Raw genomic sequence first — 119,577 nt, 5'->3', positions numbered from 1 at the left:
CGCTGAGGGTAGTGGCGATGTTTGGTCATCAAACTAAGCCATGCTCTATTCTGTTCTGACTTGACGTATTAAGGATGCAGCCCATGCTACTTGGATTTGTGTTCCTCCTACAGATTTGAAGAAAATATAATGATTATGGCCAGGGAAGTGTCTGTCTGCCCACAAAGCATTTTCAGTCTCTAGCACAAACAGCATCAGCATTAATCATCTTCATGTGCAAGCCCATGGTACAAAACTAGGGCATTCATTGGTTGGCCCTGCTCCGGGCAGTTCTGTATTTAATTAGCTAAAGTGGTAAGATGTGTGAGAAATGTTAAAAGCTTTGTCTGCAGCCCAAGGACCCTCTGGGATGGCTGGTAGAAGCTAGCTGGCAGGTGGTGCTTCCTGTGGGTATCTTTATGGCTTTTCTTGGATTACACAAAATGGTAGTTTCAATAGGCATGTCATACGGAAAGGCTTCTTACAAGCAAACAATGATTAGAATCTGCTCGAGGGACTCAATGTGCCATTTAAATTCCATTTGGTCTTTTAAACCCTATGACAGGGTGTCAAACTCGCGATGACACGTCATCATGTGACATGAAGGTGAAGGTTCCCCTCGCACATATGTGCTAGTCGTTCCCGACTCTAGCAGTGGTGCTTATCTCCGTTTCAAAGCTGAAGAGCCAGTGCTGTCCGAAGACGTCTCCGTGGTCATGTGGCCGGCATGAGTAAACGCCAAAGGTACACGGAACCCTGTTACCTTCCCACCAAAGGTGGTCCCTATTTTTCTATTTGCTTTCAAACTGCTATAGGTACTTATCAGAAGCCTGGAATGTACAGGTGGTCCTCGATTTACAACATCTTATTTAGTGACCGTTCAAAGTTACAACATCACTGAAAAAAGTGATTTATGATGATTTTTCACTTACAACTGTGGCAGTATCCCCATGGTCACATGATCAAAAATTCAGATGCTTGGTCACTGGCTCATATTTAAGGTGGTGGCAGTGTCTTGGAGTCACTTGATCATCTTTTGTGACCTGACGAGCAAAGTCAATGGGGAAGCTAGATTCACTTAATATCCGTGTTACTAACTTAACAACAGCAGTGATTCACTTAACTGTGGCAAGAAAGATCGTAAAATGGGGCAAAACTTACATAACAGCTGTTTCATTTAACAACAGAAATATTGGGCTCAATAGTGGTCGTAAATCCAGAACTACTTTTACAGGATAGTCCTCCTGGGTAACTTTTTATTGTTGCTGCTCCCCTAACTAAGTATATCTACCACACCTGCAACTTGAGAAACTATTTCATTAGTGCATACACTTGCTATAGGTACAAAAGCCCTCACATTCAGTTCTCTGCAGTTAAAAAGAATGATTTGCCATTGAATGGAATCAACGTTTGTCCAACAGAGCCTTCTCAAATACAGTAAGTACCAAATGATGGAGAACAAAATGATAACTGGCTGCAATGCAACCTCTCATCATTGGCTGACGTGACAAAAAGCAGTTTTCTCTGTAAGATTGTACTATCCTTAAGACTGGAAGGTGCAATATATTATTTATATCAACTCATTTCTTTTTCAGCTGAAAATGGTTGCAGAAACAAATCTTCAGATATATGTATAAACCCACTTAGTAGAAAACTATCCCAAAAAGCCAGTCGAGAGAAGCAGATTTGGTGCTCTTGCAACAGAATTAAACAGTTGCAATGTATAAGAGGGATCAGGTTGAGGGAATAAACCAAGAAAGTTAAGCTAATCAAAAAATTGAACTCAGAAAAAGGAAAATTATCAGTCCCTTCCCCCCAGTGAAAAATATTTTTAGTTTTTGCTTTGGAAGCCAACACTACAGTTGAGCACATTAAATCCCTTCCTGGGGCAATCCGCCCCCCCCCCGCCCCCCCCCATTCCCAGGTAGGATTGCAATTCTGACTGGCAGGAAATGCAGCCTGGTGCATCTCCTTGACTGCCTCTAGAGTTGCTCCAAATAGCCCCAAGGAGGTTGCACCAATAATGAAGTCAAGCAAAAGCAGTGCTGGTATGCTTGTTATGCTCATGTCTGACACTGAAAAGCCGCAAGTTCTTCCAGCAAGATGGATTTCTTGGAGAGATTCTAGAATAATCCTTGGGGATTAGACCTTGAGGCCCCACCTGCTGCCTCATCTTCCCCGCTTCCTTTGCTGTCCTGTACCTGTCACTGGAAGCTGAACAAGAGCCATCTGTTCCCAGGGGAGCCTTTGGCACAGCTGTCAGACACGCTCAGCTGTCCTGCTATGCAAAGCACAAGCTCCTGATTTAATTCACCCAACAGCTGCCAAGATTGCATTATGCTTCTTAGTTGCAGACCCAGGAAGTACTTCAACTTGATCTCTAGGGAATACTTTACAAGTGGGGCTATGTGAAAATTCAGGAGCGTTCAACCTTCTGTGGCTAAAATGGATTCCTTAAAGCTTTCAGAATGAATTTGAGCTCAGTCCAATCTTCGAAACATTTCAGAACACAGGATGACTATCCAGAAAAATGTCCACACCCTAATTCAGAGTCTTGAAACATCTGATCGAGTTTCCACATTGTGCTAAACTTTAATGTGATTTGATTTAGCATGCAGTGTGAAAAACAGTCATTTTGGTTTCTAAATCATGCTTTAGCACTTAGTATGATGTGCAAATCCTGTCAACTACTGTTTTTACATTAAACTGCCTTACATAAACAACGGATAGAGTGGAATGTCTTGACTCAGCCATTGTCCCAAAGAATATTGGGGAATGGCAGGATTTATATTCCTTGCAGACAGCTGGTCATTTGCATCCTTTTAGAGGATTGTTGAAGCACTTGGAGGTTGATCTGTGTCCTCAGGGTCACCTGAGTAGTGCTCCTGGTTCCTGTAGTCCTGCAGTCTACAGGTTTTTTCCTCTGGAAATCCATTCCTACTTCCACACCTGTCAGAGCTGAAGGAAGTTTATTGGATGAGAAGCAAAATGTCTTCAAAGAAAAAACAAGAAAGTCCAGTTGCCTCCTGAAAAAGCATCTTTGGGACAACCATGACCTGGATGACTGAGAATCTCTACAGAACTCAGCTATTGTTTGGGCAATTAATCTTTTTAGATCAGACTTGTCATTAATTTGAATCTGCAGCACCTCAGTTTTTCAGCGCTGGGAAGGTCAGAAAACTGAATTATTTGCATACTTGCAGGACATCATTGTTCAAATAACTCCGTCAGGGATAATATGCTCCACGTCCAGTGGCAGCTACCAGGATGGCAAATTAGAATAGGGAAATAGGAGACAAATAGGGGCTTGTGGGACAGCATATCTGGGTTGAAGAAATTGAACCTAATTTTTCCACTTGAAGGCAGGAAAAGCAATGGATGGAAACTAATCAAGGAGAGAACCAATTTAGAATTAAGGAGAGAATATCAAAGAGAGCTCCACCTACTGGTAGAACTAAGGAGAAATTTCTTGACAAAACAATCAGTGGAACGGCTTTCCTCCAGAAGTTGTAGGTGCTCCATTACTGGAGGTTTTCAAGGATAGCCATTTATCTGAAATGGTATAGGGTCTCAGGCTTGAGCTGGGGGTTGGACTAGAAGATTTCCGAGGTGCCTTCTAACTCTGTTATTGTTTTTTGTTCCTGTGCCTGCTGCCCAATAAGGTAGCACGAATAACTATTCTACATTAATCATTTTGTATTAAGTAACTGTCTAAAACACAGAAGACTTCAGAAGAAAGTTGCAGCATTAACAAGCTTATAATGGACTGTGGTTTGGTCTGTTACATTGTCCTCTCCAGGAATGTAATTGCTATGCATGGTTATCTTCAGATGTGCTGAATTATGACTCCCATTGGCCATACATGGAGATTCTGAGAATTGTTGCCCAGCACATCCAGAGTACAATTGTGAGGATGGAGGTGGAGTTGAGGAAGGCTGGTTTATGCTTTTATTTCTTCCAGTGAAATGCCATTGGAGGGAATAGCAGGGAGAGGGAGATGTTTAGCCATTCATTAACCTATGTTATTCCTTGTCAGAAGTTTCTGGATGCTGAGAATATGAGAAAATAATTCTTTATCGTGGGATTTGTTTACATGCCCTATGGGGCATGCATGTGTCTGTATTCTTGTGTTGTCTATGTCAACTAGGTAATAAATGAGCCCAATCATCTCTTTCCAGAGAAAGAATGAATAAGAATTAAAATCAATGGTAATAAGTAATGGATTATTTTGTGGGTAAAAATGGACCAGTTTCTTTCAGTTTCACTCCTCTTCCCCCCAAGCCTTCATTTCATTATGGCTGGCTTCAAAATCAAAGGTCAGTTGTGTTCTTCACCTGGAATAACCTTGAGTTAAGCTGAGTTTCAGTTATTTATTGTAATCTAGTGAGAACAGAATGACAACATGTAGCAACATTTATGCAGATGTTTTTCTGACAATTCAGAGCTGCAAAAGAAAAAGATGTATAGCGCTCTTAGGATAAAATTAAGCTCAGACTTGCTGGTGCTAGTGATAAAAGCAAGCACTCCTTCATTAGAAACCTTTATGTTTGTTGGGACGTCCCCTGCGGTGATAGTGGTGGTCAGTAGAACAAATACCTGGCAATACAGAAAGAAGAAAAAAAAAAGCCTTATTCTGAATAATGTATTATAATCTAGTACATTATTAATTAGTGAAAACTGGTAGGCCTACATAATTGAAGGCATGCGATTCCTAGCAATGGTCTTACCTGGATATTGAACTCATGAGCTATGAGTTATCAGTCAAAATGACCTCTTCTTGCTTTCACTCACGGTCTGTACGTCAAGAAAGGAAAAGTGCCGAATAGGGTATTTCTCTGGGCATGCGTTGGTAATTAGGGACATCTGAAGGGCCTAGAGAGGACATTCAGAATCTGCAAGACTACCTAATTCTCCTCCAGTCACTCCTGATCAACCATCTGGAAACTGGTAGGGGAATACTTATCATCCTCAGCATTAATTTTCTACATACCACAAGAGGCAGACTCAATCGAGATACCAATTTATTTCCAAGACTTGCTACTTTTTTTTTTTAAGGTGGCATCTTGGCTGTTGCCCTTTCCCAGTAATCTGCAGAAGTTCAGCATACAGGACCCAACATCATTAACATCCCCAGGCAAAATAATCTGGAAGAATGATGTGCTTGCTGACAATTATACGTTCTACTGTGCTTCCTATATTTTGTTAATACTATGTTATGTAGATTCTGTTCCATCTTACATTTCCTTTTGGAAATTTAATTTTAAGCAATCAAGTTGTCTTTAGCCCTTAATGATTTCTCCACTTTGTTCTAAAAGCCTTCCTTGCGCTTTGCAGTAGGGTGCTTTGTAAGCAAGAACTGCCTTTAGCTCATTTTTATTCCTTCCCAAAATTTGTCTTGGGGTGCAAAACAAGTGCCTTTCGAACTTCCCTTGTTGGTTAATGCTCCAGGAAAAATTTCATACTGTGTTCCCTTCCCAAAGTTTTGATTTTTGAAATTTCCTCCATTTCCTGGAGACCATCTGGGGTTCAGGAATTCCGGGCATTTGCCTGCTTTCCCTATCTCCCTTTTACTTAGAAATAGCCTTGAGTACATTTAACCCTGGAATTTCTCCTAGGTTACTAGGAACCTGCAATCTACCAGACCGGTTGTAATTCCATCTATCCCAACTACTACCTGACTAAAGTCAGTCAAATATATTTCGCAACCTAATCTGCTGAACTGGAGATGGGGGATCGAACCTTGATACAGTGCTGTACCAGTGACCCTTCTCCTGTTATGCAGGGCACCTTCAGACTCTTCTATGTCCGACACCAGGGTGACTTCAAAATGTCAGACAGCTGAACTCTGGGACTCAGTCTTGGAATGAGATTCAACTTGCTAAAAGCTCTTCTCACCAAGGTGGTTTTTTGGAATTGTTGTTTTAACCATTTAGTTGTGTCCAACTCTTGGTGACTTTATAGGCAAGTGTTCTCCATGCTAGCTTGTGAAGCACAGCATCTTTCAGTTGTTGGATGTTCATCTTTGTATCAGATTTGATGTTATCAAGCCAGCAAGTTCTTTGCTTGACCCTTCTTCTTTTTCCACCAACCATTCCTAGCATCATTGCCTTCTTCCAATGAATTTGCACACATGACATGGCCAAAATAACTCACACATATCCTTATGATTTTAGCTTAGAGTGATGTGTCTGTTTTATACAATTTAACACCTCTGTTAATTACTCTGGCCATCCATGGTATGCACAATAATTTACACCAGCACCATAGTTCAGAGGAGTCAATTCTTCTTCATTCAGACATTCTTAACTTTTTGGACTACTTCAAAGGAAACCTGTAAGGTAGATTTCCTAGACTTGAAAGAGACAGGAACATGCATGCCCACAGGAAGGCTAGATCCAGATTCAGTCATACCTGAAATTAATAGGAGTTTAGTTAGACATGACCAAAATTTCAGTAATTTTAATAGCTGTCTCTAGCTACATCAAGATCCAGCTCACTGGGCACTGCCATTATAATCACTGGCCCAATGCCATCAACTTGCTTCCTGAGGTTGCAAAAATCTCTAATTTGCAGCAGAAATTATTCTGGGGCCATCAAAACTTGGGCTATATATCACAGATTGATGGAGTTTCTTTAGTACAAAGGAGGCACTGCTACTTGTGAGATGTTCCCTTCTCTCTTTTTTTGAGAAGTATTGTAACTTTCCGTTCTCCTAGGCATACCAGGACAACTAACACAGCAGTAATTTATTTCCTTGATGTGCACAAAGTCCTACAATTAAACATAGAGGCTTAACCTGGACATGCATGACAATCCCAGCACCCTGTCTGGCTCAGAGATGTTCGCACCATTGGTAGGATAGTAGCTGATTTGGGGTGCTTCATATGGGGTGATTCTAATGATGGTATTAGGAGCATGTGGCCGAGTTTCCTTTCCTTCAAACACTCAGATTTGAATGAAAATGGACCAAGGTTTACTGAATTCTAGCACAAAGACCTAGAAGAGGTAAGATTTATGTTTTTACTGGAGGACATATAAATACCAGGTTCTCTTAAAAGAGGAGAAACGTCGATCTGTTTTAGAGAGGGAGAGATTTTTTAAATAGCTATTTATAGGTTTTTCTTTTCGGCACCCTTTCAGCCTCCACCTTTTAGCATGGCCCTAAAATGTTTCTCCCCTTCCAAAGTGGTATTCTCTGCAGTACTTGTATTCAATTGCCCTCAAGGTTATTTTGCCTCTTGTGACAACAGACCATCTCCAACCACACAAATAATTATAGTTATGCCCTAATTAAAATTGTGCTCCTGGTTATTCCTTGACATGGCTGCCAATTTCAATATTTTTTGGCCTTGGGTTGGTCATCAACTTGTGTCTTCAAGAAATGAGTTTCTACATTCTACAGAAGCAGAGGAGAAAATAACTCACCAAGTGACCTGCCCTTTCCTCCCACTTTTACCCCTTGAGGCCGCAAGCAATCAAACTTGAAAGTCAATGGCCCACAAAAGGTATTTGGTGAGCCCCACCAAAAAGAATCCTTTAATATATAGCAATAATGAAACAAGATACACGAAAGTCAACAGAGCTGTCAGCACTTGGGACACAGGGACTCCCTGGCTCAGGAAACCTGGCCACAAACAATGGCTTGATTTTTCACAGACAGACCACATTTGGGATCTCTTCACCACCATCCCAAATGCAACCCTTAACCAAAGTAGGTTCCTGGGCAGGATGGAAGGGAACGGAAGGCCAACACACACACATATTTTAAAACTTAGGTTTTTGGATTTGTCTCATTGCGACTTAACTTTCGGGGGCTCAGGATTAAAATGGGTAAAATCTCGGCATCCAGACTCTCCTTTGGCAGAATCCCCACAGGTCAAATGCAAGGGACAGGCCCTGGCTATGGCTAAAAGCATCACATCTCTGGATGGTGCACTCTGTCCCATGTGGAATGGTCTATATTACAGTCTAGGAAGCTTATGCACATTTATACAGAGGACCTTTGCCCCACGCCTGGGGAGCCCCATGAGACTATACAACAAGTGTGATGAGTTTTTAAAACATTTTCTTTCCCATCCCTCCCATTTCGTTTCCTCCCACCCTTGCTTTTTTTTTTGTTTTGTTTCTGTTAGTGTTTCTACATTATGTACATTGTTGTGCTTGTAGATGGATCCATCAACTGACGGAGGTAATCTGTCAGGCTGTATCTGAAGAACCTTTGGTTCTTTCAGTCAGAGATGCGTTTCTTCACTTTTGCAGTCAGCAGGGGAAGATTTCCTAGCTGGAATTTGCCTGGGGTCCTTCTGCAGGGTACAGCCTCTTTTTGAAGAGAGAGACAGTGGGCAGGTTGCTCATCTGAATTTGAGGATGCTCTCACCATAATGCTGGAAACCGCTAGGTGAACTGCTGCTCTGTCCATATCAAGGCTGTAGAGGGTGGACAAGAAGAACTACTGTAGCTCATGGGGAGGAGGGCTCCAGATCCAGGGACAGATAAAAGCAGGCAAGCTTTATCTGCTTTCTGTAGATGTAGTGGAGCTCTGATATTCCTTGGAATTTGTTCTTTAAAATCCATTAGGAAAATGGATGAAGTGTGAGGTGTCAGTTTCATTTCATAGGTTCAGATGATCAGGCAGACATACTCATCTCAAGATATCAAGAATGATGCACATGATGGGAGTTGTCAGTTCTTCTAACATTTCCAAAGGCTAACCAAATGCATTTCTTCCTGCCCTGGCTGCAGGTTTGTGGGAGATATCTTGGGATTATTATTAGAAACAAGGCAATGCCCTGTACCTGATCTGGCCTGAGCAACATGATAAAAAGCCGTTTTTCAGGAACAGTCCCCATCAACAGCAGCAGCACCACCATCTCTCCTGGGCTGGAAGGATTTCTCAAAACAAGTAAACCAAGCATTCCTAGTCTCCCATGGGAGCCCTTTTATAGACAAGAGGCAATCCTAAGAAAAGGAGATGGCTGTCTGGCCAAAGTCCCTTGCACTGATTCACTAGTAGGGCTTCATGGTTACCACTGGGATACAAGGCAAGGTCTCTCTCTTGATGACAGCCTAGGAAGCTACGGGATGAATTGTAAGTGAAAGTGTGTGTGTGTGTGAGAGAGAGAGGGGGGAGGGAGGGAGGGAGAGAGAGAGAGAGAGAGAGAGAAAGAAGACATGGTAGGTGGAACATGATGCCTGGGTTTCATCTGGGGTGGCTTCAATTGTTCTCAAACAAAGAGAGCAGATCATCGTTGCTATTATTGGGAAGGTCGGGGGGCCCCAGGTAGGACAGCAGCTCATCTGGATTTGTCAGCTCAGGAAGAAGCTGAGGACAAGACAGAGATAATCAGGGTTATTTGCTAGCTCTGTAGTGGTAGAACATCGCAAACGTGACCAGAGTGCAGGTTCAAAAACATACACAATCAAGAAAAATGATATGGGGGAAAAGGACATGAAAATCTCAGGCAAGAGGCCTGGAGAAAGATGGAGACCATCCCCACAGTAGAAATCTGAGGGTGTCGCCTTCTAACTGCCAGGTTGAGATCTTTTGCCTTTGCACTTGACCTTTTCTTAATGGAGACCCGTAATTCTGGGGCTGAGCCCTCAGCGCCAGTATAATCAATATTTAAATCAAACTGTTGTTTTTCTGCCTTGACTGTCTGATACGGGTCTGTCTGCCATCAATAAGTGACAAAGGCAATACACTGAACTAGCCAACATATGGGATGGGACCCCCCCTGTGCTGGAGTTATGCTGAATAATAAGGCAGGCAATAACTACTCTGTATTAGCCTTGTAGCTTCCTGACTAATGTACCATTGCCATGCACTAAAATAATAATAATGTGCTGGAATGCCCTCTTCCAAAGATTACACCCAGTTCTCCCTTTTCTGACAAAAGGTGAAGATGATGGCCTTCCATTGGACTATTAATAGTATTACCACACCACTATGTTTCTCATCTGGCGACATTGCTGCAAGCCTTGTGCGAATTACTATCTTTTCAATTCTCGTATGTCTGATTTTATTATTTGACTTGCATTTTAAATTGTATGCAATTATATTAAAAGCCTATGGCAGAAAGAAAGGCATAAATATTGACTGTCTTTTTAAATAAGCCATGGCCTAACCATGGCAATGTTGCCCTGAGTCTGCAGGGAAAGGTCTTTCCACTATCTGCAAGATAGGGTGGGCAAACAAGCCTGTTAGGATATGGTGTATGCCTAACAGGTTGCCCAGGCAATATATGGACAATATATGTGTTCTATGACTTTAACATGAATATGTATTATATGACTTTAAGAAGTACTGCTGAGTCATTGTAATGCTGAGTCATTGTATCCTGATTGGATAAGCTCTGTTGTAACTGTATTTAAGAAGGGAGCTGAAATGTAATCATTGATGATATGCTACCATCGTGTGTGGAGATGCTACCATCGTGGGTGGATATGCTACCATCGTGATCTGTTACCAGCGTGAATATGCTGCTGTTTATTATTTACTGCTGTTTTGTATGGTAAGAAGACTCTTGTATCACTGGACTGATTTCACTGGCAAAGACTTGGATTGTTTAAAAACTAGCATAGTTAAAAAACTATGAGATTGTTTTTTACTATAAAGTAAAAACTTTGATAAACCAGTTTGTATGTATTTTATTCATCGCTCTCAGCACCGTTTCCCTGTGCTCTACGCTCTGCTGGTTGGTTAACACAACAATATCCTTAACAAAGCCCTTTCTGCTTCCCAAACTACCTCTTAAAATGAGTAGAACTGAATTTTTCAAAGCTTTATTTTGTACGTGGGTATGGCTCTAGGTGCTAAACAGATCTTGTAGAGACTTAAGTGTGTATCTCATTCCTTAGTCTGCTCCCCCATGTGGGTCCCAAAGGTGCTTTTTCAAGAGGCAAATGGACTTTCTTGTTTTTCTTTGAAGACGTTTTGCTTCTCATCCAAGAAGCTTCTTCAGCTCTCACAGAATGGTGGGGAATGGAAAGAGAAAAAGAATGCAAAAGACCAGCTGTCTGCAAGGAATGTAAATCCTTTCATTCAGAGCTGAAGAAGCTTCTTCAAAGAAAAACAAGAAAGTTCCGTTGCCTTTTGAAAAAGTACCTTTGGGACAAACATGACCTGGATAACTGAGAATCTCTGTAGACAATGTCCCCCAGCTGGGCCAACTTTTGTAGAAGCTTCTAAGGTACCTATTTTGACTCCTAGCCTTCCTGACAAGCCACTAGGATTTGCATAACCCCATTCAACAATGAGGGAGCAGGGGAGAATATACTGGGAAGGCAGACACTAGTTTGGGTTCCTTCCCTCCACTTTATGTGCCCCTTGGAGACCTTCTGATGTCCAGCTGTCTTAAGGTACATCACACCAGTTGTGTTCCTACACATGGGCACAGCTGAGGGGAAAGGGAATTTGGGTCTTCAGGCATATCCAGAAAGAAAGAGGGGAAGGTGAGCTTGGGACGCACAGCCCCATGCTACTTACGTCAAGGGAAGGTTCAGGCCCATCCACAGGTCCAGGTGGTGCTCCCATCCCAGGACCAGGATTGAAAGGGAGCTCCCCACCGTGTGCTGGGCCTCCGGTGCCTGACTGTCCTGGTGCCTGGCGTGATGGTGGGGGAGGAACAGGGGGATTCCGATGGTGGAGCTGTGGCTGCTGCTGCTGCTGCTGTTGTGGTGGTGGCTGCTGGCCCGGCTGATTGCTGAGGTTGGGGTTGTTTAGGCCCTGCTGCACAGGATTGTGTGAAGAAGGATCCATCCTGCTTGATGGAGGCATCTGCAATCGCAAAAGAAGACAGCAAAACTGCTGAGAAACAGGAGGGCAGGCAGAGCTGCAATCCAGGGAGAGCTTCACCATCCCACAATTCAGACCCTTTCTCTGGTGTAGGCCACTTCATCCCCCAATATTCTCCCATCTCAACCTGTGCACATTCCCAGGAGACTGCACTCCCATGTATTGCTAAGACATATCTTTTGTTGACTTGGCTGGGTCTGTACACCAGCCTCAATGATCAACAACAGTGGATTTTCTCCGGGCGGCTTCCAGTTACATAAAAGCTAAAACATAAAAAGTTAAAAACAAACATTAAAACCAAGAGGACACAAGAGGAGGGCAGGGGCAGAGTGGGGGGGGAGAGGGGGAATCTCTTATTACTCAACCAACCACCCCATTGGACTGGGCCCCCACTGGGCCCCAGGCCGACTGCCAGACCCAGGTCTTGAGTCCCTTATCAACAGACAGGAGGGTTGGGGCCCAGCACAATGGGGGTGGTTGATTGAGTAATAAGAGATCCCACCACCACCACCACCACTCTGCCCCTGCCGTCCACTTGTGTCCTTGGTTTTAATGTTTGTTTTTAACTTTTTTATGTTTTAGCTTTTATGTTATATAAAAGAGCCTAGAGTTACCCTGTGGTAAGATGAGCGGCAAATAAATACAGAAAATAAATAAATAAATAAAATAAGGCTCTCTCTCATCACACAAGCCAAATACAGGTAGTTCTCAACTTACAACAGTTCGCTTAGTGACCATTTGAAGATACAACGGGACTGAAAAAAGTGACTTAAGACCATTTTTCACACTTATGACCATTGCAGCATCCCCGTAGTTATGTGATTTACATTCAGAAGCTTGGCAACTGGTTCATATTTATGACAGTTGCAGTGTCCTGGGGTCATGTGATCCCCTTTTATGACTTGACAAGCAAAGTCAAAGGGAAAGCCAGATTTACTCAACAACCGTGTTACTAATTTAACAACTGCAGCGATTCACTTAACAACTGTGGCAAGGAAAGTCGTAAAATGTGGCAAAACTCATTTAACAAATTTCTCACTTAGCAACATATTTTGGGCTCAATTGTGATCATAAGTTGAGGACTACCTCTACACATTTTGGTTTGGAGCAAAATAAGCATCCAGCTGTAGACATGTCTCATGTTAGCAACAAGGATGGAGGCGTATCAACCCTCCTGGTCATCCAGGCAGAAAACATGACCAAATGAGCTAATTCTACTTTATTGTAAGACTACAGCAACAGAATCCAGCAAGTCTGAAGGTACCAATTTTCCACCCTTCACTTTAAACTGTTTGATCCATTGGGTGGATCTTTTTTAAGTTTCTTCCCCTAACCATTAATCCACTGGGTGTTCCTTCCTCTCTTACTTGTTTCCTAGTGTTCTGTCCCCCTTCCTCACACAGGCAAACGTAATACCAAGCACGCCTGCCAATATTTTATTAGGTAAACAGATTAGAATTCTTTTTTTTTATTGAAAAAGTTTTTCAAATACAAATTTCCCCCCCTTTTTCCCCCCCTCCTCCCTAACTCCCCCTCCCCCTCCCCTCCCCCTGTGGCTTCTTCATAATAAAACCCAAATTCATAACAGATTATATAATACTTTACCATCCCCTTACTCCATCCCCATATGCTGACCCTTTCTTTCTAATAATATTATCATATCCGCCTTATACTATACATTTCAAAATGACATTCTACTATAACATTATATAATAACTCCTAATTTAGCATAATAATATTATTATATCTCCCAGTTTAGCGATTTCTGCTCATAATCTACCTTTTTCCTACCCCCCATACATATATCTCTTAAATCAAATCTTTTATGTATATTAATATAACATTTCAAAGCAATCTTCCGCTATAAAACTATATAATAAATCCTAATTTAACATTTATTCAATTCATAGTCTCCATTTCCTTCACCCCATCGTTATATCTCTTAACTCAAATCTTTTACATATATTCATATCTAAACATAATATCCCTTTTCTTAAACTAAACAATCAATAAACTAACCTGTCTCCACCCACTTTCCTACAAGACTACCATACTTAATAATTCGTAATATCTTTATTCTTCTGCCCACACCACTAAAAAATATTCCCTTATGTAAATAAAATCCTCTTAAAAAAGACTAAGCTTGTAATCCATATCTTCTGTAATGTCTTTCAGCTGGATTGTAAACTCCATCACCCATGTTAGGGTAACATCACATCCTAATTCCAACAGTATGTTCGGTATCTTCAATTACCATCTGCCCCCATCAATAGCAAATACCTTCATAAAAAAAACAACCACCACCACCCGAGTGACTTTATATTTGTATTCCATATAGTGTCTGTAGAGGTGTCTTTTATCCAAATTATTAATTCCAACCACCGTAATAGGGTGACAGCCAGATCATCTGCATGCCCCAATTCCATAACTCTCTCGCCTTGTAGCTCAGCATAAACGTAGTATATTTATCAAAGAGTCCAAAAAAAAAAAAAAAAGATAGTTCCAATCATTTCAGTTTAAGGCCCTTTTCACATCCCAAAAGTACAGCACTGCAGAAGTCTGTCACTCTCCTCAGGATAATATAAACCAATACTTCGCCTCAACTATCTTTTCATGTATTCAATCATCTCTTAAATAACTGGCATTACACTGTTGTTTGGTTTAAAAGTTTTTGTTTTTGTGTGACCTGCTTCTTCTTTTCTTGACTTTTTGTGGGTTAGATCTCCATCCTGATTTCCTTTCTATAAATTGTATATCAACTGTTTGGTTTTCATGCTGATCTATAACTTGATCTTGTTGGTTTTGCTTTTGTGGCTTAAATCTCCATTCTGGTTCTATGAGTTTTATATCAACTGATTGATTTCCATGCTGGTCTATAACTTGATAAGTCATCACTTTAGAATCCAGAGCCGCCTCTCTTGTATTTATAAATAGTCCAGCTGAGACCTCTGAAGGAGAATCCAGAAGCGGCTCATCTACGGGGACCTCTGTAACTTGTTGTTTTTCCATTACTTCCACCTCCTTTTGCTTATCTTGAATTTCTATCTCTTGTTGATTTTGCTTTTGGAGAACCTTGTAGTAAAATTCTTCCACTTTTTCAACAGTATTTAGCTGATATCTTTCTCCTTGATATCTCAATATTATACCAACTGGAACGTCCCACCTGAATGAGATATTTTGTTTCTTAAGCTCAGTCACCAAAAATCCAAATTTCTTTCTATCTTTTAAAATCTTAGGCGGCAACTCTTTATATATCCAGATCTTTCTTCCATACAATTGTAGAGTAGAATTAAAAGATTTTTGCACAATATCATTTCTTATTTCTTTGTCTGTGAAATAAATCACCACATCTCTAGGCAATTGCCTTTGCTTTGCAATCCAAGAATTTACTCTATAAGCCTTGTCAATCTTACAAGATACCTCCTCAGGATGAACCTTTAAAATCCCGGCCAGAACTTGAGCAGATATTTTTCTTAAATCATCTCTATTATTTTCCTGTAACCCTCTCATTCTAACTGCAAATTCTGTGAGCCTGTATTTCATCATTGTAATTTCTTTTTCAATCCCTTGCTTTATATCTTCTGCATTGTAAGTCTCGTGAGCAGCTTCCTTTTTAGACTTTACTTCTAAACTATTGTCTTGAATATTTGTCAAATCATTTTCAATTATTTGTATTTTATTGTCCAAATTATTAATCTTATCATCAACTTCCTCCATTTTGGACTCTAATAACTTGATATTTGTATCCATCTTTATTACAATTTCTGAAAAAGCATTAGTCACTGTTACAATCTTTCGTTGCAAATTATCATACTTTAGTTGTATCATTTCTTTAATTTCTTGCCTAAATTTTTCAAGTTTCTGGTTCACAGTCTTGTGATATCTTGCCATTTCCTCCTGGACAAATTCTTTTAAATTAAAGCCATTCTGCTGAGTCTGTAAGCTCAGAACTTGTTCACATAATTGTAAATGGGGGAAACCCCCCCCCACTGCTTGTTTGTCAGGCTTTATTAGTTTTAACGCCATCCTGCCACACTTTAAAGAAAGAAAACTTTTCCCCAAGCAAGATCAAGTACAAATCTCCAAGAGAAAAGAAACTTAAAATAGATATTTTTCTTCCAGATTCTAGCGAGCAGTTTATTCCGCTACTTTGTAGCTTGTTACAGAAGGACTTTCACTTTCGGCTTTCTTCTTCTTCTCAAGCCTCAGCAGTCGCCATTTTAAACTTTTTTTTTCCTTCACTCTGAAACGCTTGTAAAATCATTAAAAATACTTGCGATTTAGGGTCCCAAGTCCAAATCTCGTCCTTTTTAATTAGTCCATCTGTTAATTTCGTTGATTGGTCATGTTCCAGCGCCTAGCTCTGCAAAAAGGCAGAGTTCTCCCGAAGCCCGGAGCAGCGGTGAGCGAAAATAGGGAGCCACAACCTGCTCGTCCCCAAGAGTAAAAAAAAACCTCTGGGGACTTCCAGAGGGCTCTACCTGCCCTCGCCTGCTCTGTCTCACATTTCCTTCAGGAAATGGAGTTTTTCAAGCCGCCTTTCAGATGTAAAGGCGGCTCTTTACAGGCAACGGGGCTGGCGGTCTCAGAGGACCATCTGGTGGCGATGGAAGCCAGACCGGAAGCCTACAGATTAGAATTCTTGGCAGACCAAGGTTTTGGCAGCAAACTCATGCGCTCGTCACCTCCCGGATCGACTACTGCAATGCTCTCTACATGGGGCTACCCTTGAAGACCACCTGGAAGCTTCAGCTGGTGCAGAATGCGGCCGCGCGGGTAGTGATAGGAGTGTCCCGACACTCTCATGTTACACCCCTCCTGCGGGACCTGCACTGGCTACCGGCTGCCCTCCGGGTGAGATTCAAGGTGCTGGTAATTACCTATAAAGCCCTACATGGCTTAGGCCCGGGGTACCTGGCGGACCACCTGTGGCCAGTGACAGCTCCCCATCGCCCAGTGCGCTCTCATAGGGAGGGCCTTCTTGGGGTCCCGTCAGCCAGACAGTGTCAGCTGGCGACTCCCAGGGAGTGGCCTTCTCTGTAGGCGCACCTACTCTGTGGAATCAGTTCCCCCTGGAGCTCCGGATGGCCCCTGACCTTCGCTCTTTCCTCCGTGACCTCAAAACATGGCTATTTGGCCTGGCCGGATTGGACTGAAGGGGTTTTTAAAGGGGATTGTATTGGTTTTTATATTTGAATACTGAATTTTATGTGTTTTTTATCGTTGTGAGCTGCCCTGAGTCCTTTGGGAGAGAGGGCGGCATACAAGTTTAATAAAATAAATAAAATGAATAAATAAACTGCCGAATGCCTGCCAAGACCGTTTTCACTCCCATAAAGCAGAAGAGGACTTATCTTCAGTCTGTTCCAGGAGCAAAAAATTATCCACGAGACAAGAGTTTAGTCAATGTTCAGTCCAAAATATATCCAAGCCGAATTTCAGAGATCACGATGTGACTTTCAGGGTTTAACTTTGTCCGTCACAAAGCCTGAAGAGCAATCCCACCCACTTTTATTCCTGGTGGGGTGTGGCTCCATGACTCAGCTCAATCTCTGGCCCTCCCACACCTCTTCCGTTGCTGCGCACGCTTCTCCCTCCGACGCTGCCTGGGATCAAGCCAGGATTCATCCTTCTCGCTATCAATTGGTGCTCCGATATGCCTTCCTCCTGGCACATCCCAGGCTGTTCCTCCTGGCCTTTGGATGGAACCTGAGGCATTGCCAAAAAGGAGGGTCCTGGAGAGGGAGGCCTTGTCAGTTCCTCCCCATCACCTTCTGAGTCCTCTTCCTCTGTTAGGACAGGCTCGGGAGTCGGGGTCAAAACACCTAGGCAGAATCTCTTCCCATTGTCCCTTGATGTCACCTTCACATTCCATCCCATCCCATTGTGCAAGTCATCTAAACTTCTATCTAACTGACTTCAGGATGTTGGGCATCATTCCTGCACTGCAGAGATTTATTTCTGGTTCTGTTGCGGTGCCTTATTCTGACTGGGATATATGCTTTCATCCATTACCTTAACAAGGTGCAGACTCACAGAAATACACACACAGACACACACACGTCTAGGAAATGTTTGCCTAGCACTTCTTCCAGCATCAAACAGCTTCAGTACTTCTGTCACCTGAAAGAGGAACTGTCTGATTCCTCACGGTCTCTGGCAGAGGCGCAAAATACATTTTTTCGCAGAAAGCCCCTTCCCCTGAAGATAATCTGATGAGGACCCCCTGCTGATGAAGCAAATAGTCCCCTTCTTTTCTTCCCTTCCTGGCTTAGTGGGTTGCCTGAAATTAAATTCCTCTCAAAATTACATGGAGTAGGCTGAAGTCCCTCAAACCTGCTATTTTTAAGGGAATGTTTTTAGCATGAGGCTTCTTTTATGCATTGAATCACTTGGAACTTTGGGTGATTTTTCTTTTGGAGGGGGGTATTATTGGCTTGTTTCATTATTCATTTCTCCACCCTGGAATTCCACACAGAGGAAATCTGGTAACACAATGAGCAGAACTGGCCAAGAAAGACAGTTTGTGCCATGCAAAATGTGGCTCTCCCTCAGTTCTGCATGACGGGATTGGGAATTGGCTGCTTAGCAAGAGCGGAAGTCACGCATCACAACAGCTGATGTGCCAATTCTTCAAGTGGTGCTGAGATCCAGTCACGCCCAGCATCCCTGTAATCATGAGTCTGGATTAGCTCTCAGCCTTAGCTGAGAGTTTTGTTACCCAGCTGATAACTCAGTTGGCGCACCGTGCAGGGGGTAAAGCCTAAACCCAGTAAATCTTGAAGTTCTTAGTTGAATCCTGGGCTTGAGGGGGGCAGAAAAGACAAGGTTGTAGCTTAATGAGCAAGGCTCACTTTGCAGGCCAATGTTCACAGACTGGAGAGTGGTCCAGCTTACAGAATAACACAGGTGGAAGAGACTTTGGAGGTCTTCTAGTCACCCTCCTGCTTAAGCAGGAGACCCTATACCATTTCAGAGAAATGATTGTCCAATCCCTTCTTTAAAACCTCCAGCTTCAGAGCAACCACAACTTCTGAAGGCAAGTTGTTTCACTGGTTAATTGTTCTTACTGTCAGGAACTTGCACCTTAGTTCTTGGTTGGATCTCTTTTTGATAAGTTTCCAACCATTACTTCTTGTCCTGCCCTCAGGTGCTTTGGGGAATAGGTTGTCCCACAGAACAGGTTAACACTCCATTGACTGGCTGTCAGTCATTGTGGACAATAACTGAGAAGGTGAAGTTTCAGATTCTTTGTAAAGCACATTTCTATGTTCCTGTGAATCTTGTGGAGCCACCTACTGGTAGCTGGCTGAATTTTCTCTCTCCTATGCAAGGCAGGGCAGGGACTTCATGATAATGATGCTGAGAGAGGAAAACCCTTAGTGCAGAAAAAATGAAGGCTGGGACATTTTCTTCTCTTTGTCATGATGCTAGAGCTGGAGGTCAGCTTGATTCAAAGCAGAAACAGAAGGCATGAGAGGCTTTTTCAGCATTCACTGCTTTACACACTAAAAGGAGAGACAATCAGCTCAGAGAGAAGGGATGTGCCTTGGAGGGGACACTTTTGTAAGGTATTAAAAAGCAAAACTTAATATTGATGAAACTTAAAGTAACTGAACAACATTAAATAAAGAGAGATAAATATAAATGAATATAAATGTGTAGATAAGAACAAATGAATATTATAATGTGTGTGTGTGTGTGTGTGTGTATGTGTATGTGTGTATGTATATGTATGTATATATATATATATATATATATATGTAGGTCTTTGGTTATTCGGGTCTTCTCCCACGTAAAATTGGAAGTGTCTTGGCGACGTTTCGACGAAGTCTCATTCGTCATCTTCAGGCTGGTGTTCTCGGCTTCGTGCTTCCAGGAGCAATGTGAGATCGCAGCTGTCTCTTCCTTTTAACTGCTAGTGGGGGTGTGAGCTGATTGGGTGGGAACTTGGCTGTGTTCTGATTGGGTGGAGGTGTGTTCTGATTGGTTAGGGGCTTGGCTGTGCTCTGATTGGCTGGGGGTGTGTTCTGTTTGGATGGGGGCTTGGTTGTGCTCAGCTTAGTCTGAGTTGCAGGGGGATTTGAGCTGGTGAGCTGCATTGTTGTTGTTTGGCTTCGTGTTTGTGGCCGTGCGAGCTCTTCATGGTGGGTGTCAGTCTGCTTCATGTATGGATTGGAGGGGTTTAAAGTGGCTAATGAGGCAGCTGCGGTCTGGCTTCTGGTCCTTGGTCGTGGCTCATTATCAGTGTGGGTTTGAGTCTGCTTTCTGCGTGGATGTGTGGTGGTGACATCCTGTGTGGCTCTCGTGAGTGTGGGTCTGGTGTCATTCATCGTGGGTATACCTCCCGCCTACCAGCTATTTGGAAACCCGCCCTTATTGACAAACGAGTCCCTAACACGATGAAACAACAACAATGCAGCTCACCAGCTCACCAGCTCAAATCCCCCTGCAACTCAGACTAAGCTGAGCACAACCAAGCCCCCACCCAAACAGAACACACCCCCAGCCAATCAGAGCACAACCAACCCCCCATCCAATCAGAGCACAGCCAAGCCCCTAACCAATCAGAACACACCTCCACCCAATCAGAACACAGCCAAGTTCCCACCCAATCAGCTCACACCCCCACTAGCAGTTAAAAGGAAGAGACAGCTGCGATCTCACATTGCTCCTGGAAGCACGAAGCCGAGAACACCAGCCTGAAGATGACGAATGAGACTTCGTCGAAATGTCGCCAAGACACTTCCAATTTTACGTGGGAGAAAACAAATATATATATATATATATATATATATATATATATATATATATATATATATATATATATATATATATATATATATATATATATATATATATATATACACGCACACACACACACACATATATACATATATATATGTTGGAGTAATGTGATTATTCTACTATTGAGTAGTAAATAGAAATGATAGAATAAAGAACTACAAAAGCGAAGTACATAAGTTGATACGAAATGCTGTAAAATTACCATTAATGTTATGTAATGTTCAATACGTTACGTTTTGACGTTTTGTTTTTATATATGTGTGATTGTTTTTTGTGTTGTTTTTAAAGACAGTTTAATAAAAATTATTTTATAAAAAAAAAAGCGAAAGTACAAGTAATCTTCGACTTACAACAGTTTGTTTAGTAATCATCGGCACTGGAAAATGTGACTTAGACCATTTTTCAGTTACGACTTTTGCAGCATCTCCACAATCATGTGATCAAAATTCAGATGCTTGGCAACTGGTTCATATTTATGACCATTACTGTGTCCCAAGGTCCTTCGATCCCCTTTTGGTGACCTGATGAGCAAAGTCAATTGGGAAGCCAGGTTCACTTAACAACTGGGTTACTGACTTAACAACTGCAGTGATTCACTTCACAACTGTGGTTAAGTGAGACTTGACAAATGTCTCACTTAACAACAGAAATGTTGGTCATAAATTGAGGACTATCTGTATGTTGGTGTGTTGTGTGCCTAACAGTCAACTTCTTTATTGGTATGGGAAAGGCAAGGGAGTAAGTGATGACACAACATATAACAGAATAATAGAGTTAGAAGGGACTTTGTAGGTCATCTACTCCAACTTCCCGCCCAAGCAGGAGACCTCACACCATTTCTGACAGATGGCAGTCCAGTCTCTTCTTGAAAGCTTCCAGTGATGAAGCTCCCACAACTTCTGAAGGCAACTTCTGTTCAATTGGTTGATTGGTCTCACTGTCAGAAAATTTCTTATTTCTAGGTTGAATCTCTCCTTCATCAGTTTCCATCCATTATTCCTTGTCTGGCCTTCAGAGGCTTTGGAAAATAGCTTGACCACTTCCTCTCTGTGGCAGCCCCTCAAATATTGGAAGACTGCTATCATGTCTCCCCTGGTCCTTCTTTTCACTAGATTAGCCATGCCCAATTCTTGTAACTGTTCTTCATATGTTTTAACCTCCAGTCCCGTAATCATCTTGGTTGCTCTTCTCTGCACTCTTTCTAGAGTCTCAACATCTTTTTTATAGTGGGATGACCAAAACTGGATGCAGTATTCTACATGTGGTCTTACTAAGGCTTTATAAAGTATTAGTACCTCCCTTGATCTTGATTACTGCTGTGCAAATGACACTTATGTGATTGATGCAAATTAAGCAGCTTGCATCACCTGCGTGATGATATCATGACCCTAATGAATGATATCACTGAGGCTTCTAATAAACACTTATCGCTTCCTGTCACAATGACATGAGTTTTCTATTAGATGGATTAGTAATCTACCCAAGCCTGGCTCTCCCCCCTCTTTTTTTAACTCTTTTCTTAGATTATAGTCAAGTCAGTTTCACCAAAATAACATTTATAGGAAAGCGGGAAATGTCTCAATAGTCTCTTTTAGTTGCTTAAACTCCAAATCTTTAGCATTAATTCTTCATCTCCTCCTAACATATCTATTTTGAATCCACTTCCACAAGGCTAGGAGGAATAAAGTGCAGCTAGTGTCTGTGAAATCAACAGCTGTTTTCTCTGGACTGGGGTTTCCCAGGTGTCAGACTACAATTCCCATGAATGGCCGTGCTTGGGGATAAGATGGGTGGTACAAACCGACATATATTTCAAGGATCTGAGGTTGAGGATGGATATTCTGGAGAGTGAAGACTATGGAAGAAGCTTAAAACTAAAAGGAGATGCTCTTCTTTTCTACAAAAATGGATCGGAATAGGTAAGACATTGCATTTTCTTTTGTTCTCTCTTTTTTTTAAGTGTCTCGCATAGCAGAGCAAGCTGTCTGATCATCCCTGCCTTGCTGACTCCCAAGAGAACTCTTTCTGTTGATGTTCTCTTGAGGATTCTCCTTGTAAGGCTGGGGGAAAAACTGTATTGTCATAGGGGAGAAACGTGCCATTTGTTCAGCTGCCTTTACAAGGCCTCCTGGTGGATGGTGCAGAAAATCACCCAAAGAATCCTGTCCTGTTCCTGTGTTCACATGCTGCTGATAAATGCATGATGGGAGTTTTATGAAAATTGCCGCTTCTTAGCCAAAAGCTATAGAAATGGGAGGGCTTGCCAAGTAACTGATCGTGATGTTGCTCGTGAGGTTTTTATGAAAAGTTTTTTAATGGGTCAGAAAAAAACCTACACAGGCATCGTTTGCTGCCAAACTTCCCAGATTTAAGAAACTGCCAGTAAATCTTTCAAGGATATACAATGTAAATTCTGGAAGCTCCCTGCCTGTGGAATCTATCAAAATCCAATGCTAGGACTGTTACTTATCATGAAGGGGAAACGGGAGAGGAATTTATGTACCTGTTCAAGAAGACTAAGAGGAACTGACCATTACAGAGTGAAGATCCCAGGATCCCCATACCCCATTTACAATGACCACTTCCCAATATTTTCCAGGAGGAACATCTCACTGACCTGTCCAGGGATGGAAGGAACAGTTGGCTTTTCGGGGGTCAGCAGGCTGCCTGGAATGTCAGACTGGTAGGAGATGGGAGGAGGCCCAGGGTTGAATTCATTTAACGTTGGGGTGCCGGGGTTCACAGTGGGGAATGAATCTGGGTAAGTTCCAGAAAAGGTTGAATCTGAAAGAACAAAAAGTAATAGTCAGAGGGAAAAGTTATCTTTCAGAAAAGGCATGTACATATACAAATGTTGTGAATGAAGGTTAGTTCTAACCCCATGTAACATAATCTAGGGAGGTAAGTAGGGCAGGGACCCAGCAAGTCATCGTATCAATAGAATTCATAGAAATCCCCTGCGATAGTTAAGCAGCAATTATGTGCGTATCTTGTTTCTTAATGATACAAATGTAACACTTGTGCCTTTTAATGGTGCTTATGCACCATACACAAGGTAGATCCATGAGATCCCAGTGAGATCTAAAAGAAGGTGCTCTCTCTCTCTTGGAGGAGAAGACTGTACCCCTCTCTAGAGCCATGGTGGCACAGTAGTTAAGAGTTCAGTATTGCAAGCAAACTCTGCCACAGCCAGTTCGATCCTGACCAGCTCAAGGTTGACTCAGCCTTCCAACCTTCCAAGGTCGGTAAAATGAGGACCCAGATTGTTGGGAGCAATATGCTGACTCTATAAACAGCTTATAGAAGGCTATAAAAGCACTATGAAGTGGTATATAAATCTAAGTGCTATTGCTGTCTCTCAAGAGCTGGGCCTTTCTCCCTCTCCACCTGCCCCAGGACTCAGAGGCTGACTCACTTTGGCTGGTATAGTCGTTGGTGCCACCGCCAGCAGAAGAGGACTGCAAAGATCCAAATGGCGAGGGACCCGGTCCCAAGGCTGCAATCATCTCCATGACACTGGGCATCACCATATGGGTGGGACTCATGGTGCGGCAACGCTTCAGCACGGGTCCATCCTGTTCCTCCTTGATGTGGATGTCAGGTTTGATTGGGACCGGCTTCCAGCTGCACGTTGGGTCAATGGTGATCTCTTCATATTCGGAGCTGGGTAAATGGGACGTTTGCACATGACACTCAACCCTGGCCCCCACACATGGTGGATTTATACAATCATACAATTATTCACATGTCATAAAACATGCTGGGTTGAGCAGGAGGTTGGGCTCAATGGCTCACATGGCCTCTTCCAACCCTAGAATTTTAGGTCTCTACACAGGACTTCTTGATCATGAGCTGGTAACCTTGAACCGCCCACAAGACACACCAGGTATGATCCTTCACTATTTCAGCTATGAGGTCATTGTCTAGCCCACAAGGAGGAAAAGGAAAAATAGAAAAAGAAAACAAATAAACAATCCCAAAGGGTTCTAAAAAAGAAAATCTCTAAATGGCTTTAAGGTGATGGTTAACTGCTGCAAACTAGTGGTAAAAATGCCTCACAAAGATTTGGGGGTTGATGTTGAGGGGCTTCCAGCTTACATTTCTGGGGCTACATGGATGGTTGCCCCTGTTCTTAGCAAAGTTGTTTTGCTCACCAAGAGACATTATTTCATTTGGAAAAACAGACAGCAGAATACAGCGCCTTGCTTGTTCTTTTCTTCATTGAAAAAGAATGCTTGTAAGCTGATTGCATTAGGCAAAGAATAGCTTATAGGAGAGCTACTGTTACTCCACCCATGGAACAAGCTCTAGTGTTTTTCATGGGGCTGTTATCAGATGGAGGTCCTTGGGGAAGCATTTTTTCTACCAACATTGTTATAAGAAACACAAGCCTGACAATATTATGGGAATTCAAATGAGGAACTGTGACTCTAGAGGAAATAAAACAAGAGAGCCAGCTGCATGGAGTAATATTGTGCTGCATTTTGCTTTAATGGAAAGATCTGGTTTCTCTTCGAGCTTAGCCTCCCTCCTTGAGTCCTTCACAGTAGTCCAGATATGATGCAGCCCATGGTGTGGATAAGCACAGGTAGTCCTCAACTCGCAACAGTTCGTTTAGCGCCCATTTAAAATTACGACACTGGAAAAAGTGACTTATTGTCGCAGCATCCTCATAGTCACGTGATTAAAATTTGGGCAGTTGCAACTGGCATGTATTTAAAGTGGTTGACATGTCTTGGGGTCATGTAATCACCATTCATCACCTTCCCAGATGGCCTTTTACAAGCAAAGTCAATGGGGGAAGCTAGATTTGCTTTAAAACCACATGATTTGCTAACAACTGTGGTGATTTGCTTAGCAACCACGGCAAAAAAAAAAAGGTTGTAAAATCAGGCACGATTCATGTAACAACTGCCTTGTTTCGCAATGGGAATTTTAGTTCCCATTGTGGTTGTAAATCCAAGACTACCTGTATTACCAAGGTAGTTCAGTGCTGGTCACAGCTGACATGCTAAATAGCGCTCAAGCTCCTGAATGAAAAGGAGGGTATCCCTCAGTTAAATAATTGTGCAATTGGCTGCTTGCCAATCACAGTCCAGGCACAATGTGGTGCAAAGGAGCTTTCCTAGGCTACAGTCTTCAGAAGGACAACCATTTACCAAACGGATGAGTTAGGGTGAGTGGGTGATAGCCCTTGCCTGCCCCCTGGCGGCCATAAAACAGCATCATCACACCTGGCCAATCTCATTTCTTTTTATACAAGAGTGAAAAAACCAGCAAATCCAAGAAACTTACTTTTGAATGTAAATCAGGATTCCCAACATGTACTGGTCCACTTCAAGCCCTTCCAACAAGGCTGTTTTACTGAATGAAAGAAGAAAAAATGGGGGGCGGGGGGAGTAACCATATGCAATGCTCTGACAGGCTGCAGCTGCAAAATTTCAAACCTTAAGGTTTTATAGAGAAGGGAGGTGGGGTGGGGTGCAACTTTTGGCTGTCTAAGTTTTTAAAGGTAAAAACAGAACAATAACTGAGTATATAGTCAGCCAGACACCTGATTATAATCTTTAAAAGGGCAAAGATGTAGGGACAAACCCTATCTCCTCTGGACCTTGTTGGGAGGTTGAGCCCAGCCAAAGAATTAATGCTGGGCCTTGGTGCTGCTGTCAGTCAACTGACAACCTTTAAGGGCTCTGTTTTGTGAGCAGCTCTTGACTTCAGCCCAGTAGCCCTGTGACAGCTGTGCCACTGAAGAGGAATGGAAGGAGAACTATTGCTTTTAGATCTTGCTTAAGAACTGTCCAGCCCAGGCTGGCCACAATAAACAGCTACACAAATTAATCCACAGCATTTTTCCCAACCTTGGGAACTTTAAGATGTGTGGACTTCAACTCCTAGAATTCCCCAGCCGGCACTGGAGTCCACACATCTTAAAGTTCCCAAGGCTGGGAAAAACTGGTCCAGAGGTTTTCTCTTGTATGCTGCTTTCCTAACGAAGGTCCTTTCTTGGATTTAATATCCCAAATGTCTTTGTTTTTGCCACAACCGCTTCAAACATAGATGCTTACTTGCAAACAGGACATCTCCACGTCCCCCTTTCACAATTTAGCTGCAGATAGGATTCCAAGTCGAAGCACTGCACAGAGAAAGAAAACAGGACTCAATTGGGCAAAAGGCATTAGAAAACAACTCCAAAACCTTTGGGGACAAGGGCAACTGTCCAATTTCAGGATGATATCTGTACTGGATCCCTCGAATGCTTTCCCTTCCACAAGAATAAATGATTGGGGTTTTCTCCTTCTGTTCCTTCAACAGCCCACCTCCTTTTGTTGGCAGTTCATCGTTCTTGCTGCAGGACTCTATTCCTACCTTCTCTGTTAGCCAGAGGGCAGGAAGACATAGGAGATGATCAGAGACTCACCTGTATGTGCCTGCAGTCATGACCCCTGGCAGGAAGTTGGATTCTCCGAAAAGTAATGGGGCACTTCAGAGACACCTTAATGGCTGTCTGCTCCACACCATCTTCGCCATTTGGACCTGGAGTCCCAGGGATTGTGCCGCTGCTGAAGTTCCGTTTGACTATGGTTGGAAAGAGGAAAATGATGTGTCAATGCAGACCCAATGGACCAAGGGCAGATTTGAAAGACCACTGGGTCTTTTTCTGCTGTCAGTTTTCTGTTTCTATCTTTCTACGCAACTCAATGGGCTAGGAATGGTGAAGGCCAGCAAGGTTGGGAAAGGGTTAAGATCAGGACAGAGGAGGCCTTTTCTTATTTCTTTACCTTTTTGGCTTTTCCCGTCTCTATCAAATTGTTCATAATCTAACCTAACACGTAGTATTCCAACCTCAGTTAACAATAATAAGAGCTTCCCTGGCCCATCTGATAACTTGGCCCTCCTTACAGGTACTCTTTGATTTATAGACATTTGTTTGAAGTTAAGAAGTGCTGAAAAAAAGTGACTTATGACTGGTCCTCACACTTACAATCGTCATAGTGTCCCTGCGATCATATTATCAAAATTCGGACACTTGGCTACCAGTAGGTATTTACAATGGCTGCAGCATCCCAGGGTCACGATAGCCATTTGCGACTTCCCCAGACAAGCAAAGTCAGTGGGGGAAGTCAGATTTGCTTAGCAGCTTGGTGAATTCTGGGAGGTGAAGTCTACAAGTTTTAAAGTTGCCAGGTTGGACACCCCTGCTCTACACTCTTCGGTTTGGTCTTCAGAACAGCCTTTTCCAATATGGTGCATAACGGACCTACTCCAATGACTTACAGGAAGCATGGAAATTTTCCCCCTTCTCCTGAGCAATGCATTTGTGAAGCATCTGCTCTTTTGCCATGCATCTCTGATCCCAGCCTAATGGAACTCTGCAGAAATTCTGCTGGTTGCTTTTACTCTCCTGAAGAACCAGGCCAGACAGTTCTGTCTCTTTGGTCAGACTTTACAGGGGGGGGAAGGATGCCAAAGAGCAGAGATACTCACTTTTGGTGATGCAGTGCTCGGCCGGCAGCAGCCGCTTTTTGATTAAACCTTGCAAAACGGACCGTACTGAAGGCCTGTGCACCAATTGCAGGACAAAAAGGTGGGACTAAAATGAAGAAAGAAGAGAAGTCACCAGAGCTAAACACACTCACAATTTGTATTACATGACAAAGCAGTGTCAGATCTGCCATCTTCAGCATGCCTTGCTTCCCGTCATAAAACGGAGGGATGACAGGGTGAAAGGAACCAGATGTATCAATCTGGAATGAACTGGCTGATCAAGGATGAAGCTATGAGAGTGGAATGCGAAACTCAGCCAAAGAGGTGCCAAACCCCAAAGCTGTTCCCAAAACATTGGAGGAATATGATTGGACATTGATTGGCTGGTCAAGGGAGGAGGGCCAGGGAGATGGGAAAACTGTGGGCTTTGAATGGGAATATTCAGATCCAACTTTGCTTATGCTGTAGCTGCTTGACTACACTGAACCTTTCACTTGAACAAAATGGAGTTCAAAGGTCTTTCTTTCCTAAATATCCAAGTTGGGACACACAGACAAAAAGGGCCTTCTGAACCCATAGAAGTGGGTATTTGAACCCAGGGACCAATCAATGAAAATAGTATGAAAAGCTGCTCCACAAGGAAATGGTATCATATGTAGCACACAATCCACTTATGAATTTGCTGCTGCAAGGAATGACAAAGGTAACTCGGTTGGCTTAAAATAGAGGAAACGTCCCCTTTATCCTGGACTTCTTGCATCTGTATGGATTTAGTGGCAGAATTCATCCAGCCAAGAGTAGGCCAAGACCGTCTTCCCCGATCTGGTGCCCTTTGAGTATGTTGGGACTGCAGTCCTGTAGAATTCTTCATCCTAAAGGAATTTGGGAGTAGCCATCTCCACCTACTCAACAGACCTCAAGTTGGAAAAAGCTGATACAGAAATTTTGGGAATTAGGACAAATGGCAATGGAGGACTAGATGGCCATCTGTTATGAAGGAGTCTGGAGTATCAATACCCTTCATAGCAAAACAGAGGCTTAGAGAAGCTGCTATCTTCACTCTATAGACCATTCCCAAACAAACAGAAGTTGAACTTACACAGCAGCAAGCCGTGACTGTGATCTGGATGGTGTTCCTGCCGGGCTGGCAGACCTGCTTTAGGTAGAGGGGTTTGTGTGAAGTCTTGTTGTCTCCCCGCTCGATGGTCAGAGGGGTGGCATTCACGCTGACCTGGACTGAGGCTGGCCAGTTGGTGTTCATTTGTCGGTCCTCATGATGGTAGCATTTAAACTGCAGCTCTAAATCAGGCCTGAGAAGCAGAGAGGAACCACAAAATGCCTTTCTAAAGAAAATCCTCATGGTGCCTTGGAGAAAGCAAGGAGACCATGGGATAAGAACTTAGCAATGGGAGAAAACTCTGCTATGGTCTCTTGTCCCATCTCTTTTGGCTATGAACCTGTGGTCCTCAATTCCTGCTGAGAATTGTGTTGCTGGGGTGCAATTCCCAATAGCCCTAAAGAACACTGCCAAAAGCGATGGGTGCTGAGAACTGTAGCGGCTCAATAGCTGGAGGACCACAGTTCCTCATCTCTATTGTTGAGTTCTCCCTGGGAATGCATGGCAATTGCTGAGAATTCTGGGAGTTGAAGTCCTCTCACCTTTAATTTACCAACGGTGGGAAACACTCTCCTAAAGAGACAGGGAAACGTTTTTCCCCCAGCTAAGGGAAGTTCCTTCTTCATTGGTTAAGATTTATGAAATTGTTTACTCACACAGCAAAAGAATACCTACAAACGCCTAGGGGAGAAGGGCCAGAATTTTTTTGGTGAAATCTTTGGAAAGTTTCTCTCAAACAGACCTGTCAACTAGTTATCTGAAATAATTATTGTACTAAAATCAGCAGGATAATATCCAAACACCTTCCTTAATGATAACTGAAACAAAGTCACTTGGTAGAGAGATGGACAGGACATAATTTAATAAATAAACTGAAATGAAGCAGTTAACAACTAGTTGATAGCTACTACTGTTTTCCCTTTGATTCTCTACTGTTTTCCCTCCACTGTTTCTCCGCTGTCAAAGCAAATCCTTGAATAACCTCACTTGTATTGCTTTTTTTCTCCAGAACATTTTCATTTTTTCCCAGAACGTTCACCGATCTGCAAAAGAGCCTCTCACAGTGTTCAAGTGAGTGCCAGGTACAGCCCAAAGACTCAGAATATACCTGTTGCTGCTTTTTGCAAAAACAGCCGATTAAAATGTTCCACCTAAAGGTGAACTGGATAATTCTCAGAGTTCTCCTGTGCTATTTCAGAAAGAAGATATGGACCAAGGCTGTAGAAACAACAGGGCAGAAATGTGCTATTGTACAGAAAGATGGACTTGAGATCATAAATAGGTCTTGTTCAAAGAACCTTTTCTGGTTTTCAGGACTGTTGGAGTTAGGAGGCAAATAACACAGTTTAGAGCTTTGCTCTTTTGCTTTGTTCGAATGTGGGCTCAAAAGCAATGATGAAGTACGTTCTAGTTTATCCTCTGCTCCCAGCTCACCACTTTCGACCATCTTTCAAAAACTGCCTATACTTAATGATCAGGGTGGCAGAAGCCAATTCTTGGTTAGAGAAAGAACAAGATGATGTGTTTACTTAGTAGGATGAACTTAGGAAAATCATCATAGGTCTCACCTGAGCATCAGTGTCTTATAAACAGAGTCCCTGAGCTGGAAGACATGGTTGCTGACCGCCAAGTTGTGCTGGAGGCGGAAAGGCTCCAACACTACACCATCCCGTACAGGGAAGGTCAAACGCAACTCATCACAAGGGTTTCCTGGTGGGACAAGAAAAGAGAGTGGGCTGATCATGAGTGGAAGGTGCACAGCCATAGGTGCAGGGATGATATGGGGCAGAGGAGCCAAGGCAGGCATGGAGGGAGACAGGCTGACCCAGCAACAGGGGACATAATAAGAGATTGTCTGGGCTGTGGGGCATGGCAAGGGGCAGCCAGGTGGAAAAGTGCTGCAGGTGGTGTGAAGAACAGGCCTGGCTTCTGCCTTGACTCCACCAGGGCTGTCATTTCCTTTCCTCCCCCTAATTCTGTTGAATTTTGCAAGCATTTGGGAAATGGATTTTGGTACTCCCTCTTCTTTCTATTCCAACTGCAAGTTAAGGAAGTCTCTCAAGATTTTTTCCCCCAGCACCAAACTGCCATTCCTTAACTGCCACGGAACACACCTGACCCCCAAAATTCCATTGCTCTGCACGTAGTCCCAAATTCACATCACGGTCCAGAGCCCAGCCAATATGTAGAATCCAGAGGGTAAGTTTTTCTAGGACTCAACCATTTTGAGTTGTGGGGTGGTGGTGGTGGTGGTGCATTGAGATGTACAGACACACCTGTGTGAACTGGGTGCCTCATTTTTCAAATATCTTTTGGGGAAAGGTGCCTTGCTCCTTAAAAAAATAATAATGAGGGAGACGTCCAGAATGAATTTTTCTTGCTAAAAAAGTGTGTGTTTTGCAAAACGGAGTGGTACAGTCAAGAAAAGCTTTGCCACTTGAGTCCTATGTTGGTTTTCCTACCTTATTGTGTACTATCCCAACTCTCACAACTGAGTTGATCTACAAATATTGTAAATGAGTAAATCAATTAACTAGTGAATTGTCATTACTAAATGATGTCTCATACCCTCTTTAGCTAGGAGAAGCCATAAATCAGCCAGATTGGAAAGGTTTTCTCAGCGTCTAAGACTTACCAGATGGAGAAGGATGCAAAGAACCAATGTTGGGAGATGGAGAAGGATGCAAAGAATTGATATTGGGTTTGATGTCTGGAAGGAATGGTGACTTCACATCCTGTCCTGGGGACATGTAGGGAGGGATATTACTTCCAGGGGTCATCGGAGGTGTGGGGTTACCAGGTAAAGGAGAGCTTGGATAGCCAGGCATAGATCTTCCCGGCTACAAAGAGAACAGAATTATAACTCAGATGTTATCAACTCTTATGAAGCTTCAGCCCACGTTCTAGTAAAAACAATCCCAAACTTTACACAATGGAATACAAGTTGAAAGTCTTCTGAACATTGAACCAGGAAAAAAGTGACTGCATTTACATTCTACTGAATGCATATTTTCCAAACTAACATCCTTGAGATGCATTAACCTCATGGACACAAAGGAGTGTGAAAAATTGGCAGGTCCGTGTGCTGAGGCTTCCTCACCTCTTTTTTCTGTGGGTCTCCCCCACCAAGCCATTATTGCCCAAAATGATTACAAATAGTCCTCAACTTATGACCACAATTGAGCCCAACATTTATGTTGCTAAGACATTTGTTGTTAAATTAGTAACACGGTTGTTAAGTGAATCTGGCTCACCATTGACTTTGCTTGTCAGAAGGTCACAAAAGGGGATCACATGACCCTGGGACACTGCAATGGTCATAAATATGAATCACTTGCCAAAAATCTGAATTTTGATCATGTGACCGTGGGGATGCTGCAATAGTTGTAAATGTGAAAAATGGTCATAAGGTCACTTTTTTCAGTCATTGTAAATTTGAAGAGTCACTAAATGAACTATTGTAAGTGGAGGACTACCTGTACTTAGAATTATACAATAGGAAGAATTATAAGAAGTCTGTTTAAAGCAGAGGTGTCCAACCTTGGCAACTTTAAGACTTGTGGACTTCAGCTCCCAGAATTCCCTAGCCAGGAGTTGAAGTCCACAGGTTTTAAAGTTGCCAAGGTTGGACACCCCTACTTTAAAGTATCAAACCCTTACAATCATGCACCCAAGGACTAGTCAAACAATGTAACTCTCAATGCAAGATCATTCATTCACTCTCAACAGTAAGCAGAATCTAGTTTGTTTTTACATGGCTGGTTTCCTCTTTTGGGCTTTTTGGCTGTAATCTGGTGGTTGGCCTGTTCTCATTTTTTGCTAGTCACCAGCCACCTATGAATGGGCCAATTGTTTTACAGAAGGAACCATTTCCTTGTATCTTTATAGACCGCCTTAAAAAATATTGCATGTTAGGCTTCTCAAGCTGAACTCGCAGTGGGTAAACAAGGACATAAAGATGCAAGACTTCCTGATTTACTGTCGATCACATTGTGATCTCTATGTACCAAATAAGAATGCTATTTATACTTCAATCAATGTGCAACTTCTTGCCTTTTCTCTCTCCTACTTTATGAAAAGCACTAGAAACTACTCTCTTGTAGATGAGAGACAGTTTATGCCTGTATCTTATTTGGGGGGCTGCAAAATCTGGTATCAGACTGTGCTTTTTACCATGTGAATATATATTTCAATTGTCCCCCAAATGTCCATTTTTTCCAGCTAAAAACAGTTAGAAAAAAAAATATACTCAACTTTGGCCACACCAAGGAGAAGCTCTTGGAAGTTAAAATATAACATTATTCTCTTTGAGTGAAAAGGTGAACTCTGACCCATAATAGGGAATAGGAGCTAACCTCTTGAGATGACACAGGAGAAAAGTATTAAAAATGGACAAAAAATAACTTGCAAAAAGATGCAAGAGAGCGCAACTTCTTGTTAACAAATTACCCCCTTTCTTTAACTCAGTTAGCCTCTACATGGGGCTACCCTTGAGGTGCACCCAGAGGCTCCAACTGGTGCAGAATGCAGCCGCGCGGGTGATTATGGGAGCGACATGGCGCTCATATGTAACACGTCTCCTATGCGAGCTGCACTGGCTCCCGGTGGTCTTCCGAGTGCGCTTCAAGGTGCTGGTTATTACCTTTAAAGTGCTCCATGGTTTAGGACCTGGGTACCTACGAGACCACCTTCTGCAACCGATAACCTCCCACCAACCAGTACGCTCCCACAGAGTGGGCCTCCTCAGGGTGCCGTCAGTAAAGCAATGTCAGCTGATGGTTCCCAGGAGGAGAGCCTTCTCTGTGGGGGCACCTGCCCTATGGAACAGGATACCCCCAGGGATACGAATGATCCCAGATCTCCGTACTTTCCGTCATGCCTTGAAGACCTTTCTATTTCACCAAGCCGGACTGGCATAAATTTTCAGTTTATCTAAATTCTACGCTGAGGATCTTAACTGATGAGCCAAATCGGTTTAATTATTTTAAATTATTTTTATTTCACATTATATGTATGTTATTCTGACTGTTCACCGCCCTGAGTCCTTCGGGAGAAGGGCGGTATAAAAATTAAATAAATAAATAAATAAATAAAGTGTTTCTCCGTGTTTTTTTTTAAAAGTGGGATAAAAATGGAAAAGATGTCAGTCAAAAAATGAACCCAGCAAGAGGTTGATGGTAATTCTAAACTAATATAAAAATACACAAAGTCAAAGTCTTGCTTACATGATGCTCCATTTGCTTCAATTCTGTTTAAGAAACAAGAAAAATGACCCAACGAAGACAGGATGTTGTGTTTTGTTTGTAAAAGGAAAGAGAAGTGGATGAATGAGGGAAGATGTGAAGGTATGTTCTAGGTGGAAGGACTTTGTGAATCTATGTAAAACACATGAGTAAGCCATCCTGGAATGCAGAGGAGATTGGTGAAGAAGATCTCCAGCCCCCCCAAAGATGGGGACCTGGAGGCTAAAACATAGGAAGAACAGTTGCAGGAATTGGGTCTGTCTAGCCTAGTGAAAAGAAGGACTAGGGGAGACATATAGCAAGTGTTTCAATATTTGAGGGGTGCCACAAAGAAGAGGGGATCGATCTATTTTTCAAAGCACCAGAAAGCAGGACAAGAAGCAATGGATGGAAACTGATTAGAGAGAGAAGCAACCTGGAACTAAGGAGAAATTTCCTGATAGTAAGAACAATCATCCAGTGGAATAGCTTGCCTTCAGAAGTTGTGGAAATATGGCAGAGAGATAACACCCGACATCTAACAATAGCAATAGCACTTATGGTATGTACCACTCCACAGTGCTTTACAGCCCTCTCTAAACAGTTTACAGAATCAGCATATTGTCCCCCACTATCTGGGTCCTCATTTTACCGGAAAGATGGGAGGCTGAGTCAGCCTCAAGTCCTTCAGGATCGAAATGCTGGCAGTCAGCAGAGTTAGCCTACAATACTGCATTCTAACCACTGTGCCACCACAGCTCTACATTATTGCCAAATACCTTAGAAAGCCTCATCAGGAGCAAACAACAGAACTCACCCCATTCATAGTAGCTTGTCCATAGGTATTGAAGTTGCCACCGTTAAAATTGGCATTTTGACCATTGAACTGATCAGTAGGCTAAAAAGAGAAAAGTCAAAAGCATTTGTTACTAGAATAATCTGGGCCCTGATTCCCAAGGCAGGAGTTATCCAGTTCCATCCCACCTTAATTGCAAAGCAGTGCTTCTCAACTTTTGCAACTTTAAGATGTATGGACTTCAACTCCCAGGATTCCCGAGCCAGCATGGGAGGTAAAGTCCACATATCTTAAAGGTGCCAAGGTTGAGAAATGCTGCTCCAAAGGATACTGAGTAGGTCATAATTCTACAGACTCATTTTATCCCAAGAGCAAGCAATGACAAACAGAAGATCACTGAATTCTCATGTTATATGTAATTCTCATGTTATATAATATGTTATATAACCTGTTATTCTCATGTTATAATAGGGTCTGACCCCACTAGTAATTTTTTGATCAATTTTCTTCAGCCCAAAAGAAGGCTTAGCTGCACTGAACTGCTGACTTGAAATCTCTCTCCAAAGAGAGAGAGTTTGCTGTGCATGAACTATTGTTAGAAGCCAATTCTACAAGTTGTATGCTTCTTAAATGTTGAATACTGGAAGAGAGTGGAGCATCTCAGCACCTTGGAATTGCTTAACCATTATAGAATTTTCTCTCAGGCCTGATTTAAAGTCCTTCCACCCATATTATGTTTATGTAACTCTTTTTCTTATTACAGGTAATCCTCAATTTATGACCACAATTGAGGCCAGAATTTCCACTGCTAAGCAAGGCTATTTAGTGAGTTGCACCCAATGTTAAAACCTTTTTGCTGTGAGTTTTAAGTGAATCACTGCAGGGTTAAGCAAATGAAATGGCCTCTAAATGAATCTGGCTTTTCCCATCGACTTTGCTCAAAAAACAACTGGGAAGATTGCAAATAACCATTGTAAACATACGCTGATTGCCAAGTGCCTGAATTTTGATCACGTGACTGGGAGGATGTGATGGTTGTAACTTTGACGACCTGTTTTAAGTAACTTTTTTTAGTGCCATTGTACCTTCAGTCACTAAATGAATAGTTGTAAGTAAAGGACTACCTGTACAGTATATACTATAGCATTATTTTCTTGTAGGCTATTTTATATTGCTGGCCTGAGACTGTATTAAAGAAACATCCATTCATCTGCATTTATACAACACACCAATGTGTACCTTAGTTGGGCTCCCACAGTATGGAAAGATAGCCTTGCCCAACAGGAGCTTCTGCTGAGGGATGCAGCTTTTCTACTGAAAGACTATGCTGGCTATGGATTTGGAGAAGTGAAATCAAATCTATTTGAAAGAGAGCCAGATCTAGGATAGTTGAACTAAACTGTAACCAAGATTTACAAATGATAAAGACTAGATTCATACAGTGCAGTAAACCAGACAAAAAACAACCACCTTAAATTATACTTCAGCACAACTTGAAGATTCAAGAGATGTGAGATGGGGTTAAATGAACTAACAGAAAAAGGATCTAGATCCAGTTTCCCCCAGGCTGCATTGGATTAAGTCCCAAGAAACAATGTTTTTTTTCTGTTATTGCTGGTTTACTCTATAACCTTGAGAGAACATTTTCTTCTGCCCTGTGAAATTATTCAATCAACCTGCACTGACTCTGATTGGGAAGAGTTGTTCTTATGACTGCTAGCTGAAGATTAGAACAAACAGAATATTTTATTAGAACCTTAAAGCCACTTTTCCCCCAACTGACTATTTTCGGGATTGTGGGTTTCCTGTTTTAGAATTCTCCATGATCATTGCCCAGAATTTTGGGAGGTGAAGATCCCACATCTGAAGGCCACCCAGGTTGGAGGAGGCTTTCTTTACAAATCACCAGAATAATAGGGAAAAACCAGTGGAAATACAGATATCTCCCTCCTTCCTTAGGGAGATGTTCTCTTGATCATTCCATTAGGAATCTGCTTTCTCTCCTTACAGAATGAATGTCTGTAGGTCTCTTTCACCTTCACTGAATCTGGTACAGCTGTTACCATAGCAACGGAGTACCTTATAGTATGGGCCGCTAGTACTGGAGGCAGAGAGATAATGGCTCACTCCTTGTTGCAGTGGCAACCGGTGACCAGGATAGGAGGGGGATGGAGCAGATGGTTGAGGCACATTCGTGGCATACTGTCCGGCTTGAGAGGAATACTGGCCACCTTGTATATATTGTTGTCCCGGATAACCCTGGAAGAGATCCAGAAAAAAAGGCAGCTGAGTGATAGCCACATACAATGATGTTGCTTAAATCTGTAAACTGTTTTTAAAGTAATAAATCGAAGAAGGGATTAACAAGAAGGACATCAAGATTTCAGTGAGTTTAGGCATCTCCTTGAAAAATCAACTGGGGGTGGTTTAAGGGTGTCTTATGTCTCTGCTATCCACTAGCCCCATAACCCATAAAACCCTGGAAAAATATTTGTCCCACGCAATCTTCCCTGGTTCAGGGAGCCTCAGAGAAATGCTGGGGTGGGGGGCCTGGGTAGCTTGCAAATGGCTCACCTCTGTGCTGAAAGGTTATGGGGAACTCTGCTGGATGCCCCCACATCTTACTTGGAACGGTCTCCTGGTGTTAATTTCTTTTCTAGATTTGATTGGAGGGTGGCAGGTGTGGTCTCTGCCATCTTGTCTCGGGGTACTGTCAGTGAGACTATACGACTCAGCAAGGGCACTGTTTCAGCCAGTTAAGAGACTAACAAGTTTCCTAATTGCAGGCATCCAGATCAGACCAAAAATGTTAATTGCTAGGCTCTATTTCACTCATTTTAAGTCTGGATGAAATCTTCAGGCCCAGGAAATTGGTTGTTATCAATATTTCAGGAGGGAGCCCAGAATGCCCAACATACTTAATAATTCTAATATACTTTCCTGAGATTGGGTCTTTCAGTTTATTTCTTGCAGTAATTTCATCACCTCATGCTATCTTGACGTCACAGATTCTTTTATGTTGGAGCCCAGATTAGTGAGCTCCAAAACTAGGAGTACAAGTAGCCCTCAACTTATAACCACAAGTGAGCCCAACATTTCTGTTGTTAAGTTAGATATTTGTTAAGTGAGTTTTGCCCCATTTTACGACCTTTCTTGTCACAGTTGTTATCACTGCAGTTGTTAAGTTAGTAACATGGTTGTTAAATGAATCTGGCTTCCCCATTGACTTTGCTTGCCAGAAGGTTGCAAAAGGGGATCACGTGACCCCGTGACCACAGCAGCTGTCATGAGTCAGTTGCCAAGCGTCTGAATTTTGATCACATGACCATGGGGATGCTGCAAAGGTTGTAACTGAAAAATGGTCATAAGTCACTTTTTTCAGTGCCGTTGTAACTTTGAACACTCACTAAATGAATTGTTGTAAGTCATGGACTACTATAATTTTGGGTAGGAAGAATCCCAGGTTCCTTCCTTTCCTGCTTTATTTCTGCTTTATCCTTTCCTTTTCCTTAGATTGAGCTCTTGTAGTTGGATGTAGGATGTTGACTAGTTTCTGCAAAGTCTGCGCTCTGTGACCTGGTCTCTAGGTAACACACCCACAAGTACTCAAAAGCTAGTACTCACTCTTTACTACACCACTCTTCCTTAATTCTAGTGTAACTCCTATTCCTTCATTACTTCTTTTTGTGAATAACACTTCTATTTGTCTTAGGCTGCTTCAGCTATTTTACTTTCTCAAACACAACCATTGTTCCTGTCCTCTCACACTTGGCATACTGGAAGTATATGCCCAGATCCCAAAGGTCATGTTGGTTGGAAATTCTAGAATTATAGCTGCAGCACAATGGAACAACACTCAGATGGGGAAGACTGACACTCCTTGGCAAAGGATGTAGGTTGTATCCTAAGGCTTCAAAGCTTGAGCTCCAAAACCCTTCCACCTTTGATACACACCTCATTGGAATAAGTTCTCTTGACACTTTGCCGGGGTATCTGCTGGCCTTGTGGTGGAGTAGGGTAGCCATGCTGTGGCATCCTCTGCCCAGCATACAGGGCGCTCATTGTAGGAGTCCTTGCTGTGTTCATGTTCATGGGTGACATCCCGGAGGCATTCAACATGTTGGCTGGATTCATCCCGGGAGGTACAGTTGGTCCTCGAGGCCCCGAATGAGGGAGGAATTGATTGTTGAAAGGCTGCCCAGCACCCATCTCCAGAAAAAGAAAAGGGGAAGAAGTTAAATAGGATTTGACACAAAGCCAGATCTTAGGGAAATGGGTTTGTAGGATCAACTACACCATGCTGGATGTTACAGTAGTCACAATTCTAATGTTTCTATTCAATTCAGCTGACATTTCAGCACTAGACAAACACACCATGGCACATCAACTGTAAGCCATAGCAGTCTCGTTTGCAGGTTCCTCACTTTGGGTCACAATTATTTCAACTCTAAGACCTTGTAGAGTTGACTGTGCTCATTTCTCAGTGAACAACTATCAGACCCCTCATTTTGATGGGTTAATTTGGGGCCAAAAAGCTAATGACCCCCCCTTCTTTGTGTATTCTGACTACCAGGATTTATTATTTTTCTATATTGGCTATGCTAGCTTTGATGGACCACTGGTTGCCTTCCTGTTATGTGCATACTCCATACCCTAAAGCTGCTGCTGAAGGCTAGATCCAAAGAATGACACTGTGTCTACTTGTAGACAAAACATCTCTGGCACTTCAGTAAAGGAAGAGAAAGGCCAAATAAAAGCCAAGGAAAAATATTTTGGGATATAGTGTAGTTAGCGGTCAAAATAAACAATGAACTGGAAGAGTTGACACTTGAACAGTGCAGCCTTCTGATGTTCACAGGGAACCATATGAAACTTTGAAGGTCATCTTGATCAACATTATAGAATGCTGTGATCCCGGCTTCCTTGCAGATGACCAGAAAGACCTGATTTCTAAGCATGAGAGGGAATATTATCTCTCGACTGAACACCTCTCTCTGGATTGTCAAATGAAATTTCCTTCTACATAATTCCTGTCTCCATGGCTTTCACCCGTGTCTATCTCTGCAGCAAAAGAGAAGAAATCTACCTCATAATTTGCCTTCTAAAGTTGTGGGTGCTCCATCATTGTAAGCTTTAAAGAAGAGACTGGACAGTCACTTGTCTGGAATGGTATACGGTCTCTTGCTTGAGCAGGGGGGTCCAAGGTCCCTTCCAACTCTTATTCTGTTCATTGTTCACGGTGATAGGAATTCCTCAGTTACTTCCAAAAAACACACAGCACTGCTGCCCTGTATTATTCACACAATTTCATTCTTTGACTTCAACCCATATTCTGGCCAGAGAACAGAAAGAGGAGGAGAGAGTTTATCCTCATCCAGTATTCCAGGAGTGGACAACCTGTAACTTGTGGACTGGCTGCATGTGATTCCTTAACTTTCTGAAGTGGCACCATCTTTGGGTAGGTGCTATTAAATGCTTCATAATTCTGCCTCTTGGACTTGTATCACAAAGTATAAATAGAGGCACATCTCTTCCCATCATGCATCTTTTCTGCCATCTGGTTAGCACTTTCCATCACTCTTATCCCACATTAAACAAACATGCTCAGCTTACCGCTCCATACTGACTCAGCTCCTGGCTCTGCTTTTCTTGTAAGGCAGCAACTGTGGCTGTGGCCGTGGCCGTGGCTGTAGCGGCTGCAGCTGCTACAGCGGCTGCAGCGGCTGCTTGGGTGAAGTCTGCCGGGGGTCTTCCAGTATGAGAAGGAATGCCCATTCCCCCTGGGCCATTTGGGCTCCCTGCATAACTAGAGAAAAGACAGGTTTATAGCCAGGTGGCATATGTTCTGTACCCTCTAATGATGGCCACAATCTAGTGTTGGAAGTCCTCAGAATCTCATGTGCACAGACCATGGTGTCAAATGGCTGGAACTCCAGGATGAATTAAGACAGTACCCTCCCCCCCAACTTTTTGGGCACCAGGGACTGGTTCCATGGAGAAATATTTTTCCACTGTCCAGAGGGGGTGTGGGTGTGCATGCTGCCTGCATCCTGTGGATGGGGCTTTGCTTGTTTGCACGGCCTGGTTGCTGGCATGCTGCAGACTGGTGCTGGTCCTCACACCGGGAGTTGGGGACTCCTAAATTAAGGGCTCTCAGAACTGCTGCTAAATGGAGGAAAAACAAGTACAGGAATTGTGACATTTAGGAAACATGAATGGAACAGAGAGAAGGGCTAGCATTGCGTCCTGTTTTTTAAAGACATTGGCTATGAATATTTTAATCTCAAATACTATTGGTCATAAACTACATCGCTCTCAGCTTCTGAGTTTCCTGTCCAAACATTGTTTTAACTTCTTTTGTTATTTTTGAATGTGGTTGGACAGATATGCATGCATATATAGGACAAGTAAAAGATCACAGGAAATCAAGAAATATAATTAAGATGTGGGATGCTAAACATTAAAAAGGGAGAGACAGAGAAAGCATGCTTCTTTCTAGGCTCCAGATGCTGGTTGCCAAATCCAATTCCTCAGATGGTAATGGCAGGCTGGATTTCTACGTCTTGGTAAATGTTTTGGAGATGCAGTAAAAATTCCCATTGTATCTTCAGCTTCTATGCAGTGGAAGGAGCTGAGATGCCCACTGAGGCAAGGAAAAATGATGATGTATAACGTCTGGGAGATTAGGCAACCAGACCTGTGACTATGAGATGGCCATCACACTTACACACCTTTTCCCCCACTGACTTGGCAACAGGCATAGCAGAAAGGGGCTGACTCTGGGTGCAATTACTAACAAGCTCATCTCTTCCTATCTCTCTGGTGACTCTCCTCCTCTCACGGCACATGGAGTTGATTCACTAACTATATGGAAACGTTAAAGAAGAAATGTTGTAACTATTTTAGGATTCCAGGGAAAGAAAAAAATGACCTTTTTTCCCAAGAGAGGGAGAATGGACAGAGGTGGGTAGCTGTGGAGATTCTCAAAATGGGCTCCCCCTAACCCCTGTTTTGCTTAGCCACACAAACTCTGGTTTACAAACCACAGGAAATATTTCTGCAACTCCTCAAAAGGAGCGTCAATTTGCTTAACCTTAGTACTCCGCTATGCTCTGCCCCTAACTCTGTGAATTCATGGTCTGTCAGAAATCACACCAACAAGCCAGAGGAAAACAAATACAGGGATACCTCGGTACTCAACTCTTCTAAAAGTTGTCATATTTGGTACTTGATGCATTTTGGTGCAAAAATTTTGTCCCAATACTTGTTTGTTTGTTTGGTTCTTGGTGTCAGCTACCTCATGACTTGATATTCTTTCCAGCTGAATCAAGGGATCACATATTACATGGTTTGTTTGGCCCTCATCATTTTTAGTACTCATCGTGGCTCCCAGAACCAATTAACGATGAATACCAAGGTACCACTGTACTTGGAACTGCATGGAATGGCATGTCTTCCAGGAGTCTTTGAACCTATGATGTAACCAGGGTGCTTCAAAAATAATTTTTGAAGGCTGCACTACAGGTATGTTTGCCAAATTATGAAGGCTGGAACTTATTTCCAGAACAGCACAAGACCTCTGTCTTTAGGGTAGGACAGCTTTTATAGACAGGGTTAGGCAATCATTGAGCATGTGTAGTGGATAATATTAAATTCTGAAAAGCAATTAGGAATTTCATTCTCTGGCTTTATTGAGGCTTAGAAATGTAAAACGAGAAAACTCAAATAAGGACCGTGTGGCTCCAATGAGCTGAACTCTTAAGAAGGCCATCTTTTCCCAGATATGAGTGAGAGAAGTAAGGAGAAATTCCTTCCAAGCCCCAGATATGACAATCATTAAATGGGTGAATGTTCAATCAATAATAGACTGCTATGTAATTTTGTTCAAAAATAAGCTGTATTGTTGAGGAGGATTAATTCCTAGGCAGGCATAGCACTGCCCCCTGATTTAACTAAACTGCTGATGTTGAAAAATGCTGATTGGAGCTAAGGTCTCCATGCAGAAGAAAGGATGAGATATGAGAAACTTCCCTACAAGTGGGAGAACTCTCTCACTTGTAGACGTGCACAGATGATCTTTTGAGAAGCCTCTTTCAGTTTGTTTGCTAGGGACTTTTATCTTTTCAGATTATAACCAAATTTGCTGCGTTCAAGAAGACCATCAGTTTTGAAGTGAGCACCAAACAAAGAAATAAAACACAAATGGGTAATCAACAGTTCAGTAAAAGCCACCATGGGCAGGGAAAAACCCACCAATGAACCACCCCTCCTGGTGATTCAATGCACAATCACTTGTTTAGTTGATTGCACACTAGTAGTTTCAAGAACAATCAACCAGGTGAAATCCTAGCAGGACATCATGATATGGAGGTCATATATTTACTTGTGAGCAATTCACTGTTGTGTAACTCATCCAGGACAGGCTTGGGGCTTCATGTATGGTGTGACCTCTGCTCACTGTGATTGTTTCAACAAATTAACAATTTGTTAATAATTTCCCATCAAAGGCGCCACATCTGCTGATCCAACTTGCCAACCAGGACCTACCTTGTGGTGAAGCCTGGCCCTCCGGGGTATGAACTGCGACTGTACATCCCAGGTTGCACGTAACCTTTGCCTGTGGAACCCTCAGGGAAAGGCTGCTGTCCCATAAATTGTGGTGAGTTCATGCCAGAGCCACTGCTGGCCACGCTGGGCATCATGGGATTACCAGCGGTGTTTCCTCCAGGACCCATGGGGTTTCCAAAAACCTGCAAAAGATCAAGGGAGGAGAGAGAGTTCAACTAGATCAGCAATGCAAGGATCTACTTGTGGTCAAGCAAGATGTGAAGAGGGATAAGACAGGAGATCCGAATCCAGACAGTTAAAGAATCAGATGTTTCCACACATGCTCTAAGTCCAGAAATTTCTTTTGTATCAGAACTGAGTTTACATCCAGTCCTAGCAGCTTCCTCTGCACAATGCATCTATCAACACCCAGATATATGAGGACAACTGACAATTCTCTTTCTTAGAGAATCTCAGCAACTTGCTGGAAAAAGCATTAGAGGTCAATTGGATTTCTGTTTCATTTCTTTGTACACTAAGTCAATTCAGGCTTGCAACCCCTAAAAGTATGATGTGTATGGGGGAATGGGGAGGGGGAAACAGGGAGCTGCTTTGAGCTTTTAAAAACCACATAAAATGTATAGGACAAAGAAAAATTAGGGATGGCCTACCCTAGCCAGATACCTGCTGCCAATGTGTCTTCCAAACCTCAAACTTTGAAATTGCTCAGGCTATTTAATCTGGAGTAAACAACAAATATCTGCTATTGTTAAGTTAAATATCAGTGAAGAGAGGAACCCAGAAAACAACTAAAAAGACTATCAGGAAGGCTGTGCTTCCTCACTTTTTTCAGAAGAACTTCATTGGGCTTAACCCAACACCTTAATTTATATTACTCTGATTTTTACAAATGTTATTTCTTTGAATTCCTTTCATTTGAAATCAGATGAGATTCAGGTAATTCTGAGATCCAATTCCATTTAAAGAGACCAAACAAAAGCAAACATGTGAAGACCTTTTCTTCCCTGCAAGGCCTCAAAGCTGAAAGAGGCTGTTGTGTTGTTTGTGAAAAGTCCACTATCTGTTCCTCATCAGATGAGACTATGGTTGGGAATGTTTGGTAATTCCTGGTCAATCTAATATCTCACCAGCAGATGTCAGAAAAAGAATCAGAGTAATATAAATTAAGGTGTTGGGTTAAGCCCAATGAAGTCCATTCTCAGTTCACTGCCAGACTTTAGCCCGGACATTATCTCACAACTAGCCTACTTCACAGCCTTGTTGTAGGAAAAATGGAAGGAAGAGCTACTAAAATGCAGCTTTACGTTCTTAGAGGAAAAATAGAATATACATTTAATGAACGATGTTGAATCAACATTCAACTCATATTCAACTCATGCCTGTTCAGACACATGTCCCAAATGAATTTGAAGAAACTCATTTCCCAGGAAAGCACATTTACGGTGACAATTTATCTGCTTTTAAGTGTGAAGGAGACCTACTGAACATGGAGGGAATGTTTAGAATTGTGTAATTAATTTAAATTGTAAAATTTGCAGGGTACAGAGCTGGAATTACATGTGGCTCATTTTACATATTGCTTGCTTGCCTTAAACAAATAATTTTATCTCCTCTTAAACCACAAATGTTTTCAGTTTGTTTTGTGGATTGAGCTTCTGGCTTTACTAAAATGAAACTGTGAAAACTAATTAGTCTAAAATGCTAAATGCCTCTCTCTGTCGTTTACCATTACTGTAACAAATTAACATAGCTACTTCCTTTGGAAACTTTCACTTTGCATAGTATGGCCTCATTCCTTGCAAAACAGTTGAAGATTGAAATGTACCAGAAGATAGACCTCAAGCTAGTAGATGAGTTTTAGATAAACAAAAATAAAACATTTATGTGGAAAGACTGGTACTAGACCTGGAAGTAAAGTTTATGATTTTTTTTACCTGTTTTAATCAGGAATTGGGTGGGGTGGGGTGGGGCTTGGCAGGGAAAATCCCGTGTAATTCTTGGTAGATTATCTACCAGCTCTCTCTGCTAATGTGAAACCTCATGGATCAAACTGGAACGGGGTGGCAGAAGGGTCACTGGGAATTTTGTCATGTAGATGACTCGTTTCTGGTCCCCCTTTCAGCAGAGATGAGGAGGTCCCTTTCACTGCCCTCCTCTTTGCCTGCATGACTGAAGGTGCCTTTTTGAGAAAAAGGATTTTATGGAAAAAAAATACCTCCACTGGAAAGAAAGAAGACTTAGGTTGTGAAAATTCACCTTTTTCTCAATCAAGTTTTTTATGAATTGTATTTCTGGGCAACTGGCTTTAGTGATAATTGCTAGTTTGATATTGTTATTTCCATGTATTGCTGCACAGAGTTGCATGAAGCTTCAAAAGGGACTATTAAGGGCAGCTCAAATATAATTTTAAGTGAAAATCAATTCTCTGATCCCCCCCCTGTAGAAAAGAATGGCCTAGGGACTACTGCTCCAGGATCATACTTTAGCAAAATTTGACAGGGGGTTGAACTGGGTGCCCCATATCCACTCCCCATCCATCCACCCACCGTCCTCTCTCCACCATCCCCCCTTTTGAAGGCTGAAAAGGGTACCTGGCTTTGGGATGTGTTGCTGACGCCCCAAACAGTGGTTACCACTGAGAGAGATCCTGCAGGCTGATTGGTATTCTGTTGCCAAGGAACTGACTCGTAGGCATATGAACCATCACTAGAAAGGAAAACAAAACAACATACAGCTGATGTGTCATGTCAGCAATTAGGAACCTCTGGGGAAATGTTCAGAGAAGGGGCACAGGGGGAAACAGGGGTGGTATTTGCAACTGGATATGAGGAAACAGCAAGCAAGCAATCCTGAGAAAAATTTTAAAAATATGATTGCTAGATAGTTGTGGGTCATGATCATAAAATGAAGCCTCTGTTTTCAGCAAATTCCAGGCAGGAGGAAGACAACAAAATTGAAGGGGAAAGCAGCAGTTTTAATGGGACGTGTGTTTTCCAGAACCTCTGGTGATTCTGTGCACTTACAGGCTTACTACAGTGCAACCTCTAAACCCTATGGAGGAGAGGAACCTTAGGATTCATAAGTAAGAGTGAGACAGATCCTAGGAGGTAAGCAGCACCTTTCCACACCTTATTTTGCCATCTGCCCATTTTATGGTCACCTTTTCAGTACTTTGAAGTATGCAGTCTGCAGCTTAAACTAGCTATTCCCTCACCCCAAAATTCAAGGAACTGCAATGGATTCTGGTTTATCCCTACTCTATGACACTGCTAATCTCCTTAAAGGGCAATTGTAAGTGCACTTTGCAGGTAGTCCTCAACTTACAACCCTTCATTTAGCCACTGCGTGAAGTTACAATGACTTCAACCAGTCCTCTTACAACCACTGCAACCCTCCCAGAGTCATGTGACCAAGGTGATTGGCGACTGCCATGCATTTAAAATAGTTACAGCGGCCTGGGGTCATATGATCACCATTGGTGACTTTCTCAGCTGACTTCCAGCAAGGAAATTCAAAGGGGTGGGAGGGGAGCTGGATTCGCTTAACAACTGTATGATTGATTTAACAGCTGCAGTGATTCGCTTAACAACTGTAAAATTGGGCACAACTGCTTAACAGCAGCAATTCCGGTTCCAATTGTGGCTGTAATTTGAGGACTGCATGCACCCCCTTCCTTTTATTAGGTGGTAACTTCCGAATGGGAAACAAGAATTGCTGCCCAGTCAGGAATGGGAAACTCTGCATTCCACTCAAGGGCTCCCTTGTATTTCCAGCCTTTTTGCAACCCTCAGGGCTGGAGACATTAATGAAAGGAAAGAGATCAGGATGCTGAGCCCTGTGCCCACATTACAAGAGTTGCCAAACAACAAACCTCCAGGGTCAGATGAAAAGAGGCATGTGTAAAGCTGATAGAGGAGGTGAGCCGTATCATACTCACCCATGCGGGGTGGGAGGGAGCGATGGTTTCATTGGGTTCATGGGGGTCATTGGCTACAGGGAGGTGAAGGGGCTGGGTGCAGGATCCAAGGCCACACAGGGAGACTGGTCACTGCCTCTCAGATGTCACAGCAGCAGATAGACTAGAAGGAAGCAGGCAGGAAGCAAGACGTTAGCAGCTGCATAGAAACACAGGAAGTTTCTTATTCGAAGTCAGACTGTCAGACCCAGAATTATGCAAAGTATTTCCCAACCTGGGAAGCTTCCAGAGATGTGGCCTTCTGCTGGTGGGAAATTCTGGGACTTGAGGTCCATACCCATATTTCTGGAAGCTGTCCAGGTTGGAAAACACTGTGATGAACCAATGGGCAGCATCTACTCAGGGTTCCAGACAAGCAATTGGGTGTATGAAGTAGCCAAACCATGTCTTTTGTTGTAGTCCAGAGGGTGAGCCTTCTCCCCCATCCGTTTTATCTTCTCAACACACTTGCAAAGAAAGTGGAACTAAGGAAGGTGGAGACCATATGAAGATATTTGAGATTTACCTCCTCCAAGGTCAACATCCTTGCTTATAATTTATGACTAACCCCTCAAGTGGCAACTTCACCAAACCAAGGTGGCTGGGTGGAGCTGACTGCCCAAGACACATGCCAATATACAGAGCTCCTCTCTCAAAACATGTGCTCTCTTGGCCTTGATGATAGGGCCTCCCTCCCTGGTTCCCCTTGTGTCCTCAGATACCCTCTTCTCCTCCAACAGAGTCAAGGCCAGGAGTGGGTGGCAGAGCTGGCACCCAGTCAACCCAACAACTTTGAGTTCTTTTGTTCTGAAGCAGCAAATGTCTCCCCATCCCTTTCCAAGATACCATGTTTAATTTCTAGGCCGTGCAGGTAGAAGCTAAGTGAACACCTCTTGTATCTTCTCTTTCCACAATGATTTGTCTGTGGCTCTCCCCCTTAATTTTCCTGAGGGGAAGTGGCCCCATTTGTTTAGCAGAGGCTTTCGGCTCTGACTACGTCAACTTTATACAGCGGCCAGAAGGAACTTGGCGTACTGCCCAGATATGGCAAAACAAGGTCCTGGCAGGAGCAAGCTGTCGAGCTGGCCTAGTTACACCAGATTAACTCTGTGTTGCCCACAGCTTCCGGACCCACTCAAGAATGTACATCCATCACTCTACCTGAGCATCTATCTGGCCCTTGGAATCTGAGGGTGCCAACACATACCTTGTTATCACACCAAATATAAGAAGATACTTATTCAGGGGAGGGAAACCACGAAAAGCAGTTTTATCCTCTCAACAGCCAAGATTTGCAACCTGCTTTCCATACATAGATGATGCTGAACTGTATCTCCAACAGTGCTGGCTAAATAACATGATCACTGGTGAGGGAACTTGGGAGCAGAAACCTCCAGAGAACCACAAGTTGTGTGTTCTATCATTAAAAATAGCAGCTAAATTCACATAACATGCCCAGCCTTCATGGGGTCAGTTTGGTCTGATTATGACTTAGCATGTACAAGCTAAGATGCAAACCTAGACATTTGGGTGTAGACAACAAGCTGTTTGTAAACTACCCATGAGTTAGAGCACCTTGTGAAGCAAAGTCTATATGGCTGCAGAAAGAGAGCAGCCCCAACATTCAGGGGGTGGGGGATGACATGTCAGGGTAAAATAGTGGTTTTTAGGGTTGCCAGGTCTGCTTCCAAAAAATAGCGGACAAGCGGGGTGGGGGTTAAGTAGTAAAAAAATAAAAAAAATATTTACAATTAAATTATACATTTTCTTACAAACATTTTAACACGTATTAAAATAATCACTTCAAAACTTTACTTAAAATTCAAAACATCAAATATATTATAATAACATGTAAAATATTAAATTACATTTTACTTTGCTGTGTGTATTTTTTATTTGACTGCACAGCTTTGATCAATTCTTTGTGTTTAAGGAATAATTCTTTAATTTCAGTACAACGTTGAGAAATATTAAAAAATATACAAAGTTCACTTTGAACTGATGGTACAAGCAGTCGGTTACGTTTGTCAGTCCACAAATTTCCCATGATGCTGAAAATTCGTTCAACGTTTGCATTTGATACCGGAATTGATGCACAATACTGGAACAGTTTCAGTAAACTCGGAGCTGGCTCTTTCTTGAAAAAGTACGTCCACTTATCAAGGGATGAATTGCCCTGCAGATGAACATAAACTTCTTCTAAGGCAGAAATTTCATCGAAGAGAGTGTTGGGTGGAAGTTCTTCTCGCCATGGTGATAATAACCAGATGTTCGTCATTTCTTCTAAAGTTGGAGGATTATTGCGATCAATTAGATTGAAACAACTTAGCATCTCATATACTGAATTGGTGAAATTATACCACTTTTCTAGATACGCAATGGCTCTTTGATACACGTTGATGGCTTCGTTCTTGAACTTTTGCATGGCATTCTCAGGCAAATGTTTTTTACGTAAGGCAAATAAAACTTTCATTCCAAAAAACTGCTCATCGTCTTTTTTTTGCAAAGAATCACGCAGCTTACACATGATAATGTGAAGATCACATGCAAGAATTTTCTTGCTTTCCAGCTTCAGTAGGGTGTCTTGCATTATTGACATGAAGAAGTGCATGAAATATAATACAATTCTGAAATTGTTGGTTCATAGTCCTTTGCGAGTTCATTTTCTTGATCCGAAATAAGGTTCCAGATAACCTTATGGCACTCATCAGATCCAAGAGAAATAAAATACGATTTTAGAGGTATCCAGTTTAAAAGAAGTCTTTCAACCGCTTTAAACAAACTTAACCAACGTGTTGGAACATGGCGCAAAACTTCATGGAATTCTGACTCGCAAAACTCAAAAAATGATTTCAACTCTTCTCGTTTCTTCGCAGAATTCGAAAATTCGGCAAAAACCTTCAGCACTACATTTTCGATATAAAAAGATAACTGCTTTAATGCATTTTTTGCGCTGTTGTGTAAAATGGGATTATTGCAATGAGCAGCTACAATATTGTCATTTTCCAGCAATAATTTTTGGTAAACAGATTTGTTCACTCCATAATTGACTGATGCATTATCTGCTGAGAAAGCTGAAACATTATTTATTTCCAATTCGTTATCACTAAGAACTCGACACAGCTGATTTTTTATTGATGTAAAATCTTCGAAAGAATCCTCATAAAAGTCTAAAATTTTCACACACAGTCCTTCTTCACAAGTAAAATATTGTGCAACAATGGGATACATTTTGCGATTTCCCTTGTTTGATGCGTCAGTGGAGAGAGAAAATGGAATTCCAGTTTTAAGATCATTGAGAACCAACTCAATAGAAAAAGGATACAAAACCTCATTGACAATAGCTGATGATTTGGTTCTTCCACAAGACATCTTTTTTACAATTTCTGAATCATCAAAAATTTGCTTCATTAACTTAATACCGCAATCTTGAGCCAGGAAAGAAATATGGTGTTTGATCCCATGGTAAGTTTCAGCCATTTCAGCTACAGTCACTTTCTCACTGAAAGAGGAGTCTTTAACAATGAAAAACGAATTGATTCACTTGTTGCTGGAAGCTATTTTCTCCTTATCTAAATGATTTTTTGTGCTTGCATGCTGTGTGACAGCTTTTATACCATTATATTCAATTGTGAACGATTTCTGACACAATTTACAGTAGGCCGTCGTATTTGTTCTGTCGGTTTCGTTGTTAGTAATCTATTCAAAAGTAGCTTCCCAGTCTTTGGTATATTTGCACACTCCTCTCTTTCGTTTTAAAGAATTCGAAATCTCGCCGCTGTCACTCTCATCACTCGAGGCCATTTTAGGTCAGTCGACACAAGCTACAATACATTTTAAAAATGTGAACTGTACATAATTTTATAATATATTTTTATTTTAATCTCATCATTAATTTTTTCGGAGAATCGAGTTCAATGGATATTCGATCTTTGTCTCATTCTAACTTATGAAAAAAAAGACAAAACGCGATTCTCCTATCCTTATTCTCTTAAACTGTACAGCTTTAGATTACGTACCATTTCATCATAAAGCTTTTGAATAAAAAAAATGTCCACTATTTTGTGAAAAAAAATAGTGAACATAATGTGAAAAAAGCGGACTGTCCGCTCAAATAGTGGACACCTGGCAACTCTAGTGGTTTTTCGGTATATAAGAACCCTTACCTTTACATAGGTAACTAAGAGTTCTTTAATATGTTAAGAAAGAGAGCAGAGACTGTTGGGAAAGAGACTATGGGAGAAGGAGGAGTAGGAGGAGAATCTAGAGTAAATCCAATCTCCTTGACCAGACTTTAGGAAACAGGCATCTCTTTCTTCTGCTGTTTTTTCCCCAACCTCCCAGATTGTCTAGAATAGTGGGAATGACATAGTAAGAATAGTAAAGCAAACATGCCAAGCAGATCTAATTAACTTCACTTAGTTTGGGGAGGAACCATGGGAAACCCTATTTCCAGCCCTTCCTCCTCACCTCCCCACCTTCAAGAGTAAAGTAAAATTTAGGGAGAGAAATTATGCCCTCCCATTCTTCCCATTACTCATCCCATGCAGAATAGGAATAGCAATAGTACTTAGACTTATATACACAGTGCTTTACAGCCCTCTCTCTAAGCAGTTTACAGAGTCAGCATATTGCTCCCAACAATCTGGGTCCTTATTTTACCTACTTCAGAAGAATAGAAGGCTGAGTCAATCTTGAGCCGGTTAGGATCGAACTGCTGGAAATCAGCAAAATAACCACCACGCCACTAAACTGGGTGAATAAGGTTCTAGAGGGCAATGTTTTCAATATTAAGCAAAAATCAAGAACATGAGATATAACCTCAAACTGATAAAGTCATATTAAAATTAAATTTTGATGGATGAGTTATTGAGGCAACACATGGATACTTAAATAATTTGCATGTCTCCCTAAGATCACACATTATATGTGAGCACCTCGATTCTCTTTCCACTAAGATATTTTGGTTTTTTATTCAGTCATTTTCTTTACTGGCTTTTTCATCTTGAGAGAAAAGGAACAAAAACAGCCTCCCCAAAAAAGAGGGATCATGATATTGTAGAGCAGAAGGTAGAAAGAATAGAACAGAAACACATTCTGGATAAAAGATTTCTCACTGCTTTTAGAGCAAGGTAAGGCTGTTAAGACTTTTTTGGCTGAGCGAGTCTCATGGTGTAGTGTAGTCACTGTAGTGATTAGCTCCCACTGATGCCCCATTGTGTGTAAATCAAAGATCAGTTGTCAGGGGGGAAAAGGTGGTGAGGGGGACACAATTCTTAAGAAGGTCTGGAACAAACAATTTCTTCTGTAGTGATTCCACTTTAGCCAGTTCTCTTCAGGACTGCCTTTTAACAGGTTGATGGTTAGGGAAAAATATAAATCCAATAGAACAGGTATTTCTATTAATTTTAAGTGTTAGAGTGCCTGGTGGAACAAGGACCATGGTGCTTGTCGAGAAGTACAAGTAGTCCTCAAATTACAATAATTGGTTTAGCAACTGTTTGAAGTTACAACAGCACTAAGTGATTTATGATTGGTCCTCAGACTTACAACCATAACAGCATTCCCACAGTCACGTGATCAAAATTTGGCATTTTGATGTATTTACAATGGTTATAGTGTCCCGGGGTCATGTGATAGCTATTTGTGACTATCTCAGTTGGCTTCTGACCAGGAAAGTCAATGGGGAAGCTGGATTCACTTAACAACCATGCAATTCACTTACCGTATTTTTCAGAGTATAAGTCACAATTCCCCCCCCCCAAAAAGGGTGAACATTTCAGTGCATCTTATACACCGAATGTAGCCCCACCGTCGGCCCCCTCCCTTTGGCCTCTGCCTCCCAGCAATTTACCTCCTTGCAGCAAACAGCCCGTTTCAGCTTCAGCACAGCCTGATTAGCAGAACGAACATTGTCTTACCTGAATGTTCCTTTTTGGAGCACTGCGACTGCAGTCCATAGCTGGGTTTCTTCATCATCACTTCATTTTGACTGGGTGATATTTTAAATTAGTGTCTCTCTTCGTCCTGTGGCCACGCCTCTCACTCCCATAATGCACCAGTCTTTGAACAAAGGCGCGACCACCTAGTAGTAATCAGAAGAAAAGTAACAGTAGGCGAAACAATAACAAAGCCAGGCCTGGTCAAGGCACCAAAAGTCAAACCAAGGAAAACAGGGGAGGGGATGGACTGCAGTCGCAGTGCTCCGAAAAGGAACATTCAGGTAAGATAATGTTCGTTTTCCAGAGCACTGCTCCTGCAGTCCATAGCTGGGATATACCCAAGCTCAGACAACAAGGGTGGGAGACTAATAACCCCCAGAGTCCTGCGCCACAAGAACACTTTGCAGGACTCGACGGCCAAAGGAAGCTTCAGCGGAGGCAAAGGAATCCACCCTGTAGTGTCTTATAAAAGGCGTCACCGAGGACCAAGTGGCGGCCCGGCAGATGTCCGAAACAGACGCCTGTGTGGCCCAGGCAGCAGAAGTCGCCGCACTATGAGTTGAGTGAGGCAAAATCCCAGATGGAACCGGCCTAGCCTGATGTTCATATGCCGTAGATATGCACGCCTTAATCCATCTGCCCACGGTCGATGAAGATACTTTTTGGCCCAATGACCTCGGGTGGAAGGAGACCAAAAGGGCTTCCGTTCTCCGGAAGGATTCAGTCCTGCGAATATAGCGATGGAGGGCCCTGCGCACATCAAGGGTGTACCAATCCTTCTCACGTTGGTGCTTGGGCGATGGACAGAAATCCAGAAGGATTAATTCCTGGGCGCGATGAAAATAGGAGTTCACTTTCGGCAAAAAGGCCGGGTCCAGGCGAAGAACAACAGTGTTAGCGTGGAAAATACATAAGTCTTTCCTAATTGACAAAGCTGAAAGTTCCGATATCCTCCTGGCGGAGGTAATCGCCAAAAGGAAGGCCATCTTAAAGGACAAGTACTTAAGGGATATAGAACCCAGCGGTTCGAAGGGGGGAAGCATAAGCGCTTGAAGAACAAGGGAAAGGTCCCAGGTCGGGTACCGATGAACTGGGGGCGGACGTAGGTTCATAGCCCCGTGCAAAAACCCTTTGAGTAACGGATGCTGAGACAAAGAAGAGTAAGGCGGGCACCGAATGACTGTGGACAAAGCAGCGGTCTGTTGACGAAGGGTGGATGGTGACAAGCCTTTGTCCAGGCCAGATTGCAAAAAACAGAGAATGTCAACGATCTGAGCTGATGTAGGGTCCACCAGGTTGTCAGCACCGGCGGCTGAGAAAAGAACAGGGAACCCCGAAGGGTCGGAATCCCGTGCTGCTGTCTGACGGCCGTCAGACGCTCCGGGGAAGGGCGGACTGGAGCCCCAGGTCCGTCGCTCACTCCCAGCAGCTTCTCCAAAGGCTCTCACCAAACGAGGAAATTAATCAAAAAGAAAATAAAAGCTTAAGCGCAAGAATTCTAACAAACAGCCTAACTTAGATCACAAAGAGAAAAACCAGTCTTCAGTGACTGAGTGAAAAGACTGGTGCATTATGGGAGTGAGAGGCGTGGCCACAGGACGAAGAGAGACACTAATTTAAAATATCACCCAGTCAAAATGAAGTGATGATGAAGAAACCCAGCTATGGACTGCAGGAGCAGTGCTCTGGAAAAGCAGTTGATTGTCAGTTGGATCGGCCTCCCGACCCTCAGATGTTTCAGGTTGCAGGGATTGCCATTGCCTATTGCTGTGTGGGCCTCCGCTGTTGGCTGCAAGAAGGCAAATTTTTTTTTCTTATACTAATCAGGTTGTGCTGAAAACAGAAATGAAACTAAAGTAGGCTGTTTGCTGTTTGCTGCAAGGAGGAAAATTACTGGGAGGCAGAGGCAGATTTTTTTTCTTGTTTTCCTCCCCAAAAAAGGTAGATACGTCTTATAGTCCAGAGCGTTTTATACTCTGAAAAATACGGTAACTGCAGTGATTCACTTAACAACTGTGGCAAAAAAGATTATAAAATCAGGCATGATTCGCTTAGCAACCGCCTTGCTTAAGCAATGAAAATTCTGGTCCCCAGATTTTGGGGGGCAATAAAGGGATGCTGTAAACTGCTTAGTAAATGCTGTAAAGCATTATGAAGCAGAAGTGCTATTGCTATAGTGCTATTACTTGCATATTCCCCTTTAATGTAGCTAATCCACTGAACTGCTTAACGCATTGTAAACCGCCCGGAGTCTTCGGAGAAGGGCAGCATATAAATAAATAAATAAAAACCCTGCAATCCTGTGCTGATATTACAAGGATGGTAGATTCCTGTTTGACATGACTGCAGTTTCCTAGATCAGTGTTACCATCCATAAGGGCACACAGAAGTCTTGGCAACATGCCATAAAGCAGGACAGGGCAATTGTGAGCCATTTATGATCTGGGGACTTTAACTAACCATGGTGGCTCTGGAATTCTGGGAATTGAAATCAACAAGTCTTAAAGTTGCCAAGGTTGGACTTTAAAACAGTCTTCTTATAATTCTTCCTATTGCATACTTCTTAGTAATCATTTCAGGGAATAATGGCTGGGTGGGGAAGACCCACAGAAAAAGAAGAAAGCCCCAGCATACCACATGGCCCATTTTCCCCAGTCCTTTATGTCCATGAGGTTCACACATCTCAAGGACATTATTTTGGAAAATATATGTCCAGTAGAATGTAAATGCAGCCATCCTTGTTCATGCTGGCTCAGGATTTCTGGGAGTTGAAGTCCACAGGTCATAAAAGGACCATCATTGCCCACTGCTGTTGTAAAGTACTACTTGCCAGTATGCTTTTCAACAAGAATGGGCAGAAGAAACAAAAAGGGGCATTTCCGTGTTAGGTGACAGCAAGCAGGCCATCCTCCTTTGCCTGTATACCTCTGATCAGCTGGGACAACTGGTTTAAACAAGGACACATTTTGCTTCTGGAATGGTTTACACTTCTGGTTTTCTCTTCCCATTACTGGTGATCCTTTATTGTTCTTATTAACTATTTCAAAAGCTATTGGTTATATATTTATCTTGCTGCATCCTAATCAAAGCACATTGAGCCTAAGAAAATAAGATTGCTGTAACTAAAGATATCCTTCTCCTCCTGTTCCTGTAACAGATCCTCTGCTCTATATATTGCTAGGAGACTCTGAACAATGAACACACACACACACAAACTTTATTAACTGGGACAGCTTCTTCAGAAGAAAACCATGTTTAACCCCAAAATGAATTAGCTACTAAAAGATGGCAGAGTGTCAGACAGAAAAGGAAAAGACTCTCACTTAGATATGTAGGGGGGAAAAAAAAGGACTTAACCAGTAAATCTCATGTAGTTTTTTCAAAAACATTGCCCTGCAGATATGCTGGCCTTCAATTCCCATAATCTCTAACTAGCAAGGCTAGAGATTTTGTGAATTGAAGGTCAATGCTTGCGGAAGACCGTGGGGGTCTGAGGAAGGTGTGGCCCTTCCCCATAAAACTTCTGATAGCAGCTTGGAAGAAAGTTTTGCTTCTGGGGAGGAAACGGGCAAGGGAGGAGGAGGAAAAATAGATTCATTTCTCATCTAACCAAAACATACAATCTGACAGCTTCCAACTGTCAGTTGAAAACCTCATTTCCCTCAGACAAAGCCATTGCCTCATGTGGGACTGGCCACAAGTCTTCTAACTGCTCTTCTGTACATTTAAAGAAAAAAAAGGCTGTTGTTTTTGCAATGTAGTGTGGGATGGTGTGCCAAGAAGGGGAATACACAAACACACATGCAATATGTGAAAGGGAAGGGCAGAGAACACAGCAAGAGCAGAGGCGACGAGCAAGGTACACAGGGAGACCCTTCCAATTTTTTCATAGGAAGCTACAGATATCTTTTCCCACTATAAACAGTTAATGAAAAAGAGGGGAAAAGAGGAACTGAAGATATAAACACTTCCAGTAATATTGTAGAGAGTAAATGTAACTCAGGGTTGAATTGTGGAGTTCTTGGTTATCTTTGAGCTTGGCTGTTTGTTTGCAGACATTTGTTTTGTTACCCAACTAGGTAACATCATCAGTGGACACCGATGATGTTACCTATTTGGGTAGTGAAATATCTGCAAACAAACAATCAAACTCATAGAGCACCAAGGACTCTACAGATGAATACTTTTACCGCAGCAGAGGAGAGAAGAAACTGGTCATTTCTGACAATTTTCCCAGTTATACTATACAGTACAGATTTGCCATCCTGGTGCCTGTGTGAGGTGTAGGACCACAACTACCATAAACCCACAAAAACTATGGTAAGTACTCCATATTGGGGACAGGGATGCCAGCCCTACACTTCAGAATATAAAAGTTTGAAGTATTCTCTACCTCCTCCTCCCCCCCACTCCCCCATGCTCCCAGAGTAGTAATGCTTTTGCCCCTGGTGAAATTGTCAATTTTGATTTTAAATAAAAACAACTCCTCTTCCTTAACCCCCTACTAATTTTGAATGTTATTGGATGATCATGTTTATGACACCCTCCTGCGCGAACTGCACTGGCTCCCAGTGGTCTTCCGGGTGCAATTCAAGGTGTTGGTTACCACCTTTAAAGCGCTCCATGGCATAGGACCCGGGTACCTTCGAGACCGACTTCTGCTACCAATAGCCTCCCACCGGCCAGTCCGCTCCCACAGAGAGCGTCTCCTCAGGGTGCCATCAGCCAAGTTATGTCGGCTGGTGACACTCAGGGGGAGGGCCTTCTCTGTGGGAGCCCCAGCCCTGTGGAATGAACTGCCCCCGGAAATACGTAAGATCTCTGACCTCCGGGTGTTTTGCTGCGCACTGAAGACCCTGTTGTTCCGCCAGGCTGGGCTATCAACATAATAATTTTAAATTGGGGTATTTTAAATTTCCGGGGTTTTAAATTGAGCCAAATCTATTTAATAATTTTAAATTTTTAATCGTTGTTTTGTCTTGTGTTTTTAAATAGGCTGTACACCGCCCTGAGTCCTTCGGGAGAAGGGCGGTATAGAATTACTATTACTATTATTATTATTATTATTATTATTATTATTATTATTATTATTATTATTATTATTATTATTATTATTATTTATCTCCTTGATATGGACAAGCTTTACCTAATGATGATTAAATGAGACAAGCCACTCTTAAAATAGTGAGGCTATCCTAATTATTTGTTTGATCTAATTGCAAGCCTATGACACCATTTAGGCAGTGGGATATTATATTTGGGCAAGATACATTTTTCTTATTTTTGAGGGAGGCTGTCTTCTTCCCTTTTTTAAAATAATACTAAGACTGCTGCCTTACATTACAGATAGTCCTTGACTTACAACCATTCGTTTAGTGAACGTTCAAACTTACAAAAGCATTGAAAAAAGTGACTTACCACTCATCCTTGATCTTACAACCACCACACCATTTCCAAGGACGCATGATCAAAATTCAGACACTTGGCAAGTATTTATAAAGGTTGCTGCATCCCAGGGTCATGTGATCGCATTTGCGACCTTCCCCGTGGCCTTCCAGCAAGCAAAATCAATGGGGGAAGCATCTCTTTTTAAATTAAACCTAAACTTTGAATTGACCCCCCCAAAATTTAAGAACTCTTCCAATCACGATAAAGAAACAATGCTTCTTTTGCAGAACAAAGCAAATGTATGCATCCCACAAGTGGTTTCAAAATGAATTGGCAATCTTAGCTAGCTGTGCAAGCATGGGGGGCAGGGCAGGGGCTGGGAGGGGGAACATAAGTTGTTCCCCCTCACAGCCGCTGTTAAATAAATTAATATTCCTTTTCCCCCTCCTGGCCTGAAAGAGTACCACCCAGATCATTATCCAAAGGATATGCAGGTTAAAAGATATGCCTACTTAAAAAAAAATATTAGTCTCTTTTGTTACTCATATCTTATGAAAAGCAGAAACTGATGGGAAAGTAGATATCTGATACAGTACAGCTAAACATTCTGCTAAATTCAAAGGATTTCTATAGCCTTTTAGTTAGTTCTAAGAAAGGCATTTACAGACAGCAAACAAGGGTTGAGGTGGATACAGGTTATATTTTTCATGTTTATCTCCTAAACTAAGTGGTGGAGGCTGACCTAAACATGAAGGGACGACAGCTCTATATCCAAAATATTCAAACCCTCCCCTCTCTCCCCAAAAAAATCTCCATTGCATTACTACTTCTCTTGTTTTCCTTTAGCCACAAGGAGATGCAAGAAGATGAAATATTTTTATAAAGGTAAAAAGGCTACCTTGCCATACGCCTGCAAAAATGCAGATGACCACTAGATGGCAGCAACGTTGCAATTTGCTGCTATCTAGAGGCTCTTTGGATTTTTTCAATTCATATCAGGTAGTGCTAATATAACCTGGAGCAAGACAGTCCACTCTGTGTAAACACAGTGAACAAATGAACAAGAGGCCAATTCTGCTCAGTTAGAATCTTTCTTGGACTCTGTCAACCTTTAGGAGTAAGCCAGGTCAGGAAATAGGCACCACAAGAAATACAAGAAGGCTATTGATAAAAGCTATAACAACAGAATCTTAAAAACCTGATAAGTGTTTCTCTCCTTCCCTCCATCTTATACCAAAGGGAATCAATCAAGACGGGGCATTTTTGAGCTTCTTTTTTACACCTTCCTATTTTCCAGGGCTAAGTTCATGTTTTCCCAACAGTTACCATAACTTATTCTTCAAGGACATCTCTGTACACCTCTACAGATTTGTTAATCCCAAAGATTATTCTGGTTAGGTACTATGGGAGCTCCTTTTCCTAGACATCCAGGCTGGGGAATATTGACTGAGTGTATTATCTAAATCTGAGACTGGTAGCCTTTTAAATATTTAACAAATTGCAAATTTAACAAGATTGTAAGCAGAAAAGTGATTTTCATTTAGAAAACCTGGTATACAAGGTACAAACAGCTACAGATAGTCCATGATTTACAATCATTCATTTAGTGACCGAAGTTACAGTGGCACTGAAAAGAGTGACTTACAACTGGTCCTCACACTTATGTCCATCACACTTATACCCCACGATTTTGTAATCAAACTTCTGGTGTTTGGCAACTGGCATGTAACTATGACAGTTACAGTGTCCTGAGTTCACATGATCACCATCTGTAACCTTCCCAGCTGACTTCCAACGAACAAATTTGCTTAATGATCATGTGATTCACTTAAAAACTATGGCAAAAAAGGTCATAAAATAAGGCACAACTCATTTAACAACCACTTAGCTTAATAGCTGAAATTATATACCAATTGTGGTTTGTAAGTTGAGAGTTACCTGTAATACCTTCAAATGTGGAAGACGAATCAAAGAATCCATCTCAGTGGGCAAAGGAAGACAAAAAGCAGTTACGTGGATAGCAAACCATTCTAACTGATCCTGGCTTACTGTTGCCCTTAAACATGACATGTCAGGTATATACTCCCTTAGCTGCATTTGTTCACTTGAATTTGTTCTGAACTACAGAATAGTTCCTTTTTCTAGTTTACCTTGCACTGCCTGCAACTTTTCAGATAATATATACTGTAATTATAAAGAACTGACACCATTTAATCTGCCACAAGATTTTAAAAATTTAATAAGGATCATCAAAAGATTTATTCTCATTTTCAGTGGAGACTGACAGAAAACCAGTACAAAGCATGGAGGCCTTTAAGTCTTCTGTTCTCACAGGGGAGGGGGAGGGGGAATGGGACTTTCCTTCTGAAGGCCACCAGCTTAATACCATTCCTAGATGAAAAATAATAATTGGCAAAAGAAAGGAAAGGTAGTACCAATATTCATAGGCTCCTTGGGTGCAATCCCCAAACAACTGGAGCACCACTTGAACACCATATGCATTGGCAAAATCACTATCAGTCAATTGCAAAGGGCAGCTTTATTGGAACAGCTTACAACTTGTGACAATACTTTACAATACTTTAACACAATCAAAGAACCTATCTACCTATCTCAGGTCCTGGGGAAGGACTTGATAGGTTGATAAAAATGTCAAATCCAGTCTAAACATCTGGCTGACTATATGACCAATCATAATTTAATCAAAGTATATGCTGCCTGACTCTCACTGACTCTAAATTATAGTAGAGAGCTGACCTTTTGGAATTTAATTATTCACTTATTCTGTTTGCAAATATATCATGACTAATTATTTCACAGACAGACAGTGGCACTCTGCGCATGTTAGGAGGCACTGTGTTCATGTAATGGGCAGAAGGAATGACCTGAGGGACAGGACGAAGAGTTGCAACCAAGACAATAGTCAGATAAAAAGAAAGCTGAGTCTGGAACAGACTTGAAATCTGAATAAATGTCCCAGGCAAGACCCTCTCTAGTTCTTGCAAAGAGAAAGAGAGGAAGTGGGGAGACACATTTAGACTTGCAAGTTTCTATGACTATAACTGCATAATAAAAGTAATATTAGCATGCATGACTTTAGTTTCCTAGTCTTTCCTACCTTGCAGGGCTGATGTTTCTTTAGTTTACCCTTTTGCATCTCTCTCTGCTCAATGAATACAGACACTTCATTAACCCTGCATGTTTTGACAGAGCTCCTTCTGTTTGGGTAACAGGAGTAGATCTTCCCAATATTAATGCAAAATAGCTGAAATGCAATCTCATGTTAACTCAAACAATAAGATGCTTTCCACAATAGATAATGGCTTAGATCTCTCCCCCCTACCCGCTTCCCGCAGGAGGGGCAGAATCAACAGGGAGTTAATTGGGACAAATATATCTGAGTCCAAAGTAACACAGCCCTTAGCAGCCCCGCATTCAAAGTCTGGCACTCTCTCCTATTAATTAAATTAAATGAAGCTTTATTTGATCTTTGTTTTCCCTTTATTTGGGTGTTTCTCTAGAGAGGAATAATCTAGGGTTTTATCAGGAAACAACCAATGCAGGCAAAAACAAGAACTTCAGTTTAGGGAACAAGGATGGTTGTTTCATAAGCAGCATTGTAGTGTAACACACACTTATGAGTGTGTGCAAGAGTGTATTATAAAAAGAACCCAAACTAATCCTCCCTCTAACATTTTTCTGTTTGAAATTGTGAGACTGCAGGATGCTTCTGGTATCATTAACTAAGATCTAGTAGGATTTTAAAGTCTGTTGGATTTCTTGAGCAGGACTTTTTATACAAGTGGGAAGGAAAGGAGATTGGCAAATCACTTCTAAAGGATGAACAATAAATCATTCAAGATCTTTTGAACTGCTTCAACCATAGCAATGGGATATTTCTGCTGAATTTGTACCCTGAATTCACTTTATCTGTTATTTTGTGTTTTGGTGCAACTTGGAAGACTCTCAGGATTAATATGGTAATATTGAACTACTAACTAGAGCATACAAAACATTTGCTAGATCAAATTTCGAATACAGCTTATCTTGTCTGGAACCCGCACTATATCGGACATAAATACAATTGAGAGTCCAGAGATATTTTACGAGAAGAGTCCTCCATTCCTCTACCCGCAATAAAATACCTTATGCCACCACGGCTTGAAATTTTGGGCTTAGACAACTTAGAACTATGCCGACTTCGATCTGATCTAAGCATAGTACATAAAATTATCTGCCACAATGTCCTACCTGTCAACGACTACTTCAGCTTCAACCATAACAATACATGAGCACACAATAGATACAAACTCAAAGTAAACCACTCCAAACCCGATTTCAGAAAATATGACTTCAGCAACAGAGTGGTCAATGCCTGGAATGCACTACCTGACTCTGTGGTTTCTTCCCCAAACCCCCAAAACTTTATCCTTAAACTGTCTACTGTTGACCTTACCCCATTCCTAAGAGGTCTGTAAGGGGCGTGCATAAGCGCACCAGCGTCCCTGACCTAATATTCCTTTTTATTTTTACTCTTACTCTTTTCATGTATTCAAATTATGTTTATATGTTTATCTGTTATTTTATATATGCTTGACAAATAAAATAAAATAAATAAAATAAATTACAGAGCAAACTAAGACAGTCCCAGGTAAGGTTCTGCTTCATCTGAAGAAATGTGGATAAATACACAGCCTTTTCTGGAGAAAATCTGCGAGCGTGGTGCTAAAATGTATGGGAGCTTATTCCCCCCAAAAATCCATCAAAAGATGCTGCAGGACAAGTCGTTATGTTTGCTTTTTCTCTCTGGCACAGATTCCTTGCAAATTTTGCAATCTTGTGAGTTGGAGTACAATTCTTAAAGTAAAGGTAGTCCTCCACTTACAACAGTTTGTTTAGTGACAATGTCATAAAGGCACTGAAAAAGTGACTTATGATCATTTTTCATATTTATATGATGGCTGCATCCCACCCACCCCCAGCATGTGATCAAAATTTAGATGCTTGGCAACCGACTCATATTTATGATAGTTATACTGTCCCAGGATCATATGATCACCTTTTACGACCTTCCGACAATCAAGTCAATGGGGAAGCCAGATTCACTGAACAACTGTGTTACTAAGTTAACTGCAGTGATTCACTTAACAACTGTGGCAAGAAAGGTCGTAAAATGGAGCAAAACCTAACAAATGTCTCGCTTAGCAACAAATTTTAGAGTCAATTATGGTCGTAGGCTGAGGATTATCTGTATGTCAGAATCATGCTCACAACTGTCAAGGGTTGCCTATTTACAAATCTGGCAGACAACAATTGCTCTGGAAAATAACTGATTAATTGCCCCCTGCTACCCCCTAGTCTGCCAAGAGCCTCACAATAAATCTTTTAAAATCCTTTTCTCCCACCAGGAGAGATGTTTTTTTCCATCTCTCTGGGCTGCAATCCTTTGTCATCTTTCTTTTCCATGAATGCCTACTGGGCTCGGAACATTCTTGCAAATCAAGATAATTCCAGAGGCTGTCATTTGACTTTGTGGTATGCCAGCTTCTTTTTTCAAGAGCAAATCAATATTGAAAAGTCAAGCAGATTAGAAAGGCTAACAGATGGTTCAGGAGGTGCCCAGTGGAAACATCAGTAGCCATAGGCAACTGGTCGCCTCTTAGGTCAACAACAGAGGAATAAGAGAGGAAATTCTAAGAAGCACATTTTTGACTCTGAAACTACATTTACAAACCATGTTACTTTAAAGAACAGAACTTTGGCATTTTATTTTGTGGAGAGAGACAAAGGAAGGAGGGAGGGAGGGAGGGATAGAGGGAGAGAGAGAGAGAGAGAGAGAGAGAGAGAGAGAGAGAGAGAGAGAGAGAGAAGGAGGAGGAGGAGGAGGAGGAAGAGGGTGAAAATGTGCACCAGGTTCATCTTTCTTCCTCTCTTTGGCACAACTGTAAAGGGTTTTGTGTGTGTGTGTGTGTGTGTGTGTGTGTGTGTGTGTATACATATGTACGTGTATATATGTATATATATATATATATATATATATATATATATATATGTATGTATGTATGTATGTATGTATGTATGTATGTATGTATATGTATATGTATATGTATATGTGTATATATATATATATATATACACACACACACACACATTTATATATATTTATAAACATATCCCTCCTCCAACAATCTGGTTCCTGTGCAGAGAAAACAGCAGTGTAGCTCTCCGCTGCTGTGGGTGACCCAGTGTCACAGCATTTCCACCTCTACCCCCCTTCCCTTTCAGGCTGAGCATCAGGCAGACACTGGAACAGCACGTCCTGCTCGCTCAGCCTGCTCCAGCTTCAGGGAGCCAAACAGCAACAGACCAAAGGAAGTGAGAGCCCCCCCCAAAGCACCCAGGAGCAACAGCTACCCAGTACATTCAAAGCAAGAATGAGATGGGCAGGAGCTGACTGATCCCAGAAGAGAGATAGCCCAAGAGCACACACATACACAGAGAACATGGATTTCCTAGATCAGTTTCTCAACCTTGGCAATCAAGGCTACAGCAAAACTGGCTGGGGAATTCTGGGAATTGAAGTCCACAACTCTTCAAGTTGCCAAGGTTGAGAAATACTATCCTACATTGTCCTCTTGATCAATGGTGGCTGAAGGCTTTCTCAAATGCACTGGTCTTAAAATATAACCTTGACTTTGTTACAACTACCTTTCTTCAAATCCTACAACAGAAGAAAAGGTTATGCTGCTCAGTTCCTGTGCCCCAGTGAATTTGCAGCTTTATTAATTTATGCTTGGTCTGTTTGCAGGACAATCCCTCCCCTTAATTTTAATACAATCTAAAGTGGCTTTGCCTTTTATAATGGGCCATGGAGAGCACAACCACAGTTCTTAGAGAACTATTTTTCATGCCATGAGTCAAGTCTACAGTAATCAGCAGTGTAAGCCTGAACTTAGGTTTACTCAGAGTGGTATTCCACCAAATTCAGTGGGGGATTGGTATATGCTGAATGCAATTTGCCTAGGGAGCCTGAAGCTGAGATCCTATGTGCCATTTACTTGAAAATAAGTCTGCTGGCCTCCGTGATGCTGACTTCCAAGGAAGCCTGCATACAAGTCTCTTGGACGCTTGCAGTGACATTTCTTACTCCCCTTCGAAACATCAAATCCAGAATGCTTTAGTCCATTCACAACTATTTCTCTCTAGAGTGGGCTTATTAGTATTTTATAAACACTATAAAATACTTTATATTATAAAGTATTTTATAATATTTTTATAAATATTAGTATTTTTATAAGTAAAATAGAAATTTGCCTGTGTACTGATTTCAAGTGCCCGTTTTTAAATATTTGGTTGTTAGTGAAAATAATATACAATCATACTGTACTTCAACTCATATGACTAGAAAGTACTCTGTGGTCAACTAAGTATTCTATTCTACTCTACTCTGAAGTAACTTATTTATTGCTAAGGTCGTTCATTCATTGCTGAAGGCACATACTGTATATAATTCTTATTACTCTACAATAATGATGAAAATACATGATGTTGCTTTTTTTGGCCACTAATATGAAAGAATCAGAAAGGAGGACAACTCAATATAAGACCTGTGATCCCAAAGATAATTACACCATCAGAATCATGTTGCTGGATCAAGCTGTCTATGAGTCAAGAGGTATTAAACAACCTACCATTCACCAGCTGCTGATAGCCTGTTTCTTCATGATCCAACCATCCATGTTTGCTTGCATTTCCACTATTACTGTCAGCAAATTCCATATCTGAATGTAAGCACCATGGAAATATTTTTCTTTCAGGTGATTCTGAATTGTCCTGCATTTAGCTTTAATGGATGTTCCAGCACAGATCCGAGGGAGAAAAACATGCTTATATCCATCTATAGACCTTCCTCTAAGTCTACTTCCTCCAGTCCCTTGAGAGAGACTACTCTCCAGCTTCTTCTTGTGAAACACTCCCAGCCTTCCCTTACTGAGGTCATTTGTCCCACCAATTCTGTATGGTGGATTCTATTCTAGTCTTCCTATTCTTACCAATAGGAAGCATCTTCCAGCATTAGCTAAGGGCAATCTCCTGATTGACAGCTCTTCAGATACTTAAGAACAGTTATCAGACAGGATTACCACTTTGCTTTTAGAATTCAAAGCAATAGCATTTAACACTATGTTTTGAATAGGGTGCAAAGCATTTCAATTACATGATCATTGTCATCATTTTTGCTATTCTCTTTATACAGAATTGCATTGTCTCCATGATCTACAAACTATCTTATAAAGTGACAATTTGACTGGGGCTTCCATGATACTAAGTATTTATTTATTTATTATTTATTAGTCCAATTTATATGCCGCCCTTCTCCGTAGACTCAGGGCGGCTCACAATGCATTATAGCAATAGCCTGCATACTTTTATGTATATACCTGCTTATTAGGGCTTTCGGGCCCCCCAAGCGGTGTTGTTCTATACAAAACTGGCTTATTGCCCCCACAATCCAGGTCTTCAATTTACCTACCTCGAAAGGATGGAAGGCTGAGTCAACCTTGAGCCTGTTGAGATTTGAACTCCCACTAATTGCAGGCAGCTGGCAGCTAAGTGGATGCTTAAACATAGTTTGCTGAATAAACCACACAGCTGGTTGGGTTCACAGGACAGGCTCAGCGAAAACAAAGCAAACTGCTTAAGTAAACTGTGTGAATTAAGCTTCTATCCACCATACTGCAAGCAAAGTGGAGCTAGGGGGAGGGGCTGCAAAAATGGCACCTGCCATCACAATTACTTAGTGAATCCATAATAGCAGCTGAGATTCAAACTATGACTTTTGAGACCTGGAGAAGAAGTGAAAAAGAAAACCAGGTCCCTTATAGACAGGTTATCTACTATGGTAACAGTGTTTCTATACTTGGCAAGTGTATAAAATGTATGGACTTCTGTTTCCAGAATTCCCCAGCCAGCTATTCTGGAAGTTGAAGTCCACACATCTTACAGTTGCCAAGTTTGAGAAACACTGTTTTAGGTCATACAATATTTCAAATATGAAAGAAGAAAGTATATTCAGAGTCAATGAGCCTTTGTGCAGGTGATCACACAGTTTAATGACAGCAATTCCATGATCCCAGTGTTGACAGTGTTTCTGACAGACTCAGTAGGTACACCAACATCTCTCCAAAGCATATTTCTCCATTGCAGTCCAAAGCATGGTGCAACCATAGCATTTACCCATTGCAAGCAGCAACTGTGGTTCTTTAAGAAATCATTCTAAATAAATCCATAAATTATAACCCCTGGCATCCAATTGCAGAAATTAATTGTGGCCTCGGGGGATTCTTAAATGCTGTCCACCAACTCAAAGTCTCTTACCTAGAGACACTGGATTAAGTAAATAAGAAGGAACAGCAGAAATGTTACCTTAAGTGTCAATAACTCCAAAATTAATTATGAGGAGGAGGGGGGAGGAGGAGGAGGAGATTATCTACTTCTGTAAGTGAAACAAATGTTGTCCTATCCCTAGTTGTGTGGATTTTTCCTATGGAACAGATATAGAAATGGGTGAAGTTCTTATCACTATCTAGACAAAACTGCAAAAGAATCCTTCCTAATGGACTCTAATGAAAAAAGTATTTGGGAGGATCAATGAAAAAAAGCCAAGTGCTATAACTGGCCTGTCTGGTCGAGAAACACTTCTTTTGTTAGCTGTCATTGAATAAACAGTGCAAGAAAAATTACTTAGGTTAAAATTTGTGTTTTATGTACTACTTGATTCTTGGCAACTGTTAGTTCCAGGATGGAGAATCTTAAGACATAAAATATTTATGTTAGTTATGTTATGTTATGTTATGTTAGTTAGGAGACATTCTTTTCCCGGGGTCTTAAAACAGGTTCCAAAAAAACTGGGAAAACTATACAAGACAGACAGCAAGGAAATATCTGGACAACTGGAATATTTGCAGAAGAAGGAAATTTTGGGGGAGATGTAATTTCTCAGCCCCATGTGACAAACCTGCCTCCATTTAAACTCGTTTTCCACAGGTAACTGTCATCTCCCCAAAATTCCAGCTTTTTGCCACTGCATGTATGTATCTCTCTCTTTTTCTCCATCCATCCATCCATCCATCCATCCATCCATCCATCCATCCATCCATCCAAGTCAATGATCCCAGTATGAATTACACTTTCCTCGTTTCCTGGATTCATTCATTAATGGAATAAAGTCTAGAACCCAAACATGCTATAGCAGGTTACCCAACCCTTTTCAGATCTTTCCGTCTTTCAGATCACAGTTCTCCAGTCAGTATGGTCAATATTCATGGACTATAGGAGTTCCAGTTCAGGTTACAAGCTGCCTGCTATTTATCCTACCAAAAAGTGATCATAGTTTATAACTGTTACAGTTGCAACCTATGCACATTTACTTACTTGGAAATCAATTATATTGAACTGAGTGTCAGATACCCTAAAATTATAGGATACTACTTTACTCCAAGAAAGGTCATTTGTCCAAGTGCTATAATTGGCTTGTCTGGTCAAGAAACATTTCTTTTGTTAGCTGTCACTGAATAAACAATATATCTAAAAGATTTCCTTTGATTCCAAGATACATTAGAAGACTTCCAGAACCAAATACTTATTTTCCCCAACATCAATACCACCAATCTGGATGAGTTGGTAAGTCTTCCATCTAATATATTATTGATCCCAGGCATCTATTCAGCCATTTCATAAACTTCCATGGCTCCAACCCTTTGGAATGAACTGCCCCCGGAGATACGGAATATCCCTGATCTCCGTGCTTTCCGCCGTGCCCTCAAGACCCTGATGTTCCAACAGGCGGGGCTAAACATATGAAAATGTGAATGATTTTTTAAATGTTATCTAATTCTGGGTTTTATTTAATTGACCAAACTAAGTAATAATTTTAATTAGCAATTTTATGATGTTTGTGTGTCTATATTTTTCTTGACTGTACACCGCCTTGAGTCCTACGGGAGAAAGGCGGTATAGAAATATAATAAATAAATAAATAAATAAATAAATAAATAAATGAATGAATGAATGAATGAATGAATGAATGAATGAATGAATGAAAAACAGAAATGAAGCCAGGTCATCTGCAACCTAGAGGTACTCCTCTAGGTTCTAATTAAGTTTATCCATTGATTTAAATAGAAGGAGAGGCAAGATAGTATCTTATAGGAGACAGAAGATCTATCAGGTCTTACAATATCCCAGAAATTGTCCTCCAATTTGGACCAAAATCCACATAGGCACACCCAATGTCTCACCAGACAGCTTATCCTTACCATAACCCAGTAACCAGGTTATGATTGCTCCCCTTTTATGAGGTACAAACCAAAATTCTAATACACCACCTAATTCTGGACTAGAGGCAATTCACCCAACAGGAAAATATTTAGAATCCTTATTTCACTTTCTCACCTACTGAAAGAAATACCAGTGAAAAGCCAGGCAGGGAAAGCAGAAACTGTATGATCCTAAGCCTCTGAAACTCACTAAGCAAAAAACTGAATTGTATATTCAGAAATAGATAATAGATTCCAATCTAAGAAATGAAGAGATTTTTGTTTGTTTTCAGAAAAGGCCCCAGATGATACCCTACTGGTCCCCAGTGTCAATGCCACCTAGATAAATATTCCTTGCCTTCTGTAAACTCTTAGCTTTTTGCCTTTTCTGAAATCCTTTGCCAATGTACTCTTCAGGTCACTCAAAAGTACAAATACATGTAAGCATTAATTTAATGCAATGTAAGAATTACCACCACCTCCTCCTGTTCTGACTCATCTAATTAACAGGTTGTTTAGGTGGGTTGTACACAGGAGCTGTACAAGAAAATGCAAGGGCTCTGTTTTATAGGCTGTTCCCACACTGTGCTGGGCACAGTTGGCTTAACCATGGATTACTGGATAAAATGCAGCAAGCTATTTTGTGGACGGTGCTGTCAAAACACAACCCACTCATATCTGTTCACAGGCTAAGTTCCCATTCCACATTGAACAATGTTTTGTTTAACCAAGGTTCACCAAAGAAGCAAACAACAACAAAAGAAGCAGCAAGAGGCTAGGTTCACATATAATGTGAATTTGCAAATCACAATACTCAAATCACTTACAAAACATGCTAGATTGAAAAATAAATACCCCCACACATTATAACTTATAATATAAGAACCCAGTCACTATCTGGGTCAGAATCCCCGCAAAATTCACCTTCTGGTTATAACAATTGGACTGATTTATTTTAACATGTTTATGAGATGCCTAGAACAACTGCTGGGAAAAAAGAATTTTTTTTTTATTGAAAAAGTTTTACAAACATCAATTTTTCCCCCATTTCCCCCCCCCATCCCTCCCTAACCCCCCCAAACCCTCCCTCCCCATGACTTCCCCAAGGTGAAATCCATCCACATTATATTATATCATACTTTACCCCCCCTCTATTCTCCCCCCTGTGCACTATACATTTCTACATAACAATAAACTATTTTGCCCCCTATAAACTATACATTTCTACACAACATTTAGCTAAAAGCTATTTGGTACATCCTAGTTTGGTATTTATTCTGCACATAATCTATCCATTTCTTCCACTCCCATAGATAAGTCTCTTGAGTCCGATCTTTTAAGTATGCTGATATCTTTGCCATTTCTGCAAAACTGGCCATCTTCAAAGTCCATTCTTGAATTGTAGGCATATCATCCCTTTTCCAATATTGACCAATCAGTAACCTAGCTGCTGTCACCATATACAATATCAATTTTGTTTCACCGGAAAAAAGAATTTTAAAGATTTGCCTGACAAGGTCTAATTTCATATTCAGCAAACCACTTTCTGAGCATAACAGAGGAGCTGAAATGATCTTAACACAGAAATCTTAGATGACACATGTTAAATTCAATCCATTTGGCAATTCCATGACCTAGCTGAACTCATGGGTAGAAGATGATGTGTTTCCCAAGCAACCTTTGACACTATCAATCATAAATCTACAGGTTACCAGGTAAAAACCCCAGTAGAGGAGTTTTCACTCCTATTTGCTAGGATTTCAGAAGATACTCTTGAGTTCTCTCTCCTCAGTGCTGGGAAGACCATACAGCTGGATTTCTCACAATTCCAACTTTATTGAAAACTCTATAATATCCATTTTTTTTCTCCCTATGCTCATCATAAGGGTGCCCTGATCTAAGGGTTTGGGGTTCGGAGTTATTAACAAGCTTGGTGATAATAAACAAGGATTCCAAAAATAGACTCGTTGATGGTGAGCAATATAGTCAAACCTAGAGTTGTCCAGATCATCTGGTCTACTCTATTTTTAAAGGTTCTTGGAACATTCAAGATTTATATGTGATGATAGCACATTATTATTTGAGATGATAGCAATTCTTGTGCTAACTAGGACCACTTCCCCGACCTCACTTTTGGAAAACACAATAAATTGACAATTAGGTCCCCAATTTGTTAGTCCTGCAATTGTACAAAAGTACTGGTTATCTTTTGAGAGCTGAATGCAATAGAATTTCATTTTAATGTATGCTGATTTAGTGTACATTTAAAGTGACAATAAAAGTTTCTTTTATATTCTGTCCTGTCCTGTCCTGTCCTGTCCTGTCCTGTCCTGTCCTAATCTAATCTAATCTAATCTAATCTAATCTAATCTAATCTAATCTAATCTAATCTAATCTAATCTAATCTAATCTGCCCTTCTCAGAAATAAAAGACATTAAGGGATTCCATTGCCATTTCTTATGTAGGTTGGCACAACTTTTAGGAAAATATGAATTAAGATCTGTTTTGGTTATATCTAAACAAATCCACGTGGGTTTCTAAATCTGGACTTGGTTATGGCATGCAGCTACATTTTAATTGCCTGCTCACTGGATTTTGGCACTGGTCAAATAAGCAGAAAGGGGGGATGTCCTTGATTTGTGATTTCTCTCCCCCCCCTTTTGTGTGTTAGGGGAGGCCACTTGTTGGATGGAATGGCTCCGATTTGAACAAAGGGACCCTTTGAGGTCCTGTAAGATCTTCCATAAAGCTTTCCTATAGAGCAGCACAAAGCAATTCCAGGACTTCAGGGGTTAATTGGATCTGTTCCAACTGGCAAGGGCTGGGTGTGAGAGGCTGAGTTTGGGAAAAACTGTTGGACTTGGTATGCAGAGTTTTCTAGGAAAGAGGGGGAGGGTTCTGCAAAAGCAAAGAAGTAATGGGAGACAGACTAACCCATCCTTTGCAAGGGAGGATCCCAGAAATGATCCAGCAAGAAAAAACATTTACTCGAGAGTCCCATAAAATCTCAGAGGCCAAGTGCTAAGAAGATGAGGGTCTAAAAAACAGGGTCTGTCCCATAAATAACACCAAAAATACCCATTCCTGAAGTAAAAACATTCCTTACTCTATATTCTTCCAATAAAAAAGTGGCCATCCATCCATATTTCCTTATAGCAAGCTTGGCTGCCACCTCAGTGAAATTTAGAGTAGGTAGACTTGCTTAAACTCAGATTGCATGTTGCAATGAAACGTTGGCTAGTTCTCAGCAATTGCAAATCACCTTTGCACTTCTTTGTATCTCTCAAGAAAAGGGACAACCATATCTGAGACCACCCAACTCAAGTTCTTCCCTGTCCCTAAGATGCAAGTGTCAAACCAAGTACAGGTAGTCCTCAACTTACAACCACAATTAAAACCAAAATTTCTGTTGCTAAGTGAGACATTTGTTAAGTGAGTTTTGCTCCATTTTGACTTTTCTTGCCACAGTCATTAAATGAATCACTGCAGTTACGTTCGTAACACGTTAAGTGAATCTGGCTTTCCTGTTGACTTTGCTTGCAGAAGGTCAAAAAAGGGGATCACATGAACCCTGGGACCCTGCAACCGTCATAAATATGAGTCAGTCATCTGAATTTTGATCACGCGACCATGGAGATGCTGCAACAGTCGTAAGTGTGAAAAATGATCATAAATCACTTCTTTCAGTGCTGTTGTAACTTTGAATGATCACTAGATGAACTGTTGTAAGCCGAGGACTTCCTGTACTTGAGCCAGAAGCAACACTTATGGGTTCTCTTTATGAATAATGCTATCTAGGAAGAAAAAGAAACCCAAAGGCTTAGGATATGCTCATTGCTCAAAACTGCTGTATACAGCATGACTCAAAAGGGAAGTGTAACCAGGTTAGGAGTGGAAGACTAACTATACCTCCCAGTATTCCTCACCATTGGTCAGGTCAGCTAGAACAGTTGAGAACTGTAGTTCTGCAACATCATGAGGGCTACTTACTCTCTATCATTGACCTAAATGTTTTATTCCTTCCTGTAGATCCAGATCATTGCATATTTCCTTCCTCTTAAGTTCAAAATACCTAGGCAGTGTTGACTGAAACATAACCAAATCATATATTTCTGTAGGCCTCACCCAGACAAAGCACTGCCTAGCAGAACAATACTGGAATCTGGATTTCATTTGTGAAACTAAAATATACTTTCCAAATTGCAGAAAATAATAATTCCTCCCAATATTTATATTGGTTAGATCTCACCTTGAGAACTATGACCAGAACTGGGCACCAGAAGTCCAGGAGTCCAAAAAACTGGGACAGGATGCAGAAAATCATCCTTATGTACCCATAAGGAGAGTTTGAGAAACTGGGTATATTTAGCTTTGAAAAGAAAGGTTAAGGGAGATATAATAATACATTTCAGGCATCCAAAATGGCGGCTTGTAGAACAGCCAAGATTCTTCTCTATTGTCCCTGACTGCTACACATAGAATAACAGCCTTAAGCTACAAGAAGATTCTGGCTGAATATTAGAATAAATTTCCTAATAATAAGAGTAGTTTCATTTACAGAACCAATTATGAAAGGAGATGCTGGACATCTGTGAAAAATGCTTTTATTGTATTTGGATTCTTCCACTGAGCAAAGAATCAGATCTGATAGTTTAAATGGCCACCCATTTCACTCTACAATGCCAGAGCTGGATTAATGCTGGCTGACATGGGCACCATCTGAGATTCACATGACTAAATGAAGATCTCATCAGAAAGCAAATTCCCCTTAGGCTTGCTTTGAATCCTTGGGTTGTTTGGATCCCCTCCTAATCCAGCCCAGTGGGAAGGCTGAGGAGGTCCAGCAATGTAGATTTTAGCAGCAAACATCAAGACTATGATGGGTCCAGCTGCACTCCCCGCCCCGCCTGCCTAGTGCCAATGTACTGTGTGTGACACAGCAAGTACTCATGCGTATTCTCTGAACACTGAGTGCCCCCCCTCTCTCAGAATATGTTCTGAGGGAAAAGAAAAACAGACTGTTCTGTCCCAGAATCGCAGCCTGGAACTACAGCACTGCTGGGGGTGATGGGCTCCTGAGGCAGCGGTTTGTACCCAGGAGCAAAGAATGTCCTCCTCAATTTAATCACCCCCTTCCTTTCCAAACTAAATCCAACCAAGAAAAACTACACACTGTGTTTGATTTCTGCCTACTTTTATAAAAGGGCATATAAACAGATTATCAGCTAGGAGGACTTTTTCTTCCTGTCCTAGTGAAAAATAAACTTCACCCATTATGTTCTTGTAGAGCAGAGAAGACCTCCAAATAAAAACTCTTCCATAGGGCAAAATGGCCTTGGATCCGAACAAAACTTACTCTCGTTGCTGTGTGTTCCTACTCCAAGCAGCAATTTTGTATTTACTCCTCTTAAGCCAGCTCCCACACATGGGGGTTAGGGTGGTTTCCGGTTCTTGTCTCAGTTTCCAGACCTTTTTGAATACCGCTGTGACTTCCTCTGCTGGAAGGTGGGTTTGTGCTAACCTCAAGAGTGGCGATGCAAAAGCTTTGCAGGGTAAAGGCTGAAGGAAAAGCAAGCCTCCTTTTCAAGAGCCCATTTCTCTTCATGTTCCCTGTCCATTTGTGTTAGAAAAGCATCATCTGGGCAGTTGGGTCTACATCATCACAATGCATCATCTTCCAATTTTTATGGCTTAGGCTTGGAGCACCCTATGAGGCTGGATGCCATCATCTGTGCAAGGTGACAGATAATTTTGCAAGCAAGGCAGCCAACCGTGTTTTTTTCACTGAGCCCTGGCTAAACAAACCATAGCTGGTGAAATCAAACATTTGACTTGATGTAGGTTAACAACATTTTAAACTGAAAAACATGTTGAGGGTTGCGTCTTTTGGCCATCCATGAAGTCCTTCAAGACTTTATTTACAAGGTCATGCTCAGTGGTGGGATTCAAATAATTCAAACAACTGGCTCTCTGCCCTAATGATTTCTTCCAACGACCAGTTCACCAAACTCCTCAGAAAGTTAACAACCGGTTCTCCTGAAGTGGTGCAAACTGGCTAAATTCCACCACTGGTCATGCTTGAAGAATTGTGGGTTGATGGTAGCCAATATTTCCCACCTGTCTTTTAAGTAGAACAATGGTTCTCAATCTTGGCAACTTTAAGACATGTGGACTCCCAGGATTCCCAGCCAGCCATGGGATGTTGAAGTCCACATCTCTTAAAGTTCTCAAAGTTGGGAAACACTGAAGTAAAGGGAGTATATGGGATTTCTGTAACTAAGTTCTACTGGGAGACAAAGTTACTTTAGAATGCTTCCAACTTTTTAACAAGTTATAAAACATACATGAAAGTCCCCAATATATTTTATGGCAACATTTGATGACTGACAGACTGCAATTTCTACCCAGAAAATTTTGCAATCTTTCTTCTAAATTGTTGAGTGCTGTTTAGCAGAGAGGGATCTGCACTTTGAGAAAAGAAATGACAACTGATGGGAGCTTGTGCCTCTTCTGTCCTTCTACACAGACTCCCTTTTGTAGTTACCATTGCAGGCAAACAGATATTCCATGTGCAGGCAAAACACAACCATGGCATCTCTCTCCTGCAAGAAACAAATTCACTGGGGGAACTGGCTAAAAGAGTATAAACGTGCTTGATACCCTGAAGGGAAAAGAAGAGGAAAGGGTTAATAGGCCAGGAAGTGCCTTAGAGGCACCACTTCCTGCGCCAGGCTCTGGTGGTCCTCCACCCTTGAGAGCAAGGCTGTGGGGCAGGACTGTGCATGTTTGGGAATGAATGATTGCATAGGGGAGGGAAATAACATTTTTTCAAAGAGGGCTCATAGTAATGGGTGTGATCCAATATCCAATATCTCTTGCGCCCTTGCTGGAACCATGCCACACATATTCTCAGTATGGAGAATTTGGTAGGGAAGAGAGTTGGGATCAGGGGGAAAAAAGAGGGGGTTTGCTGGAAGAATAGCAGGCAGAGATTAGGATTTCTACTGACTCGGTGCCTCCAGACGCACTGGACTGCCACCCCATCCCCGCCATTGGGCATCAGCTTGGAAAGGCAGTTAGATCTGAGTTTAATTATTTTTTTTATTTTTTAATGAATATTTTTTATTATAGTTCAAAAAAACACACACAAAAAAACCACAAATGTATAATAGTTTTTCTATCACGGTGTAACATCACCAAAATATCCATGTAGATATACACCAATAATCAGAAAGTAGAAATAGAAAATATTTAGAGATTCTTATATACAAATTTACATTTCCAATACTTATTGATTACCATAATTATATCATCATCTATAATTATAATCCAACATTATCCTGCAACAGCCAGCGTAGATAGGAAATCTGGAATTGTGTAAAGGTACAGGAAGCAGACATACAAGGAATAGAAAGAATCCAACATTTTGATTTAAGATCATTTTATAGTTCTACTGCAAGTGCTCGTGTCTTTTTTTACAGAGATGCAAGGGGGTATACCTTTGCCTTTTTCATGCCAGACCTGCCTAATGTGTGACAAACAAGTTCTGCCTGAGAGTGAAGCATTACATGTTCATCCCCACCTTCTCCCCTAGGAGCTCAGAGTGGCATAAATGATTCACTCTCCTCCTTTTTCCTCATGCTCAGAACAACAACAATATCCACAAGGTAGATTAGGTTGGGCGAGAGCAGAGCAGCAATAGCCTATGCAAATACTGAAGTCACTCTGCAAGCTGGGTGGCTCAGTGGGAGCAGAACTCCGGTTTCTCCACTCTTAATCTGGTAAGACTACTTGGAACATCACTCTGGCTCTGCAGCTTGGAGAAAGGAGACAGGTCTTGTTCCCAAAAGAATGAGCATGGAGAATTGGGGGGCTGGATTGAAGGACGTTCATGCTTCCAAATGTCCAACGAGTCTTTTCTCTGTCTCACAGGTCTACTTCCTAAGTGGAGAGGCTGGTCTCAACAGGCTTGTCAACAGTAGAGCCTTATCTAGCAAGCAACGATGACGCCAGTATGTGTGGCCAGGCAACAGCTGCAGCCAAGTCACCTGATCCCAGGAACAAGGAGTCACCCTTGTCTTGGCACAGACACATCCAGTTCCAGCTGAGGGCATGGCTGGCGGTCTGCCATGGCCAGCAAGACGGGTGCCCAGTGGCTTCTCTGCACAAAGAACAGGTTGCAAAGTTCTCCCTCCATTTTGTACCAAGGTGCCAGCTTCTGGCAACTACAAGCCCCAACACGCACTGCATTCTACTCAGTTAAAAAGCTGTGAAAGAAATCTGTATACTTGAGAGAAAGGGTTACACACAAATTGAGCGGCTTCTGGAAAGTCCCTGTCCTCTAAAAATAATGAGCAAACGACTGGCACAAGACAATCACCGATAATAAAAATTTGAATTAGAAGCCTAATTGTTCCTGTGGCTCAGCAATCAATCTCAACTCTGTTCAGGCACTTGCCTAAATCTGTTGTCTTGAGACAGGATGGAAGATAGGGTCCTGCATTCTACCTGTTCTCCAAACAGGTAAGTTAACAGCAGAGGTTTCCTGTTAACAGGTAAGCCCAGAGGTAAACCTGATAGCCACTGAGATGTTAAACACCTAGAAAAATCAAAGACTGTAGAGATTGACCTTCCTGCCCGCCTCCTGTTATTTCATCCCTACTTCTCCGTATGTGTTGTCGGGATCCACCAACACCCACTATCACCATGCAGAACTCAATGGAGACTCTACTTTTATTAGGCCATTATTCAGATGGGCCCCTGAGAAAATACTAAATTGCCTGTACTCTGAGTGTCTTGCAACCTCAATCTCTTACAACTACTATAGCACAAAAAGAAAAGCCCAGCATAGCATCCCATTTTAAAAAGCTGAAAAGATGGGAAGAGAAGGGTGTGTGTGTGTGTGTGTGTGTATTCCCTTCCTTAACAAAGGTGCTTATGCTTCCTTGGAAACAACGTAAAATTATATCCCCACTTGTGCTTTAACATAGTGGCATTGTGGGAAATTTGACCTAAATGGCAGCATATAAATATCTTGGTAACTTTCCAGTAGACAAGATGCCAGCTCCTGTCTTGGTATTCTGTGATTTTATGTGAAGAAATGCATGGAAGCCCCTTGAACTAAAGCTTATTATTTCTCAACCCTAACCTTCAAAACGAAAAGTTTAGCTGAGCCCAACAATTTCCCCCAACCTATGGTCTTTTGGATCCTCAGGAAGCAGCTTTGACCTAAGGCTTCCTTTCAACATCTACTGTGAGCATGCCTAAGAATTCTAGATCAGAGGCCTTCAACCTTGGCAACTTTAAGACTTGTGGACTTCAACTCCCAGAGTTCCTCCGAAAACTGGCTGAGGAACTCTGGGAGTTGAAGTCCACAAGTCTTAAAGTTGCCAAGGTTGGAGACTCCTGTTCTAGACTACTTTAATATCAGTGCCTCAGGCTGTAACATAGGCATGTTTCACAGCAACCTACACTCACGTATGTTGGGGAACAACCCATACTGTCATAGAAGTTTAATATGTTAAGATCTGCCACTGAGCCAAGTCATAATGGACTCAGTTGCCAGCTACTGCTCATAATTTTCTGTATGCATTGTTCTAATGGCTATCCTAAACTCTTAATAAGGGAAGGTGTTCCAAGTTTATTGTGTAAAAGGTCATTACACTGGCCTCAATTCTCACTCTGTGAACATAACTAGTATTACACAGGTGGAAAGCTCTTAATGTAGCACAGAAAATGGAAAAAAGAAAGAAAGAATATAGTCAAAGGCCATTCTTCCTTCGCATCTCTTCCAATATTATAACTTTCATTCAACAGGACAGTATGGGTTATTTTCTCTCTCTTGTTCTGACATTTAGGTTCATTTTATGACATGATGACTGGGAGGAGAGGGGAGCTTAGAAAGACATTCCCCCCGTTTTGTTTCCATTCCATATGATGCGATAGGGTCATGGCTAAGATGGTCCTGATGAGATCGATATTCTACAGTTAATATGCCAAATCGTAGGAAAATATTAACTCTCAGGACTAGGTTCTCAACGGTAATTGTCTGGCGTTCATTAGCTCACAATCTGTGGACTGTAACACTTGGGTGACCTGCCATGCATGTATTATTACATGCAATAAAACATGGGGTAGAGTATCTGTAAAAATGTCTTACCCCCTGCCCAACCAATAGCTCCCCTTCCATAGGTTTTATGTCCCTGTATTTCAGAGGAAGGGAGAGTTTCAATGTTCAACATTGAACATTGTATGGATTTTATGTAAGCATAGAGAGTACATGGACATATATTACAACTTCTGAGTTATGCATTAGTGAGATGGATAAGTAGGGAGTCTTGCTAAAGCCCAGCATGAATGGACATAAAATAAAATGAAGAATTCCATCTGCCACAAATGATATTAGGCTGCAAAATGTATGGCTTACACTACTGGATGAAGGGAAGAAGAGATAAGGGGCTATATGTTTAAGTGTAAAGAAAGGAGCTTCTTTTCTAGCAGCTAGTTTAGCTTCAATGTCAGACTAATAGTGCACCCTCTTCTACCAACCTATTGTGCTAGATGAACTAATTGACCCTCAGTAGTCAACATGTTAATTCCTTCACAAGCAAATTGTGCTAAAAATATAGTTTAATGTTTTAAATTCACCTCCCAAGACTGTGGGGAAAATAGGAAGAGGAAAGAATATTATGTATGCTTGCTGCCTTGAGTTTTTTATAAAATAATAAAGGCGAGGTAAACACTGATTAAATAAATAAAGGGGACATATTGTTCTAGATTTGCACTGTGTTTCTAATGCTTATTCTAGTTTTTCTGAAGTGCTTAACCCAGGCATCCAACTGCTGCCCTGGGCTTCAAATAATGCAGCCCCGTAAGATTATAAACTTTTATCAATTGAGAGGTTCTTGGTGCTTGCTGAGCTTGGTGGTTCTCTTCATTATATGTGAGATTAGAATCCATGGCTTTTCACCAGGGAGAAATTAGACTTTGAAATAAATGGATACGGTAAACCTACAATCCTTCAGATTATCAAATGCTGATCACCTGTAAAAGAAATTAGCAAATTAGACATGGCAGTTGCTCAGTAGACACAGTTTGCTGGATTTAGAGTTGCTTCTGGCAGAGTTTTCAGAGGGATGGGTCCAAAGAGTACAACTGACAGGAAGCAATAAGGAACTCCCTAGTAACAGGTCGCTAGTGGTGACTAGAAGTTGGCCAGGCTGCTAATGTTGTTTGCTAAGTATATTCATGTGAAGTTAAGATGGTATTCACATAGATGTAGCTGTAAATCAGTCCCAGGTTAATTGTAACTAGGACTCTGCCTGTGTGCTAGAAAAGGAAAAAATTTATTCAAATCACAGTTTGACTGAAATTTATCTAATTTTTTCCAGCTGCAATTATCTTTCCATGCCTATATGCTTCCAAACTTTGAAATGATTTTTTTCTAAACAAACAAACAAAAAAATGCGAACTTTAGAAGAGTAGCCCAAAACAAAAATGCTACTGAACATTATACAGGTGTGTGTTATATTAGGAGAAATAGCTTGTAAAAATAGGAGTATTAAGAAAACTGTACTAAACTGTATGCATTAGGAGAAATATCTATGAAAATGCTTATGGCTTTTCATGGATGCTTTAAGAAACTCGTGCAAGAAATGGGATGCAACAAATTCAAGCTTGGATATGTGAGAAATTGAGTGAAACTGAATTTCATGGGTTCTGCTCATTGGAATTCTATTTATTTTGAGGACTTCTTTGCTGGAAGAATGAGATAGAAACATAAGGAAAGAAAGATTGTAACCTGGTTGAAGAAACAATCCTAAATGAAGCTGCTGCTGTGAAATGATATATGTTGCTTACGTGTGTGTGTGTAAAATGCTTAATTTAAAAAGTATATCTAAATATGTAATTTGAGACACGGAAGAAACGTAGTAGATAGCAAAAGGCAGGTGAAGAAATTTATCTGCTCAAAGAAACAGCCTATGTTTCTTCAAACTCACAACTTGTCTTTCTTGCTGCCATCTGAGACAGTTGCACTTGGGCCTCTCTAACCTTTTTCTCTCTCTTAAATATGTTGAGATCTGGAAGCTGGAATTCCTTACTCCCAATCAACTTCCCTCTTTCCTCACTCTTCAAGATGCTTAATTACTTTTGCACTTAAAACAACAGATAAAGGGGGGGGGGGTCATCACTTGCCCTAATAACATTAAGTTATTCCTTTCTTTATTTTTCTGCAAGCATTATGTAATCAGCACAAAGCAGTAATTAATTACGAATCATTGCCATGAACAAAAAAAATCACACCAAACACACATATTGAATGAACGAATCAGGGGGTGTACAAAATAGTCAGCGGCCTAGTCTGCTTATAAAAATATCTGCCTGTGATAATCCTTGGCAATCAATCTAGGCATTGTAGGCCAGTGTATATTCAATCGTTCTCCCCCTTGTCCAAAACAAGCTTCAACCTGTCCCAGCAGGAACTAGCTAGTTAAGGAAGCCAAGAAGTCCTTGATCTCCATGAAAGCTGCCAGAACAAGAGGTGGATTGGCAGGAATTACAAAAGAGGTTGGGTGTAACTAGGACACCTAAGAACTACTCTACACTTGCTCCATTAATTGTTCTTGTATCAGTTTTGTATCAATAAAGAAGTGGAGGAAAATAATTAATTAGTCTGCAATGGTCATGTGAAAAATGGTCTTCAGTCACTTTTTTCAGTGCTGTCAAACTTCAAATGGTTGTCAGGTCAAGGACTATCTGTATGTTCCTTGCTCCCACCTTTGCTACCTGTTCATTTCTGAGTGAAACTGAAAGGGCCAGTTTGGCATGCTAAAACCCCTAAATGGCCTTCCTCCAGATTATTCTGCCTCTCACCCCAAGATCTTCTGAGATCTTGAGAGGTTCCAGCAACTTACTGAGCCATAGTAGAGTTTTGTTAGGATTCAGCCTAGCTAGCTGTGTGAACAGAGCCAGAGTGATTTGCCATCCCTAGTTATAGTTTAGCACTATGTCTTTTTGCCTGTTGTCCTTCTCCCAGACTGAAGATAAACCTAGGAATTTCTCAAGGATATTCCTAAGAAAGTTGGGTTGGGGAAAAAGAATCTGAAGTAAAGAAAAGACCAGGAGTCTAACTTTGAGAAACAGAGCCAGATAGTTTACCAAACAGTTTTAGCACCAGTAGCATTTCCAGGTGGTAAATGGCTGCTGTGCTGCTCCATTCTCTCTGAGCATACGCAAACTGCCTTTCCAGCATCAAAGGAAAGCAGCCCTAAATGATAAACAGGACTCAATCCTGCCTCCCCTGACAGCTTTCCTTTTTTATAAAATGCTTTTTCGGGGAATATGCTCTCAAATGCATAGGTTGGCACTGATTCTATCAACCACCCACCCATCTGGCTGCACTCTTTAATGCATTTTATGGAATGCAAAGGGAACTAGCTTTTGGGAGTCTAGCCTAGTTGCAGGTTATCCCTGTCCGTCACTGTCACACACACACACACACACACACACACATATTCCTCCCTCCCCAAGCTGCAATGCCTTTCAACTGGGGAGGGGATGACACAGACCAGTGGGCTAAAGCTAATCAGCCTCAGGAATGCCAAGAGTGAGTAATCCCTTTTTCTCCCCCCACAAGAGCTGATATTATTATCAGCACCTCGCCTCTAAATTGTGAAAAGGGGAGACTTGAGACTTCCCACTTTCACTGCAAGGAAGATGCAAGAACCCAGGAGCAATGACTTGCATATTGCTGATTGATGCATAATGTATGGGCCAAACTGCAGCCAGTCAAGTTGTGATGATGGTTGGTGAGGAAGAGCACCAATCCACTGAACACTCAAAATGTACCATTCAGTCATTGAAATGGATATTGGAAAGAATAGAAGGCTTTAAGATGGCAGGTAAACTGTGCACAAAAGGATATGCATGCTTTTATGCTAGCCTATCCCAACAGGGCTGTGCCCGGTGATAGGATTGATTGATTGATCAATTTCTATAGCCACCCATCTCAGTCAATGACTGAAGATAGTCCCCAACTTACAACCACAATTAAGCCCAAAATTTCTGTTGCAAAGTGAGACATTTCTTAAGTGAATTTTGCCCCATTTTATGACCTTTCTTGCAACAATTGTTAATTGAATCACTGCAGTTAGTAATTTGGTTGTTAAATGAATCTGGCTTCCCCATTGACCTTGCTTGTCAGAAGGTCGCAAAAGGGGATCACATGACCGTGGAACACTGCAACCATCATAAATACGAGTCAGTTGCCAAGTGTCTGAATTTTGATCAGGTAACCATAGGGATGCTGCAATGGCCGTAACTGTGAAAATCGGTCATAAGTCATTTTTTTCAGTGCCACTGTAACTTCAAACGGTCACTAAATGAACTATTATACATCAAGGACTACCTCTGAGATTACAGAGTTAAAAGTATCTATCTCTGGAGCGCCCAGCAAAGGGTAGCACTACCATGACTCTGGCTGATCCTGAAGCCTAAGCAGATCTAGCATTTACGTACTACGTACTTACAAAAGTTGCCCTGAACATTTGCTTCTAAATGAATGTGAAAATGGTTAAATACAAGGGAGTAACCGCATTAACTACACTGACTGACTTTGGTTTTCATCCCTCTGAAAATGTGAATGGAATTGATTTAGTTCTGACCAGATTTCGCTCCTCTGTCCTGGCCCAGTCTCCAAAAGGGAGTGTGTCCTTCAGCACCTATTCAATATTGTGGGCTTACTTATAACCGGATTTGTTCAAGAAGTGCTACAGATCTGGTGAGAGGGACAAATCTTCACAAGAGAGGCTTCCAAACAGCCTCTTGACAATTGGGCGATTCATCAGTCACGGTGCTGCAGAGACATACAGGTAGTCCTCGACTTACAGGAATTCGTGACGGTTCAAAGTTAAACAGCATTGAAAAAATTATTTATGACCATTTTTCACTCTTACAACCATCGCAGCATCCCTATGGTCATTTAATCAAAATTCAGGTGCTTGGCAACTGGTTCATATTTATGACAATTGCAGTGTCCTGGGGTCATGTGATCCCCTTTTGTGACCTTCTGAACAAGCAAAGTCAATGGGGAAGCCAAATTCACTTAATAACCATGTTACTAACTTAACAACTGCTGTGATTCCCTTAACAATGGTGGCAAGAAAGGTTGTAAAATGGGGTAAAACTCACTTAACAAATATCTCACTTAGCAACAGAAAATTTGGGCTCAATTGTGGTCATAAGTCTAGGACTACCTATATATCTGAGATATTCCCATCTCTCTTCTAGGACAGGAAGCTAAAAGAAGAAGAATCCGTAGTTCCGGATCTTGGCTGTGAAATCTAATCCAGTTAGCAGGGCCCTTCCCCCAGCCTGAGGAATTCAGAGCTGCTCTGACCCAGATTTTCAAAAACCTCCCAGTCCACAACTGATCAGATGATACTCCATAACTTCTCCCCGCCCATCTCTGGCCTCCCATCTCAACTCTTTCCCTCCCTTTTTTCCCCAGAATATCAGCAGCTCTCCCAGGCCATTTTCCTGATTGTTCTCACTGTAAAATATGCTGCTTCTTTTTAAAAAAAAAAAAGGCAAAAGAAAAGTTACTAAACCAGAAACACCATCATACCATTGCTAGAAAGCTGGGAATACTTGATAAACAACAGGCCTCTTTCTCAAAAGAGAATTCCTACTTATAAAGGAGAGTCTCCCCAACAAGAGGGAGAACCTCTATCTCCTTCTAACTTGCAGCAGTTCCATAATAATTAGCCAATATCATTTGCATGTCACAATTCCCTTGCAATCCATGTTGTATGTCTGTGAGTAAGCAGGGACCAAGAGAGGGAGTGACTGTGTGCTCTAAGTGTGTGTCGGGGTGAGGGAAAATCCAGCCCTGATCCACTCCTGAGTTGACTTTACCACCTAAAGGTCAGAAAACAAATAAAAGTCCACTCAAAAGGGTGTGTGATCCTGTGAATTGGCTTGAAAGTGCTTCTAAAACCCCCCAAAACTCATCAACTCTGAACCCACCAATTAGAAGATTTCAAAGTTCCCCACAGCATACATAGCAACCCATGAAGGACATATTTGAAGAAGTTGTGGGTGGGGGAAATAACTTCCTGAAATGATACAAATCTTTGTCTTGGAAGTCCCCAAGGAATGGGGTACAGCACTCTTCTTCCAAGTAAAAGCAAGTCTAACCCCAACTCTCTGGGGTGGGGGTGGGGAGTTGAGAGAGAGAGAGAATCTTGTAATATTTTGAAGCATGCAATGTCAAAGAAGGTAGGCAGATAAATAACAGCTGCTGTCCAAATCATACATTCAGCACAGCTTTCCCAATTTCTACTGAAGTCGCAGTCACTTTTCAAAATACTGATTTCTCAGCACTGGAAACATCCACATCTAATCCCCACTGTGATGTCCTATGTGCACAACACTAACAAGAAGAGGGGGTCAACCTATTCTCCAAAGCACCTGAAGGCAGAACAAGAAGCAATGGTTGGAAACTAAACTAGAACAAACCTAGAAGTAAGGAGAAGTTTTCTGAGAGTGAAAATAATTACCGTATTTTTTGGTATATAAGATGCACCTTTTTACTGGGTGCGTCTTATACGCCGAATGTAGCCCTGCCCACCCGCCAGCCTCCACCCTTCGGCCGTTTTCGGGCTTTAAAGCACTTTCAGGCGGCAGGGAACCGAAGGGAACAGGCGCCTGCCTGTTGTGGGCTGGCAAAGGCCTTCAGGTTGAGCACCAATGCAGACTGGCCCCGGCCCCAACCCCTCCAATGCTCAGCCGGGCTTTGCTTCGGCACAGGCCAGGCTCCCTGGGTGCCTTCAGGCAACGCAGAGCTCACCTTCGGGCTTGGAGCCGCGGCCTCAGCAGCTCGAGCCAGCCGGGTCGAGGATCCGGGAGAGGATGGCTCCTGGGCCCTGCTGGGACACTCCTTTCCTGGCAGCACCGCCCCACAAGGCCCCGGGCGGAGCCACCTCGCCCGCGCCTCGCCTTGAAGGAGCGTCGCCTGCCCGCCACAGCCAGAGCGGAGCACCCAGCATGCGGAAGGCGGCCCAGACCGAGAGTCCCAGGTAGGGCAGGGCAGAGGGTGGCCTCCAGTCCGGGCACATGTTGCCCAGCGCTGCCATTCCCGAAGAGCCCCACAGCTCGGTTCGGTGCTGCCCACCTGGCCCAGGGAAGCCTGTGCGGCGTGGCGCTCGCCTTCCGGGTGGGCAGCAGAAGGGCCGGCCAGCCAGCAGGGAGAGCTGCCCGAGGTCGGGCCGGATCCGCTCGTCGCCTCTGTCACTGTGAAGGACCCACCGGGTGGGGGTCCCGGCTTCCTGGGGGCGGCTGTGCAGGCGCGGAGCTGGGTGGGGGGATTGATTGACGCAAGAGCCCCGCGTCCCCGCCCCTGAGGACCAGAGATGCCCCCCCTCGGTGCCTGGGATGGGGGGGGGCAGCAGGGCCCAGGAACTTCTCCGTAAAGCATCCACTAAACTTTCTGCAAAAGGCCGGGGGGGGGCAACTCTGCCTTGCCTCCCCGAGACTTTCGGGCTTGGCTGCCAGACTGGTCTGGCCTGCGAGATGTTCTCTTGATTCCTCTCCCTCCAGACCGTACCGAAGAGGGTTGTTCCTCAGGCTGCACTCTGTTCCTCCCCTGAGAGCATGCGAGGGGTCTCTTTGGGGGAAAATAAGTAGTCCCTGCACTCTCGCTTGCAGGAGGAGGAGGAGGGCGGCGCTACCTTAAATGCTGTTAGGCAGAAGTAGAATACTTTTTTTCTTGTTTTCCTCCCCCAAAATTAAGGTGCGTCTTATACTCCGGTGCGTCTTATACACCGAAAAATATGGTAATCAGTGGAACAACTTGCCTCCAGAAGTTGTGAGTGCTCCAGGAGGTTTTGAAGCAGAGATTGGACAACCATTTGTCCAGAATCTCCTGCTTGAGCAGAGGGTTTAATTAGAAGACCTCCAAGGTCCCTTTCAACTCTGTTATTCTGTTATAAGATGAAGCTGCTCCACCAACTTCAAGATATAGAAAATGCCATGTTTTCAATGCTTATCTACAATGCTTCCAAAGTTTTCTTACAACTCTAGCAGTATTTGGAGGTTTTCTTCTATTTAGCCCAGAATATCTGAGATAACTTTTTTGGTAAAGTTCAAAGCTGTTTAGAAAAACAAAACCACAACTGAAAACCCAACAAAAAACCCCAACAAAACACATCAAGGGCAAGCCATATGCAGAGGCAAAAAGCATATGTCCTAATGAATTAACAGAAGATGAGCTGGCTCTTCTGCATAGAAACCTCTAGTATATCTAAAGTTTAACATAAAGTCTAAACAATTAGTTTTCCCCCTGATTAGTCATAAAAATAAGGATGTCTCACATTAGTTAGAAATTCTTGTTAACCATTAGTAGTAGTAATGATTCTTATTTTGGCCAATCCATCTCTTTTGAATCATGTTTTGAAGAGCACTGTCTCCATGTTCTGTAGAAAGCTTAAGAAGGAAAGACTGTCAAAAACTGCAGAGTGAGTTGCACACCTCCTTTTGAATACTCAGATTTTGACTCCTATATGAACATGGCATCGAATATACCGAGCCCTTTAAGCAACAGCTTTGCATGATCACACAATGTAGAAAAAGTTCAGCAGCACCCATGGAGATGTAATGGACACAGAAGTGAATTGCAGTACTTCCAGGATTAAAACAGGAGGTTTCTCAGCTTGAATAGCTAAGGGGTTCTTCTCCCTAGTTCTACCTGTTATGGATTTCCTGCCTAAGTTCCAAATTCCTATTCAGCCATAACCCTGAGTACTGGGTTCAAACAATACACTAAGACATGGGTATCAAACTCCCAATCATGTCATGTGACTATCATGATGTATTGCAACGTTTTTTGCCTTTGCGGAGCAGGAGTGGGTGTGGTCTGTGCATGATGTATCTGGCCTGTGGGCCGCCAGTTTGACTAAGCTGTGACTCACTAGTCCACAATAGATGGATTCCCATTGAGCTCCAAATCAAATAAACCACATTATAGCTTCCTGTAAGTGTGAATTCAGTTGTCATCTGCCTGGCCTAATATTGTTAGTCTAATGTCACAAGGCTGTTCTGAGGCTAAAATGGGAAAAAGGAGAGAACAACAAGATCCTTGAAGGTAGAAGACACATGTTATATAAAGAAGGAGAACTGCAAGTTCCTTGGAGGGATGAGATAAATATTTCAGGGCGATGATGTCTCAGCTGAGCTAGGTTACTCAGCCACAGCAAGATAACTCGCTCTTTCCTCCTGTCTCAGTCAATGTAAATCCACACAATTATTTGGCAGAGAGAAGAGCTTAAAATCCAGTGTGAGTCATGACTTCATGTCAGGTAGTTCTCAAGTGAATCAGAAGCATTCTAGTTCCCCGGAACCAGAACAAAAAGTTTCAGCATGACACATTTTAAAGAAGGAAGAGGGCAGTTGTCCAGGAGAGGTTGATAATTAAGACTCACTAAAAAGCATCTGGAGATGATGCCTCTATTTGAGTACAGACCTCATAATGCCACACCGGAAGGACAAAAGACAGCCAAGATGTCAACAAAACACTTTTCTTCTAATATTAGCAAATGGGGGAATGAGGGAGGCTGACTGGCCCTTAGGGAAGGAAAATCAAAGAAATTAAGATTAGCACAAGGGAACAATCTATCTTTGCAAGAGTGTTTAGCATTTAAGTAAGAGCCTTGCTGAAGTCTACAGTGCCAATATGTATTAGACCTGCTTTGTTACTAGTTGGATCTCTCTATGCATTTGACTTAATAGGACAGGTCTGGAAAAAGGGCAGAAGGGAGCATCTAAAATGATTACAACCAGAAAAGCTCCTTGCTAAGAAAGACAACATGTCTGGGACTTTTTAAGCTGAGGGCAAAAGCAGGCAAGGTGAGAGAGAGTACAGACATACAAGATCATGTATGGCTTAGAAAATGCAGACAAAGAGGGTTTTCTCCCTTTCTGGCTACATAATCACTTAGGATCAGCCAAATGAATCTAAAATCCAGAAGATTTGGATGTGGTAAAAGAAAAAAGTTCTTTGTTTTTGGGCAAGACACAGAAGAGAATCCACCAAGACGGTCACCCATTTAGATGGCTTTAAAAGGGATAATCCTTGAGGACTATCCATGTTCATTACTTGCACACTGAGTGCTGTTTACTCTCTTCTTCAGTATGGCAGGCAGACAACTGAAAGGGGCACCAGCTGCCAGGAAAGCAATAGCAGAAGTGTGCTGCAACCACTGGTTCTGCACAGATGTAAGGTGGAAAGGAAAGATAAAAATAGCCTAGAAACCTAATCCTTTCTGTAGGACTTGGCTGGCCACAGTGAAACACAGAAAGCAAGACTAGATGAACTAACTGTTTGCCTGTTCGAGTAGGACCTCTCTTACTTTGCTTACCACCTTCTTTCCTCTTTTTGCCTTTGATCCATGCCAGACAGACGGGTAGCAAAGTCTTGTCCCTTTCCCCTAGGCAGGAAATACCAGGTTTAAGCAAGGGCCATTCTCTCCCCCTCTCCCCACAGCCCCCCACAATTCTATCTAGTTACTCCCTCCTTACCCTCAGGCTTTTTGTCTTCTGCAATGGGAAGCATTCCTGCAGCCTTCAAAGGCCAAGTCCTCCTCCATTAAAGGCTTGGGGTTTTTTGGCCCCAAGCTGAATGGAAGTAAAAGGCAGAAATATTTGCTTGCTTTCAAGCACTGATACAGGAGATTCCTTTGCGGATAGTATATATGGGTAGTCCTCAACTTAGAATCTTTCATTTAAGTGATTGTTGGAAGTTACAAGAGCATTGAAAAAAGTGACATGACTGTTTTTCACACTTTGACACCTATAGTCACGTGATTATATTTCAGGTGCTTGGCAACTGGGCATGCATTTACAACAATTGCACTCTAATCACCATTTGTAACCTTTCCAGTTGGCTTCCAGCAAGCAAAGTCAATGGGGGAAGCCAGATTCACTTACTGACCACATGATTCACTTAACAACTGCAGTGATTTGTTTAACAACTGTGGCAAAAATGGTCCTTGCATCGCATCCATGTCAGAAGCTCTGAGGTGCTTTTGGGTTGAAAGGATTAGCCAGTCACATCACTGTTGTCCGGGGGACGCCTAGTTGGGGGCTCCTGTCATGTCTCCGGCAGGAGCTGAAGTGTAAGTAAGCTTTATTGCGGTCAGAGACCAAATTAAAATAGACAAAGAAAGGGAGCATATTTTACAAATATGGATAGATCATGGGACAGTACACCATCTACTGCCTCAAATACAATCTGTACTGTCAATGCTGGTGATCCTCTGCCGTTGGGCTTACCTGTCTCTTTTCCTGTTTTTTTCCAGCCACGACTGTAGCAAATTTTTTTGCCACCTTTAGAGTTATATTGGGGTCTGCGTCCTGGAGTAGGAAATAAAGGCTGAACATATCAGGTGAACCAGGGAATCTCTGGGAAATAGGAGAAATGAGTCTTGATCTTATATCCCGGTAGTGGGGACATACGAATGTAATATGGAACAGGGATTCCGGGGATCGGCCGTCACATGTACAATGGATGGATTTTACCGCCCCCCCCGAAAGCCTACTGTCGAGGACATTCGAGGGGATCACATTAAATTGTGCCTTCATAAATGCGAGCCTGTGTTTGATAGAGTGTAACGTGGAGAGGTAAGGCGGAGGGTGAGATGAGGGAACAATACCAAGGGAAAACGGTGAGCTTGTTCCCGATCCGTGTGCCAGATTTAGTTGTCTATCAATGTCGTCCAGCCGTTGAAAGATCAACGATTTGGCAGCATCAGGGCCTAGAATAAAAGCTTCAATGGGGGAAATTCCGATCTTCAAAAGTTTTGTATGGATATTACGGGTCCAGGGACTATGAAAAGGGTCCCGCCATAGGCATTGGCCTAGGTAGTAGCCTGGGATCTGGTCCACAGGGACAACCAATAGCCAATTGCATGTTTCCACAAGATTGTTGCAAGTGAGGATATGCCCAGTTCCAAACGAATTGCGGCGTTACTTACGCAGGGGGGGACTCCCATCAGACGGCGTAGGAACTGGCTGTGAACAGACTCAAGAGAAGAAATGTTGGATTGGACCCAGAGGGAGGCGCCATAGGTGATAACAGCTATCACCTTTGCCCTGTAGACTTTTAATGCTGAGGGGATGTGATGAGCTCCCTCAGTATGAAAAAAGTGCAGGAGGGCATGGGTGGAGATCTTAGCCTTATTACAGAGGGACTTCACCTGTGCAGGCCACTTGGTATTGGATTGAAAGAGGATAACTAGATATTGGAATCTGTGGACCTGTTCCACTGGGATGCCATCAAGGTTCCATTGATAGATTTTCCTGCTTCTTGCAAAAATCATGATTTTAGACTTTGAGTGGTTTATATGCAGTTGATTAGCAGAGCAATAGGCAGAAAGGATTTTTAAGGCTCTAAGTAGGCCCACCCGGGAAAATGAAAGTATTGCGGCATCGTCAGCGTAGAGCAGGAGCGGACATCTATAATCAGCTAATCTAGGGGCATGGATGTAGACCATGTGATCCGAAAATGCCTTTCTCCAGTCACTGATATATAAGTTGAAGAGAAAGGGTGCCAGAATACATCCCTGCCTAACCCCCTTGTTAACGGGGATAGCGTTAGAGAGATCCCCCTGTGGGGTAAGGCGCACTTTTGCTTCTGTTCTGTCGTGCAGTTGGGAGATAAGCCAAAGTAATCTTTTGTCAATGCCCCAGGCGGAAAGTTTGGCCCACAGCTTAGCTCTAGGGATGCTGTCGAAGGCAGCCTTTAGGTCTATAAAGGCAACGCAGAGACGACCCTTCCTGGGGGTGGAATATTTTACGGCAAGATGATGAAGGATCAGGGCATGGTCAATTGTAGAATGGTCTGGACAGAACCCCGCCTGCTCATATCCGAGCAGCAGGAGCTGAAGTGAAGGACAGGAGCTCACATCACCCCATGGCAGCACTTAGGTCTCAAACATGGGTTTGCTGCTAGTCAAGCCACCGTCGTAACCACAAGAGTCACAGTGCTCCTAAAAAAGTCACAAAATGGGGCAAAACTCATTTAACAATTGCCTTGCTTAGCAATGGAAATTTTGAACTCAATTGTAGTTGTAGGACAACCTGTAGAACTATCTGACCATCAGGATGTTTTCTCAACTTCCTACTTTAGCTTCCAACATTATGCAGTATTCCAGTCTGCCACTGTCAGAACAGACCAGAACTACATTTTAGATTGGCTATATTAACAACAAGAGCCAGTTTGGTATAGGGATCCGGATAAGGCATCAGATTAGGAACTAAAAGATCATGAGTGCAAGTTCTGCCTTAGGAACAGAAGTTAGTTGGGTGAGTTTAGGCTAGTTGCTCTCTCATTCCTGGGAAGGAGGCAATGGCAAACTACTTCTGAAATCTTGCCACTCCAGTGACTTTTCCATGCAGTCTCCAGGAATCAGACACAACTGAAAAGAAAACAATCACACGGAATCTTGCAAGTCTGTGCTGCTGTACCTTCTCCCTGAGTGAATCAGTGTCTGCTGAACAGCTTCCAAATATTGCTCCATTTCTTTTGCCTAGGGAATGGTTCTTGCATATTTCTGTCAAGGTCACCTCTTTTATTCCCTACACTCATATAAAAACTAACTAGGCCAGATCTGATTACTTTTGAAGCCCAGGTAGGGCAAAGGGTAGCATTCTGTATTTGCATTCATTATTAAGATGAATCCCATTTAGCCCCCAAATTAACAAAAGAACTCTAAAGAGTTGCACAAAGTTGCTGTGTGTGAGAGATAAGAGTTTTCAAATTTGATAGATAAATAAATGAAATATATCTTTGTTATTGCCCATCAAACATTCCTCTTTAGTCATAAACCAAAATACATGCCAAAATGTGGTTTGTTTATTTTGGTTTGGCACGACAAGTGAAACCACTACTGGGGCAATAATCTTGCCCTATAACAGCACAGGTCTTCGGCTGATTGCATTTTGATTTGGTTGCCAAGTGCATAAAAAAACATATCCTCCCTTTTCTACTAAAACCATAGTACAATGTTTCTCAACCTTGGCAACTTTTAAGTCCAACTGTGTGGACTTCAACTCCCAGAATTCCCCAGTGAATAGCTGATGTGGTGTCATGGTGGCAACTATCTTCTGCAGCTGGTACAAATGTCAATGGCATTTGTCCCAAAACAAGATCACAAGTTAACTAAATGAACTACAGAGTCATTCACTCACTTATGTAATGTTATGGGAGGGAGCTTTTGAAGGGTGTAATGGAAGGTACATACTTGTAACAATACCCACCCATAATTCATAGAGGTGCCCGTGAGATGACAATCAACAGTAAGTTGCAGGTTTTCTCTAGAAACTCTTTGCTTTTATCCCTCTCCAGTGCTATGTTACTTGGCAGCAAAACATGCTTGTTATTTACTGTGTTACCTAGCAAAGTATCTCTGCTAGCTCACTGCAAACCAGGAACCTTTCTCCACTAAGTCCTGAATACAAACAGATCTTCACCAAACAAGCACATATCTGGATGGGTGGAGCAGAGAAAATCATTGAAATCATTGAAATCAATGTCAAAAGTTGACATTGGAAGAGATGCTACAGAAAACCCCAAGCAGCAGTAGCAGTGCCAGCCTCCAAAGAAAAGGGGAAGCGGACATGTTTAATTCTTCATAAAAAACAACACGTTTCTAATTACTATGAATATGCAATTTCTTACAGATGCTTCAGATGTAGCCTGTGATTCTCTCCATCTAAGCAGAAGTATAGCCCTCAGATCCCTCCCGAAGGACCCCAAATTTATGAGGTTCCTACTAGCTTAAGGAAGTAAACAGTCAAGTGTATAAACAATACATTAGAATTCTCAAGAAATCTGCCTCATTGTATGCAAACTTGGGCATACTTATGGAAGTGCCAATTCAAAGTGCATCTTCTAGATACATTCATGTTCCCTGCACAAATAGGACCAAAGTTATGCTACCAAGTACCAAAATGACAATTTCTGATTTTTGAGAAGTCGAAAGAGGTATAAGGCATATTACTTTTCTATAGATGGCCCCACAGACTTGTGATGTGCCAAACAACGTAACAGACACAGAGAAATATAAAATTTAGAGTACTTGGAAGGGAAGCAAAGGAAAGCTTGTTTGAACAAAGTACAAAGACTACCTTTTATTGACCATATCCTTGTAAAAAGGAAATTCTTAGGAGCTGCAAAAGATCAGAAGGTTGGAGAAAGCTGTGCTCCACCATACTTATACTCCTTTTTCCCCCATGTTAATTAATCTGCAATAAAAACATATTCTAGTGTCTAACATCATGGAAAATAAGACCACATCTACAAAGGAGAGTGTGTGTTTGTGCCTTCAAGTCAGCGCTGACTCTTGGCGACTGCCTGGACAAGTCCCTGCAATTTTCTTGGCAAGATTTCAAAACTGGTTTTTGCCTTCTTCTTCCTGGGTTTGAGTGTGTGTGACTGGCCCAAGGTCACCCAACTGGCTTTATGCCTAAGGCAGGACTAGGACTCATGGTCTCCTGGTTTCTAGCCTGGTGCCTTAACCACTATTCCAAACTGGTCCTCTTTGACAGTAGAAGGGAATTATCCTTTTAAATATACCCCAACTTTGGCAGATGAGATTGCTAACTGTGCGATCGATCCCTACAGCTCTGCCTTTAGCAGCAACTTGATTAGTGTTGACTAGTAATTCCATACATTAATGAAAGAAGCTACAGGGCCAACACACAGTTTGGAAAAGAGACAGCAGCAGCATAACCTATATTCATCACGAAGTATTTGTCCTGTCTTTTCTCTTGGGTCAAGATTATAAGTTTAGTTTTATTCCCATGTACTACTAATGTTATCCTCCTCACAACAATCATATGAAATAAGTCAAACTAAAATGAGCAACTGGATATGCCTGGACTGGAATGAATAGCTGATCATCTCCATAAGGTGTAGCTGGGCACAACACTTTCCAGCATTGCATTGTTTCTTTTCAAATGTTCACACTGACAGTATGGACCTTATTTTTGCCTGATGAATGGGCAAACACAGCATGAATGACAGCCATATAAATAGATGGCTATGAATAGTTAAAAGTGTGCATGTTCATTATGAAATTAACTTCAGAAGAACTGAATATTAAATAAAGATGTCAAAAAGCATTCAACAGCTATCAGCTCTGCACGGATTGGAAAGTTTGTCAAGAGAAAAGCATGGGCTTTTGCTCATGATTTGCTTAGCCATTACTAGTAGCAACAGAAGTGGTAGACTACCACCAAATTCCCAAGGATTTTTGGTGGTGCATAGACAAGAGATAAGGTTTCTTGCCTCTTACCTGTTTTTTTTTCTACCAACAAAAGATGTGTAAGAAATACTAAATCATAAAAGAATACACATACCAATGAAAAACATAGAATACATGTAGTCCTCAACTTAAGACTGGTGGCTTAGTGACTGAAGTTACAACCAATTGGAAAAAGGGGATTTACAACTGAATTTTAGGATGGTTGTGTTGAAAACCAGAATTTATCTACAGGTTCCAATATAGTCATATGTCAAGGACTACCTGTAATGTTACATTAGCCAAACTATAACCAAAGCTAGATGGGGTCAAGACCAAAAGTCACTCCATTTGAAGTAGTTTCCAAAAGGCAATCAGGATGGGAATCAACACGATATTCTCTAGGCCAGACCATAGTAACAGGGGTATCACTGAAAAGCAGCGCCATTGAGCTTCAGACCCCTCATCTACATAAAGGGGCCCCTGCTATAGTTTTTTTCTGGGTAAATCAAACTGGCCAGGATGATTCCAGTGGGAAAATGTGATCCAATGCACCACCATGAAGCCTCCCAAATTTCATACATTCATGCTCACATAGGGTACCTTGCAACAATGTTGAGCAATAGAGATCTACAATTGCTAAGTCAACATAAAACAAGCCACATTATATTTTAGTGCATATGTGACCCAAGCCATAGAGAAACGTGATGGAATGCAGAATCTACTTTCCCCAACCCATCCTTCCTTCCACCTTGCTCATATTCTCATCCCCATTGGCAATTTGGTCCATGGTAAATGATGACATGTTCATCATGATGCAAGTGTTGCAGCCCCTGTTCTTGCAAATATTAGAGCACATGCTTTGTCCAGTGACATCAAGATACAATTGTCAACATTTCTACATTAGCATAGTTTTGGAATGAATACCATCCATCCAACTGTACTTCTAAAATAGGCAAGTTTTTAAAAATGTGACAGGTTCTTGGTGCTCTCTGAGCTGGCTTGTTTTCTTGCAGATGTTTCATTACCCTAACTACAGTAGGTAACATCATCAGTGCTAGTAAAGAGTGCTTCTGCTGTCAGTTTATATTCTAGTGTCTTGCCTGTCTGTGTGTGTGTGTGGGGGGGGGGTGATCTTAAGGATTCTTTGGTTGGGCTGTTTTCTAATAGCTCTTCTTGATTGGGGTATTGTTTAGTTGATTGTTGATCTGAAGTTGACCTTGGAGTATGCTGATCTGAGTGCAGATTACTGGTGGAGAAGTGCTGGAGTCTTTTTCTCTTTTGGGCTCCTTGATTGTCTCTTTTGAAAGTTTTCTTCACTTCTTTCAGCCTATCATTCTTTAATGAAGTGTTTTATGCAAAAAGAAGAAAGAAGGAAGATGCCCTGAGAAAACTTTGTAGGAAATGGTAGATGTACTCCAAGAAAAAAAGGTTGTTTTCCAATAATGTTATGTTGGAAGCATTGAAAATATTTCACTGCTAATAGTATCATCATCATACAGCACCGGTGTCAAACTCGATCTTGTCACTGATTTATCGCGACATATCGCAATATTTTTTTACCTTTGCGGAGCCGGGCTCGTCATGGCCTGCGTGTGACGCACCTGGCCCATGGGCCGCCAGTTTGACATCCCTGTCATAAAGTATAAAATTTGCAGTCTTTGTGTGGGCAGCTTACAGTCCTATGTTCAACAAAAACAAATTTCAGTTCCCATAACAATCCAGGAACAGGCCTTGGAAAGCCATCTGAAGAGCATCAAGATTTGCAATGACTGCAGGTAGCCCTAGAGAATGTGGAAGAGAATGAGGTTCAAAAGCATAAGCCAGCTGGCCTGAAACAGGCATTCTGAGAAGTAGTTTCAGCCATCAGGGCTAGTAAAAGAGAAAGATTAGAATTTTCTAGGGGAGCAAAAAGGACTGAGCAGAAATATATAGTGAAATTGGTCTCGGTTAACAGGCAAATTTCACTATGTATTTAAAATCATAAACCTCCACTTTGCCAAAGTGATTTTTGGTGAACAAAAATCACCAAGAATAAAAAAGCTATTTAAAGTTGGTTGTCAAAATTCTAAGTTTCTTCTCTGAGACAGCTGTGTTTGAAAGGTGGTTTGAAACTCTCCTACAGGCAGAAGAAAAGCTGACTGCCAGATCAGGCCCAGGCGGCCTCCATAATTAAGATAAGGAAACATTCTGCTCAGCTGCCTTGTTGTTTATTGGCCTTCCTTTTATGTCCTTAACAGAAGCTTGATCTGCTAAGCATGCTTGTTTACTTACTTGCTCAATTTCATAAGAGCTGCTGTTAAGAAGAGACTTGGAAATTAAGCCAGGTCATTCTCCAAGTCTTCTGAGAATCCTGCATCTCTGACTTCTGACTCAGTCCTGCTAGACACAAACTAATTATTCCAAAGAACTCCTATGAAGAAAAACAGCAGATCATTCTGCAACTGCTGTACCACATGATCAACAAACCATACATGGTCAGATGAGCAATCCAGCACTTGACAGCTTTCTACTTTCCCTTCTTCACACACACACACAGACACAGAGAGAGAGAGAGAGGGAGAGAGAGAGAGAGGGAGGGAGGAAGGGAGAGAGGGAGAGGCCCAGCCCCTGAGAGGATGATTTCCAAGTACCATCTCCCTATGGTAAACTAAAGTTGTATAGTCCAATAAACAGATGCATGGTTTAAATGCTGTTGACAGTTTACCTTGGCACTAAGCCTATACAACTTGGAGAGGCTACACTTTTGTTTCAGAAGGCTAAGATCAAATCCTCCAACAAACAGTTTCTCTGACTTTTAACCAAATAGATTGTCTCCGATGCTTTACAAATTAATCCACATGCCAGCTTTAATAACAGCTATTTTTGATCACAACATTCCCATTTGTCTTGCAAGGCTTTTAAGAAAACTTATCTGTGTCTATAAAAGCACACTTACAAGAAAGTAAGTATTGTTGAATATGGTGGTTAATAAATTACTGTATAAATATGCTTAGGATCTTCTTACAAGTTAAGGAGCATTGGAACACCACCTAAGAACACTAAGAACAAGAAAGGCATTTTGCTTCCTCTCACAGTGTCATCTACTGAATTATAATAGAAAGTGTTATGAAAATGATTAGACACTTTTAAAGACCACCTTATCACTAGATACCCATAATGAAAAACTTGCATCAGGTTGCAGAAGATTCTTTAAAGGTAATTCCTACACTTTTACCTATGAGGTCAGTAAAAAGGCAAAATAGTCAAGGAAGCTCACAAAACCCAATTGCTTCATATACTCCAGAATTTATTCTTGGATTGTTATCATAGCTTGTTCAGATGCCAACAAATAAGGCCCTGGATTCAAATGTAACATCTTATCAACCTATTCAGCTGCCCCCACTGGTTGATGAAAGCAAGAACGAACTACGCAACAAATTACTCATTTATAATGCCTTTTCTGTCTGAATTATATCAAATCATGATCAAGCATAGGGTTTCGGATCTTAAGTTAAAAAGCATTAAAGCAGGGCAGCAAACATTCCAGATTATAATGTTTATTTATTCTATCCTTGCAAGGTTTGCTCTTTAAAGATTCTTTAAATTTAATATTTATATTTCTAAAACTGAGGAGGAGAATTCTAGAGGCTGTTCATTAATTGATCACATTATAAACACATTTGACAAAATACCGGTACAATTTTCAACAGCTAGTATCTTGCCAACTGGGAATTATGGGATTTGTCATCCAACACATTCATAGGAATTCTAGTTAGGAAAATTGATTCAATATCACCACAAATCCATGGACAGTATTGGATTCAGATTTAGTCAACAAATTCAATAAAATGATTGTCTTAATTTTTACTGATTTTAACAGACCCACTCCATGTACGACTAAGGTTGGTTTTGTATATCAAATTGATCTATAATGGGTTGATTTTCAATTAATGATACAACACAACCCAGTCTCAATGTATGCTCTATTCAGCAATATAGTTCACCAAATCATGGCTTAATTATGTGACTTATCTAGCACGGTTCACAACTTTTTTTTCTGGATGTCTGAATATAGGTATGACCACAACTGAGCCAAAAATTTCTGTTGTAAAACTTTTGGTTTTGCCCCATTTTACAACCTTTCTTGCCATAGTTGTTAAATGAATCACTACAGTTGATATGTTAAGTAAATCGGGCTTCCCCATTGACTTTGCTTGTCAAAAGGTTGCAAAAGGTGATCACATGACCTTGCCACACAGCAATGGTCATAACAATGAATCACTTGTCAAACATCTGAATTTTGATCAGATGATCATGGTGACGCTAAAAAAACTGTAACTCTGAAAAATGGTCATAAGTCACTTTTTTCTGTGCCATTGTAACTTTGAACAGTCACTAAATGGACTGTTGTAAATTGAGGACTACCTCTACTGCTTTACTTGATCTCATTTTTAGACAGTACGGCTTTGTTAATAATGGACTAGATAATGTGATGCATAGTTTTCCTTCCTTTACACTTCCAAAAGAATATGGATGAGGGATCAGGAATTCATGTGTTCAACTCCTTACTTGATCGTCACATCACTGGCAATTGTTTGTTCAACTTAACAGCTCTAGTTGCCAAAACAGGAGAAGAAGTCAAGTTAGGATATAGAAAGACATTGCCACAGAAGTTTCATTCATCTGAACCCAAGACACTGATGCTTCCAATTCTAATTAAAAGACAAATAAATGTCAGATTTCAATCCTGAAACAGTTCTACCATCAATGCTTCCACAAAACTTTATGTTCCTTCTAAATCATAACTTTAATTTTGATATGCTTTTCTCTCCAATCTCAAGATCTTTTAGGTTATGGCTTGAGGTTTGTCAGGAAACAAAGGAGTCATATTAATGACTTTCTATCCAGAAAAAATGACCCTAAAACTTAAACCTTCGCCATAAGGCAATCTTCTGTAAACACTATAGAGCAGGGGTGTCAAACACGAGTTTGACACCCTTGCTATAGACTCAGGCCCAAATGCTTTTATATATGACAGTCAGCCATAAACTGGGATTATGCTAGACTACCACATCATACAAAACAAAAAGACAACTCACACTTCAGAGCAACATCTGAACCAGGTCATCATACAGTGCCTAAGATTTACTTGCAAGTAAGGAAAACTTCCAAGCTCAAATCCCACTGAAAAGAATTTATCTTATCAATATTTTCCAACAAAAGTCACTCATACTATGATGAGATGAAACTGGTAGCAGCAACAATAATCAAAATGGACAGACTGGATGAGTTTTGATGGCCAAACTTTGTAGAGGAGAGATGACACGGTTTGAAAGTTAAAAGCGTCATACAAAATCCACACATCTCTTAGGCTCACCAGATATGGGCTGTTAACAACCAAATACTCACTACATGGCATTGACATCAAAGAATCTCAGAAAATTTTGCAACCCACATCTGGGATATCTAGCTAATTAGGGGGACTAATAGAAAGAAAAACCTTATCCATTTGCAGGGACTAAATATAGGTAATCCTCCACTTACAACAGTTCATTTACTGATTGTCTGAAGTTACAACAGCACTGAAAAAAGCAACTCATGACCCTTTTTCACACTTAAAACCATTGCAGCATTCATATGGCCATGATCAAAATTCAGGCACTTGGCAACTGACTCATATTTATGATGGTTGCAATGTCCTAGGGTCACGTGATCACCTTTTGCGACCTCCTTATAAGCAAAGTCAATGGGGAAGCCTGATTCACTTAACCATGTTATTAATTGCAGTGATTCACTTAACAACTGCCGCTAGAAAGGTGGTAAAATTGGGCAAACTTCACTTAACAGCTGTCTTGCTTAGCAACAAAAATTTTGCACTCAATTGGGGTTGTAAGACGGGGACTACGTCTAGTTCAATATACTATTAAAATTGTACAATTAAAGTAAGAATAACAACCATCAGTTCTGTTTAATGACCCAAAGCTAAAGACCAAAATCTTACTATAATAATACCAAATTAAACTTGCTTCCTCAACATAAGGTAGACTGGGACTGTCCATACTTTGGGTTGGGGGGTGGGGAGTTATACTATGGGGATTTCTGAAGGCCTCTTGCCTGTTCCACACACCACAAGAAGGGAACCTCCACTAGCTTTCTCTGGGTGTCCAAACTGAATGGACTGATACTATACTAAGAGTTTCCTGTATAATCCAATGCTATGCTGCAATGGCTGAGTTTGTGTAACACAAGACATTATGCCAAACCAAGTAAACCCCCTCACTTTGAGCATGATATGGGGACCCATCTTCTTTGTTGTTTTAAGCACAGTGGGTTCATCAGGTTACTTCTCTAGGAGCAGACATGTGAGTCAACTCATCCAGAAGTGCCTGGTAGGTCTGCATTATGCTTGAGAAATGAACAACGTGCTAAAAGAAAGCAATACACCCAAGGAAAACAGCCAAAGACAGGGCAGGACAAGCTTTGCCCAACCTACCAAACCAGCCTGCTGAGTGTTCTTAGCTTTGCAATGTCCCTGTTCATTCAAATGTTCACCAAAGGGGTAACTTCATCTTTGTACTTTTCTTAGTGGAGGGAGGGGTGGGAGAGGGAGAGGGAGGGAGAGGGAAAGAGAGAGAGAGAGAGAGAGAGAGAGAGAGAGAGAGAGAGAGAGAGAAAGAGAGACTGAGATTGTCAGATCAGTCTGGCAATAAGCCATGTCCTATGTCCCACTGTTATCTGAGCCAAGATTGGTGAGTTACACAAGAAACAGAGTTTTTGTGGCCATCCTACCTGGGAAGACAGAAAATTCTGCATTGCTTTCATGTTCTGCTCATAGGAGGAGCTGTTACCCTGTGGAAGTGCATATGGGTTGTACAAAACTTTGGATTCAATTCCTGATATCTCCAAAAGGAACAGAAAAGGCTACAGATCCGAATGATAGTTGCTTCACACCTTAATTCAAAGATGGGAAATTGGGGGGGGGGGGGTGTCGCAAAAAGAGACAAGTCCAGAGACTTGATGAGATTGTGGAGATGGGCACCCCTGATAATTTGAAGCCTGTAACTGATTTGTTTTCTATGGATGGTTTTTTAAGCAGAGGCCTAAGATATCCATTTGTATCTCTGTTGCTGAAAAGTAGCAAAAAAAAAAAAAAAAGATTAAAAACAAATAAATTTGTGGCCAGGCCTGTAATATGATTGTGAAAGGGCTTGTGAAGAGTCAACTTAAGGCTTATGAGAGGCTTATTCCTGCTCTACTTCATGATTTGTTAGGTAGGATTCAATTAATGACTTCACACACCACACTCAGTCGTAAGACTTGGTGAATAAAATAAAATTTCTGAACTTATGCAGATTATCTCAAAACAAAATAATTTGGCTTTGGCTGATATGCTAACCCAGTTAATACTGAGTTAAAATGGGCCACATATATGACCTGAGAAGCTTAAATGTTTACAGGACAGAATAGTGGATATTATGCATTTTCAATGCTCTTTTTAGTTTTTCTATTCCAGCAGTACTCCTTTTATTTTATTTGAGTTCAGTATTTTTTTTCCTGAGGGTTAGTCACCTCAGATCTTTAACACAGGCAGCAAGGTGAGCTACTAATGCTGGTAAAACGAATTTAAAGAATAAGGAGCTCTCCCTCTCCATCTTATATAAACTGGGAGGTTTCCTTTGTGTGTGTGTGTGTGTGTGTGTGTGTGTGTGTGTGTGTGTGTGTGTGTGTGTTTGTTTGTTTTATTGGATGCTTATCCCACAAACCCTCTGGAAAGCTCCAGGACAAAAAGACTGGCAGCATCTCTAGAAGCAGAGGGGGCAGCAGTAATAACAAAGCAAGTTAGCAATGGGCTGCGGAAAGAAGCTGCTCTCTCCATTTGCAGCATTCAGCCATCCTGACCAATAAAAAATAACATTTAAAAATTTTAAAAGTTCAAAAACAAGACCTAAAAAGGCAAAAGACCACAGCGGATATACAAAACAGAAGAAAGATGCAATCAAAAGTACACCAAGAACTCCCCCCCTCCCACAGTAGGATCTCAAGATAGCATTCAAGTAGCTGGAACAGATTAAATTGAGCAAATAATGGAACAGAAGGAGCCCGTGGATTTATCTTGGGCTCTGCCATGCTCTCTTAGCCTGGAACCTGGGATTGTGGGGAGGACTCAAAACAACGGCAGGGACTTCAGAGTGGACATGTTTTCAGTTTGCGAAACTCTAGCTTTCAGACACCAGATTTGACTGAAACCTTGCAGAAGACTTCACAAGCCATAATCCTTCAACAACTTGAAAGCTAATGCAACCTGATAGAGCTGCTCAGTAATACTTGACTTTCATCCCTTCCAGGAAGGTGCTGCGTATTTCTCCCGGGTTAGGCTTGCTTTCTGCAGTTCTGTAACAATTGCAATTCGCCCAACAAAACACTATGGCCAGCACTAAAGCATCTTTTCTAGACCAAAAGAGAAGATGCAAGCCACACCACTCTTCATGCCCCCCCCAAATGACCCCTATTCCCAGAAGATCAAAATGATAACCACCAAGGGGTCTGTCCCTGGCACACACCTGGCCCATCAGCTGGTGCCTTCTGCAACCACCCCACCCACATTCCAACCCCGCTGGGGGCGGCCCCATCGTTAAAAGACAGGGGCAACTTCCTGACCACACAGCCCCAAGGTGGCAGCTTCGGTTACCATGGAGACTCACTTTCTCCTCCCCCCCCGCCGCCTATTTCGGGGCACACACCTTCGCTTCCAAGCCCCAAAACCAACACAAGATGGACAAGATCCGGAGCAGCACAAACAATCCCCCAACTCAGCCAGGGGTTGAGGCAGTAGCCACCAAACCCGTGCGGCGCTCCATTCCCGGTCCACGCGCCCACCCGGGAACCCCGAAGCGGCAAAACCAAAGAAAGGCGGCCGTGGGGGGGGAGGAGAAGAAATGCAATCAGGATGCCCAACCTCCTGCCCAACCGGAGCACCCCCCTCCCGCCGCGGGTTCAAAAACCACCTCCCCCCTCCCTGAGGGGGAACCCACCCGGCCATTCGCTCAACCTCGCCCCCCAGCCTCGAGCACCAAGCACAGACCACCACCACCACCCGTTTTCCAAGCGCCTCAGCGGAAGAGCCCCGGGGCCGTCCGGCCAGCCACGTTAAAATGGCCCTGGACAATTACCTCACGGAGCGGGGGCCTCTGCGTGGCGGAGCGAGGAGGAAGCTCGGGGGGCGAGCCGCTCTCGCTCTCGCTCTCTGTCGTCTTCTTCCTCGGGAGGCTTCTCCCTTACAGCTGCTTCTGTCCCGGTACCATGGTGGCCGCCCGCCTTGGCTGCGAGGCACGGGAGAGGAGGGCGAGGTGGATGGCGACGGCCCGGGCGGACTGAAACAAAGCCTCCCGTGCAAGCGGCGGCGGCTGGCTATTGCTGCGGCTGAAGCGCCAGACCTACGAGCGCCGCGCAGCTCCCCACCTCCATTCTGCCTGCGCCTTCACCTCGCCGCTCCAATTGCACAATAGAGCCGGGGCAGCCTCATCAATATTCATCGCCCTCGCTCTCCCCCCTCCCCCGACGCTTAGACTAGAGCAATGGAGCTCCTATCGCTCCGACTCGCGAGGAGGAGGAGGAGGGAAAGGGACGGAAGGGGGGGTGAGAGAGAGCGCTTCCCTTGGCGCCCTGCACCTATTGCATCTGATTGCAGGTGGCGTGCGTGCGCACGGCGGCGGCGGCGGCTACGTGAGATGCTGGGGGAGGGGGGGAGCCCCCGGGGGAACTCACCTCCCTTCGGGCGGCGCGGAGGGAAAGAGCAGACAAAGGGCGAAGGAGGGCCGGCTGCCGCCCTGCCTTCCTCTGCAGCCCCCGCTCCGCAAAGAGGCAGGCTGGGCGTGGAAGCTCCGGCCGCGCTGCTTCCGCCCTTCGGCCGCTTGGGGTTGCCCGGGAGCGCGTTGCGAACCTCGGTCGCTGTGCTTGGGCCGGGCGTGGGTTTTTCTCGCGCCTCATGCAGGCAAGCGGGCCGGGAAGAGAAGGGACGGGGCTAACTTGGCTGGCTTGGTATAAAGCGGCCGAAGCGGAGAGGTATAAAGCTCGCGGGGCAAAGCTCGGTGCAGCCCTGGATGCGGCAAAGGCGGACGGGCGTTGCGCCCCCGACAGGAGGAGCCGCGCGCTGAACTGGATCGGATCTGCCGACTTTGCAGGGTTACTGTGAGAGAACCGCCAGGAGGGAGTGAAGACCCGGGTCAGGCGTGCTTCTCCAACCAGGCGTCCACCGTACCAGTCTCCCATAAACTGCCCATTAATGTAGAGCAGGGGGTCCAGCCTTGGCAACTTTAAGACTTCAGCTCCCAAAATTCCCCAGCCGGAATTCTGGAGTTCAACTCCACAGGTCTTAAAGTTACCATGGTTGGACACCCCTGATGTTGAGGATGAAGGTAGCCCACAGTTCCCAGCCTTAAACTGATTCGTGCAAAAAGGGGCCTAGAAAAGAATTGCAGTATGTGTGTGGGACAAAATGTGACAAAATACTTCATCCGAAGTAACACTGAAGATGTTGTCAAGTCTGGTAAGGAAATGTTTGGAAGCTAAACAGCAAACTCACAGAACAAACCGGAGAACAAACTGCCACCACCAGGTAGAACCAGCCAAGCTACAAATATTTTCCATCATTTCAGGATTGCAAGTTAAATTTCAATAACAACTGAGGGTCCCTGAAGTTACCTAAGGATCAGAATAAAAATTGGGGACATCCAGAAGCTTCACATTGGTGGTTAAAGGCAAGTTTTAATTTGGTTTTATGAAGAACAAGGTTCTCGGATTGCAATAAACTGTGATGCAGTTGGTGTAGAACCTAAGGGATCAAAACTTTCCAAAACTGGAAGAATATAAGAGGCAGTGCACAAAAGACAGCAGGATCCATACAACTAGGAATATTTTTTTCCACTTTGTTGCCATTACATAAAAGGGGGGGGGGAGTCAAAGTTAACGCATCCATTTTTCTGACTAATACAATTTATTAAAAAGCACTAGCTTTTGTGAGTTTCATTGGATGAATTTGATGAAGTGAGATGCAGCACATAAAACCTGATGCTTTTAATAAGATGTGTTTATTGGGAAAAATGCCACTTGGCTGTTTTTTATTTTTTATTTTGCTTTCCATAGACTGACATAACTCCTACGTATTATGATAGTGATTTTTCAGAAAGCCAGAATACAAGTGTCTTGCTGTATTAAATAAGCCAAAGGGTCCTCAAAGCCAGCTTCCAACAGTGGCTGAAATGTGCATTTCCTCACTTCTTCAAGAAGCCAAATTCTACTGAATTGAAATAGTAGCACCATGAAACTGCTTAGAACTTTCCTTGGTGCTTTCCTGTCCAGGAACACTGCTATTTATATCCAGGAATGGAGAGCTATTCTGATCATTGTGAGGTATTACAGATAGTCCTCAAGTTACAACAGTTCATTTAGTGACCTTGCAAAGTTACAATGGCATTGAAAAAAGTGACTTATGACCATTTTTCACATGACTATTATAGCATCTCAATGGTCATCTGATCAAACTTCAGGTGGTTGGCAACTGACTCATATTTATGATGGTGGCAGTGTCTTAGAGTCCCCTTTTGTGACCTTCTGACAAGCAAAGTCAATGGGGAAGCCAGATTCAATTAACAACCATGTTACTAACTTAACATCTGCAGTGATTCACTTAACAAATGTGTCAAGAAGACTCATAAAAAGAGGCAAAACACTTAACAACTGTTTCACTTAGCAACAGAAATTTTGGGCTCATAAATCAAGGACTGCTCATATTCTCAATTAATAATGTTGTCAAGCATCATAGAAGGAGAGAGTAGACTTTTTTCTCCAAAAAGTTGCCATCCAGATGTACTGGACTTAAAGTCCCATAATCCCCCAGGCTGCAGTCATAAAGTGACACCCAATTTACATGTACTTATAAAAATTCTTTGGATTAGGAGTACAGGGAACAACCATGCTGGATTAAATGTCTTGTCTTGGAAATGATGATTTAGAAAGATATTTTAAAGTTCATAATGGGAACAGTCACCCTCTGGAAAAGAACAAAACAATTAAAAAAGAAAAAGCAACTAGACAAGTGATGGGAGCCTGGAGGTTGGGGTGGCAGGGAGTGGCCCTGTTTAGTGGCGTCACCAGCATAATTTAGCAGGTGCCCATGAAACTCACATAACTGCATTCCACCCTGCTCTCCAAATGGCAAAATGTCTGTTTGGAGAAACTTACTACTTTTTCTCCCCAGTGAAAGTAAATTTCTTGGAATAATGAGTAGAGGGAGAGAAAGTCTGGATACCATATAACAAATGAGGTACTCTACCACAACTAGCATGCAAATGATAGTGTTTTTCTTTTTTCTATCTGTTTTTCTATTCGAACTCTCTAAACCAGCATTTTTCAAACTTGCCAACCAACTCCCCATCTAAATCCACACACCTTAAAGTACATTTGGCTGGGGAGTTTTGGGAGTTGCAGTCCACACATCTTAAAGTTTCCAAGATTGAAAAACACTGCTCTAAAACCTTGAAAGCTTGGCTCATCCACCTCAGCTTGTTTCTCTTCTTCTTGCGCCATATCTGTCATCGGATGTTGGCAATCATGTTTGCGATTCTATTTTTATCAACAGCCGCATGAAAAAGTGCTGTTGAGTTTTGTCCAAACCAGTCCCTTAGATTTTGAAGCTATGATGGCTTCAAAAGGCTTTTGAAGCTTCTTCTGCCTGGACCTTGTTTGTCTTCAATTTTTCCTTGGAGAATTAAGTGAAGTATAGGGTCCTATGCCATGGAGCGCTTTAAAGGTGGTAACCAACACCTTGAATTGCACCCGGAAGACCACTGGGAGCCAGTGCAGCTCGCGCAGGAGGGGCATCACGCGGGCACAACGAGTTGCGCCCATAACCACCCGCGCGGCCGCATTCTGGACCAGCTGGAGCCTCCGAGTGCTCTTCAAGGGGAGCCCCATGTAGAGAGCATTACAATAGTCCAGCCGGGAGGTGACAAGGGCATGAGTGACCGTGCGCAAGGCATCCCGGTCCAGAAAGGGCTGCAACTGGCAGATCAGGCGAACCTGATAAAAAGCCCCCCTGGCCACGGCCGTCATATGCTCTTCTAAAGACAGCCGTGCATCCAGGAGGACACCCAGATTGTGAGCCCTCTCTGTGGGGGGCAAAGATTCACCCCCAATAGTCAGCGATGGCACCTGCTGACTATATCGGGACGCCGGCAGCCACAGCCACTCGGTCTTGGATGGGTTGAGTCTGAGCCTGTTCCTCCCCATCCAGACCCGCACGGCCTCCAGGCAGCGAGACATCACATCAAGGGCATCGTTGGGGTGGTCTGGGGTGGAGATGTACAGCTGAGTATCATCAGCGTACAGGTGACACTTCACCCCAAAACCATGGATGATCTCACCCAGCGACTTCACATAAATGTTGAACAGAAGAGGCGAGAGGACCGACCCTTGTGGCACTCCCCATGCGAGGTGCCTCGAGGTCGACCTCTGCCCCCCTGCCAACACGAACTGCGAGCGGCCGGAGAGGAAGGAAGAGAACCACCGCAAAACGGTGCCCCCTACTCCTAACCCTTTCAACCGCTGCAACATGATACCATGGTCGATGGTATCAAAAGCCGCTGAGAGATCTAATAGGACTAGGACAGAGGAGCAACCCCTGTCCCGGGCCCTCCAGAGATCATCCAGCAACGCGACCAATGCCGTTTCTGTGCTGTGCCCCTGCCTGAAGCCCGACTGGTACGGGTCTAGATAGATAGCTTCATCCAGGTGCCTGGGCAGCTGTCGTGCCACCACACTCTCAACAACCTTCGCCACAAAAAGAAGGTTGGAGACCGGACGGTAGTTAACTAATTCAGCCGGGTCCAGGGAAGGCTTCTTGAGGAGGGGCCTCACCACCGCCTCTTTCAAGGTGGCGGGAAAGGCACCCTCACTCAGAGAAGCAGTTATAATCCCCTGGAGCCAGCCTCGTGTAACCTCCCGGGAGGCCAGTACCAACCAGGAGGGACACAGGTCCAATAAACATGTGGCGGCACTAATCCTACCCAGAACCCTGTCCACATCCTCGGGAGCCACAGGATCAAACTCCTCCCAGATAATATTCTCAAGACCTACCCTCGTCTCCTCCCCCGGACTCACCCAGTCGGAGTCCAAGCCTTCCCGAATCCGAGCGACTTTATCGTGCAGGAATTGCACAAAATCCTCAGCTCGACCCTGCAAGGGATCCTCCCACACTCCCCCCCCGAAGAAGGGAGTGGGTCACCCTAAACAGGGCAGCTGGGCGGTTCTCTGCAGATGCGATAAGAGCGGAAAAATGGTTAGATTTCGCCACTTTTATCGCCACTAGGTAGGTCTTGATATAAGACCTCACCTGTGTCCGGTCGGAATCAGAATGACTAGTCCTCCAAATGCTTTCTAGGCGTCTTTTCCGACGCTTCATCTCTCTCAGCTCCTCAGAGAACCAAGGAGCCAATTGAGATCGGCATCGGGTCAGAGGCCGCAAAGGCACGACACGATCCAAAGCTCCGGCGGCCGCACTCTCCCAGGCGGCCACCAGCTCTTCAGTCGAGTCATGTGTCAGAGTCTCAGGAAACGGCCCAAGCTCCGTCAGGAACCTTTCTGGATCCATCAGGCACCTGGGACGGAACCATTTAGTCGGTTCCGTCTCCCTGCGGCAGGGGGAAGCGGTAGGAAAGTCCAAGTGAAGGAGCGAATGATCTGTCCATGACAAGGGTTTAATGTCTAAGTCCCCTCTACCAAGATCATTCAACCACTGACCAGAGATGAAAATCAAGTCCAGAGTGTGTCCTCCTATGTGAGTGGGGCCTTGAACTAACTGGGTCAGGTCCATGGCCGTCATGGAAGCCATGAACTCCCGAGCCACCTCTTGACGTCTCACCCGCGGATGGAAGGTTGAAATCCCCCATGACAATAAGTCTGGGGGTATCCACCGCCACCCCGGCGATGACGTCGAGTAGCTCGGGTAGGGTCGCTGCCACGTGGCAGGGAGCCAGGTACGCAGTCAGCAAACCCATCTGCACCCCACAGCCCCACTTCACAAAGAGGGACTCACATCCGGCTATCTGAGGAACAGTGGTCTCCCTTGGACAAAGACTCTCCCTAATAATCACCGCCACTCCCCCACCCCTCCCCTGGGCCCTTGACTGATGAAATGCACGAAAACCTGGTGGGCACATTTCAACAAGGGGGACCCCCCCTCTTGTCCCAACCAGGTCTCCATAATACCTGCTAGGTCCGCACCCCCCTCCAATATAAGATCACAGATGAGGGGGGCTTTATTGACAACCGACCTGGCATTACATAACATCAGCCATGGACCCTGGGCCTGAGACTCTGCACAACCCAGGCCACGAGGCGCGCATTGGGGACCGGAGTGCACAATTGCTCGTAAACAGCGTATGCGCACCCCCGGCACATGATATGGTCCCCTGCGCCCGTCATATTTGCCCCTCCCACTCATTATTTCAATTACATTGCCCTTTTTGTTATCCCCCTGCTCCCTGGATAAATTTTCTTTCCTGACCCCTCTGCTGCAGCCAATCAGCCTGTCACCCCGCTCAGTAGCTATCTGGACCCCCCCAGGTCCACTTTCACAACCCCCTCCCTTCCTCCCGGGTCCCCTTAAAATTTTCTTTAAAAATTTAAATAAAAAACCCCTCAACCCCCTCTTTGCTGCATGCCATCTCTCGGGATTCCAAACTCTGTCATCAAGGTAGGCCCTCGATAGCGTGGAGGGCCAGGCCTGCGAGAGGGGGGAGTCTCGCAGCGCAAGGAGTTCGGCGGCCGAGTGCATCAAGGACCGGGAAGGGTGAAGCATCCTCTGGCTGAGATTCCATAGAATAGCCTAATCGTCCTAGGGCATGGAGAGGCAGCAACTCAAGACATGGAAAAACTGGGCTCCACTGTCCTCTCACGACAGTGGAAGAAGTCTTGTGCCATTTCAACAAAACTCAGAAGGTGCTCTCTCCAGGCCATCCTCTCACGATGGCTAGCCGAGATGGAGTTGGCTATGGAGAGATTCGATAGTCTATCCACTCTGGTAGGGAAACGGCAGTTGAACCAGACTCCCTCAGAATCCATATCAGAATTGTCCATTCTCCACACCATCAAGGGCATAGGTGGAATAGAGCCAGTCTAGAAAGCAGAATAGTAAACCCAGGGAACAGATGACACATGGAAAGCAATGAAGGGAGATGGCTTGCAAGGCAGAAAGTAGCTGGGATAGTGACCATGATAAGGCCTATACAGGCCAACAAAAAGGGGGGGAGGGGGGAATGGCCTGAGGTAGCCCAAGGCCAACCCTTGGCCTTCTTCCAACCTCTCCCACTCCCCAGGTCTTCCAGGTCTTCCAGCATTTTATACCCCCAGTCTACAGCCCCAGTCTCCAATGGGGCCTCCGGATTCCTGCAGCAAAGTGGGACAGCAGAAATAGGCCGCCCCCTAGCAGGTCCGGGGTTTCAAGATAGAAGCCAGCAGCCTCTCACCATAGCGTCCTCTTCGGTAGCTGCCAGCTGCCGCCCCCTCGCCTCCGCCATCGTCTAGCGGCCGCCGACCACCCCGCACCCACTGCCAGCACCGGCGCTGCTTCCACCATGGCTCCCACCATACTCCAGGGTCCCCAGGAGCCTCAGAAAGCCCCGGAGAGGCCAGGAATCCAGGGGAGCCACCGCATTGCCGCCACCGCAGAGCTGCCGCCGCCGTCGGTCCATGCCGGAGGCCGAGAAAAGCGCCGCCAGTCAAATCGCTACCGACGTCACCCCGCGGAGCCTTCAGCAGCCGTTTTTTTTCCTCGACCTGATGTTCCAGAGGGCAAAAAAACCCTCAATGGGTCGGGGAAAGATTCCTCTCTCTAGGACTGGGGGCCATGGTGGACAATCGCCCCAGGAACCTCCCGAAATTGCCAGGAATCACCCCATCTGCCGGGAGCGTCTCAGGCTAGATCCCCCATCTTGGACATGCGCTTATTGAGTAAGCAATAACTTGGGTATTCATTTCTTAAAGTGAACCAGGATTTTTTTTTCTTTAGAAACAAAGTACTACTTAGTACTATCCCAGCAGCTTGATGGTTATATGCAGTGATACTTCTGTGGAGCCGATTTGGTTTCTCCAAATGCAGCCCTAGATTCAACAAGGGAATTAATGCATATTTTATCATCTTGAGAAGAAAGACTTCTTAAAATGATTAAGTGCCGAATCTAAAAATAGTTGCTGGCACACAACTAGAGAAAACATAGGTATTCCTCAACTTATGACCACAACTGAGCCCAAAATTTCTGATGTTAAGCGAGAAATTTGGTAAGTGAATTGCTGCAGCTGTTAAGTTAGTAACATGGCTGTTAAGTGAATCTGGCTGTCACATTGACTTTGCTTGACAGAAGATCATAAAAGGGGATCACATGACCCCGGGACACTGTAACCATCATAAATGATAAATACAAATGAACTGTCAAACATCTGAATTTTGATCATGTGACCATGGAGATGCTGCAATGGTCATAAGAGAAAAATGGTTGTAAGTCACTTTTTCAGTGCCATTGTAACTTTGAATGGTCACTAAACAAGCTTGTAAGTTGAAGACTATCTGCAGTTATACAGAAAGAAAGGAAAAGGAAGAAAGGATGCAGCTAACAGGGGCCTCTACCTTCCCCCACCCTGGGGCACAGAAACCGAGTACACAATGGGGTGAGACTACTGATTGATACTTACCTCCAAGCTCCAGGATTTAATCTCTCAGGACTTGCAGGGAGTGGGGGTTGGAGAGCAAAGGCCTTTGTAAGGGAGAGTTATCAGAAAAGGAGATGATGCAATTTACGTGCCTAAGAAAGGGCAGGAAGTAGGTAGTCCATCTACTCACTCCCACTGGTAGATCTCTAGGTCATATGCTTTAGACCTCTTGCTGAACAATATTCCCTGATCCTAATTTATATTCCTGAAATACTGTAAAGAAAGCTTGGGATAAATAAGATTATTTTTTTTCCTTCTGGATATTCAACCAATTCCTAGTCTTAGAATTCTTTTAAGACTGCTTTGTATAACAGGCTAAGATTGTTGACTGATCTTAAAACCACCAAAGGGCGGGGGAGGGAGAACAGTACACTTTGCATTGGAAAAGAGAATTGACTATTATTATATTGGATTACATGTAGTCCTCGACTTACAACCCCAACTGAGCCCAAAATTTCTGTTGCTAAGTGAGTTTTGCTCCATTTTAGGACTGTAGGAAGTTAGCATGCACTCCTTTCCTAGAAGAATGAAATATTTTAGGAAATATTTAAAAGGCAGAATATATTTCCCTGGATGAGAAATGGAGAAACATGTTTTAATGACAAAGCAGCTCCCACCTTCTTGCCTCCCCACCCTTTGTCAATGGACCATAATCTGCAACACAAGAGGACCCATCTAGAAACAGAAACTCACCATATGGCACCTGGGAAGATTACATCAGCCAGCAAGGCTAGCTAAGACCCCCACCCCCTGGGAGTCTGACAACCAATCAGGATACTCTTTCGGGGCCCCAAGAAGTTCAAAGCCAGAGAGGGCATAAAACCCGGGGACTCGCTGCATCTCACCCCTTTTCTGTTCAGGAATTCAAACCATGTGATCCTGTCCACCATTAAACCATCTTTCCAAGCAGTCTCCATGTTTCCAGTGTCTTTTACCTCACTTGGAGCTGAACCCAGGATATTTCTTCTAACAATTTGGCAACCCAGATGGGACTCCAAGCTAATCTAACCAATGGACCTGGCCCAGGTAAGCCTCCCTTGCTAGCAGCAGACCCATTGAGTCTGTGGGCATGTTTTCATGGATCTTGGCCATTTAGGTTTTAAAGGGGTTTTGAGTGTTGAGCTCAAAGGCTGCTTGGAAATAAGGTGAGTACCTCTAAATTTTAATTTAAAAGCATGGGAAATGTGTGTATGCCTGCATGGGTGTGAGGGCCCTTCTCCCAATTACAGCTGGATCTTGCTTCCTCTGTGCATTTCCTAACCGCAGAAAGACCAACAGTCTGGAGAGCATGGGGGATTTGCCAGAGCACAAGACCTTCTGTTAGGGAAGGAGGAAGTGTGTGTGTGGGATTCCACCTGGAAAACAGTCTGATTTCACCTCTTTTGAGTGACCTCTAGCTGCACCTCTGCCTACTGCTAGCTCCACCGAGCCATGACCGGTAGGATAGAGAAAGCAAGGGAGGGGGGTTGCCAAATGTGGAACTTTGTGTTTAAAAGGAATGGAAGCCGAGCGAAAGCCAAGCGTGTGAAGGGGGGAATAAGTTGGGAAAGGGAAACCTGGTTTTGTCAAGGCCGGACACGGGGCGAGCGTGTGTGTGTATGAGGAGGTGCCAGTACCACCTGCTGGGGTCAGCAGGTCCGCCCGGATCCCCTTTTTGGATCCGAAAAACTACGGCGATTCCCTAAGAGGAAGGGGCCCATACTTCGTAAGGGAATCGAAGTCCTTCCCAGAGCTTTTTCTCTGAAAACTGACGGCGTGCCACCCGGCTAAATCAAAGTGATCCTTCTGGAGAATAGGAAAGGGTCATGGGTAGCGATAGTTCGCGGGTGGCGAGAACCCCTGTGGAAGAAGTGCTCGCGGCCTGGGATGCCAGGTGGGTGCCCATATTGAGGGGCATGGATAAAAGGAAATTAGGAAAATTGTGTCAAAAATAGGCTTTGCTAAGAGATAACACCGGGAGACAAATTTGACTAAATAAAGGTACTTAAAAGAAAAGGGAAATATATAAATAGGAATGTTGGGTTTTGTTTGTTTGTTTTGTTTTTTTGTTTTGTTTGTTTGTCTCTCTGTCTTCTATGCAACCACGTGGTATGTTTGTTAAGATTTGTGCCTTCCCTAATTTAACTGAGATTTACATGGGAATGATCAGTATGTGTGAAATCTCAGAGTTCTGCTTTCTTCTCTTTGTCCTTCTTCTTTTTATGTGTGTGTGTCTAAGTCTTTGTGCACCCTCGAGGTAATTGTAACTGTAAAATGTATCTGATCTCTAGAGACAAGAATTTTAAATGTGTGTGTGTGTGTGTGGGAATCCACCTAAAAACAGTCTGATTTCACTTCTTTGAGCAACCTCTAGCCGCATCTCTGCCTTTTGCTAGCTCCACAGAGCCGTGACCGGTAGGATAGAGAAAGCAAGGCGGGGAGGGGGGGTCGCCGAACATGGGACTTTGTGTTCAAAGGGAACGGAAGCCGAGCGGGTATTGAGTGAAAGTAAAAGGGTAATATAAGGAAAAGAAAGTCTCTGGTGTCATTAAAGAGAGCAACTCTGAGTATATGTGTATAGACAGGGGAGATGCTAGTACCCACTGGAGGAGCAGCCAAGTCCTCCCAGATCTCTTTTGTTGATCCGAAAATCTAGCAGAATTCCCTAAAAGGAAGGTGGCCCGTACTTTGTGAGGGAATCAAAGTCCTTCCCAGATTTTTTCCCCCCTGAAAACTAGATGAGGTTAGATAGCCCGGCTAAGCCAAAGTGAGCCTTACATTTCAAGGATCATAGGAAGCTGTAGCTCAAGGGCAAAGGAAAATCCCCTGGAAGAGTTGATTGTGGCCTGGGACAATTTCCAGTTTTTACAGTTGAAATACAACTCCCAGCATTTCTTTTAAGAATGGGGCTGATGAGAATTATAATCAAGAATTCTTTTTTTTTTAATTTTTAATTTTATTTTTGAACATAACAACACATAAAACAATCATCATCCATTACAATCACAGAAAGTGTGAACAGTTACAATTTATTTTATTTATTTTTATTTATTTTATTGGATTTATATACTGCCCTACTCCCGAAGGACTCAGGGCGGTGAACAGCCAAAAAGATAAAACACACAAACTACAAAATTTAAAAGACAATATAAAAAACCATTAGATAATTTGGCCCAAAACAAATTAAAACACCCCTAATATTTTAAAACAAATTTAAAATTTACAATTTTAAAATTCTTTTGTGCTTAATCCCATATCCAAAATTTTCAAGTTATTTAATTTCTCTTATTTGACAATTTTTTAATATCCCTTTATGCTATTATTCTCATTTAACAATTATTTAACAATGGCTTGTCTCCCATAAAAAATCGTTTCATATATTTTATCATTACATTTATTTCTTATGTCATACTTCATTTCCATGCTTTATTATCTAGCCATTGATAAAATAAATCCCATATCATATCATATTGTTTGTCTTCCTGCTCTCTAATTTCAAATGTCAGTTTACTCATTTCAGCACATTCCATAATTTTCTTAATAACTTCATCTTCAGTAGGTATTTTCTCCTTTTTCCAATTTTTAGCAAATACAATTCTAGCCGCTGTTAAAACATTCACAATTAAATATCTCAGTTCTCTGTTATACGTTTCTGGTAGAATCCCTAATAAAAATATCTCAGATTTAAAGTCAATGTATTTCTTTGTCATTTTTTCCAACCAAGTGTGGATTGTAGTCCAATATCTTTTAGCTTCCACTCATGTCCACCACATATGGTAATATAATCCTGGAGTCTGATGACATTTCCAACATTTCTCCAATTTGTTCTTGAACATTCTGACTATTCTTGTCGGGGGTAGATGCCACCTGTAAAACATCTTATACAGATTCTCTTTATATGCTGTTGACATTGTCATTTTATAATTTTGCAACCACAATTTTTGCCATTTCTCTAAATCAATCCCATGACCAAAATTTTTCCCCCATGCTATCATTGTTTCTTTAACTTGTTGTTCTTCCAATTTTACCTCTAATAAATAACCATACAATTTTTTAATTACATAATCATCAGAACCCATTAAAATTTTATCTAAATTAGTCAGGACATTATAGAAACCTTCTTGCTTCCAGTCTTCTTCATATCTAGAATTTATTTGGAAATAAGAAAACCAATCCATCTTAAAACCTTGTTCTTCCAGTTCTTGCTTCGATTTAAGTTCACCCTTTTCATCCATTAATTCACTATATCTAACAATTTGTTCCCTTCTAAATATTACTGAATATGAAAATGCTTCAATTGTTGATACCCAGGCTGGAATTTTCAAATAATGTTGTTTTTTAGTCTTCTCCCAATTTAATAACAAAGCCTCACGTATATGATGTCTTCTAAAATACCCTTGTACTTTTGTTCCCTTATACCATAAAAAAGCATGCCACCCCAGCAACAAATCATGTCCTTCTAAATTCAATAATCTAGTATTTCTTATCATTATCCATTCTTTAATCCACATCAAACTTGTCACTTGATAATAAAGTTCCCAGTTAGGTAAACCAAAAACCCCTCTCATTCTAGCATCTTGTAACAACTTTAATTTTATCCTTGCCTTCTTTCCCTGCCAAATATATTTTAACACTATTTTATTCAATTCTTCAAAAAACTTTCCCCAATCTAATTGGAATTATCTGGAACAAGTATAAAATTGTAGGCAAAATATTCATCTTAATAGCTGATATCCTCCCAATCAATGATAATTGTAAATTTTTCCATTTCGCCAAATCTGTCCCTATTTGTTGTTTAAGTTTGTTATAATTATTTTCTTTAAGCGTGCTACATCTTCCTGTCAAATATATCCCCAAATATTTAACTTTATTTGCGACCTGCATCTTTGATATATCCGCCAATTCTTCTTTCTGCTTTACCAACATATTTTTAGTCAGACTCTTCGTTTTGTCTTTATTGATTTTCAAACCAGCTACTTTCCCAAACTCTCCTATTTTATCTATCAGTGTAGTTATTGATATAAATGGATCTTCAAGAATGAAAACCAGGTCATCTGCAAACGCTTGCAATTTGTATTCTTCTTTTCGAATTTTCATTCCTTTTATATCTTTTTCTGCTCTGATATTTCTATTTAGCACTTCTAATGTTAATATGAACAACAGAGGAGACAGTGGACAACCTT

General features: G+C 42.4%; 1 protein-coding gene and 2 long non-coding RNA genes across 5 annotated transcripts; 1 reads left to right on the top strand and 2 right to left on the bottom strand.

The window, feature by feature from the left end:
* Positions 1–4,335: 4,335 nt before the first annotated feature.
* LOC148112486 (uncharacterized) lies at positions 4,336–6,390 on the bottom strand. The gene is made up of 2 exons (XR_015729327.1): positions 4,707–6,390; positions 4,336–4,575 (listed from the first exon to the last, which is right to left on the bottom strand). It is a non-coding gene; the product is annotated as an uncharacterized LOC148112486 (long non-coding RNA).
* A 1,097-nt stretch (positions 6,391–7,487) lies between these two features.
* ZMIZ2 (zinc finger MIZ-type containing 2) lies at positions 7,488–106,718 on the bottom strand. Of its 3 annotated transcripts, XM_060693524.2 has the most exons (20): positions 105,823–106,201; positions 53,649–53,812; positions 47,710–47,851; positions 46,364–46,478; positions 43,752–43,954; positions 40,818–41,010; positions 39,159–39,413; positions 37,284–37,463; positions 35,226–35,306; positions 31,822–32,026; positions 30,755–30,896; positions 29,169–29,379; positions 28,070–28,175; positions 27,003–27,160; positions 26,650–26,717; positions 25,877–25,945; positions 23,997–24,244; positions 23,199–23,365; positions 11,465–11,755; positions 7,488–9,301 (listed from the first exon to the last, which is right to left on the bottom strand). In XM_060693524.2, exons 3-20 carry the CDS (start codon positions 47,757–47,759, stop codon positions 9,194–9,196), a joined length of 2,850 nt encoding a protein of 949 aa, XP_060549507.1. In that variant the 5' UTR covers positions 47,760–47,851; positions 53,649–53,812; positions 105,823–106,201; the 3' UTR covers positions 7,488–9,193. The 3 variants fall into 3 exon arrangements, with proteins under 3 accessions (XP_060549507.1, XP_087731770.1, XP_034292810.1); XM_087875644.1 differs by lacking the exons at positions 53,649–53,812; positions 105,823–106,201 and adding an exon at positions 106,418–106,718; XM_034436919.3 differs by lacking the exon at positions 53,649–53,812 and having other exon boundaries at positions 105,823–106,507.
* Positions 42,526–45,671, top strand: LOC132712370 (uncharacterized). The gene is made up of 2 exons (XR_015729328.1): positions 42,526–42,728; positions 43,712–45,671. It is a non-coding gene; the product is annotated as an uncharacterized LOC132712370 (long non-coding RNA).
* Positions 106,719–119,577: the final 12,859 nt, after the last annotated feature.

Source organism: Pantherophis guttatus, chromosome 9 (assembly GCF_059756535.1).
Source record: "Pantherophis guttatus breed Tessera chromosome 9, ASM5975653v1, whole genome shotgun sequence".
Lineage (NCBI taxonomy): Eukaryota > Metazoa > Chordata > Lepidosauria > Squamata > Colubridae > Pantherophis > Pantherophis guttatus.
Note: the sequence above shows the minus strand (reverse complement) of the source record. Positions and strands in the feature narration are given on the sequence as shown.

Bases quoted from the DNA above. Each gene is read 5' to 3' on its own strand.
- ZMIZ2 (XM_087875644.1), bottom strand. From the start codon at position 47,759: ATGACCCCCATGAACCCAATGAAACCATCGCTCCCTCCCACCCCGCAT. The intron at 46,479-47,709 runs GTGAGTATGATA...TTTCCTTTCTAG, and splicing joins CTCCCTCCCACCCCGCATGG to TGATGGTTCATATGCCTACG. The intron at 30,897-31,821 runs GTAAGTCTTAGA...TTGTCCCACCAG, and splicing joins TTTGCATCCTTCTCCATCTG to GAAACCCTTGTGATGAGTTG.